The sequence below is a fragment of the Crocuta crocuta genome, unplaced genomic scaffold (assembly GCF_008692635.1).
Source record: "Crocuta crocuta isolate KB4526 unplaced genomic scaffold, BGI_CrCroc_1.0 scaffold209, whole genome shotgun sequence".
Lineage (NCBI taxonomy): Eukaryota > Metazoa > Chordata > Mammalia > Carnivora > Hyaenidae > Crocuta > Crocuta crocuta.
In genome coordinates this window covers 2,544,409-2,688,587 of record NW_027551566.1, presented here as the reverse complement: position 1 = coordinate 2,688,587, position 144,179 = coordinate 2,544,409, and the positions used below count along the sequence as shown (strand labels likewise).

The following is a 144,179-nucleotide window of genomic DNA, read 5'->3' as shown; positions in this document are numbered from 1 at the left end:
GGAAACTTCCTTTATCTCTACCCCTCCAAGATATATGTTGGCATTCATACTCTAAGCTTATGGCCCCTGATATATAGCTGAAGTGTCTTATGACTGAGGTTTTACTAAACAGTAATAAATAATCTTTTTCCAATAGCATCCCTTCAAGGTCCTGTAAACCTCGTTTCCAAAATGCCTTAGAGACTTAGAGTGTTCATAGCCTCCTACCTAACCCCCTCCCAACCTGAAGGAATATCATCAGTCACTATTCACAACCCCAGTGCAGCTCTTTCTGCCCATAGGTCCCATCCCCATGCTTTAATAAAATCATCTTTTTGCACCAAAGATGTCCCAAGAATTCTTTCTTGGCCATCAGCTCCGAACCCCACTTCAAACCATATCAGTCTGGGTGCTTGTTAAGTGGGTATGCTAACTTTTGAAATTTCATCAAGCTGTTTATGTGTCATGTGTTTATTTTTCCATATGCACATTATACTTCAATAAAATGTTGACTTAAAAAGAGCCAGAGATATGTATCTGTCTTGTCAATCAGTGACAGTCCTGTTCCTACTTTCAGACGCCATCTTTCCTGTTCTCCACTGGTAGTCAATCATTAAGTTGTCATTGTCCAATTGGCAGTTGGCTTCCCCCCAACTTTCTGTAACTCCTGTCTTACTGTAACATTCATTCTATATCATACTCACTGCTTTGGGAGAATTGTGCAGAGACAAAAGTCAAGACCCTGGCCATTTGAGGAGGCATAAGGGAACAATTCACTGGATTGCAAAACTTAAGCTGTATTAGAGCTGCATATGCTTAAACCACCAGATTTTGCCAATTAAAAAAAAACAACTTCTGTTTCCCTATGAGCTCATCCTGTCTGCAGAATGAATAAATGGGTTTAATATTTTATCATTTAAATATAGACAGCAAAGTATGACTTTTCCTTCTGGGCCTTGATGCTGACCAATGATCAAGGCTTTTGTGCATGCCTGCTCAGATCTGTACAGGAACTCAATACACAACCAGGGTCAGTAGCGGAAAGAACGTCTTTCTACCCCCAGCCCTTTGCTCCTGTGCTTCAACGAAGTCGCAGAGAGAGAGAGCTTCCAGAAGTGGAAACATTTTTAAATAAATCTTTTAACTTTTCGCCTGTGGATACAGCTGCGTTGACACAAAGCCACGTTTGAGGCATGATGTCTCGGAAGCCTGGCACCATGGAGTGTTTTTCTACTGGGACCCATAATGGCTGGCTTTTAAGAGTGGTCCTGTGTTCAGTTTTATCAATGTGGTGCTTGAACTGGGCCTTCAGCTGACCTCCAAAAGGAAATAGTTTTAAAAGGAAGAATTTTAAGTCTGCCAAGAGTCAGATAATGGCACAGCACAGAAAAAAAGCAAGGGTTTTGTGTGTTTTATATTAAAATACAAGTCTCTTAATGCCTCAAAACAGCAGCCTCTAAAAAAATGTGCAGCTTAATATATGAGGCAAGAAAATACAGTTTTAAAGATAGAAAATTTTCTGCTTTGTTCCTTGTAATTTTTTGGAAAGAAGCAAGTTCTTTCCTTCTGAACCTTCTCCTACCTTTATTTTTGGTTTTATACAAGTGACTGTTTCCTTAAAGTAAATTTAAGAGTACTCTGAAAAAGTCTATGCTGTGTTCATAGCCTCCTACTGGACAAGCTTTCAGCCCGGAAGCTCTACAAAAATGTGCTTTGAGGACAAAGGCCATTAACATTTGGTTAATCCTATCTGATCAACTTCTTTCCCACCTGCACAGCCCTCTTTTTTGCCCAAAGCATGTTATAGTGAGGACCCTAGGAGACTAGGGGGTGGGTTTGCTCACTGTCTTGGCACATCAGGGGTGGCTTGGTGGAGGTTGTCTCTCTTCAGAGTGATCATTTGTGAGGAGAGATAGTGTGTCCCCCTCACTGGTGTGGACTCTGGCTGGATGCTAGACAGGGGACATAAGCCAACATTATAAATCACTTCAGGGGAGACATGATCTAAAGTTCTCATAAACCAGTTGGCCATGGTGGTCACCTTACTTTCTATTTGTAGCAGTCCCATGAATAAGTAGAGCTGAAAAGAACAGCTCAGGCTACAAAAGGAGGTCTGGGAACCCTGAATTCAGTGGAATTGCCACCTACATTTTATCATCCAACATGTGCCTAATGTGCAGTATGCCCAGTTACAGGAAGTTCTCTTTTTTTTTTTTTTTGAAGCTTTTATTTATTTTTGAGACAGAGAGAAGGCAGGAGCCAGGAAGGGGCAGAGAGAAAGGGAGACAGGAACAAAGTGGGCTCTGCGCTGATAGCAGAGAGCCGAATACCAGGCTTGAACTCACAAGCTGTGAGATCATGGCCTGAGCTGAAGTCACACACTCAGCCACATGAGCTACCCAGGTGCCCCACCTTTTATGTAAGTTTATTTATTTTGAAAGAGAGAGAGGGAGAGGGAGAATGTAGGAGAGGGGCAGAGAGAAGGACAGACAGAATCCCAAGGAGTCTCTAAGCCAAACCGTGAGCATAGAGCCCAATGCGGGGCTTGAATTAATGAACTGTGAGATCATGACCTGAGCTGAGAGCAAGAGTCATTCAACTGACTGTGCCACCCAGCTACCCCTAATTGGCAATGTTTGTCCTACTAGATGGTATGTAAAAATAATGGTGTTCTTACTATCCTTGGTGACTTAGATGCTGTCAAATTTTGTATTTTTCTTTTTTTTTAATGTTTATTTATTTTTGAGAGACAGAGAGACAGAGCATGAACAGGGGAAGGGCAGAGAGAGAGAAGGAGACACAGAATATGAAGCAGGCCTCAGGCTCTGAGCTGTCAGCACAAATTTAGTATTTTTCCACTGGAGCATTCTATTGACTGGTCATCAAAAGGTAGAATCACGAATGGAGTATCTTTAGACCTTCAAGGTGGCTAGTAATGAAGAAAAAGGAAGACAAACCACTCTGTCTTTTTAAAGCCTTTATATATACTGGGGTATTTTAGCTTCTAACCACCCTCATTAAAAAAAATTTTTTTGTTGTTGTGGTATAATTTTCATACAGTAAACGAAAAATATTAGATCTACAGCTCTATAACCTTTATGCAGACAGAGCTCTGTAGAATATCACCACTGTAACTATCACTCAGATCAAGTTAGAAAGCATTTGAATCACCCTAGGTGATTTTCATTCCCAAATGAGAATAGCCATTATTCTGACATCCACCATCATCAATTCATTTTGGCTACTCTATGCCATAGAATACATGTACTTTTGTGACTGGCTCCTTTTGCTCAACATGTTTTTGTGATTCACCCATGTTAGGATATATATCAATAATTTGTTCCTTTTAATCCCTGGGTACTTATACATTCTATGAATGTGCACAATTTTTTAATCAATTTTCCTGTTAATGGATATTTAAGTTCTTTCTAGTTTGAGCTATTGTGGAATTAAGTCGCCATGAATATCCTTGGACTTATGTCTTTTTGTAGACACATGCACTGAAGTAGCATTTCTTGTGACAGGGTAGGCTGAATGTTAGCAAACATTCCAGTTTTCCAGAGTAGTTGGACCAAATTTTACTTCTGGAAAAAGTGTGTGAGAGTTCCAGTTGCCCCACATCCTTGCCAACACCGGTTATGTGGATATATCTCATTATGGTTTTAGTTGACATTTTCCTGATGAATAACAATATCAAACACCTTTTCATATGCTTTAGACTTGTACATTCTCTTCAGCGAAGAGCTCATTAATGTCTTTTGCTCCTGTTAAAAAATTCTTTTGGGGCACCTGGGTGGCTCAGTCGGTTAAGCATCCGACTTTAGCTCAGGTCGTGATCTCACAGCTCATGGGTTCAAGCCCCGCATCGGGCTCTGTGCTGACAACTAGCTTAGAGCCTGGAGCCTGTCTTTGGATTCTGTGTCTCCCTCTCTCTCTGACCCTCCCCTGCTCACGCCCTCTCTCTCTCTCTCAGAAATAAATAAAACATTTAAAAATTTTAAAAAAATTCTTTTGCCTTTTTCTTATTGGTTTTCAGGTTTAAAATATATATTCTGATATAGGTTCTTTGTTGGATGTATGCATTTAGAATATCTTATCCAATCCTAGGACTTATCCATTCACCTTTTAATGATGTGTTTTGTTGAACAGTTTTTAATGTTAAAAAAGTAATTTGTCTCTTTTGCACGTTCCTGTTGTTGTTGTTGAGATGGTTCTTGCTTTTCATGTCCTATTTAAGAAGTCTTTGCCTACCTGTTAGTCCCCTGGTCTGATAACTGTTTCTCATGCCAGTTCAGTTGCTGCCAGAATCAATGTATTTTCTTGAATAAGGAGACTAGAAATCAGGCCAGGATAAATCTGGGTGAAGCCCAAAATGTGCCAGAGGTTAAGTTAGGAAGGTGAAATCAGCAGATATGCAGAATGGATTGAAGCAGAAAGAGGCCCGACACAGTTAGGTTTTTGGTCCAAGGAAAGAGGAATTCTAGAAGCTTTGTGATTGGGTGAGCAGATAGTTAACTATATTGTTGTCCAGCCCACATTGTATCTTAGAGTATTTTGAGATACAATTCATAAATTAATACTCTAATTCATAAAATTAAACTCTTTGATGTTCACAGCTTCTGGTTTATTGCCTAGAAACATTGAAAAGTTAACAAATTTCATGTTTTAGGGACATCATGTTAATGTCTAGTGGCCATTATTTTTCTTCTAAGTGCTCAAAACCCATTATCTTAATAATACTTTCTTGGCCATATTTAAGGAGTAAAACCTCCACTTAGAATAACATTTATCCATCCCAAATCCTCTCACCATCCCCCCATTTTTTGTAAGTTTTCCTAAAAAAAAGATCAATGTCAATAATTCCATGATCTCATCTGTTTTCCTACAGTCCTGGGTAAATGTTTGGGTTTGCTTGTCATAATGAGACCCTGGCAGGTCCTGGACAGAACTGCCCAGGCAGAGGGGACCAGTGCCAAGTGGGAGTTAGCAGGAAGCACAGGACAGGAAGGTGGGGCAGCTGTAAAGTCTGTGAGGGACAGAAACCTATGTCCCAAACAAAGTAGGATTGGGATCAGGTAGCAGCAGCTGAGTTGAGACCTGACAGCTCAGGAGATGATCTCTGGAGGCCATGTATCTGTGTAGATTTCCTGGGAAGGGAGAATAACTGTACAGTAAAAAGATACCTCCCTGCCAGGCTATTCCAAGTGTTTTGTCCTTCCAATGTTGGGACAACAGAAATGGAGCTGAGTTTCCTAAATGATAATAATTGGCAGGAACAAGATGGCAGTAGCCACTCAACATCCAAGAAGGTGAGCTGTATGAGGCTGCAGAGATACGCTTGACCATCCACTCTCAAGAACAGAGTAGATATGCATGGTGTAGTAGAAAGAGTGGACTCTTGAGTGTCAGACATACCTCGTTCTAATACTGGCTCTACCACCTATGAACTGTAGGACACTAGGCAAGATGATACTTACACCCTAAGACCAACAAGTGGATCAATTAGGATTGTATGTATAAAATGTGAATTTTCTCATTTTCCTCCTATTTCTTTCCTATGCTCCACCCAGTGGAGAGCTTTCAGTCCTTGTCTTTCTTGCCCAGTTAGCAGCACTGAACAGTCACATATTTTGAAATAAACCTTCCCTTGGCTCCCAGGTAGGACACCCCTCCCCCCGCCCCATTCCATGACAACAGTTACCATATTGTATAAATCTGCTAGAGCTGTAACAAGACACCACAGACTGGGTGGTTTAAACAACGTAAATTTATCTTCTTACAGTTCTGGAAGCTGGAAGTCCGAGTTCATGGTTCTGGCAAGATTGGATTCTTCTGAAGCTTCTCTCCTGGGTTTGCGGATGGCCTTCCTCTTGCTGCCTGTTCACATGGTCTTTCCTCTGTATGTGTGCATCCCTGGGGTCTCTAATCTCCTCTTCCTATCCGGACCTTCTTATCAGACCAGATGGATTAGGGCCCAACCTAACAGCCTTAGTTTAACTCAATTGCCTCTTTAAAGGCTACTGTCTCTAAATACAGTCACATTCTGAGGTATGGGGTTAGGGCTTCAATATATGAATCTGGAGGGACAAAATTCAGACCATAACACATGGGTGTGTTGACAACTCCCCCACTTGTTTCTCCAGCATGTTCCTGCCCACTCTTAAAAGCCAGATCCACTGATATACCTTCCTCCTGATCTTTCTTCCTGGATCCTGGCTACTCACACCCAACAATTCCAAACTCCAACTCATTATCATTACCCTAAATCCTTCCCTTTGTTGCTAACTGTGGCTTCATGTAGAAGGGGCTCTATCTCGTATGAATCTTTATCAATTTGCTGAATCTATTTGAATAGGAAAAACCACAAGAAGAGCAGCCCATATAGCATGATTTAAGCACGTAGACTTTGGAGTCCTTTCTTATCTCTACCACTTACTCCCTGTTGACTTGGAGAACATTATTTTACATCTTTGCACCCCATTCCAGGCTGGTTCAAATGCCAACCTCTCCTGGATGCTATGAGAATTATATGAATCTGTGTATGTGGTGCCCAGTCTGGTACCTTGGGCTTTATCTGTTCAGTTCATACCAGCCTGACCTCTGGCTCCTAGCATTTGTATTTCTCTGTCAAAAGAAAGCAGGAGGTAGCCCTCAACCAATGACTGATGAGTGTTAGTGTACAAATACCCCAGTTCCCCCCACCTTTTCAGATGGGATCACTCTAAGGCTTGTGTTTGATGCTGTTTGCCAGAGTTTCTCTATGAAATGAAACTCCAGTGAAATTGGCTTGAAAACCATGCTCTTCTTCTGTGTCTCACTCCCCATTCACCTACCAGTATTTCCTGGCATCATCTATCCTAGAAATTACCTGCTCTGGAATCCCTGTCCCAGGGTTTGTTTCTTTGGGAGCCCAAGCTATGACAATATGCTATGATCTGAAATGTGTCCCCTCAAAAATCATATGTTGAAATCCTCTTGCTTAAGATGATGGTATTAGGGGATGGGGCCCTTGGGAGTTGCTTAGGTCACAAGACTGGAACCTGCACAATTGGGATTAGTGCTCTTATAAAAGAAACCACACAGAGCTTTCTAACCCCTTCCTCTATGTGAGGATACAACAGGAAATCTGCAACCAGAGGTCCTTTGCCCAACCATGCTGGCAGCCTGATCTAGCACTTCCAGCCTCCAGAACTGTGAGCAGCAATTTTTTTTTTCTGTTTGATTTAGTGCCTAGCATTTAGCAAATGCTCAGAACTATCATTTCTGCCATTAGTTAAGTTGTTCAGCAGTAGAAAGCAAAGATGCCCCTGGGTGGGAAAGCAGTCTTCTCCACACTGCAAGGAGAAGCCCTGTGTGGCCATTGTGAGGTTGTGAGAGCCCACTTAATGATGGTCAGTTTGTAACATGCATTTTTAGTGTGGGCTTTCATGGCCCCCAGGAGCCAAAAATTGCTTTGAGGAGGGGAGTGGAGGAATGACAGCAAATCTTAATCTTCCTATTTAAATTACAGATGCCTGTGACCTATAAACAAATATACTGTATATTTATAATATTAAAATTGAATGGCAGGGTCATTAGGAAAAAATGCGGAAAAAAGCTTCCAGGAGGGGAGCAATGATGACAAGAACCATGCCGGTTTATAATAGGCAAAAAAAGTTACTATTGACATTACCCTGGCTTTGGACCATCCTGGGTGGCACTGTTTAGTGTGCCGGGTTCACATCCTCTTTTCTGGAGTGGGGAGTTAAAAGTTGAACTTGAATAAAATTGTTTAGTTTCGTTTGCCCAGGGAGGCACCAGGCTTTTTGGCAAAACATTCATCTGTTTGTGGTTAAGATTTTCCTGGTTCTTATTACAACCAGACTTGGTTACTTTTGAGAACCATGAGGCTTGGCTCTCAGAAACATGATGACTGGTTCATCCAACATGGTGTGCTTTGAATCTTTCCTTCTGACTTCTCCAAAGCTTCTCCACTTGGCTGACAGCGCCGAATTTGGCAAGAAGAAAAAAGGACCAAATTCCTTCATTCCCACCCACGTTTCTTTTGCCAAAGTATGATTATTAAAGGGTTTTAAAAATACAGCTCTCCTGCAGGCATATAATGAGCCTGGCTCAAAGGTTTATTTTCACTCATTAGGAAGGCATCAGAAGGATGGTCAGTCTAGTTCAAAGTAGGCTACAGGAGATGAATATGTATATACGATTAGTTCACAGCAGGGCTGCTGAAATATGCTCATCTGACTCAGGTGCAAACTAGGTACAAAACTAACACTGCAGAGAGCAATCAAACCATAATCTTTGGAGTTATTCTCAACTGGGCAAATGTAATTTTTTTATTTTAAAAAATTTTTAATGTTTGTTTATTTTTGAGAGAGACAGAGTGTGAGTGAGGAGGGGGAAAGAGAGAGGGAGACACAGAATCTGAAGCAGGCTCCAGGCTCTGAGCTATTGGCACAGAGCCTGATATGGGGCTTGAATTCAGGAACAGTGAGATCATGACCTAGGTTGAAGTTGGACACTTAACCAAGCCACCCAAATGCCCCTGGGCAAATGTAACTTTTGAATTATATTTACATTATTCTATCTGAATATTTGGGCAGTTTTTCTTAAATTATCATCTAGATCCACCTTGACATTTTCTATACCAGTCTGTATGGTCTACGAAATCTTAATAAACTTAAGTTCTTCTACTTCCCTTTTGAGTATCTGAAAGGCTACTGGAAAAACTTGAATTAACTTGTCCCTTTTACATCTGGGAGCTAGGTGCATTCAACGGTTTGCTGTGTTTACAACAAAGCTTGACTTTATATGCCGAGACATCTGCCTATTTCCATGGTGTAAATGCTCCAGTTATGGTGAATTTCCATACATCAATGTGATGTCATTGAAGGCAAAGTTGAGAAGAAATGCATACAGTCATTATGTAAGCTAGTATTATCTAGTTCCAGAACATCATTGAGTGTGTGCTGCTACCTTTTATGGATTGTGGTAATGGTGTTCAAATCACATGCCAAGAATCTAGCCTTGTGGTTACTAAGTATCTCTGAAGAGACTGAAAGATCAGCTGAAACTATAATCCCTGGAGCCCTGATATTCCTTGAAGGTGCTTCACAGGTTACACAAACTTTCATTCAAATTTCTTTTTCAGGGCACCTGAGTGGTTCAGTTGGTTGAGCATCCAACTCTTGGTTTCCGTTCAGGTCATGGTCCCAGGGTTGTGGGATTCAGCCCCAGACTCTGTGCTTATTTGAGCTGACCCGAGCTGAGCATGGAATCTGCTTAAGATTCTCTCTCTTTATGGGGTGCTTGGATGGCTCTGTCGGTTAAGCATCTGACTTTGGCTCAGGTCATGATCTTGTGGTTCGTGAGTTTGAGCCCTGCATCAGGCTCTGTGCTGATAGCTCAGAGCCAGGGGCCTGCTTCAGACTCTGTCTTCCTCTCTCTCTCTCTGCCCTTCCTCTGCGTGCTCTCTCTCTCTCTCTCAAAAGTAAATAAACATTAAAAAGAAAAGATTCTCTTTTTTCCCTCTGCCTCTCCCTGTCTCAAAAAAAAAAATAAATAAATGTCTTTTCCAAAGCTACATTTAAAAAAATGCAGTGAAAGGATACACATACATACACATGTAGCAAACATATAAAGAAATATGTGGGACTGATGAACACCGAGTGTAGAATTTTTGGAACTCCTGAGGTATAAAAGGGGCTATGATGAGTGAGGAATTCAAAGGGGTTGTGAGTACAGAAGTGTGTGGTACTATCTTTAAACCTTGGGCGTGCCTGGGTGGCTCAGTTGGTTAAGTGTCCAACTTCGGCTCAGGTCATGATCTCATGGTTTGTGGGTTCGAGCCCCACATCGGGCTCTGTGCTCACAGCTAGCTCAGAGCCTGGAACCTGCTTCAGATTCTGTGTCTCTCTCTCTGACCCTCCCCTGCTCATGCTGTCTCTCTCTCTCTCAGAAATAAATAAAACATTAAAAAAAAAAAACACTTTGTTGTGGATCTTAAATACTGCATAACAAATTAACAAGACATACAGCCACAAATACATTTTATATCAAACCTCAAACCTCTAAAAACACTAATGTCAAATTTGCTGCCAGACTAAAATTATTTTGTACAAGTGATGGAATAAAGTTTTCTCTTGACTTCTCTGTGTAATTACACATTTCCCAATGTTGCATAGAGATCTTTAATGTGCAAAAACATTAAACTGTCACTGAGAATCTTGTTTTATTTTATTTTGTATAATGAGACAGTGAAGTCTGTTTTTAAAATTTGAAGCAATTTCATACTTAATAAATGTTGCAGGGGCACCTGGGTGGCTCAATCGGTTAAGCATCCAACTCTTGATTTCAGCTCAGGTCATGATCTCATGGTTTTGTGGATTTGAGCCCCACATCAGACTCCATGTGGAGCCTGCTTGGCATTCTCTGTCTCCCTCTCTCTCTGTGCCTTCACACTCACATGATCTCTCTCTCTCTCAAAATAAGTAAACTTAAAAAAATGTTGCAAACTCAAAAAAAATAAGTATGCCATTCATTTGGTAACATATTATCACATTTGCCCTACACATACACACACACACACACACACACACACACACACAACTTTTTTTAAATGTTTTGAGAAGAAGCTACATGCATCATGTCTCAGTATTTCTTAGTGCTTCAGTGTGTTTTGTTTGGTTTTCAGCAGGCTTCATGCCTAGCATGGAGCCCAATGTGGGGCTTGAACTCATGACCATGAGATCAAGACCTGAGCTGAGATCAAGAATCGGGCACTTAACAAACTGAGCCACCCAGGTCCTCCAATACTTCAGTGTTTACTTCTTAAAAACCAGGATATTTTCTTATGTTACCACAGTACAGTTGTCAAATTCAGGACATTTAGCACTGATGTAATACTTTAATCTACAGTTTATATTGCAGTTTCCCAATCATCTCAAGAATGCAATTTACAGTAGTTTTATTTTTAATTTTTTAGACTCAGCATCCAGTCCAGTATTGTGCATTGCATTTAGCTGTCATTTCTTTTTTGAATCTTTCAATCTGAAATGGATGCTCAGCCTTTCTTTGTCTTTCAAGTCTTTGACTTTTTTGAAGAGTTCAGGCCTGCTGTTTTTGTACAATGACCTTCAGTCTAGCATGTCTGATGTTCCTCACAGATGAAATCAGGTCATGTGCTTTTGGTGGGAATGCTACAGAAGTAATGTGTCCTCCCCAGTGCCTGATATCCGGAGGCACACATGGCAGGTAACTCTGCTGGCTGGTTAAGGTGGTGTCCTCCAGGTTTCTTTGTAGTGGGAGATTTTTGAGAGCCATGATTTGACTAAAAATGAGGGATGAATCCAGGGGGGCTTATTTAGACCTTCCTGGACCATAGGTCCAGAATTGTTCTGAAAATGTCAGCCAGCTGGGTGAGCCAGCCTGCTTTCTAAGCTGCGAAGCATTTTTGTGGCCCCAGGAAAGGGCAGCATCAGCAGCCTGAAGTGTCTGCATGTCTGGCATGAGGCACACTGGTGCCCAAAGAGCTGAACTAAGTTTTACGACAGGAACCTACACCAAGCTGGGCCTCCAGGATGGTTGCTGAGTGTGGTTGTTCCCCTGTTTGGTGATGTAATATTTATGCAGTGTGGCTTTTCTGAGGTTTCCCCACTTACCCGTGCAAAATAAAGATGGTCTTTTCTCTGAGCCAGGGCTACTGAAGTGCCAGGCCACAAACTGTGCTTTGCCTGACCCAGGCTGGGACAGTGGCCTCTCACAGAAAAACAGGAAATTAGAACATATGCACTTTCCACGTACTGGCTAAATTGTGAGTTTCTCAGTGGTTCCATGTGGCTTAAATAACAGGGTAATTTTCTTTCACAGAGTAAAATATTCTAATTAAGATGTATTTTATTGAATAACATTTTACTTTAGTGACTTCTTTAGTGTCTAGTGCCATTTTAAGTTCTATCACAGATTCACTCAGGAATTCATTCCACAGATTTTCACTGGGCCAAGGAAGCATGGTGTCAGCAGGGCAGATGGTATGTGCTTCACCATGTTTTATAGATATGCCAGGCACACTCTAAATGTTAGAGAACATGCAAGGCCCTGTGGGTGACCAATAGAAACACAGAATTATAATGTCATGGGAGGCTGTGGCACCCCGAGAAGGGAAGGCTTAATGGGGGGGCACCAGGGAAGGTTGCACAGGAGGAGGTGATCCTTGGGTTGAGTCTTGAGTGGTAGAGAGTGTTTTAAACAGAGAGACTGTTACAGAGATACAAAGGTGTGGCAGTTGAGGGTGAGCTCATGGAAGGAGCCAGAAATGGGAGTAAAAGGTTTGAGTCAGATTGGGGAAGAATTTGTAGTATACGCTACATCAAAGAGATTGTACTTGGGGCGCCTGGGTGGCTTAGTCGGTTGGGTGTCCGGCTTTCGCTTAGGTCGTGGTCTCGCGGTTCGTGGGTTCGGGCCCCGCGTCGGGCTCTGTGCTGACTGCCGGCTCAGAGCCTGGAGCCTATTTCAGAGTCTGTGTCTCCCTCTCTCTCTGACCCTCCCCTGCTCACGCTGTCTCTCTCTCTCTCTCTCCTAGAGATAAATAAAACATTTAAAAAAAAAAAAAGAGATTGTACTTCATGTCTTAAATGCCAGGGTTGATGTCTCATCCCAATTAGATTTTGTGTGAGAGCAAACCGTGTTTCTCAAACTTGAGAGAAGCATTTTGGGGAAAGAAGACCCTCATTCACCCTTCTGAGGGAGCTGACCTATCTCTGGATATGTGGTGTGGGACTGTGAAGACAAGAGCTACTACTGTCTTTTCACCATGGGGCACACTGAGCATGGACAGCACTGTCCCCAGGAAGCCAGAACCTGGAGGCAGAAGAAAGCCAGGGAAACAGGGCCTCATCGAAATCGTGGAGCCACTGGACTGGCCTATACCTCAGGAAGTGGGACTTCAGTCCTCCCTTAATCACTTGGTCTACCTAATGATTTTTATGTTTAAATTTTGAAATGATGCCAAACTTCCTAAAAAGTTGCAAGGAGAGTTCAGATGACCCCTGTTTACCATTTATGCAGATTAACTGATTTATACCTTTTTGCCCCTTCGGCTATACCAGTTGAGGGCAGGTTGGATACACCTTTACCATTTCTACTTATGTATGCCATTTTTTAATTTAAAAAGATTTTTTTTTTGAGAGAGAAAGACAAAGCATGAGTAGAGGAGGGGCAGAGAGAAAGGGAGACACAGAATCTAAAGCAGGCTCCAGGCTCCAAGCTGTCAGCACAGAGCCTGATGTGGGGGTCAAACTTATGAACCCCGAGATCATGACCCGAGCTGAAGTCGGACACTTAACCAACTGAGCCACTCAGGGGCCCCTTATGTATGCCCTTTTTAGTAACAGGGGTGTTCTCTTCATTCCTACAGTCCTATCATCCAAGACTGAGGCTTAGTCATTGATCAAAACTACAGATACTCATTTTTTTCCCATTTATTTGAGAGAGAGAAAGTGTGATTGAGGAGAGGCAGAGAGAGAGGGAGAGACAGAAATCAAGCAGGCTCCACACTTAGCATGGAGCCCGACACAGGGCCCGAACTCACAAACCCCAAGATCATGACGAGAGCCAGAGTTGGACATTTAGCCAACTGAGCCACCTAGGTACCCCTACAGATATTAATTTTTAAATGTTCTCAATAATGTCCTCTATTGCTTGTTTCTTTCTCCAATCAAAGATCATGTTTTGGTTTTTTTGTTTTTTTTTTCAGAGGTTCAGGTCTTTTTAACCTGGAATGACTTTTCAGCCTTTTTTTGTCTTGCATGACATTGATATTTGCACAGAATCTGGGTTTTTATCTAGTATCCCTCAGTTGGGGGTGCATGTGATGTTCCTTATGACTGGATTCCGATTCCACACCTTCTGTTGGAATATGCTATAACTGAGATTGTTGTATTCCCAGGGCATCAGGTCATCAGGAATGTAGCATTTGTCCACCCTCACTGGGAATCTTAACTTTGATCACCAAGTCGAGGTCTTATGTAGTTTCTCCACTGTACAGTTACTATCATTTCTTATGCAGCTAATGAGTAATCTGTAAGGAGATATTACTGTTTATTTTTAAATAAATTTGAATTGGATTTTCTGTTACTTATAACATAAAAGCTCCTCACTGATTCAAGGGCCCATTTATATTGCACGGTTAATGGCTAGTGACCATGGGGAAAAACGCAAGGGATTATGATGAGAAGAATAGGAGTTTCTTAAAAGCGTTCATTGTGGTCAGATGGTAGCAGAGCCAGACCAAAGTGTGTGGATATCTTGAGAGGATAAATAATTTGGTGACACCTCTTAGTCTTTGAATTTATTTTGGAAAAAAAGAAGGAAGGATTTTGTATTAATAAAAATCATATCCCCTGTAACAAGTCTTTCAATTGTTGGAATTTTGCAGCAATTTAAAAATAAGTTGTTCATTACTCTTTTTAAAGTTTTATTTATTTTGAGAGAGAGAGAGAGAGAGAAAGAGAGAGAGAGAGAGAGAGAATGAGAATGAGCAGGGGAGGGGCAGAGAGATAGAATCCTAGGCAGGCTCCATGCTATCAGCACAGAGCCCCATCCCAACTCAGTCTCATGAACTGTGAGCTCATGACCTGAGCCGAAAAGTCAGTGGCTTAACCAAATGCCCCTTTTTTTCATTACTCTTAACTGGATAATGTTAGTTATACTCACAAAGGATAGTGGTTGTTAACAGGGGCACACAACGTTTATTCAAAATATGTTTATGAATTTTTTTCCTGGATTGTATATTGACAAAAATGTTCCCATTAATTGTAAATTCAGTACCAGTTGAGCAGGATTCTCTAGAGAAGCAGGGAACCAGCCTCAGAAACAGGAATTTCAGGACAGGCCATTTACTAGGAGGTGATCTCAGGGAACACCAGTAGAAAAGTAGGGACAGGAGAGAGGGGAGGGAAAGCAATCCTTAAAGTGTGTTATTTAACAAATGTGTATATGTATGTGTGTGCGTGTGTGTTCATGTTTGCATCCATCCATGATTGTTCATGATTGTCCTGGTGTCCACACCAGATGTGGGTACCCAGACCCTGAGATGAAGATTCAAGTACAAATAGTTTTTTGGTAGGTAAGAGGGATGCTGTTGGTAAGTTTGGAAGTGAGAAGAAAAGACAGCCACTAACTGGTTTGTTACCAAGCCAGCTCCCACTGGGGTACCTGAAGCCCAATCTCAAGAGATAGCCCTGGGAAACAGTGTAGAGATAGCATGCCAGAGTTCTCCCACTTGACAGATATGGGAGCGGGGTCAAAGTGAGGCAAATCCTTATTGTTGGTATCAGTGCACCGTGCTTGATGTGGCTTCAGAGTCTCACTTGCCTGGGATTGCCAATTTGGGCCACTTTCAACTCACGGGTCTAGGTTGGGCAATGTGGTGGGGAGTGACAGCATGCCTGGAAAAATACCCAGGGTAGGGGGATGCTAGTCAGGAATGTTCTCTGTCTCCCCTCAGGGTGGAATCTCTGAGATCTGTGCTCTGGAGGGAGCACACATGTCACTGCTGAGATTAGAAAATTGGGTTGGAAACAGATCAAAAAGGGACCCTGAATACCTAACCAGGGAATATGGATATTCAATTCTAAAAACTGTTGTGAGCAGGGAAGCAGAAAGCTGGAAGCAGACAGTCCCTTTGGTGTGGCATGTTCCTGCCGCATGAAATGGAGCAGACACAGACGGCGGGAGCGCACAGACATTAGGGAGCTGCTGAAACCATTAAGTCTGCCTCGGCCCAAGGTCTGAGTGGTTGTGGAGAATGGGAAGGGAGATGACAGCCCTTTCAGCCAGAAGACTCTGCAAAACCGTGCAGTGATTGATGTGCCGAGTCAAGCAAGGTTTCAAGCCTGGTGCCTTCATTAGCAGAGGGGAGCAGGGACTTCAGAGGAACGGAATGTTAAGTGGAAAGTCAGCATTCAACATTCAGAGCTGCATTTCAGAGAAAGAAACCAAGAATGAATGCTTCTTTTTTGTACTTTTTTGCAGACAGGTATTTCTGAGTTCAGAAAAACAGGTAGGAAAGCAGGAAGAGGAGTCTGCAAAGATTGGGTTTTGCTTTGCTTTGCTTTGTTTCTAAATTGGAGCTGTACAAAATACATACATAGGTGCAACCCAGAAATCATGCACATGTCTGCCAACTGAATGATTTGACTTCTCTCTGCGCTCTTTGTACACCTCTGTGAACTAATAAAGGGGATAGAAATTAATCAGAAACAGGGAGCAGGAAAGAAAAGGAAACACTCTAGCCCTAATTGAGAATAAGCCTTTGGTTTCTGGAGAAAACCTTGGTTTTGGCTCAGGTCACGATCTTGAGATTTGTGGATTTGAGCCCCTCATGGGGCTCTGCAGTGTGGAGTCTGCTTGGGATTCTCTCTTTTCCTCTCTCTCCACTCCTCACCCACTCACACATGTTCTCTCTTTCCCTCTCTATCTCAAAATAAATAAATAAACTTAAAAAAAAAAAAAAGAAGAATCAGGGCACTGGGTTAAGCGTCAGTTAAGCATTGTTGGTTAAGCATCTTCTCTTGATTTTGGTTCAGGTCATGATCTTATGGTTTGTGAGCTCAAGCCCCACATTAGGTTCTGTGCTGGCAGCACAGACCCTGCTTGGGATTCTGCCTCCTTTTCTCTCTGCCCCTTCCCTGCTTGCTCTCTACCTTTATCTCTCAAAAATAAATAAACATTAAAAAAAAAAAAAAAACAGAAGCTTCCAGCTGTAGGGGAGTCTCACATTTGTACATAGAAGTGCCATTTGGGGTGCCTGGATGGCTCAGTCAGTTAAGCATCTGACTCTTGTTTTCCGCTCAGGTCATGGTCTGATGGTGTGTGAGTTTGAGCCCTGTATCCAGCTCTGTACTGACAGTGTGGAGCCTGCTTAGGATTCTCTCTCTGCCTCTCCCCTGATCGATCTCTCTCTCTCTCTCTCTCTCTGTCTCTTTCTCTCAAAAAATAGATAGATAGATAGATAGATAGATAGATAGATAGATAGATGATAAAAACTTCAAAAAATTTTTTTAAATAAAGAAGTTCCCTGTAACGTAAGATGCCCTAACAGGCAGATAAAATGGGGATATACGGGTAAAAGCCCTTTGAAAATCCAAGTGCCATATGCCAACTGGATCACCCACAGTAATGGAGCATTAGCTCTGTTATATTTGGACCCTACCATTTGGGTTAGGCCAGTGGAGACTATGAGAAGGATGGTTTGGCCCAGCATTGAAGCAGACATAAACTATCTTTCCTGGTTTTCACAAAAACATGTTTTAGTCTTCTAGAGTAATAAGCAAGAGGATAAGGTTTTCAGGGAGATAAAAGGGTTAACCTCTAGTCTTCTTTTTTGCTGGAGACCTATTACAGACACCCAAAGAGATGGAGACCTTGTTTTGCCAAGATAATCAGCTTTGGGGTGATTCTAAGGCATGTTCTCCAGTGTCCTATTTTTTTTTTAAATATTTTTATTTATTTCTAGGAGAGAGAGAGAGAGAGAGACAGCGTGAGCAGGGGAGGGTCAGAGAGAGAGGGAGATACAGACTCTGAAATAGGCTCCAGGCTCTGAGCTGGCAGTCAGCACAGAGCCTGACGTGGGGCTCGAACCCACGAACTGCGAGATCATGACCTAAGTTAAAGTCGGACGCTTAACTGACTAAGCCACCCAGGCGCCCCTCTCCAGTGTCCTATTATCTGCATTAACTCAATTTCAGTGGAAGTTGATTGGAGAAGGTCACAATATATCCCCAGGCCCAAAATAAGTGTGCATTTGGGGGCTTGATCTCAGACACAGGGATGAAGTGTTTTTCAATGCTTACTTGGTGTGTTTTGACCTCAAAGATGATGATGCTGTCAGGGGAAAGGCAGTTGGCTTAGGATTGACACAGGATCAGAGGAGGAGTGCAACATGGCCGATGCAGAGTTAGGGGCTATAGTGTTTTAGAAGAGCTGAAGGAGAAGAGATGGTGGAGGAAGGAGTACAATAGCCAGAATACTTTTAAGGAGAGAGTAAGACCTCTTAAACTGGAATTAAGAGCTAGAGAGGAATTAGAATGCCTTCGGGCTATTGAATCCAAGCCTGTCTCTCTTCCCCAGTAGTGTAACTAGGGCCACTTGGGACTGAACCTTACACCTCTGCATACCAAATCCAGGTGAGGATCGAAGAAAATCAAACCAGTAGTGGAAACTTTGTCTATTCTTTCATGGGCCCTAATATGACCCAACCTGTTCTAAGACCTAGGCAAGAGAGGCCCCTGCCCTGGGCTAGGCACTTCATCCCACTCAGCCTCATCACTCTCCATGGAAGGAGGGGTCCATGGAGGCAAGAGTTATGCCAACCTGGACCCTGCATTTCCCTTCCTTTCTTGTTCCAGATGCACAGCACTCTGGAATCCCTGCACACATGCCCCAAGCCTGGTGGCATAGCCCTCACGTTTTCATGGAAGGAATTCAAGATGACAATTGTACAGGAAGGCTGGGGTGTCCTAGAGCAAGAGAGAAGAGAAGGGTCACAAGTCATGGGGTAGGATCTGGATGCCCCATGTGCCCCATTTAGCACAGAATACTGAAGAGTCTGAAATTTTTTAAATTTTTTAAATGTTTGTTTATTTTTGAGAGAGCAAGAGAGAGACAGAGCATGAGCAGGGGAAAGGCAGAGAGAGAGGAAGACACAGAATCCTAAGCAGGCTCTAGGCTCTGAGCTGTCAGCACAGAGCCCAACGTGGGGCTCAAACCCACAGGGCGTGAGATCATGACTTGAGCCAATGTCGGATGCTTAACCAACTGAGCCACCCAGATGCCCCAAGAGTCTGAAAATTTTAAATGGAAACCTGGCTTTCCAAGTCCTTGGAAGGAGAATAGAACACAGTTTGTCTTGGTAGGAGAGTAGAACACAGTTTGTAGTATTGATTTATAATCTTAAAAAATTCAGACGTAAAGAATGTGAGCCTCCATTTGTCTTCTTGCCCCAGGCCCTAAAAATATTCATGCCTACCTAGCATCACCTTGGGAGACATGAGAGCCCAGACAAAGTCAATGACTCAGTGCCTCCGCTGTCCACTAAGGCCATCATCCATGGGCATATTTGGCCCTGCATTCTTTGATCTTCTTTTTCTAGAAGTCTGACTCCAAGACTATCATCATTATGACCCAAAGCAGTCTCCCTCAGATGTGAATTTTTACTCACCCTCAAATATCCCCAATAGAAAAGGGGTAATCCAGCCACTTCCCCTCCCCCTTGGCCCCCATGCCTGCTGTAAATATCGGTCGAACACCTGTACAAGAGTATAGGATTTGGGTAGACAATAGCAAGAGAAACCCTGTGCTTCAAAAGGAGCCTGCAGAACCTAGCAGAAACTACTTGGTAGTTTGGTAGTTATATGAAATTGAATTTGTGAAATGCTCCAATCATGTGTACTTGTCTCTCCCAGCAAAAGACATGAATGCTTTTGATCAGTCAAGAGAGACTAAAACATGCCTGAACTGAGGTGCCTGGGTGGCTCAGTCAATTAAGTGTCTGGCTTTAGCTCAGGTCATGATCTCGTGGTTCGTGAGTTCGAGCCCCGCATCAAGTTCTGTGCTAACAGCTCAGAGCCTGGAGCCTGTTTCAGATTCTGTGTCTCCCTCTCTCTCTGCCCCTCCCCTGCTTGTGCTCTGTCTCTCTCTATCTCAAAAAGAAATAAGCAAAAAAAAATTTTTTTTAATCAATAAATAAAACATGCCTGAACTTCCAAGGAACAATTTCGTACACAAAACCATCAGGGCAACAGGTATCATTGAAAGCCCTTCTATGAGAGATTATATGAGTTTCCATAACTCTTTTGTAGACACATAATATATTAATTATTTTGGAGAGCAGCTGTTTCTTCATGCATTATCCTTGATAATTTCTGGATTCTGGCTGTAAGATGGTATTCACAAATGGTAATTGGGCATTCACAATGTATAGAGTGGTATTTTGTTATTTTGATATTGGTTACTGTGCTTCTGCTGACCATCCCACATGGAATCTGCAGGCATAGAAGGAGAATATTCTCCAGAGGAGGCTCCACTATTCTCCGACCCACTTAAAAATGAGGATGGGAATTTTAAGGCTCTAATCCTCATAACACACAGATGCAGGTACATGCACAAACACACAGAATACTCCATTTGCTTAACCAGTTATATTTCATTGGGAGTTTTGCATCTGTTCTGGTGGATTTTTTGTTTGTTTTGTGGTCTCCAATGAAGATGCAATGGTGTGGACACACAGGTATAGGTACCTGGAGACCTCTAGAATTCTGATTTGCATGAAAATTGAAAGAGCCAAGAAACATGATTGGCTAGGGAATTGCAGAGAACAAAGTGGATTTGTATATGATAGAGAGGAAAGGCCTCCAGATCATAGACCCTATGGAGAAATCCAACAACAGAAAAGAACATGCGGATGAAACTCCTTGTGTTTCAAAGTGGTATAAAGAATGTTTTTTCCCAGCATGTTATGTGGGTTGACAGCATGCTACCTTGTCATTCTTGAAGTTATAGTTCTTCCTATTATCTTATGCTTTTGATGAAGCCATTCCTTAAAAACCTTTTCTTTCAGCCTTGATGCCTTCTCTGTAAAATCTCATGGGCTTACTTATCCAAGAGACACTTACTGAGCACAAATGTGCCAGGCATTGTGTCAAGGATTGGAGATACTCCTCTGAATAAGGCAGATGGGGTCCCCAGTGTCTGAATGGCAAAAGGAAGATCTTTTCTTCTCCTCCTCTTTGGCCTATAAGGAAATAGAACCTACTGAGTCTAAAATGATAGACTGACCATATGGCTTCCTTCAGGTTTTCCTGAGGGAATCACTCCACATGGTTGACACGATAGCCAGACATATTTCAGCTCTTACTAGGAACAAATAATGTGGTTTCATGGATAAAGCATTGGTTTCAGTCTAGAGATCTAGTTTCTTACTTGCTGTCTTGTATTATGTTGGTGTAAAAAGAATAAAATAAAAGCAACCTCTGCAGAGACGTTTGGGTTTTGAATGGGTGGGTTAAATGCAGGGGTGAACTGGAGTCACTCTTCCCCTTGCTAGTAGAGCTGATCATTAGATTTTCATGAATTTTGCAAGTTTGTTGATGTCCCATTGGTAGCCTGAAATTAGCCATGATAAGAGTATTTATTCCACAGAATAGGCAACTGCTAAGATTTGGGGCTTTTATTCCTCAGAAAGCAAGTTGTTAAGCATTTCTAGCACATCCCTGTTTAAAGGGGAAGGTAGATATCCTAATGGTGAAGTGGGAAGTTTGGAAAGACATCAACATATACAGGATCAAAATGAAGAGAAAAGAAGCAAATTGGTACATGAAATTCTAGGCAATTATGCTCTAGGGACTAGTTTAATCTCTGTAGGGAAGGTGTCCTGCTTTTTGTGCTTCAGAGGTGGTTGTCATGACAGTTTAATCTAGGACTATTAGATTTTATTGCGACAAGAACACTTAACATGAGAGCTATTTTCTTAAAAAAATTTTTTTAATGTTTGTTTTTGAGAGAGAGAGAGAGAGTGCTCGCACATGAGCAGAGGAGGGGCAAAGAGAGAGCGGGAGATACAGAATCCAAAGCAGGCCCCAGGCTCTGAGCTGTCAGCACAGAGCCCAACGCAGAGCTTGAACCCATGAACTGTAAGATCATGACCTGAGCTGAAGCCAGATGCTTAACCAACTGACCACCCAGGCACCCTGAGACTACTTTCTTAAAGAGGACATTATGTAACCATTTAGACTGTGTGTATGTTCTTCACTCTTTGGTCCACTAACAACAGAAGCTGTTAGTAAACAAAACATAGTAGAAGAATAAAGAACATTGAGTATGGAAAGACAATAGTCTATTGCCGAGCAACAGAGTATTCCATGAGTCCCTGAGGATTATTGCTTCCACTTTTCTTGCTGATTATCTAAGAAATACGAAATACCAGTATTGTAGCCAATTTATAGTGAAATAGGTGAGACCTCACTGAACATCATTTGTGATAAATCCAAACCTGACTGGTGAATCACATTCATTTGGAATTTTTGAAAGTGGAGAAAACCTTGGTCTGAGAACAATTACATTGGCAGAAGAGAACCTTATAAGAGCTCAAACTGTACACAGTCATGTTTGTTATTGTCTAAAAATGTGCAGACTCATCGAGTAATCTTGCAGAATGCATCTTTAAAATTCAATGCAGGAAATTTGGAAGTTGATAGAAATAATAAAAACAATTACCACCACCTTACAGGGCAGGAATGTTACACAGTAGTGTTTCATGAAGATAAAATGCTGTTTGTTCAAGATGTAGAGTTTACAAAAAGCAGAATTCATCCCTAATAACTGTTTTCTTTAAAATTAGAATGAAATGCATATCTGTATGGAGAAATAAAAACTGCTACTGCTAATCCCTTACCTCAAACCATAACAAAAATTAATTTGATATGGATCATAGATCTGTGCATAAAAACTAAGACCATAAATCTTTGGAACAAAATATAGAATATTTACTAGCTTTAAATTCTTATATCAGAAAAAAAGAAAGGTACAAACTTAAAAAGAACCAAAGAAAGCTTTAAAACAGTTTTACTGCACTATGTAAAGAAACTGACCAAGGACTTAAGATGGCTTAATGAAGTGTGCTCCAGAAAATATTTTCTCCATGAAAATGATCAATATTGGTATAATTCCAATGGAAAAACTGCTGTGTGTTAAGCATTGAGTTAAAAGTTCCTTGAAGACACAAAGACCAGATTAAAATAACAACATAAAAGCATCTTTACAACAATCCACAACTGTCTCATGATCAGAAAGCTGGATCCTTTCCATTTTATTCAACTGAGGAACATGAATCTTTTAAAAAAGAGAAGTAAACACCCAGCAAACCCTCCATGCAACTTTGCAGTGTTGATAGAAGTAGAAATGTACCTGTTGTTTGTCCTTTTCACCCTGAAATTGAAGCTCTTCCTTTAGATGGCCCAAAGGTCTCCCTCTTCTGTATTCATCAAAAAAATTCCCATCAGGGCCCCTGGGTAGCTTAGTTGGTTAAGTGTCTCACTTTGGCAAAGGTCATGATCTTGCAGTTCGTGGGTTTGAGCCCCATGATGGGCTCTGTGCTGACAGATCAGAGCCTAGAGGCTGCTTTATATTCGGGGTCTTCCCCTCTCTCTGCCCCTGCTTCACTCATGCTCTGTCTCTCTTTCTCTCTCAAAAAATAAAAAAATAAACATTAAAAAAATTAATCTCCATCAGATGTGACATCGTTAAGTTCTGCTCTGGTTTGACAGGACTTTTTCTTAATCAGTATGTACTTTATTCCAAGATTTTTGAATTAAACATTTGATAAGATGATGAGAACTATTTTAAAACTACATGAGTCTGAGAACTCATGACGTGGTTCTGAAGCATTCTGGTCAAAATGTATTTGATGGAAAGGAACATAAATCCACTCAAACTACTACAAAAAAAGGGGGGGGAGATTTATTATCAGAATATAAGATGTGTTGAACCTTGGCACTTCCAGACCTGGTGGGAACTATAAGGCCAGCAGTCTGAGGCCAAGACCCAGGGTACTCATTTACACATGTTCATTCTCCCCTCCTGGCCTCCTATATACCAGTAGCCCCTCGTATCTGCTCACTCAGGATATAAGCTTCCCATAAATTGAGCTGGCCTACAGCTCCAAATCCAGCTCTCAGGCATAAGCACCTACCTTGTGACTCTCAGCTCAAACTCTTGAAGTAGAGGATTTTGCTTGATCTGAGAATGGTCAATGAAATACTTGCTTGGGTCAATTGTAATGTTGCTGGTCCAATCAGCTGAGGGGATGGCATGGACAGAATCACTCACGTTGCGTATCAGGCACAAGGTGGGGAGAGCAGGTGTTCTACAAGGGGTGTGGGTGGCTCAGGCAGGGTATTTGAATGCTGGGAGCAGATCCATGGCGAATCCAGACTGGTGAACTGGAAGAGCTTATATCCCATCTACAGAGAACACTCAGGGTCAACCAGTTTTGGCCATGCTGGAATGATAGCTCAGTGTGACCAGAGAAGCTACATATCTACATTTTATGCAAAATGTCCTGAGTTTTAAAAAGTTGCCAGTGTAGTAGCCACTGTCAAGCCCTTCCCATATCCCTTGGATATTTAACATTTCCATGAGCACTGGCCTGATTTCCAACTGCCAACTTTGCCTAAGGCTCTCTTTGGCCACTGGAGCCTATTCTACCCACACTAGCAGCATGTTGGAAATGCTGGTGAATTTAAGGCTTCCTGCGGGCAGTTGGAGATTTCTCCAGCTCCCTTGTCCCTCCATTGGGATACTCTGAGGCATGATCTATACTAACATCCAGAGTTCCCCAAAAGGATTGAAGTCCAGTTGCCCAGTGGTTGGTCATGCACTTTGTATTGGCTCCCCTTCTTCCCCTCCCCAACCAGCGTTTCTTGAAGGCACCTGTAATAAATTACTTGGACATGGATTCTTGACTCGGGATCTCTGGAGACAGTTAATTTAAAATTTTTTAAAAACTATATCACTTAATCTATTGTATCTGCAGTGTTGACTGCAATTCAAAATTCAATTTAAAAGCTGCCAGGTTATTAAATTAAAATTAACCATCTACACAAAATTAACCACCATATACTTTTTAGCATCGTGGACAGAGAGGCTTGGAAAAGAAAGATCTAAGCTCAGGTGCTCACAGGTTGACAGGTAAACCCTGAGGAAGACCTGGAGTATATGGCTCCCTGTCCATGTCCTCCTTTGGGTTAAGAGCCAGTGCAGCTTATGAGGCTTCCTTGTTATAGGTGTGAAATCACTGCACATAAATGAGGATGTTACCTCTTACCATGTGGAGCTTTTCAAGTGAGGAGGTTGAGAAGACATACACATTTAAAAAAATTTGTTTTCATGTTTATTTTTGAGAGAGAGAGAGAGAGAGAGAGCACAAGGGGGAAAGGGATAGACAGAGAGGGAGACATAGAATCTGAAACAGGCTCTAAGCTCTGAGCTGTCAGCACAAGCCCGATGTGGGGCTTGAGCCCATGAATGGTGAGATCATGACCTGAGCCAAAGTCAGACGCTTAACCTGACTGAACTGTCCAGGCACCCTTAGACACATACCTTTGAAATGCCCAAAGAAAGTGGCCAGGGAGATAGCCACACCCTCTCCCTTCACAGCCCATCTCCAGGTGGGCAGAGTGCACTAGCCTTGAGGACTGAACCATGCTTCAGAGGAGAAGCAGTTACTTAGGGGAGAAATAGGGATGTTTGCAGGGACACGCAAGCCAGAGAAGCAAGAATCTAATTCTTGAATGGTCCAAGGGGTAAGATGAGGGCATTGGGTGGGAGGTGAGAGAGGCAGTTTCCCATCCAAGAAAAAGAGGAATTTCTTGTCAGCGGAGCTTCCCACCTGTTGCCCAAGGTGGTATGCATAGCCCGTGGTGGAAGTGTCCACACCTTGGCCATGGGGGCACCAGCAAAGCTAATGCAGTGTGGATATGGCGAGAGTGTCTGGGAGGCACCGGTTTTCCAAGGATGGAAGGGGTAGACCTCCCGTGGAATTAGCCCCATTGTCAGGCCTGTCCTAGGAGTAGCAGAAATGCACCTTGCTTAAAAAAAAAAAAGAAAAGAAAAATTATTTGATGATCCTTCATTACTCCTGGGAAAATTGAGATACTAAAATTGAGATACTGAATGTTGTTTCCAGTTCTATTTAAAAACAGTTATTAGTAAGAGGACTGGGAATACAGTTCTTTGCTTCTGATTTCTTCCAATAAACTAGTTTCTCTTTTCAGTGAAAAAATTGCATAATCTTAAAACTTAAGAGAAAAAAAAGTTTGACCATCAATGCAGAGAAAATCAGTGCTAGACAGTGATACAAAATGCTTAAAGAAAAAATATTTTAAAAATTCATGTAATTTGAATTGTCAAGCCAGAGCCTGGAATCGAGTTTTTCTGTCCAGCTTGTAAAATCCCTGGTAATACAAAGATAATTATGGAAATATTCAGAGACTTTCCCTGGATCTAGACGCAGAGCCGCCCCACTGGCTTTTACCTCTTAGTAATGAGGAAAAGCATTCAAAAGACAGACCTGCCGTCATCAGAGCCACTTAAAGGACTAGGCAAAAAGGTGACGTGCATTTCTCAGGATTGGCCTTGACCTGACAGATCCCCAGGGGTGAGTCACTTTCTCCTTCTTCAGTCAGTTTGGCTGTAAAATAATTATAATAACGAGATCTTGTTTACTAAGAGCTGAAGTCCACTTCGCCTCGTCTCATTCAGTTGCTGGAAAGGAGAGGAGCTGTAGTGATCAGAAGGCTTTTGTGGTGAACTGTCGTAGCCGCTCGGCGTTGAGAACCCATGCCTTGAATAAACGAAGTCGCTTGTAAATTGGACTTGTGAGTAGTGGGTGTTCGTGTGAGTGTCCCTCTGCTTCTCCTGTGGGTCTGCACTTGTGACCTGATGCAAACAAATAGGAAGGGTAGTGTGACTAAATAAATGGAGGGGGGATGGGGGGAGGGGAAAGGGGAGGAAGGAGGCTACATTTCGGACCCTTCATCTTGCCAAGATCTGGCCTGTGGCCAAGTAGAGCAAAAGCTGTGAGAGTGCCCGTGGCTCAGCTGAGCCCCACTGATCAGTGAACTGGAAGCTGGGCACTCGGTGTCCCTTTCCCTGCAGCCAGCCTGCAGCCAGGGGCCCGGGCGGTGGTGCCTGAGTGCCTGTCCTCAGTGGCTCTCAGGAGAACAGGCTGGACAGCGAGCCTGGAGCCTGGACTGACCATTCAGTGAGTCCTTTACACTGAAAATTGAGAAAAGACCTTCGCCTCAGCAGTGGCTCTTGGGGACACATGAAAAGCCACCCCTAGATATACTCTCCAGGGGCAGAGCCTGGTGTTTCTTCAAGAAAGGAATACTCACTTCCTGCCTTTGTCCTTTAGCTGATGGGAGCAACCAGCTTCGTTTACATTCCTTCAGTGATGTTATTGAAAAGGCTTGGCAGCTCCAAAATATCCCATTAGGGCTTTTCCCCACCCACCCCCACTATTTTTGTTTATTTAATTTTTTTCTAGCCTTTTTTAGCTAGCATCTGGAAAGATCCACTGGATGCAATGGGCTCAGTTTTCAAGAATCCGCTTTACCTTTCAGGGAAATCAAGAAAAAAGCAAGTTCCCAATGTATAAATATGGAGGAATTTTACAACCTCTTAAACTACTGCACCGTTTTGTTTGTTTGTTTCAGTTCAGCCTGTTACTGGAGTGGTTTTAGGACATAATGGCTAGTGTAACCCCTTGGGGCAGCGAGGGGTGGGGAGCCATAAATGAAAGAAGTTATCCCTTTAAATTAGATTATAATCTGTCCATATTGAGTTAGAGTGTTAAAGGTTATGGTTTGGGAAGGAAACTTGCTACAATGGGAAAGACCTTAAACCAGAACTTTTTGGCGGGGGCTCTTAAGAACTATATGTACTTTTTAATAAGAATAATCTATGATGTGCTGTCCACTTGGATTTCATTCAACCGGAAAGGACCCGCTTTCACCCTTGACAGCCTGCTCTTATCGCTTGGTGTCATCTTCCTCCTGGAGCAGCCTTTTGAAGAAGGAGAGAGGCAACCTGCATTTTCCTGAAGAAATGTGATAGGTCTGCTTGCCCGGCACGCACGGAATCCACACTGGATGTCTCCCTGAGGACTACTTGAGGTTGGAGTACGTGTATGCAATTTTCAGGCAGCTAATTAAACAAGTAAACTTCAGAATCCAAACTGCTCTGTTGCTATAGGCAAAACGCCTTGCCTGTCATGGCTCATCAGAAGGGGTTTGTCTATGGAAAGAAAACTTAGGAACAGAACAAAGAGACTTCGATCTGGATGAGGAATGAAGTCCTGGCTCTCGCCGGCAGCCCCTTAACTGCTGCACGATGTCAAATGCCTCGCTGAGAAAATGTCTGAAAGGAAAAGAATTGCACATTAGGCTTGGCTTCAAGAATGTTCTTTCTTTATGTATGTGCTTCTGCATGGAAACAGTTAATCATGTGCTCCCCAAGGTTACAGTGTGGCTTCCCCTCTCCTCTTAGCTCTGAACACAGCCCTATGTTTTCATTCTGGAGTTGCTCCAATCTGTGGATTTTGCTAATAACTGATGAACTTCAAAGGCCTTGGAGCTGGGGCTCCATTCAGCTGCTGAGTCCGGGAACCTGAAGCTCTGGAGTCAGCAGAATTGCAAAGGAGAGCTCCCGTGTTCTCAGAAGGTTTTGGAACGTTGGCCTCTATCCCAGAGGGACTTTAAGTGTAAAGCAACCCAGGGAAGACACCTCCGAACCTTTCAAGAAAGGGAGCCATGGAAAAAGGACCAAAATAGGGAAAGGTTCCAGAAGGAGGGATGGGTGTGCACTGCATTTCTGTCTTCCTATAGATGGAATTCCACAGATCAATGGAGCCCTCTATGAATGTGAACAGAGAGGCAAATCTTGGGGCCAAAATTAGCCTCTTGCCAAAGAGTGTTCTTTGCTAATGTACCATGTAGTTCTCGGCTAAGTAATTACACTTTTCCACTTGTTGAAATGTCCCTTTGGTGCTGTTGGCTCTCTGTCCCCCAGCAATAATAAAATAGATTTAGCAAACTGGCAGCAGCTACTGCAGCTTTGGTGCCTCCTGACCCCAACTCTGTAGCTGAACCCCCTTTTAATATTCCTTAATATGGTGTGACCTGTTTTTACTTTATTGTTCTTATACCATGTTGGTCATGGTCAGGAAGAGCTTTGTCTTGGACATGTTATAACAAGCAGAAGAGATTGTGAACAGAAGAACAGTTTTATACTTGCTCCTGGTCCAGCCTCCCTGGGTAAGGAAGGTTTAGGGATGCCGCCCCTCCCCACCAGGTCTGCACTGTACGCTTGTTGGTGCAAGGCCAGCTGCCTGGGTGTGCATGTGTTTTACTTAGGAGTGGACACTGGAGGCTTTGTAGCCAATACGGAAGCTTATGAGTTTTGATGCTCAAGTGAGGGAAATTCCAAGATGAAATGACCACAGTTATGATTCAGAGTCATATCATGCCTTTACATTTTTCTCTACATTCCAAAGCACACTGCCCTCCCTCCCCTTGGGTTATCATGGAGCTGTTTCCGTGCCATTTCTTATACAAACTAATCTCTGTAAACAGGGACTTAGGATTTCATCCCAATCTTTGATTTCTAAGGAGAAAATAAAGGGATTTATTCCCAGTGCCCTTGTGTTGACCTTGCCTGGGGGAGAGGGCTAGCAGAGCTGATGATGACCTCATCCCATTCCGGCAGGATTTCCTGGGACATGCAGGGCCTCATTTTTCTGCTGTCCCTCTGTGTTCAGCCACATTAAGTCCATAAGCTTCAGAGCAGATTACGGTGACATCTAATATCGGTCCCTTTAGGACTTGAGCGTGAGGTCAAGCAAACATACAAAGCAATCATTATACTTTCCGCAGTCGCAGAGACCTTCTGCGTCAGCTGGAGAAGCAGGAGGTGGGGCAGTGAGGTGGGGCACAGACTAGGAACTGTGCTGTCTGGGGCAGGAAATCAGCCTGAAAGGGGATGGAAGGGCTTTGGTGGGAAATAAATGGCACTGTGTTGTTGACGGAAAAAGATCTTGGCAGGGCTGTTGTTGTGAGTGTTCTGTGGCTTAGAAAGGAATTTCCTACAGGCTGGACTAACCATTAAAAATGTCTCTACCTTCAGGAGTCCCGGGTGTGCAGTAGAGCATCGCTGGGGGAGATGTCAGCTTGGACCATGGGCGCCCGCGGTCTGGACAAGCGAGGAAGTTTCTTTAAGGTAAAAGGAAGCCTTGATTGGTATTTCTAATGGGCAGGCTTGTTCACTTTGCCGGGCTGCTTGGGGAGCTGCAGAGCGAAGCCTGTTCTGAGCCAGCTCTGGAGGGGGGGGAGCTCGCCTGAACCCAGCTGCGAGCTGTTACCGGGTTTACAGTAGGTTGGAGTTTTTGTGACTTAGTGCTTCCAGACAGGCCCAGGATCCAGGACCTGCAAGATGCCACCCTGTATAAAACAATTGAGTTAATCTTTATTTGTCAACTGTTCAGCTGTTCCTTTTTCAGCTGGATACTTTTATGATAGAAGCTGGATTTTGCATTCCAGTGAATCGATGTTGTAGGCGAGTGTGTTTTGCACTTTGCTTGACTATATGAATAACATAGGTCCTCCTTAAGAACAACAACAACAACAGCAACAACAAAAGTACCGGATCCCTGGGTCGCACCCTATCCTGATTGTTATTTGCTGGTGTATTTTATCAAATACCTAGAGGCCTCTTATTATCAGGCAAGAGAGAACCAAGGCAACATGATTAAAACTGTACCACTCTCCATATGCATATGGATGTTAATGGGTTAAAATTACCTTGCTAGCTAAATGAGATAAGATTCTAAATGGGCATTTAATATACTCTGTGTGTATGTTGTAAATTAAGACTTGGCAGTCATTTCAAATTTGCACTTGGGAATTCATGTCCTTATGGCTTTTGCTTTGTATAAAACACAGAATCATGTAAAGGAGTAGAAAAACAGAGGTAAAATGTGCATTTGAAATCTATCATAGGCTGGTGTTCAAACATCATATCTTTTTCCTCAAAGGAGGAATAACATAAAGGCCTCCTAATTACTGAGGGAAATGGACAATGTTTACTAACTCTCCCATCTTGATGGATTGCAAATATGTATTTATTAACTTGCATGTATATGCTTCCCATGTGCAAAAGACTAAACCTGATTTATTGTGTCAATTTTGGACTCCATCAAAGTCCATCAGAAGAGCCTTGTTGATACAGCAAAGCTAAGTTCAACAAGCCAACCACAGTAAGGAAAGACATCACCAGGACACAGTCCCACTGGTGTACAAGCAGGAGGCGGGGAGGCATCTTTATAAGGTTCAGAGGTTTGGGCTTGCGTCCTTCAAGCTGTATTTTCCAAGACAGAGAATTGATTGTATTTCAGCAGAGTTTGTGGATTAATAGTTCCAGATTGGTAGATTCAGCAAGACAATGGTCTGGAATAGAATCTTGGCAAGTTAAGTATTGTTTGATGAGCAAGCTTTTCCCAGGTGAGCAAACTGTTTGCCAGGACAAATTGTCTTGTAGGAATTTCCTGCAGCAAATAGCAAAGTGATTTGTTGGTTTAAAGCCTTAACATCCTGGGTATGAATATCCTGGAAGAAATAGTTATGTTGACACAGATGGTCTCGATTCTCCATCCTCATAGTTATGGGATGTGGACGTAGCCGGCTCTGTTCTTCATCCGTTTACTCAACTTGGAATAAAGCTGTACAACATCCACCCACTTGAGCCAGACGAGGGGCTTTTCAAGTCTCTTGTAGACCAGGCACTAACCCACCAGGCTCCTGACTCATCTCCAGTTCCTGGATCCTGTCTTATGTGGAGATATTTATTACATTCTGGTAGAGGGGATAAACCAACCCTGCTCCTTAACCCAAGGCACTGGCTACATCAACCTAACTATTGGTTAGTTCATAATTACCACCTTATGCTCAGGAAGTGCAGGGGGATTGAATCTTACATAGCAGTTAGATTTTATAGTCAAAGCAAAAGGAGAAAATCGAGCATGATTAAAATTGCCTTTGAAAATTCCTGAGGGAGGGTCCATATTGGACTCAATACTACCTATTAATTTCATGGTAGCCAGTGTGCCCTGAAGTCCTGGGGTGGGGGGGGGAGGGGATTTTTTTTTCAATTGGACAGCAGGTAAGGCAGTCAACTTGTATTTCTGGGCTATGTCCTATGAAAAAATTAATCAGGCAAAAAGTAAGAGGCCTGCCTGACCCCATTGAGGACATGTCCTGCTTCATCTCTCCTGAGTCAGATGTCCTGGAGGAAAATGTTGGCAGAGAGGTCTGCACTGTTTAACTTGATATTGTCTTTAATTTTTCTTCTTCTTCTTTTCTTCCCCAGAGCTTAAGTTGTTTAAGTTACATACTCCATGTTAATTATATACTTTATACTTCTTTTCTTTCTTTTCTCTTCTTTATGGATAATATTATTCTTTATAATGGCTATTCCATAATCAAGGATGGAATAGTATTTGTTATTATAATATTAGGTAAATAAGTACGATTGCTAGTTATTATTAATGATTTCATAATTTAGGCATGTAGTTATCTGTAAGGATGAAGTCAACTGCCCTTTGGACACAGGTCAGGTGGGTTAAGGCACCTTTGTGTCTTGCAACTTATATGAGTCATTTTCATGAGCCAGGACAGATGGAAAACCAGAAATCAAAGCTTACCAGTTGGTTAACAATTCTGATTTTAAAATACAAATTGGATAAGGGAAGATAATGATGAAAAAGAGGACTGGTGATTGTCTTTCAATTATCTACACTTTACACAAAATCACATGAACCCTAATAACTGAGAAATGCATGTAGAATTCAGCTGTGAGCCAAGAATGTAACCAAGTATTCTTATACTTCATGAAATTGTCCTTTCCAGGTATAGGGCATCACTTATGTATGGAAAGAACACCATGGCAATAAAAGTCATTCCAAAATTTATCCCTACCCCACCTCCCTAGGTATATGGAGTCAACCTCAGCTCTCAAAGGCCACTTCTTCAGGGAAGATTTCCCTGGAACACCACGTTGGGGTATATATTCTCAGAGCCCCATTTACTTCTCACATGAAACATTATTTTCTTTTATGACTTGTAATGTGTTTAGTATTGTGAATATTTGATTGGCTACTGAAGATTATCTGAGCATTCTGAGGTGGTTGACAGTGCCTCGTGGTTATTATTCATGTGGAATCACATGTTATGTGACATCACATCCTATGCTGGACAAACACATTTTCCATAGTCCTTCCCATCATGAAGCACTATCATAAATTTTCCCCAGAAATACCTGGTCTACAAGGTGTCCATTAAAACATATACGATGAAGCGGGTGATGCCCTGGACATTGCAGCCAGAGTTATCTGCGTGTCAGTATAGAAGGGGACACCTGTTGCTATCACATTTCAGGATGTGTTGTGTAAAAGAGCTTGTGTAAGAAAGACATCATCTAGGCTAGAAAAGCTCTAGGTGGTTCTGCACTAGCAGACAAACTCAAAGTGAGCTTTGATCCCTCCTTTCCTGATCCCACAGTTTCTTCCAAGCCACTCCCATCCCCACCGGGTGCCACTCCCCACCCCATCCATGTGCCCAGTGCTGGCAGATTCCTCTCAAGTCACCCAAATCCTCACCATCCTCCTTCCCCTACATCCACCTCCCCATTTTTGTTCTCATTCTTTCATTTCTGGGCACTACAGATGATGCCCGTGATGTGTCTGCACCACCACCAAACGTATTTGTTTGTTTCCAAACCATCCCATCATCCACTTTGCCTGCTTGCAGACTCTGGCTCTACACTGGGCCCAGGATTGGTCTGCACTCTTTACCTTGACAGTCAAGGTCTTCTGGCGCTCCTTCCCCGCATCTTTCTCCATCGGTCCTGCCACTGTGCCCTCCTGGGCCTGCTGCTGTGGTCCCAACCTGCCAGTGCCCAGATTCCAGGCTTGGCCCATTCCTCCTCCTCCCTCTCACCTTCCACCGCTCTCCACCAGGCTCCCAACTACCCTTCCAGGCTGACATAGATGCACTGTATCCATTGACAAGAGAACTCACATGGTCTGAGCTAGTATCTACCTTTATTTTTGTCTGAAGATAAAATTGTGGTAGATGGCCTCGCTGTGGCTCCAGCATAGTACCAGGAAGTAAACTTCAATTCATAACTTGAGCTCTGCCATGAGGGATTTGCTCTGTCCTTGTCTCGCTGTGTCCCTGTCCCCGAGGGGAGCCTCTTACGGCGGAGAACAATTCCAGAAGATGACCGGTGTGTATCGCCCACTCAACACTCTAATTTCTTCCAGGAGTACCTGGGTGAGCCTGTCCTGGGCCCCCTACAAGTTGGTAGAGTTCTGTTTCTCAGGAACTGCTTCCCAGCCTCCCTTTGCCTCCAGGGCAGGAGAACAGTTGGTCTTAACTGACCAGGAAGAAAGTATGTTTTGACTCTAGGGGTCCTGCCCTCCTGTGTTTCCCAACTGCTCCCTCTGCAGAGAGATGCTCTGAGTGTGGGCTCACAAACCAACCTCAGGGTTTGAGGGCACAGCTCAGCAGCAGAGGCTAAGTTTGAGAAATCCCTTTTTGGTCATTTTGAATGGTTTGGATAACAGATGCATCGTGTTTGTCTTTCAGACCTTTCAGAGAAGCCATAGAATAGAGCTCTCTTGGCACCATAAAGAATAGAGTGTGACTAGTTTTGAAAAAGCCTGATTGCTAAAATGTGACTCTACAAAATAGATAAACCAGGGGTGATGATTCACTGCACCCCGACTGCCTTCCCTTAACTATCAGTCTCTCCTCAGCATTTGAAAAGTTATTCTGTGTGCAGGCAGATATTCAATCATCCAGAAGTGGTGCAGTCACACACCTTGGGTGATTCCCAGACTATTCTTGGTATGGGGACTCATATATTTCAGGCACAGTCCAGGATAACAATTCACTGTTGTGTGACAGTGGACAGAGATGGCAGGGGCTTGAAAAATAATGGAATGGAACCAAAATCACATTTTAGTCAGTAATTTCATTGGACAAATCCTTATGTTGATATGTGGACACTTAAAAGCCAAAGGTATGAGCACCGCACTCTTGATCTCCTAGCATGTCACCTGGACACTGAATAGACATCGCCTCATGTGCCAGATATCCAGGGAGGCACCATGCACCAGTCTATAACCAAGAAAGGACTAAGTATCCTGCAGCAAAAACAAAATAGAGATTACAGGTTTGGTCAGAGCAGGTACCATATTGATAATGATTCATAATAATATTGCAAAGCATAGCTAACATCACTATTTGGTGTATCTTTTGTTTTCCATAAATAAATTCTTCCCAGAAGCTTAAACCTGGAGAAGGCTTAGAGCAGTGCTGTCCCATAAAAATACAAAGTCAGCTATAAGGGTCATTTTAAATGTTCTAGTAGCCACGTTAAAAAAAAGTGAAATTGATTTTGATAATATGTTTTATTTAACTTAGTACACCTAAAATATTATCATGTAAATGTATAATCGATATAAAAGTATTAATCAGATATTTTGCATACTTTTTTGGTACCATACCTCTTAAATCTGGTATGTACTTTACACTGAGCACATCTCAATTCAGACTAGCCACATTTCAAGTGTTCGGTCACCACATGTGGCTGGTGGCTGCCATTTTGGATAGCTGGATGGTCACTTTTAATATTGTCTGAACTGCCTTTTGTTACAGATGGGTAAACTGAGGCCCAAGGTAAACTGAAGTGCCAAGACTGGTTACTCTATAGGACTGATGGGAATTGGACCTGGCCTGTCTTTCTCCTGAGGCACCCCACCCTATGTAGCCCACACAAATGGTCCACTCTGATCCTTTCCCTTTGTTCCAGTGGGATTTCTCAGGAAACTCCATCCAGAGAGGTCATGGGGACAGTGACTTCTCTTTGGAAGAATGCACATGCTCCTCTCTCACCATCTGCTCCAGATTCCTCCAGGACACAGATCTGTCCCTCAAGCATGACTTTCTAGGAATGCCATGAACTTATTCGATAGCAGTTCCCATTTGTGTTTTCAAAAAGCAGTGGATTTCATGGTTTTATTGGGTGGCTTTTCTAGCACATTTTGGCCATTAATTTCTTTTTTTTTGGATTTTTTAAATGTTTATTTTATTTTTGAGAGAGAAAGAAAGAGCACACAGACATGTGAGTGGGAGAGGGGCAGAGAGGGAGCAAGGCATAAGATTTGTAGTGGGCTCTGCACTGAGTGCAGCGAGCCCAATGTAGGGCTCGAATTCATGAACTGTGAGATCATGAGATCATGACCTGAGCTGAAGCTGGATGCTCAACCAACTGAGCCACCCAGGTGTCACTGGCCATTCATTTCTGATATTAAATATTGCCTTTTGGGCTATAACACATTCTCACTTGCTTTAAGGAACTTTGTTTTTTTAAAAAACAAAATCAAAAGTGAAATAGATTTCCTTGGTTCCCCTCAACCACATATTTCTCTAGGCTTACTTGTAACTCTGAGTTTTCATTATCAGGGGAATACCAAGGAGGGAGATAGAGATTTGAAGGACTATTATGTCAATATATAATTTTCAAAAAGTTAAAACATAACTCTCATACAATGTGGAATGAACATCTGCCAAAGTCTTATTCACCCTGTGCATGAAACCAGGAAACCAGCATAAATCTGGTTCAAAGAACACTTTGACAAGTGTTTGATCTGTAATGTGTATCTGTTAAAAAGTCCTTCTGTAATAAGTTTACCAAGCTGAAATCAAAACTGTTTAAAGTCCTACAGGCAATAGAACTCTAACCTGTGGGATATTCTTTTTTTTTTTTTTTAACAAATCTCCAGGCTGACATGTAACCATCTAGTACCCAAGCCATTCATTATTTGCACATAGCAAAGTCAAACACAGGTATATCACCCTAGATAATTAAATAATCTTTTGTTAAATAATGCCCAAGCATAATGCTTAAAAACAAAAGCGCTCTTCTACTTGGAAATTTAAAAACCTTCTAATAAGCAACTCTTGGGTGTAAGGGGAAATGCAAAATGGAAGTACAGAGTTTCTAAAAAGTAATTAAAACACACTGAGATACCACCTCATGCCGGTCAGAGTGGCTAAAATGAGCAAATCAGAGGACTCTAGATGCTGGCAAGGATGTGGAGAAACGGGCACCCTCCTACACTGTTGGTGGGAATGTAAACTGGTGTAGCCACTCTGGAAAACAGTGTGGAGGTTCCACAAAAAAAATTAACTCCCCTATGACCCAGCAATAGCACTGCTAGGAATTTACCCAAGGGATACAGGAGTGCTGATGCATAGGGACACATGGACCCCAATGTTCATAGCAGCACTCTCCACAATAGCCAAAACATGGAAAGAGCCTAAGTGTCCATCAACAGACGAATGGATCAAGAAGATGTGGTTTATCTATACGATGGAATACTACATGGCAATGAGAAAGAATGAAATCTGGCCATGTGTAGCAACATGGATGGACCTTGAGGGTGTTATTCTGAGTGAAATAAGTCAGGCAGAGAAGGACAGATACCATATGTTTGCACGTATAGGAAGATTAGGAGGAACTTAATGGAGGACCGTGGGGGAGGAGAAGGGGGGGAAATTGGGGAGAGAGGGAGGGAGGCACACCATGAGAGACTCTTGAATGTTGAGAACAAATTGAGGACTGATGGGTATGGGGGGAGTGGGGAGGGGGGGGGATGGGCATGGAGGAGGGCACTTGTGGGGATGAGCACTGGGTGTTATATGGAAACCAACTTGACAATAAACTATTTAAAAATGAAATAAAATACAAATAAAAAGTAATTAAAATACTGCCTATTAGAATCCATGGCATATATTTAAAACAGAGGTCAGAGGAAAGTTCATAGCATTAAACATGGACATGTCCTACCCATCTTTTGGCCTTGTTTTCAAATTTTAAATAGTGTTTCTTATTAACACTGCAATGGCTTATTCCCCACCTCTTCTACAACCTCCCCTTCTCTTGTCCCCAGCCTTCTCCAACCAAGGACTGTGTCTTTAAAAAGTGAATTTCTTCAGTAAGGTTATAGAACTATGGGAAATCTTGTTCTAATTTTGATTTAAATACCTTAGAGGAGAAACTTCCTGTACACTGAGAAATTAAGGATGTATTAATAGCATTAATTTCTGGGCTCTTTTTCATAATGGAAAAGCCTCATGATGATATTTCGGATATTGCTCTGATGCCTAAAGTCAAATACCAGAGGCTGATAAAATCCTTGCATGTTAAGTTTCCCAGACTGAGGCACCAAAGTATGGAGGCTAATTTCCTAGGATAGATGTTCTTTCAAGCATCTTTACATGGTAAGCAGAAAACCATTTTCACAACAAATTTGAAGCTATATTATCTATTGCTATGTAACTAATTGCCCTAAACCTTAGTGACATAAACCAACAAGTTTACTTGTTTCTGGAGGTCAGAAGCCTAGGCTTGTTTTATGGAGCGCCTCTGGTGCTGGGTCACTATGAGATCACAGCCAAGTTTCTGGCTGGGCTGCATTCTCATCAGGTGACTCAAATGGAACGCCTACTTCAAACTCAGTTGGCAGGTCTCTGTCCCTCTCCACAAGGCTGGCCTTAGGACGAGGCAGCTGGCTTCCTCCCAAAATGAGTGATACAGGAGAAAACAAGGGAGATGAAAGCTAGAGTCTGTTTATAACCTGATCTTGGGAGTAATGCCCCATCACTTCTGCCATGTTCTGTTAATTAGAAGTCACTCAGGTGGTCCAGCCCTCACTCAAGGGGGTATCACTCAAAGGTGTGAATACCAGGGTGTGTAGAGTTGACTAGCTATCATAGAGACAAAGACATAGGGAAACAGTTTAGTTACAAAGTCAAAAACCTACAGGGCCAGACAGAATGATGGGAGTGAAATGAATAAGTGGGCCTCTCTCATGTTGGGCAGGTAGTTTTGGTGGGAACTCAACTGGCTAGAGGGCACCAGACCCTATTGAGAAGGGGATGCTGCTAATTCAGTTCCAGCCAGATGCTGTCACATAAGAAGGGAATCTGGGTCTTCTGATATTTTTCAAGAGAGTCCAGAAATCTAGATTTTTATGTAAGAGAAACCCAATTTGTTTTAAGTTTTTAAAAAATTTATTTTTTAAAGTAATCTGTACACTCAGCATGGGCTCAAACTCACAACCCTGAGATCAGGAGCCTCAAGCTCTATGACTGAACCAGCCAGGTGCCCCAGGAACCCCACCTTTAAAAGTACAGTGAGGTTGGAAGAAAATGCTTCAGAGGGCAGCCTCTGGCATGGGGACTGTCAGTTTGAACTCCTGCTTAGTTAGCTGGGAGAGGGATCAGGCATGTGGAAAGTTCAGTCTCCTAACACTGCTGACCCACCAGGAGGCTCGGGGGGTGTGCAAGGGATGTCGAGGCCCCAGCTGCTGTTTCTCTCAGGAGCCTTACATGCAGCAGTGACAGAGCCAATGAGTTCTAGCTGAACCCTGAGATACAGAGGATCATCCATGGATGGACTGAGGGAAACATAGTCAAAGGGGCAGCATGTTTCTCCAGGCCTAAGACAGTGCCTTGGGTCAGCCCATGGTTACCAAGGTATATAGGGATCCTAAGTTATAGAAACTTCTCCTCCCATCTTTAGCTGTTGGGGCACCAAGAGTCCACTATCCCAGATGTTAAAGGTGTCAAAGGAGGAACTAGTTTGGGATACAGAGTCTTCTTTCTCCTTTGTCTTATCTTCTAAAAAAGGAAAATGGCTTGCCAAAAATATCCCTCCTTCCTTCCTGTAGTTCTAACTGGAAACTCATTGTGAGTTAATAAGTAGCACTTAAATGGCAGAATGTCAGGTGATAGTGTGAGTCATTAACAACTTAGTATAAAGTAGGGCTTTATGGAACCACTAATTGACATCAGCCTAGGGAAGAAATTTGAGTTCATGTGCACTAAGGAGATGAAGGTGGGTTAAGGCAAATTGGGATTTCTGAGGGGAAGGATGGGCCTCAGGGACCCACTGTGGGTTGGTCAGGCAGCATGGGAACCAGTCACCCAGAGTAGAGAGGATGTCAGGAAGTAAGTAGTAGGTGAAGATACAGATAATCATATCTTTTGGACAGTCTCCAAACACCATTGCCCTGAACCTGTAGGCTGAGTGGTTCTACATGAACCCTTTATTTAGGACACATCTTTTGCCAGCAAAATAAAAGTGTCTCTATTCACAACACACTGACACCAAATGTGTGAGCTTTTCCCACCCCAACCAGTTAGTTCCCCAATTCCCTGTGGACACCAGCTGGGTATTCAAGGCTAACACTAAATAACCAGAATTAGCCCACACGTCACAGGTTAAGGGTTCATCCCCAGAAGACTGCTCCCACTTCAGATACCAATTGCAAGCAGTGAGTTCCCAGATTATCTACACTTCTGTCCAACCTGGCAACAAATTAGTGGCTCCCACAACCCCTCTTTAGGTACAGTAATTCCCTATCATGGCTCCCAGAACTCAGGGAAATGAGTCACTTACTGTATCCAGTCTATTATAAAGGATACAGATGAACAACTGGATGAAGAGATACATAGAGTAGATTCTGGAAGGCCTTGAGCATTTGTCCCCATAGAGCTTGGGATGTGCCTCTCTTGGATTCACCAATCAGAAGCTCTCCAAACCCCTGCATTTATAGTTTTTATGGAGACTCATTATGTAGGTACAGTTGTTAAATCATGAGCCATTAGTGATAAGCTCTATTCCCAGCCCCACTTTCTTCCCTAGTGGTGGGGTCAGGGGTGGGACTGATAATTCCAGCTCTCTAATCACAGGGTTGTTTACCCTGGCCACCAGCCCCCATTCTGAAGCTATCCAGGGGCTACCTGCCACCAGTCATCTCATTACCATAAACTCATGTATGAACCGAAAGAGTTTGCAGTGAATAACAAAAGATGCTTCTATCACTTCGTCATTTAGGAAATTGCAAGGGCTTTGGGCTTTGTGTCAGGAGCCCCAAGGAGAATAAGAACCATCAGAGACAAAGACAAACCCTATAAGCACAAACCATTCCCCTGCAGGTGGCACCATTAATGGACAGATAGGAGTTTTAGATGACAAACCCAGCAGTCTGAAAGGCAAAGTCCAACCTTGTTAGCAACGTCCTGGGAGATACCAATGCTGACATTATCTTCCCAAGCCAGTGTTAAAGGGAAGAAAGTGAAGAATAAAGTGTTTATTGTTTAGTTAAAATAAGAGGTCTTGCTCTGATGTCTTAGGAGGAAGAGTCTACCTCAATGTCAGCTGCTTCTCTTCCTTGTCAGTCTGACTTGGAGATTTGCATCATCTGTGTAGAACAGGCTCTAAGATGCATATACAAGGTTTAAGTTCCTGAAGTTTGGCTGCCATCTGAGTAGTGAGGAGGGCCTGGTGTTGTACGTTCCAAGGAGATTCAAGGGCAGTCTCTGTTTTTACTGATTCTTAATCAGAAGAGTGGGAGAAAACTAGAAACATTAGTTTGGAGAGTTGTAACCAGATTTTCGAGGAATCTAAAAGAAATCAGGATCCAGTCCAAATTATTGGTCTATAACAGAGCCTCAAAGAAAATTAACAGGATTGGAATCTAATATAAATAATGGTGTAAACATAATTTATTTTTTCTGCAATTACCTGCATTTTTAATAGTAAAAGTAATTTGTTGCATTCAACTTTACCTGATTATTTATTTAAGTGTAGCAAAGAATAGTGATTGAGAAAGTTTTTTTTTTTTTAAAGACTGCTTTGCTGGAACCTTGTAGACAAGTTACCAAGGAGGCGTTTTACATCTGTCTCAAATGTGATAATCCAGTCAAAGCCTTGGTAGTAGAGCCAATATTTCCAACTGTGTTCTTTTACGAGAACAGGTTCTCATTGAACTTACATAAATAATTACTTTGTCATAAAAAGAATGCTCGAGTTTTTGAATTCTGGGACGTCAGGTAGGGAGAAAAAGTAAATGTTTCATCTTTGTTCACAAAGGTATATCTCAAGAAATTGTTAATAGCTTAAGAGAAAAGAAAAAGGGATTTCCTAAAATCTGGAAAAGCAAAACAATAGAAAACCAGTGGTATTTTAAACAAGAAGTCATAAAAACATTATAATCATTGTCCTCGGTTTATTTCTTGTTCTGCTTGAATTCAGTATTTTCACTAATTCTGGAAATTTTTACCCAGTTTAGTTGTGTGATCTAAAAGTTATCCTGTATTCTAGAGTATATGGCAGATTCCTTTCCATGATTTTCTCTGAAGATGAAACACATTTGCAAGAATTTTGTAAAAACCTCTGACTATAACAATAACTGCAAATGACAAAAGACTTAAACATGCTGTTATTAAAGATCTCATGAGAGTTCGTTATAATGGAATTGACAAGGAAATTTGATTATTTCTGTGACATCTCACATCTTAAAATAATAAATGACAAGAGATATCATATGAGGACATATCAGTTTTTTGGAACGTTCATTTTAATAACATTTACCCATACAATGTGACCTAAGAAGGTTTATCATTACTTATTTGACAATGCATCCCTTGTAATTTAACACATGAGATAAACCTAATTAGCTTAACATCTCTTTTTGTAAGGAGAGAGAACAAATCCTCTGAAGTATTCTAATTGCCCTCTGGAAATTTTCAAAGTTAATTCAAGGTCAAAGAGACTTCAGGGGTGCCTGGGTGGCTCAGTCAATTAAGCATCCAGTTTTGGCTTAGGTCATGATCTCACAGTTCTTGGGTTTGAGTCCCACATTGGGCTTTGTGCTGACAGCTAGCTCAGAGCCTGGAGCCTGCTTCAGATTCTGTGTCTCCCTCTCTCTCTGACCTTCCCCTGCTCACGTTGTCTCTCTCTTTCAGAAATAAATAAAACATTAAAAAATTCTTTTTCAAAAGACTCCATTTATAATTTGACTTTGGAGAAGTTTTTCAAAAATATTAAAAGGTTTGGACACTTGGCCAAATAGGATCGTGGGTCACCATGAAACAATACGTAGTTATCCATTTAACCATAGTGACAATTAAAGACTTCACAGGCAAATACAGAAAGTTAAATAGTCATAAAAAGCCTTAGCTTATTTGATATTGAAAGACTCAGGTTTTTCTCTAAGTAATCAAAGACCTGATAAAGACACAACAGAATCTTTGTTTTTCTAGCAGATTATATTAAAGGTAAAGAAAACCTTTGTTTAGAATTCCTTATTAAAAGCAGAGCAACAATCTAAGAAAACTATATCCCTTTAACAGAAAGACCAAATTCTAGTTTAGTACCAGAGTACTTTTGATATTAAAGCTTACTGTTAGATATATATATATATATATATTTTAATATTTTATTTACTTTTGAGAGAGAGATAGAGACAGCATGAGCAGGGGAGGATCAGAGAGAGAGGGAGACACAGAATCTGAAGCAGGCTCCAGGCTCTGAGTTAGCTGTCAGCACAGAGCCCGATGCGGGGCTCGAACCCACGAACCGTGAGATCATGACCTGAGCTGAAGTCGGACGCTCAACCGACTGAGCCACCCAGGCGCCCCAGATATATTTAACCTTAACCAGCTTGACCACATATTAAAATTCCTTTCCCACCAAACTTTTTTAAGTTTTTTCTTTTTAATGTTTACTTATTTTTGAGAGACAGAGCACTAGGGAGGAGCAGAGAGAGGGAGGCACAGAATCTGAAGCAGGCTCCAGGCTCTGAGCTGTCAGCACAGAGCCCAGTGCAGGGCCTGAACCCACAAATGGTGAGATCATGACCTGAACCAAAGTTAGATGCTTAACTGACTGAGCCACCCAGGAGCCTTTTTCCACAAAATTTTTATAACTATTTTTTTTTTCTATATTCAGTTGTCCCAAGTTTTCCTTATGTAAATAACAAGCCTAACTTTAGGACAAAATTACTTTTTTCACACACACACACACACACACACACACACACACGCACACACAAACCACATCTTTATCTGTTCATTTGCAGATAGACACTTGGGTTACTTCCATATCTTGGCTATTGTTAATAATGCTGCAATAAACATAAAAGTGCATATATCTTTCTTAAATTACTGGTTTTGGTTTTTTTGGGCAGGTAAGTACCCGATAGTGGAATTACTGCATCATCTGGCATTTCTATTTTTAATTTTGGGGGGAAACTCCATACTGTTTTCCACAGTGATTGCACCGATTTACATTCCCGCTAGTAGTGCATAAGGCTTCCTTTTTCTTTGCATTCTTGCCAACACTTGTTATTTATAGTGTTTTTAATTTTAGCTATTCTGACAGGTATGAGGTGATATCTAAGTGTGGTTTTGATTTGCGTTTTCCTGATGATAAGTGATGTTGAGCATCTTTTCATGTGTCTGTTGGCCATCAATATGTCTTCTTTGGAGACATGTCTGCCCATTTTCAATTAGATTGTCTGTTTTTTCCTCATACCTTCTTTTACTGAAAGCACACATCCTATTTTTCTTGCATATAGAGATGTTTCCTTTACTTTTAGTAGCTTTAACTGCATCTATCAATTAGAATTTCTTAACTCTTAGGAGCCTGAACTAAGAAGTAAATTATTGCAAACTGCCTTTTAAACTAGCATTTTATAAGTTGGCAAATTAATACATACTTTTCATTATTTTTCAAAATATGTGCTTTTTATGGTACAATTTTTTTTAAAGCATGAAATATGTTTACTAATGATCCAAATTTATCTTTTAATTTCTCTATATTAAGGAAGCCAAAAGTAGATAAGCTTCTGTTTGGTATTAGTGTTTCATTATTTTATCTTACTTGGGAATGATCTATATATTCAATGAATTTAACTTAACTCATCACTTAACATAGCCAAACTAAGATTCCAGGTTACCAAAAAGATTTGGGGAAACTACTTTAAAAGTTTACCTAAAACTTCGTCTTATTTACACCTATTCAATTTACTTGTTCTTAACAATTATGTTCAGATTACCCTCAAAACCTTTCATGAAACATTATTTCAAGTTATTTTTTGCTGGCAAATTTTGTAACAGGATAACACAAACTTAGGAAACCTAGGTGAGATAAAAGCTTTGTTATATTCAACATCAATAACTCTAAGACATGTCTTTATTAATTAATAAAGTTAAACTAGCTTTTATTTACCAAAAATTATCCTAAATCATATGAACTTGAAAACATTTGTATTAGTTTCTATTGTATTTTTGGGATTTAGAAATGCTTTATTTATAAGTGCCTGTGTTTAAGTGAATTAAATAGAGTCATTTACAAATTAATTTTAGCAATGCCATTCAGGGGTAAAAAATGTCACATATCTACAATAGACATACCTAAACATACAAACATGTTTAGACATGAAACAGGTTATGATAATAAAAACTCACTAGTTTATAAAAGAACAGTTGGATCCAAACTGTCTTCTGGTCAGTGCAGTAAGCTAAAGTTACCTGCCCAGATGGCTAAATTTTGTTTTTTTGGCATTTGTTTTGTTTTGTTTTCTTTTCTTTTTTTTTTGTTTTTGTTTTTTGCTTTGTTTTGTTTTGTTTTGCTTTTATGGAGAAGACATGGGATTTTTCATCTATCTAAATTTTAAATGACTTTTCCCCCTTTTCTTTCACTTCTGATAAGAATTACTTCACTGAGGGTTATGCTTTTAATATTTTCATCTCAAAGTCAGAGGGAAAATTCAGGTTCCTCCAAGAAGAAGAACGTGAGTATCCTAAGGTCAATAATTTACAAGCACTTTGAGATAAAAAGGGGAGAGTTTTGGAATTGGTAAAAGGAATAGGTGAACCTTGAATTACCTCTAAAGCTGCATTTCTAGTTTTGTAAAGGTTTGTGAGATAAGGACAGTGCTTTTAATTCCTCAGAGAACTGGGTTGTAGCTTGGATGTTAAGGACTGTGATACCCATCTACCTATATTAGAATATTTTATCATTTGGTTTTGGTTTTGGTTTTAGTTTTCCCTTGGCTAAGGAGAAAATGTAGCTGTTTCTCAGTAAATCTGAGTCATACCAACTCTGGGAGGGGCTCAAAGAGGCCCCTCCTTCAAAGGTAGATATGGGGGTATCTATATGGTCATTACGTTGGTGGACTTTTGTTTATGATCCTGTAAAGGCAATTCACACAGAAGATAGCTGGAATGATTGTTCAAATAAAGGAGGATATAGAGAAGCAGTAAGAATTAAGTCAGTCTTACCGTCTTTTTGTATTAGGTGCCTATTGTGTCTTTTTAAATTTTATCAGCATTTTGCAACAACTCAATGAAGCTAGTTTTTTGAATTTTGAAGCTTTAGCTTTAAGTGCACTTCTTAAATGATCTGGTCTAATTGGAATTTTTCCCATTATGGCCACTGTAATCCTAGGTTGTAATTCCCCTGGGCTGGCAGCAGTTTGGTAGGACCCTAGCTACAAATGGGGTTTAATCCACATTTCTGTCCAGCTAAATCTAACCTCAAATGGGAGTGCAATTCACATTTCTGTCCAGCTGTATTTTGGAGTTCCCAATCTGACAGTTATCAATCCAAGTTCATTAGGACACAGAACAAGCTTAGTAAGATTTTGCCATTTTGTAGATATTTATAGCTTCCAGGGCTATAGTTCTTAGATATAAAATCAGCAGGTATGCTGGAAGGTGGGACACATAACTCTTTGGATTTTAAAGGATCTCATGTAAGCAAATTTTATTGACCTCATGACTTCAGCAGGACCCAGTCCAGATCAAATCAGAACTAGCCAGATCCTGGACCCAGTTCAGTTTTTAAATTAGACCCAGTTCGGGGCGCCTGGGTGGCTTAGTCGGTTAAGCGTCCGACTTTCGCTTAGGTCATGATCTCACGGTTCGTGGGTTCGAGCTTCGTGTCGGGCTCTGTGCTGACTGCCAGCTCAGAGCCTGGAGCCTGTTTCAGTCTGTGACTCCCTCTCTCTCTGACCCTCCCCTGCTCATGCTGTCTCTCTCTCTCTCTCTCTCAGAAATAAATAAAACATTAAAAAAAAAATTAAAAAAAAAAATTAATTAGACCCAGTTCACGTCCTGCTGGTAACCACCACCAGTTCCCAAAGTAGAAAGGGATGGTGTTTTCCACTCTAAAACCTGTGAATGGCTGTCTGAAAAGCTAGGGGCTTGGCTCTGGGCAGAAGCTTCCACCAGTTCAAACTGATCTGCCCTGTATTGTATCAGGACCTCTACACAAAAAGAGAGGAGGAACTTAGGCATGGTGTTCTTTGGAAGTCGTGAGAGAGACCATGAACTCACAGGTCAGGGGTACCACATCTACGTTTATTGTTGTCCCTGAATGCCTCAGGGCATTCCTTTCTGATCCCGTATCTGTCACCAAATATGTTAAGCAATAAAAATTCAACTGAGTAATCTAAAAGATCAAATTGGCTGTATTGAATGACTCATGAATTGGGCAGCATCCCATCTAGCAAATAGAAAGGAGTCCTGTAGAGTTGCAGCAAAGGAAAGGTTTTGAAAGGTAGAGGGAGTGAAAAGGAAGTTAGTAGCAAATAATTCATTGTTTCAGGCAAAGTTGCCCTCCTAAGGGGAACACAGGGGATCCATCAGTGAATTTTTTAGTGCTGACCAGGAAAAATTCCGTGTTGACTAGTTGAAGGTTACATTCCACCAGAGGTAAGGGTAAGGGTTGCTGAAACTGAACTTAGGTTAGGTATTAAGTCTTTGTTTTACTCATATGGGGCCCTTAACATAAATGACTCCATTTTGGATCTGTGGTTTTCATTTTAATAGCACGTGTATTAGGGAGCAGTTGATACTCTAAATATGTTCCCTGGATGGATAGCATTGGCATGGCTCAGCGTTTGTTAGCAAGGCAGTCTCAACTACTAGTTCTCAAGGTGTGGTGTCAGCTTCCAGCATCAGCCTCACCTGGAAACTTCTTAGAAATGTAGATTGTTGGATTCCACCCCAGACTTTGTGATTCAGACAGAGGGTGGCATCCAGCCATCTGTGTTTTAACAAGACCACCAGGTGATTCAAGTTTGGGAATTGCCATACTCTATATTTGAATGAGTAGAGACGATGGTACAAAAAGCATAAAAATGTCTGCATTCTCAAGCTGATTTCATGTTCCTGCCTGGAAATGGATTTTATCACCTTCCCAGCTGGGTTGTGAGCATCAATCAGTTCAGATGTAGTATTTTGATTCTCTCGGTCATTACCTCCTTTGTAGGTGTGGGTGTGATTGCCACTGTCTGAGAGGATGTTCTGTTTTGTTTTCTGTCTGCTTCCTCAAGACATCTCCACGTTTTATTTGCTCTCTCAAGAGCAGCTACACACAGGCGCACTAGTGGAGACCCTCAGAGGCAAGATAACTCTGCTGCCCAGAGCTTTGTAATGGACAGAAGCAAAATTGCCCTACTGAGCCCTCAACACCTGATGTCACCACTTACCCACAGATTCTCTCCCTTTCTCTGTGCTAAGATTCAGAGATGCGGGCTCCTCCCTCCTCAGCAAAAACTTGGGAAAAATGAATTTGAACTCTGTTGTTGGTATGCACAGCCATTTACCTGAGAAACAGAAGAACAAGCAGAAGCTACATGTCCTTTACTAAATGCCTGGCATTTTGGTGAAAACTACTGTTTTGGTGCCACTCCTTAAGCGTAGCCCAACCTTTCTGCTTACTCAATGACTTTTTAAAGTTTATGTTTAATTTCAGAGACAGTATTCCAGACATTGTACCAACCGCTTTAAACCCACTTACTTATTTAATCCTCATGCTATCATTATGCCTATTTTACAGAAGAGAAAACTGAGACATTGAGAGCTTATGATACTTGCCCAGGGCCACACAGTTTGTGGATTCTGTAGTGGTTCCATGGTGATTGTGCTTTAACTTGGAAGAATTTCATAGAAATTCTTGGAAATTTCTTGGAGCTTTAAAATGCCGAGTCTGTGCTTGGCCACCTCTTAAATGAGAAATGGATTCTCCTCCTCCCCCCACTTCCCGTGTCATTGTCCTTGTGTTGGAGGCTTATTCATGGAGATGTGAGGCTCACTCTGCTTTCCCTGCTCAGCACCCACACCTGTCCCTTTCAGATAGCCGTCAGTCAGAGTTTCCTGCCTCAGAAAGTGGCCATTGTTCTTCTCAAAGACCACCCCAAATACATCAGAATTGGGTTTACTAACTTGCTGAAGCCAGAGAGAACACACTAGAAGAAGCCTGGGGGTGGGAGGATGTCTCAGTAGGAGGGACTTGGGAGGGGCTTATTATAGGATTTGGGCCTCTGTTGGCTAATTCTAAGAAAGGAAGGGTTGCAGATTTAGGGACAAAAAATACAGGACAAGCAGCTGAATTTGAATTTCAGATACAGCATATATATATATATATTATATATACAATGCATTCTATGCAATATTGGGGACATACTTATGCTAAAAAAATATTCATTGTTTATCTAAAATTGAAATTTAACTGGACACTCTGTTTTATTTGGCCACCCTGAAGGAGGATTTGAGTGTTATCAGGAATTTAGGGCAATTCAGTGACTGGGTATCTAAATAATTTTTATCTAGAAGGCAGGAGGAAGAATGGGAGCCCAAGATAGCTATAGTAAAGCAGCTGACACTCAGTGTTGGAAGAGGGGGCTGTTTAGTCATTTTTGTGGTTTGGGCACCTTGGATTCTGCCTTGTTTCAGTCCTGGTGACTAGTGGCCTTGTTGAATTCATGTGTTGACATTCTGTGTACATTATTGATGCTCACTTGGGAACAAGCCAGAAGCATTGCTTACTTTCACAATCCACTTTCAGATTCTGGGCTTGTTTCAGAGTCTCTCGAGATGCTAATGTCTCAAAGATGCAAGTCACTTGGGGTTCTGGTCCAGGACAGCCAGTTCAGTCTAGGCCACTGGTTCTCTGGAAATAGTTTTGGTTGTTACACTACATGGGTGGAGGTGTGACTGGCTAGCTTCCTACAATGCACAGGCTTCCCCCACAACAAAGAATTATCTGACCCCAAACTGCCATCATGCTGAGGCTGAGAAATCCTGGTGTGCAATGTAAACTAGGAAACAACCCATTTCTGAGGTCCCCTTAACTGTCTCTGAGGCATGCCTTCCAGAGCTAAAGGAAATAAAAGCAAGAAAAGTGTGTGCCTGTGTATTTAGCACCTGCTGTCCTGAATTTGGGACTGGTTCAGTGCCTGGTGTTTAATAGTAGGCATTCAGTAAACATGCTGAATGCATGAAAAATATGTGTAATGCATGTATGTGTGTATTATATATGTATTGTCATTTATTCAACCTGTATTATTTCAGCACCTACAGTGGCAGGGCCAGTCCTGGGCACTCTGTGTGCGGTGAGGAGGGGAACAAGATCATAGTTAGAGAAATCTGAGCTTGAAGGATGGGGAGGAGGGGCAGGGCTGCCTGTGTGGATGATTGGGAAGGACTGGAGTGCTGGCTGGGTGAGGAGTTGGCATTCCATTCTTAACAGCGTTGGACATCATGAAGGGTTTTGAGGAAGGGAGCGCCATGATCCAACATACATACAACACTCAGAAAGCTCACTTGGCCCTAGCACCCTGTCTACATTCCATCAACCAAGAAAACTGAAGTGTAGCTTGGATCCTGCCTGGGGTCTGCAAAGGACCCAGAGCCTCCTCCCTCCCAGCCCACTTGCAGCCAGCTTGCTAGTCTTCCCTGCACTTGTCCATCTGTCCAGGAGCTCCCTCCCCACTTCACTCTCTCAAAACTCTTCACTGAGTCTTGTGGTCCCTTCCAGTTTTCTGTGCCTCACTCCCACCTTTTCATCTTTATCCTGCACAGCCTCTTGGTCAGTCAGGAGTCCTGAGCTTTATGTTTTCCTTCTCTGTCCCTTAGTTCAAAATCACACAGCGAACACTCATTAGAGCTGACTCCCCACTTAGAAGTTGAGACAGAAAGGCAGACTGCAAACTCTTAGTATTTATTTGTTGTTAAGCCTCCCCCATGCTTTTGGAAAGAACTCTTGTAACCTGAAATATGTGGTGGGGGCTAGAGAAGACCAGCAGAGGGAAGGAGACAATCACTTAGGACAAAGTGTGCAAACTGTGACATGTCAGGCACCTGTTTTTGTAATTGGAACACGGCCATGCCCATCCATGTATTGTCTATGGCTGCTTGCATCCACAACTGGGGAGCTGAGTTGCTGTAGAAAGAGTTGCCTGCAAATTGTAAAATATTTACTCTCTGGCTCTCTACAGGAAAAGTTTGCTGACTGCTGACTTGGAAAATAATGGCATTTTATCTCCAAATTTTTAAATGCAATCTTTTTTTAAATTTTTTTTTTTAATTTATTTTTGAGACAGAGCATGAGCAGGGGAGGGGCAGAGAGAGGGAGACACAGAATCTGAAGCAGGCTCCTGGCTCCGAGCTGTCAGCACAGAGCCTGATGCAGGGCTTGAACTCACAAACTGTGAGATCCTGACCTGAGCCGAAGTTGGACACTTAACCAACTGAGCCATCCAGGCACCCCTAAAGGCAATCTTAAGGGTGGTAGCCATGTTTCCACTTTACAAATGAACAAACCTTTGCCACTGCTGCGAAGAGCATGGTTTCTGAGGACAGAGCCGATTCTCTTTCCTGAATCACACCACCTGCCTCATATAGGTCATCAGAAATAGCTAGAATGAATACACCAAAGATCTCAACCTCAGAGGCCTACAGGGGCCAGGTGGATCATGTAGACTAGTAAAGCCAACCCAGGTGGAAGTTGATAAATGACAACATTTGGCCATAGTACTGGAAAACAATTGGGAACGGTAGGGACTATAGCAAACTGAAGAGCAGATATCCCATTTAATTTTTTTAAATTTATTTTGAGAGAGAGAGAGGGGGGAAGAGAGAGAGAGAAAGAGAGAAAATCCCAAGCAGGCTCTGTGTTGTTGACACAGAGCCCATATGGGGCTCAGACTCAGAAACCATGAGATCATGACCTGAACTGAAATTAAGAGCTAACTAGATGCCCCTATATGGAAGAAGGCAACATCACCAGGATAACACAGTATTTCTAATTTCCAAGAAGCTAAAAACCTTTGAACTTCAAAACTTGGGTTTTTGTGTAAATCTCCTGATTTTTGCATGAAATACACTTTATGTTTAAATGTTGAAACTATTTTAACTACAAAGACAGGAGAGACCCAGGTAAAGCAGACTGGAAAAAACATAGCTGAGTGTGTCCAGAGGTCACCAGGGACTGCTAGCATCTGACATACACATTGGAATGACCATCAGAGCTTCTTTTCAGCAAGGAGTTTTCCTGTGCCCTCACCAGGAAGAGCTCCCTATCAGCCGTTAGCCCTGGCTTCCGGTCAAGCCTTCAGCTGGACACTAAGAACAGCCTCAGACTTCACTTATCTGCAGAGGGAAGGAAGTGCCCAGGAGTAAAGAGGATACAGAGATACAGGAATGCTGAGCTCAGTGGAGGGGGTGGGTTCTAGGAGAAGCCCAGGGTCTGAGAGAAAGCTGCTAAGTTCATCCTGGGTACAGCTAGCAGGGGCTTTCCAGGGATGCACATGTCAACCTTTTCAGATGTAATAAAGCCCAATTTTACCTTTAGTGTATCAAAGATATGTGCCCCCAAAATGCAAATCAAAACTACAATGATACATAACCTTACATGTTTCAGAGAGGCTAAAATCAAAAACACAAGAAACAAGGGGTGTTGGTGAGGATGTGGAGAGAAAGGAGCCCTCTTGCATTGTTGATAGGATTGCAAACTGTTGCAGCCACTGTAGAAAAGAGTATGGAGGTTCCTTAAAAAGTTAAAAATAGAATTGTTTCATGATCCAGCAATTGCACTACTGGGTATTTATAGTAGCATTACTTACAATAGTCAAGATATGGGAGCAGCCCAGTGTCCTTTGATTGATGAGTGGTTAAAGAAGATGTGGTATATATACATATATATGTATATATATTGTATATATACACAATGGAATATTACTCAGCCACAAAAAGAATAAAATCTTGCCATTTGCATAAGCATGGATGGAGCTAGAGTATATTATGCTAAGAGATATAAGTCAGAGAAAGCCACATAACTGCATGGTTTCACTCATATATGGAATGTAAGAAACAAAACCAAATGAACAAATGGGGAAAAAGAGAGAGGGACAAACCAAGAGACAGACTCTTGAGACACATGGCTGGCTCAGTCAGGACAGTATGCTACTCTTGATCTCAGGATCATCAGTTTGAGCCCCACATTGGGTGTAGAGCTTACATTAAAAAAAGGAAGGAAGGAAGGAAGGAAAGAAGGAAGGAGAAAGAAAGAAAGAAAGAAAGAAAGAAAGAAAGAAAGAAAGAAAGAAAGAAAGAAAGAAAGAAAAGAAAGAAAGGAAAGAGAGAAAAGAAAGAAAAAGAAACAGACCAGAGGGAGGTGAGTGGGGAGATGGGGGAAATAGGTGAAGAGGATTAAGGAATGTACTTACTATGATGAGCACCCAGTGATTAAAACAAAAACTTAAAAAAAAAAGAGTGGGGGAAAGGTAATGGGTTTGTAAGTCTGAGAATCCCAGCTACAATCCCTCCTGCAACCATTACCAGCTGCTTGACATGAGAAAAACTCTCAGAGCTTCAATTTCTTCATCTGTAAAATGGGATCACTAAAAGTCCCTGCCTGTTGCACCAGGACGATGTGAGGATTAAATGATATGAGGGATACTACTTGCTGCAGGGAGGACCACTGGTCATGTGATAGCTGTCACTGGCTAAAGCTAACAAAGTGTATTTCTTTCTTTTTACTTTATTTTTCTTTTCAAATTTTTATTTAAATTCAAGTTAGTTAACATACAGTGCAATATTTGGTTTCAGGAAAGAATTCAGTGATTCATCACTTATATACCACACCCAGTGCTCATCATAACAAGTGCCCTCCTTAATACCCATCACCCATCTAGGCCATCCCCCGGCCCCCACTCACTTCTCCCCATCAACCCTCAGTTTGTTCTCTAAGACTCTCTTATGGTGGGGCACCTGGGTGGCTCAGTTGGTTAAGTGTTGGACTCTTGATTTCAGCTTAGGTCATGATCTCATGGTTGGTGAGATTGAGCCCCAAGTCAGGCTCTGTGCTGTGAGCTCTCCCTCTCTCTCTCCCCTTCCCTTACTCACACTCAGTCCTTTGATCAACGCCACCGCCAGCCCATGTCACCTGCCCCATGGCTGTTGCTGGCTGCACATCCATGCACTGGGCTCATGTCCTGAGAATTGTCTATTCTGATGGCCAAGGGACTGAAGGTGTGAGCGGACCTGCTATAGCCCACAGTTGGCCACTGAGCACTAGCTGTGCTGGGGGCTCCGCCGGATGTGGCTGGCATGCTCAGCTGCCACGGCTCAGCCAGGCGTCACAGCCCAGCAGCCTTGGGTGGGAAGAGGTGCTGCCTGCCTCTGCCAGCGCTTCCTCTGGCTTGTGTTCCAAGGGCACATCGACACAGATTCTGAGGACAAGGAACATAGCTTACTGAGCTTTCCAAAGCAGAGATTTCCCAACAGTAAGAATGTGATAGTGAGCTTTGGAAATGTGCTGACAGAAATTAGGGAAGTGCTTCCTGGCAGCTGGCTTTTCAATCTTGTGTGCATCATTCTAATTTTTCCCCCTTGGGGCTGCGGGCAGAGGAGGGAGGTTATTGATATACTTTATAGAAAAGTTGCAAGAATAGTAGCATGAGCGATTCCTCATATTACATACTTTCATGTATATAAGTACTATATAATTTTAAATTTCCAAAAAAGTTGCACGAGTAATAATCTATACCCATTGCCTCAGTTTCCAGATTCCTTAGTTGTTTACATTTTGCCCCATTTGCCTGATTGCCCTCTTTATTTCTTCATACACACATACATAAGCAATTGTGTATTAACTATTCCAGAAATATATAAATTTTACCTCTTTATATGCAATCACATATATTTTCTTATATATTTGAGAATGCAATGGAGATATCGCACCCATTTAAACCCTTCTGTGTGTATTTCCTAGGAGCAAGGATATTCTCTTACGTATTCACAGTAAATGACCTAAACCAAGAAATTGAACATGGCTATGACACTGCTACAGCCCACAGTCCACCTTCATTCAATGTTATAATCGCCCCAGTTATAACCTTACATAATTTTTTCCCGCTCATTCTAGATCCAACCCAGGTTCATTTATGGATTTCAGAGGTCATGATTGTTGAATCTTCAAATGGCACCATTTTATTACTATATGTTTAACTTTTGGTTAAAGTGTAACATACATACAGAAGGGGCTCTCATCAGTATCCAACTTGATGAATTCTCACAAAGTCAGCCTATTTGATACTCATTCTAAATGGCAGTTTAAATATGATATCAAAAACATCAGTCCCTTGGCCATTAGAATAGACAATTCTCAGGACATGAGCCCAGTGCATGGATGTGCAGCCAGCAACAGCCATGGGGTGGGTGACATGGGCTGGCGGTGGCGTTGATCAAAGGACCCGCAGGGGTCTCTCTTTGGCTCTTACTTCCTCACCCTGCAGATGCTCATGGCCCCTGGCACTCTTTACAGAGCATCCACTCATTGTGTCTTGATGATTAAATTAAGCCAAACATTAAAAGCAGATTCTGAATTTCCAGACTTAACTCCAAAAGTCTTCCTCATCCTCAAACGCTCATTAACTGGACCCAAAATAAGTCTGGCCATAGACATCAGTGCTACCTATTTAGTAATACAAAGGGCTTTACTGAAAGCCAGGTGATTTATGCCGAGCAAATACAAGTTGTCAGTATTATTACTGTCTGTGACCACTCACCAGACACGTGTTACTTGTTACTTATCTCTGTCTTACCTTCCCGATCACATTGTAAGCCTTTTCTGGGACAGAGACAATGTCTTACACCTCTGGTTTCCATTTAGCCCAGTACCCTAAAAGGATCAGTCCTGAATAAATGAGTTGACAGTGACTCTCATTCCAGATTTACTTACCTACCTACCCATACTGTGCATTGACATCACTGGTGTCACAATATGCATTTCCCACCATGAGAAAGATTTTTCTTTGCGAAGTTGCATTAAAAAGTTGTTGTTGTCTTGTCTGCAGCTGGGCAGCTGAATTAAGTTAGTGAACTGAATTATTAATAAAACAATTGCAAGAGTAAGTTGGATAAGATACTGAATATACTGACATCAAAAGCATTGGTCCTGTCCTCTGGGCTCTCACAAGCCACTAGAACCTTGCTCCACATGTGGGCTGTCAATCAGCAGAGGAATTTGTTAGAAATGCAGAATGTCAGGCCCTACCCCAGACCCAGGAGTCAGAACCTGCGTTTTAACAAGCTCCCCAGGTGATACGTGGGCACATTCCAGTTTAAGAAACACTAGTCTAGTGGATATTATTCTGTTAGTTTTATTCCTAATGATAGTAAGAGAGTTGTAAGTGTCTATCACTGTGTGTGTGTGTGTGTGTGTGTGTGTGTGTGTGTGTGTGTGTGTGTAGAGGAGATGATGCTAGGCTAGCACTGGAACACTGTGCCCAATTCTGGTAGCATGACCTAAACCAAAGCAGAGTTGTGAGAATACTCCAAGAATTCCCCATATACTCATTACCTGGGAACAGTAGGGAGGAGCAAAGGCTATAAGGGGTGGTGAAGGCACCTAGATGCTTGAGATGGAGGAGATAGCCTGAGAGGTCTTGCTCTGAATTTATAGCAAAAAAGAAAAACATTGGTTCAGTTCCCCAGTAGCAGATTCAGAGACAGGAAGTGAATGCTAGTAGTCTATTTGGTAGGTGATCACGGGGGAAGAGAGTAGGGGAGTGAGACAAAGTAGGAAAGGCAGCTTCTTGGTCCTGGGAGACTGAGTAGTGAGTGTCCATGTTGTCCTTCCAACGGGGAGAAACTGGGGTAATTATGCACCTGGTCTCACCCTCCTCTGAGCTCTTCTGAGCATCCACAAGGCTTGGGGAGAGACTTCTAGGTGCTTGTAGTAGAAAGCCATCACAGCCTATGGGAGAGGTGGCCTCCACAGGTTACAGGCAGGACACTATCCACACCTGCTACACATATTATGAATATACTAACTGAAGTTGTGAGGTCAGTGCGCCTCTGCAGACTCCGTGCATCAGAGATTTGGTTCCTGATCAGAAGCAAACCTTTTGCATTTTAACAAGTTTCGAAGCCTCAGTGATTCATCCTCTCGGAGTTACTAACCATCTTCGCAAGACTGAAATGACCGACGTTCACATTTTCTTAAAATCCAAATTCCCTTTTCATAATCCTTCTGCCTTCTTCCTTCCCTAAACTAAATATATGCACTCGGAGGACATTATCATACTCAATTTACAGAAAATAAGGTTTTAATGGTCTGTTTCAAAATTCTCGCTTTCATGTTGCAAGTTGTAGATTCATGCTTCCCCTTTAGATCGTTTCCTTTGAATCTGTACTCCATTCATATTTGGTGGGTTTTTCTTGGTTTTGTTTTGTTTTTTTAATTAAGACGGAGATTCTACATGCAGTAGTTATTGTCCCCCAGAGGCCATATCAGTATCCCTTTGGGTCAGCACTTCTTTGAGTTTCTGCAGAATGCCGCTTGGCCGAAATGGTCATCAGTGAAGAGTTGTAGGGCAGTAGTGGAATCTTGCACACCCTGTTGTTGTCCTGTGGACCCACCCCACACACCAGCATCTTAAAGGTTCTGAGGAGCCCACAATGACCTTGTTTGAGTGAATGTTTATTTCAGTGTCATAGAATGTTTCCAGTGTTACCGAGGCAGTAACCCTGTTTGGAAATCCCGCCTGCTCACATCTTATACTGCTGGTGTTGGGCAAAAAACATTTGGGGAAATGCTAATTTGAACACATCCCCCAACTCGTGTATTTGAACTTGCCAGGCACCTGAGTGGGTTCAATAGAAGCAGTGGTGCCTAGGAAAATTACAGTTCAGAGCTTACTCCATTTTTTATAACTAGAAAAAAAAAGTGAGAACACTTCCCTATACATAGTGGATGGTTTAGAATGAAGAATGCTTTCTGTTCCATATTGAGATCAGTGCCTGGCATGTAGCTGAGCAGAATTGTGAAAAAAAGATGCACTGCATAGGTGAGGTGCCACTTGTACTTGGCAAGGTCCTGTCTTTAGGGAGCGAGGAACCTCATTCCACAGCTCTGCCATGGCAAATGGCAGGTCATCTTATTTCCTTTGTTTTATCAAGGTTTGCACCAACCAGGTGATACATCGCAGGCACTTAGGTTTGGCAAATGTCAGCACCTGTTGGCAGAGTAGTATATCACAGAGTCCATGTGCTCTCAAGAAAACATGGGGCGCCTGGGTAGTTCAGTCAGTTAAGCGTCCAACTCTGGCTCAGGCCATGATCTCATGGTTGGTGGGTTCAAGCCCGCCCCACATCGGGCTCTGTGCTGACAGCTTGGAGCCTGAAGTCTGCTTCAGATTCTTTGTCTGCCTCTCTCTGTGTCCCTCCATGCTTACACTCTGTCTCTCTCTCTCTCTCAAAAATTAAAAAAGTTTAAAAAATTAAAGAAAAAGGAAAACTTGTCTAATCGCTGTGCTGTTAATTCTAGGCTCCATATGAATTCTACCCATCAAATTGCTCTTCCTTCTATTTTTCCCAGAATGAAGATAGCTATATTTCCTATGGAAAAAAATGCTTATTGCAGGAAAATTTTTAAATGCAAAGAAGGAAGAAAAGATTACCTATATTTTACCACTACTAAATGCTCCATCTGGAAATGGGCCCTGTCACTATCTACATGCAAAGGCATCCAGAATTTTGTTATTTATCCTTTATAGTACATAAGTCCACAGATAAATACATTGCATAAATAGGCTGAGAGAATACATGCCATTTTGCATCTTTTCTTCCACTAATTTATCACTAAATTAATATTATATTGACATACGTTGTACATATCAATAAATATATAACAGGTTTACCATTTTAAAATTTATTACTGAGATATAGTTGACATGCAATGTTACGTTATTTCAGGTGTACAGCATAGTGATTTGAGAATTCTATACAGTATTCAGTGCCCACCACAATAAGTGGTAGCTACCATCCCTCCATATACCACATTATTAAATATTATTGATTATGTTCCCTATGCTGTGCTTTTATGTTCAGGACCTCTTTATTTTACAACTGGAAGTTGTACCTCTAAACCCTCTTCCCCTGTCCCACCCATCTCCCTGCCCACCTCCCCTCTGACAACCATCAATTTGTTCTCTGTGTTTTAATAGTAACAGAATCACTATTTCAATGACTGTATAGTATTCCAGTATATTACTGTACCATATTTTAACCAGTCCACTGTTGTTAGACACTTAGTTCTTGTTCACTATTATAAACAATGCTGCCAAGAACTTTCTTTGATGTATATCTGATTATTTCTTTAGGGCAGTTCCTAGAATTAAAAGTGCTGAATTCAATAGTTTTCATATATAAATTGATGATATACATTCAGCTTGGCTTCCAGAAAGAGTGAGTCATTCTTTCTCCTCCAGTGCTTGTAGAAAGCCCAGTAAAGCTAAGTAGGAAGCTGGAGGTGGTAAAAAGGGAAGTGAATGTGACAACAACATTCATGCCACTGCATTCTGAAAGGCACAGAAGGACAGCTAGGGATCAACAAGAGTTGGAGCCAAAGAGGTTAGAAATCCATTGATCTATTTAATGCTTGAAAAAACTGAAGTCCAGAGAGGTTAAGGACCCCCTGCCCAACATACATACACAAGTATGTATGCCAAACATATACACACACAAGTCCTGGGACCCACAGTTGGCAAGTGTCTTCGAATGGATGACCCTAACCTTCAGAGATAATTTTCAAAAATGAAAATCACAATTCTCATACAAGTACTTACTGAGTGAGTGTCAAAGATTGATTTCACTCATTAAAAAGAAAAGCAACAGGATGTTAAAGCCAATTGTGGATGGCAGAGACTGGTTAATAGTCACCAGTCAAAAGAATCCCATGTTGAACCAACGATAACACCCACTGTTAGCCAGCTTTGTGTGTCTAACTTTGCAAGGTTAGATATAAACTTGATACTGCTAGTATTCAACAATGTTTTGACTTTCAAACAATTGCAGTTTCATATGGCTCAACCTAATATGAAAGTGGCTAATGACATCCAGGGCAATAAAATGAAAACCTTTTTTTTTAATCTTTTCTGCCAAACAAATATCATTTGCCATTTACCAGTCTTCCAATGTTCTGCATCTGACTTTACAGAGTCTGGGCTTTAATCAAAGGAAAAGAGTCAAACAAAATGACATTCCAGGTGACCCTTAGGTAGGCTTGGTATACAGTGCTCAACTACGACTTTGAAAGGGAATTCTTTTGGCCTCAAGCTTTGCATAGTTTTAACTGTAGGAACAAACCTCTTGTGGCGGAACTGATCTATGGATGGACAAGGTTGATCCTGTGGTGAATCTACCCAAAGCTCCATTGGCCTTGGAGTTCCTCTGAATGCTCAAAGGCCAGAAGGGCACCATATTCAAGTCTGAGCGCATATTTCCCATGGCAGTGGGCTTCAGGTTTCATGTTTTCCAGGGACCTGGGGCCAAAGTACCTACTCAGGGTGCAGGAATCTGCTCTTGTCAGGCTTCTGGTCGTGGTCAATGTAGAATGCTTTCCAAGAGAGCCGTCATACCTGGAGAGGGAGCCAGGTGGAGCCCAGGAGGGCTGAATGCCTGCTGGTCATCTCACCAGTCCTCATTTTACAAACTCCAGGATGTTAGTCCCTATGCAGCAGGTTTGTCACTGACCAGATAACAAAACAAGCTACCAATAACCTCAGGCTTCTTGACCTCCCCAACTTGAGCTCCATGAAGACATAGATCAGTGCATTTCAATTATAAGACAGACTGATTTCCAAAATTTATCATCTCTGAAATCATTTGTATCCTATAGTCAGTGGTGTGCTATACTTTTAGTTGGTAGCTCTTTTTTTTCTTGATGGCATATAAAATAAGAGTGTGCCTTATAATTAATAGTATCTAAAATTTGATGGAGCTCACTGTTTGTGTTTTTCTTCCCTATTACAGACCCAGAGCCTGATGCTTAATACATACTTTATAAACATTTCTTAAAAATATCAAGAAACAAATGCAAAATCAGATTTAAAGCACAAACACTGAAACTAACCAGGGCTGCAGAAGATATCAGTGCCAGCTCTCAGAAAGAACTCTATTCTTTGTGGCCCTTCTACCATTTAGATTGTTACTTACCCTTAAAACTCAAAGCCACAGTAGAAATGTGGTGATAATGTGTGATTTCTGAGGTCATTGAATAACTTAACATAATACTGGCCTCAGACAACTGACCAAGTAAATTAGGACCTCAGCAGAATGACTATTTCAAGATGCAGCCACATAAGTTGTTTCCACATTTCATATATGAACTATAGACACCGTGTGTATCTGAAAAACCTTCTTTCCCCCAAGGATATGCTAAATTTGAAGTTGTATCAGTGTTTGTAGAATCATTTTAAATCTAGTGAGAAACAAAACTCAATAAACGCTGGGCACAGCTTTCTAGAAGTTGCATGAAACGATCAGCACATAACCATCACAATCTTTCCAGGCCTTCGTGGCCTGTGCATACTTACTGTTGATTTTCTGTCAAGGTAGAGCCAATGTGGACCTCTCTTACTTTTTAGTAGAAGCAGTTTACAACTTAGTCATTAGAGGGACTGTGTTTTAAAGTCAATAGCTTCTGCTCCATGACAACCTAACTGTGTGTTCTGGATGTGCAACTCCATGAAGGGTTGTTGGTGGTAAATAGTTGATAAATCTTGAGCAGTGCCTTTTATTGGCTACCACCATGGCAGTCACTTCCCCAGCATGTCCAGCTGAGCATGGACTGATTGGAGCTCCACCCCCTCCGTGTCCTGATTTAGCCCCGTTCTAGGAGGAAAATGAACAGGGAAGTTACCAAGAGGAAGGCAGAGGAGGAAGTGCACTTGTTCATTCAACAATTCATGTGTGCCAGGGACTGGCCTGAGCCCCGAAGATATAGCAGTGAGTAAAAAGACGTGGTTCCTACTCTGTGGAGTTTATATTCAGGTCTGGGCATTTGAGAGAGCCTCTGGCTCTAGAAATAACCCACAGGCAGGACCATCAACCTCAAATGATGAAAGAAAGGAGCCAAGAGTGAAGGTTGGGGACTGTCTTAAGTCAGGTTCCACGGAAATGGGCCCAGAGCTAAAGATTTTTATGGAAGTGGCTTATCAGGAAGTGCTCTCAAGAGAAACCATAGTGGGGCAGGGAAGGAGGTTAGACAAGAGTCCAGTTTCAAGCAAAGTCCCCTGAAGATCCTTTGGCTCCATCTTAAAGGGAACTTGGGGACAGTGTAGATCTTGCTCCTGAGTTGTTTCCACCAGAGGAAAAGGAGCTGAGGCATTTATACCTTAGTACCCATTTTGGCATTGGCCAAAGATTGACTCTGAGAGAACTTCTGGGTCTCTGTGCACCAGACAAAGCTGGTTCTGGCTACCTGAAAGCTGTGCTTTGACAAGGACCTTGGGGCTGATTATGTATGGCTGTGTTCCCTTCTCCGGACCACTCTTGGGAAGCATTAGAGGCACCCTCTGATGGAAGGACTGGTCTCAGGGGAGGCCATTGTGCTGCCTGATGTTTACAGGGGTTTTTTGGATCTGAGGAAGGTCCAAGAAGCTAAGAGCTATGAAGTCCCGGTCCATCAACGTCTTGGAGTGTACTCAAAAGGTACTGATGCACACAGAGGGCACCAGGTCCTGAATTTCCTGGGAATCCCCTGATTTCAAATGTTTCTATCCACTTTAAGAACACTCATGCCTGCTAAGCCCCAAAAAGCCTCATGGAACTTACGTCCCTATAGGGACATAGTGTGTGGAAGTCTCTCTCATGAGCATTGAACAAGGACCAGTGTCCCCCAACAGATATAATTAGCCAACACATCCTGCTACCTTAATCCCACCCCACATTTCTAGCACCCTCTGAACCAGGCCTCTGACATTTTTGTTATGGATGGGTGATGTAAATCAGTAAGCACGCTTCCCACCAGCAAATACTAAAAGTTTACATCTGCTGTGGGCTTTGCCTGTGTCCACCTTAAGTGGACCCTTTAAGCAGCTCCAAGGAGCAGGTCTTAGAATATCCTCAGTCTACAGATGAGGAAATTTAAGAAGTCAAATTGTTAACTCAAGGATACACTGCTTGAAGATGCAGAGCCAAAGGAATTCCAAGTTGGTCATTTAGCCAAATTCTTCTCTTAATTCGATCTATTCACTTGGGTTCGTTTCCTCTAAATACTGCTGTTTAGGAAGCACAATTCAATTGAGTAAACTTGAACGTCTATTTGCCCGATGATTCATGAATAGGGCAGCATCTTGTCCAGCAAGAAGAAAGGAGCTCCGAGGAGTAGTACAAAATGGAAGACCTGCGTAGGCGGAAGGGAGTGAGGACTAGGAAGTCATAAAGAAAAGAAAGGTTTGTTTTAGGCTGGGTCACCTTCCTCTAGGGGAAGGGCCCGGGGTCTGTTCTGCAGTTTATATTACTAGTGTTGATTAGGAAATTGCAGACTGGTTGAAAATGCCACTCCTGGGAGAGGCTGGAGCTAGAGTTAGGTTAGGCATTAAGTCCTAGTTTGCTGACATGGGCGTTTGCACAAGTGATTCCTTCTGAGGCCTAGTATTTCTATTTTTGACACTACTCTTTTCCACTTTGAGCTAAAAACAGAAAGTTATTGACACATCAAACCATTCATTTCACTTTACTCAGAAGAACATATAGGGGCAGGTTACCTATTACCTTTTTCTCTACGTAAGTATGTGGTGTGGAGGTTTTTTTTTTTCTCTTAACTGCAAAATAGAAAATGGAATAAAAAGATAGTGAATGTTGTATTTTAGTAAACAGGAAGGTTCTGGCTATCATTAGAGGATGTTTTGAATTAGCAGGGCTAAGATGGACGGTTACAAAAATGCTGTTGAGTTTATTTGCTCCCCATTTGGAATTACAAAACAATCAAGGGCAGAGTTCTATCTCCTACCTCATAGGCCACCTCCAGCCTTTGGGCATATTTTTAAATGGCAGCCCTCTGGTACATTCCTTGGCCTGCAGAAGGCAGGCAGATATAGCCTTGGGGCAGATATAGCCATCCCAGAGTGCAAGATATAGGGGTTTAGGGAACCTAGCTTGAGCCATATTAGAGTTATCCCTCCTCTCCTTGTCCTGATTTCATACCACACATAAAATTATACTCCAGATGAATGAAAGACCTACTAATAAATACATTATACGTAAATGTATGAGGAAACACTATGTGTAAGTCTCAGCAGAAAATAGAGGAAACTGAAAGTCTTCCTAAACTAGGGTCAATAAACAAGACCCATACTGAAAACTTTTGATTCTATCAACATTAAATGCTTAAGGAAATTAAAAGACCAAAAAAAAAAAAAAAACCCAACATGAGAGAAAATCTTTTAAATATTTGAGACAAGAGATGCGTATCCACAACTCATACAATTTAATAAGTAAAACCAAGAAATCCCAAGATGGGCAACAGATAAATGAACAGGCAATTCCTCAAAGGAGGAAATACAAATGGACAACAAACATATAATCCAAGCAAAGCACATTGAGACAATAAAAAACCACTTCTATTCATCAGATGGGCCAAAGCTTAATGCTTGATAAAATGAAACACTGACAAGTGAGGGAGAGACTTTCAAAGATGGTGGAGATAGTATAGCGGGGCATAGCCACCTGGAGAGCAATGTGGCACCACCTCAGAACTTCTTATATCAATGGAGCCCAGCATTTTCTGTGAGATTTCACACTGCACGCAAGGATGTTTAACACAGTACTGCTTGTGACCACAAAATACTGGAAATGACCTAGTTCTCTGTCAAAATAGAATGACTACAGAGCATATCCCTATGGATGTCTCCATGTGGCATATCCCGAGAGTGGAAAACCATTGCCACTTAAAATGAACAAAATAGGGCTTCATGCATCAATGTGGATAAATCTCACATTTCATTGTGTGAAGTAAGGGAACTACAGGATGATACATCAGTACAATTTCATTGGGTAGAAAAAGCACAGAATGACACCGTTCAAGAACTTTCACCTCTGGGCAGGTGAAAAGGATTATGGATGATGGTCAGTGGGGCTTAGATTTAACTACAATAATGTATGTTTTTCAATGGGACTCTATTCATGTATCATGTCTGCAATTAATTATAATTAAATTTCAAAAATATAAATGCAAACACCCTTGAGAGATGTTAACACAAAGTTTAGAAAACAAAAACAAAAGGACAGGGTTTTGAGATGCTCCATCATCATTTTCTAGATACTCCTCTGCAAATGGAAGGAAAAAGCCTTCATTATTTTGTTTGTTTTCACAGTGACAGTTCCTGGGGACAAAGATCATCTGAAAATTGATAAGGAGCCCATTTCCAGACTACTTTATTTATTTTTCATTAAAAAAATTTTTTTTAATGTTTATTTACTTTTGAGGGAGAGAGAGAGATAGAGCATGAGCAGGGAAAGGGCAGAGGGAGACAGAGATACAGAATTTGAAGCAGGCTCCAGGCTCTGAGCTGTCAGCACAGAGTCCGATGCGGGACTCAAACTCATGAACTGTGAGATCATGACCTGAGCTGAAGTCAGACGCTCAACTGACTGAGCCACCCAGGTGCCCCCGAGACTACTATAAAGGAACCCTAACATGGGTTGTACCTACCAGACCATGAGTCTCCCCCAGCTCAGCAGAAATAGACGGGAGAGGGATTGTTTGGGTCATGTGGTTTTTCATGACATGGAGGTAGGTCTCATCCCACAGGGTTGATGGTACTGTAAAGGTCCATCACACCCCAAGGCCAAGTTGATGCACTAGGGGAATAGAAATTCCGTAGCTGAGAGCTAAACACTTGACTTTTCCCACACCCTAGGTTTCAAGTCTTCACCATATTAGCAACACATCCCTTTTCAAACCATGATAACATTCCTGAGTTGACTTGCCATTTGAAGAGCTCTGTATCAGAACTTGCTCTATAAACACTTTCTCCTTTTAATTCTGCTTGAGCTTCAAGAGATTTTTTCTCCTTTTATCTAACCCTAAAAGAAAGAACACAAGATTTGGAGTCCCTCCCTTTTCCCTCCGCACCCCCCCCCCCTCCCAGCCTCCCAGGTGAGCAGGGATGGCATCAAGAATTCTGTCCCCAGTTGAGGAAAACAGGCATCTAGTGGGCAGATCTTGAGGTTAGAGACTTCTGGACAGCTGTCAAATGAAGATTGGACTCCACAAGCATTTCTCTTTTGTAGATCCAGGTCTGCCCCTGGTAATGAAATGGCCTCTTTACAGGCCAGGAGGTATATATGTCTATTTGAAGTGTTTTTTAGTATCACTCCACTTCATGGCAATGTTCACAGTTAATATAAAGAGAGAATTTAAATAGGTTGAGAGCTGGGAAGCATTTAGGTGCTCGGTGCAAAATGTTTTAATCTCATTGTCTTTTTTTAACTCTCCAAGAGAGCTTCCCCTTAGTAGCACAAGCCTTTAGCATCAGGGATCCAACTGTGCCCAGATGGGTTCAGGACATAGTCAACGGGGAGCAGGATGGAATTTAAAGGCAGGTCTTTCTGAGCCCACAGCTGGTGCACTTACCACTGATCCATGCTGCCAAACTACCAGGCAGTTGCCATAACTAGACATCCTTGAAACTGAACAGAGCTGCTGCTTGAAGTGTGACCCCTCAAATGAGATTACCAGAGTGATTACAGAATGGTACAAATTAATGTAGACTCCTGCTCTAAACAGGGATGCTATAGGCCCAGCCTCGTCCAGGCAGAGCTCTGGGTGTGATCTCATAGGAAAAGAACCTGGCTAGACATTCCTAAATTCTTCTCCTTGGCCTGGGTGCCAATTAGCATGAAAATCACCCAGGTGGATAGTTCAGGCTTCCCGTGCTTTGTTATGCACAAATGCTCATTGTGAAGAAGATATGAGTGCCCTGGGTCTCTGAGTAGAATGAAGGAGGGGACCCAGAGACCCAACCCCTGCTTGCTTTCCTCTCTCTTGTCTTTTACAGCAGCCCCCTCTCACCCTGCATGGGAATGCAAGCACACAACCCTTTCTGTTACCCTGGGGAGATAACAAACACAGGAAATGCCGTGGCTTTATCAGGTTAGACTCTGTGATGCCCAGTGCTTGTTGATGTCTGTGTCTTGGGTTTGGGTACTTTCTCACAACTTGAAATTTTCTGGAAATGAGACAGATGCTGTGCTTTGGGTAGAACCACTGTCTCTAACTTCGTGCTCTGAAACCTGGTGTTCTGGTGTCCTGGTGTCCTGTCTTCCTCTCTGACTGCGTTGAATAATAGCCACTTGGCTCTATGGCTACTTTCCCGGGTGTCTGCACACATCCCTGGCAGACAAATAGGGCTGTGAAGAGCTACCAAAGGTGTCAGCAAGACCAATATCAGGAGGAAGTCTGGCAAAGGAAGATCAAGGGCTTCTCTCCTGGGGAAGGGTACTACTATGTTCAAATCAATATGGTGGCTGTGAAGGTGACTGAGGATGGAGACGGTGTTTGTGCCTAGTGACCTGCCTCCTTGCTGGGGATGGGAATTCTGCCTCCTAGGTTTGCCTGAGGCCATGGGTGACCCTCCTGTGTGTAGCTGTCTTGCCCAGGACCATAGCCATGGCCCAGAAGGGGAGGGTGACCAGCCCAGATTGAGGGGCTTCAGGACAGACACTCAGACTGCCTTCATCACCCCACTCACTCCCATCTTATCTGTCCTTCCATCTCCCTCCATTTTCATACACATCCACCCTTTTTATTTTCCTAATAATTTTTATTATGAATAAACATACTGAAAATCATACGTCCTGCTAAACACATATCATTCAGCTCTGTCAGTCTTATCATTTTGCCATTTCATTTTAAGAAATAGAATCTCCAGGCACCTGGGTGGCTCAGTCAATTGAGCACCTGACTCTTGATTTCAGCTTAGGTCATGATCCCAGGGTTGTGGGATCCAGCCCCACATTGGGCTCCAAGCTGAGCATGGAGACTGATTAAGATTTCCTCTCTTCCTCTGCCCCTTTCCCCTGCTTACTCTCTCTGGAAAAAAAAAAAAAAGAAACAGGAAGGAAAGAAGGAAGGAAGGAAGGAAGGAAGGAAAAATATCTCACAGGTGGTTGAGACCCTGACCTGTGAACATCTCCATCCATTTCTCCTCCAGAGAATTAAGATTATAACCCCCATATTACATATTGGGATAGTCTGTCTATGTGTGTATTTACAAACACTACAGTACAGTTTTGAATGGTTTTTTTTATATACTGGATATAACCCTTTTCAACTTTTCTTCTTGCTTTTATGAAAAGTTTTTGAGCATTTATGTTTATATATGTGTTGATACCGATAGCTCTGGTTCATTAACATTAACTGCTGCGTAGTATTCTATACCTCAATCTACCCATTCTCTTATTAATGGACATTTAAATGCTTGTAATTTGGTATTCTTACAAATAATGATGCAGCAAATATTTTTATAAAGGTCTCCTTGCACCCACATGCTTGAATTTCTCTATAGTAAATATCTAAGAATCTGGCTGTCTTCGACTCTACAAAACATTGCCAAACTGTTCTTCAAAGTGGCTCTACAAATCCCACTCCTCTAGCAGCATTTGGGGAATTCCTGTTTTCCCACATTTTCAAATATTTGGGATTGTCAAACTTTTATTAATTTTTTATTTTTTTAAATATTTACTTATTTATGAGAGACAGTAAGAGAGTAAGGGGGGTGAAGGGCAGAGAGAGACACATACAGAATGTGAAGTAGGCTCCAGGCTCTGAGCTGTCAGCACAGAGCCCGACATGGGGCTTGAGCCCACAAACTGTGAGATCATTACCTGAGCTGAAGTTGGACGCTTAATTGACTGAGCCACCCAGGCACCCAGGGATTGTCAGACTTTAAAATTTTTGCCACTGAGATATGTGTAAAAGAGATCTCCTGGTCATTTTCTCTCCCAAGTTCCCAGTACTTCTAGAATATTCACCTACAGCTTACATCCCAGGAACACACAATAGGGATGGATCAAGCATGGAGGACTTTGCTGGTCTCCCTTCTTCTGACCTTCCAGTATTGGAAGTGTGCAGAGCTATTTGCAGGGACCCCTTCTCTCTCTCCACTTTCCCCTCAGGTAATCTCTCCCTGTCACCAGGCTTCAGAATGCTAACACATATGCCAATGACTTCCAAATGTGTAAATATCTCAATACTGAATGTCAAAAGCCACTTACCAAATTTATTTGATGGCCAATAAGAAAATCAAATAAGGTTTAACCTACCCTAGATCCAATTCAGTTTCCTCCTCAAACCTAACCCCCCATGTCAGTCAAGGGCACTGCAATCTGTCTGATTCTTCAAGCCAAAAAACACTGAAGTTGTCCTTGATTCTTCTCTTCCTACCACTTCTACATTAAGTTCGTCAACTTCTATCAACTGCTATGTTAAATTGTCCCTGGATTTCCCCCCTGTTTCTAATTCCACTGCCACCACCTTGGTCTAAGCCAGCTGGGTCACTCTTGCTGGATCACTGCAGTGCCTCAAAACTGGTCTTGCTGCTTCTCTTGCCCTTACAAACCATCTCTAGCCAGCAGCCAAGGTGGTCTTTTTAGAACATAAAACGAAGAAAATGTCTTTCCATCCTAAGGCTCTTTGATGGTCCTTAGTGTAGAAAACTGAAATTTATGGACACATGATCTAGAATGCTAATGAGAACTGGTCCCTGCCTGCCTCTCCTGCCACTTACACCCCACCCCCACCCCCAGCCTCTGGGACTTTCACTGTATGGACAGGTCCTCCTTTGGTCTTTTCATGGCTCCCATGTCATTCAGGGATTCATCACTTCCTCAAGATCCACCCTCACCATCCCACCCTAGCGAGAGAAGTGGCCACTTAGCTGCTGTCTACAGCATCACCATGTTCCTTTTTCATCCTGGCACTTAGTGCTCAGGGCTGTGATTTGGGCTCCACCATGAGAACTGTCGGTTGACAGTAAGGTTTTACTCTGTGCTTGTAGCACCTGGCATAAAGTGGGTGCCCATAAAGCCTTGTTAAATTAATGAATGAACAGATGAGGTCAACATTTTAGAACAGCATATAAACTCAAATGAAATTTTTCCCAGAGTCTGGGTGGGATAAAAACTGCTTGAGGCAAGACAATACCTGCCTTCAGCTATAACAGTGATTGTCAAACCTTTCAGTCCTTAAATCTCTTTACTATACTATTAAAAATTATGGAGGACCCCAAAGAGCTTATGTTCATGTAGATTATATCTACAGATACTGGCTGTATTAGGAATTAAAATGGAGAGTTTTTATTTTTATTTATTTATTTTCGTTTGTTTTTTTACAAATAGTTTATTGTCATATTAGTTTCCACATAACACTCAGTGCTCATCCCCACAAGTGCCCTCCTCTAAAATGGAGAGTTTTTAAAAATATTTATTTCAAAACAAGGATAAATATATTATATTATGACATAATGTTTATATAAAAAACAACTATATGTTTTAAAAAATAAGCGGGCAGTGACACACTTTGAGAACAGCCGGTCTACACATAGAGTGCCAGTTAGCACCAAGAAGGATTCTGTTAGATGGCTGATTAGGTGTCCTCGAGAGTTTAGACCAGCCTTCAGGATCAGCTGGAACCTCTTCCCAGGTGTGTGGGTAGAGGATATAAGCCCACATAAGTCTTCTGCAAGAAGAAGGTGTTTTTCCCTCTCCATTACCCCACTGCACACCCCATGCAGTGCTCTCTCTTCCTTCTTCCTTCTTTATTTAGAAGAATAAATAAAAAGCAAAGAATAGGATGAATAATAAGCTTAATGTCTGGAAATTAAGGTCCTTTAAATATGCTTATTTCTGTAATCAGAACCATGATTATATAAATTTTAATGCAGAGAATTCCTCTTGAGTTTTGACTTTGACAAAATGAATGTGGAACCCTGATTTTACCAGGATTTGTTTATTCCTTTTTGTATTCATGTTGAGAAACCAAACTGGGTGTCATATCCTTTTTCTTAGGGCTGTACCGAAACCTAAGTTCTTCCTCTTTTTTTTTTTAGAAAAATCTGCTCCCACCCTCTTCATTTTTTTCCTCTGGCTAGAGAAAATTCACACAGCCAGGATTTAAAAAAAAAAAAAAAAAAGGTGGTTTTCTCTGTGCTCCTATTGAAGTGGCTGAAGCTCCCTAGGCTCTGGGCACGCCTCTTCCAACTGTCTGACGTCACACTATTTTTGTCTTTGAATAGCTCATTGACACAATCGCCTCGGAGATCGGAGAACTGAAACAGGAGATGGTGCAGACAGATGTCAGCCTGGAAAATGGCCTGGAACCCAGCGAAGCCCACAGGTGACTGAGACGATCAGGTGCCGGGCGTCAGATGGGGGCTAAGCCAACCCTAGCGGCTACGAGGACTGCCATCTGGGCTTCTCAGAAGTTTGGGAGCTAGGAGTGTGGTGGCCTCTCCAGATGAAGCTCTCTGTAAGAGGTGGGAGTGGCCTAAGAACCAGTTGTCTGTTTATTTTAATCACTTTGAAGGCACTTGAACTTTACAACCTCTCGATGCCTGCTGGCACCAGAACCCGGAAACCTAAAGTTCTAGCTGCGGTATCCGCTTACTCACAGTGATGGAAACAATAACGCAGCAGGATCCAACGCGTGCAAAATAGAATTCAGTGTAGCCCGTGTCAGTCTCCAGAAGGTTTAAAGGGGAGCCCTAAAGAGGATGGACTCATTTTGCGTTCTCAGGTCAGAAAAAAACCCCAGCACTTCCCATATCCATTAACCTAAAAATGTGACCCAGTGTATTGGAGTGTGGATGTGGTTGTAAATGATTAAGGAAAAGGGGAGCAATTTGCTATGCTGGTTAGGCGTGTTGTGTTGTGCACTATTGCACCTGATCTGAGTAAGTTGTAAGGGAGTGGTCTTTATCAGGAGAATTGGAGTACAGAGGCCAGGGTTGGGGTGGCAGGTTGGAGGAGGTCACTAAAACCTCATCTTAGCTCTTGGATGCTATAATTCATTGCTAGCAAAGGTAACAGAATATAATCACTATGAAATGACACAGACACTTGGTACCTTGGAGGCCAGACTCATTATTAGGTTTCTTCTCTTTCCCAGGAAATGGGTTGAGGCAGCCTGGTGTAGTGTAGGGGTGAGATTCCCGGAGTAGGTTTTGCTTACAAGTCATGAGACAGGAAGGAATCCTGCAACAGCAGGTGAACCAGGTGGTGCTGGTTGCCCAGGCAAGTTTCAAACCAGCCCAACTTGTTCCCTGCCATAGCCTTCAGAGAGAGCAAGCAATTTGCAAAGAGGCATTTTACAGCTGGAAGGGAGTGCTTTAACTCTCTTGTGTCTCTGGAGGAACTGTATTCCCTTGTAGCTGTGAAAATGCTGCACGGCTTCCATTTCCTTCCCTTCTCTACAAAATGATGGGGGTAAACCAGATGGTCCCCAAGCTACTTGTGGCAGTGCCCTGGCATTCCATGATTTCCCTTAACTTCAATGGCTAATTTTTCCCCCCATAAACTAAACAAATGCATAGTGGTTTTTGATTAAAGACTCTCCACCTCACAGGCAGAATAGTGCCCAACTCGTGGAACTTTACTGAGGAGATTTCTCTTTATTCTTTGCATTATTGAGTTAAAATTAAAGTGGGAGTCCAGGTTGGTGACAGAAGGGCAAAGAAGAGAGCTTGAGGGGCTGATTTCTTCTACATCCAGAAAACACTGTACTGCAAGATAGTCCCAAGCCCTGTAGATGACAGACACCAGTGGTAAAAACCAGCCCTCCTTGGTGTGTAAGGCACAGGGATGATAGGTTTGCTAGAAGACATGAGAATCATGTCAGCAGCCATCAGAATTTTGATGTCTGACTGCAGTAGGTATTGGGATGGGAGAGCTGGGCTGCTATTTACTCTTTAATGTCTCTATCTTTTTCTTTTCAAGTTTGAGAATGACTGTAAGCATTCCACAAAAGTTGTTTTTCAGATTAATGTCACTCTTGAGTGCTGTGTTGGTTAGCACTGAATTTGCAAAATTTCAGAGGCATTTTAACTTGGTACTTTTTTTAGTGGGAAAGAAAGAGAAAAAGCAAGATTGTCTTTAGTGAACAATGCCTATGGTGTTTGCCATGTGCCAGCCACTGTTCTAAGTATGTCACAGCTGCCAGCTCATTGAATGTCTTAACTTCCCTACGAGGTAAACCTCCGGTATGGCCCTCATTCTACTAACTCAAGACCTATGCCATCTGGAAAAAAGCCAGACTAATGAGGCTGTGGCTGTTGTGCTGGGGTCTCTCCCGGATTTTGTAGAAGCGTGGAGTGGTAACTTTGCTGTTAGTTCCTCTATTTTCTCAGATGATGTCAGGGTGGCCAGATATCAGAGAGGTAGGGCAAAGAGGATCTTATCTCAAGTAAAAACCCTGTAGAAAGAAGAATCATCACCCCCCACCCCCAGGGCCTTGACTGGGCACATTCTGGTGGCTACATAGATACATTGAAGTCACCTTCCTCTGTGGCATCCTTGGTGAATATGAGCTGTGATAATAGCCTCAGCTACTCCAGACATAGTTGCCATGAAATGTCTATGGTTCCTTAGTTTGTTGGATGGCCAAGTGCCAAGCTGGTACTGTAGGTGAGGAATGCTATTCCTCTACCTGTGTTGGCTTTTGGTTGTTCCTTTGTGGTTAATATTGAGGTGAGCTTGAAATCTTTAACCTTTTTGTGTGTCATGGATCCCCTTCTCAGAATCATATTTTAAATGCATAAAATAAAATATATAGGATGACATAGGGAAAACAATTCTATTATAGTAGAATGATCAGAATTCTTAAAATGCATGATTTCATAACACAGGTACTTCTTTATTAAAACATTAAGTAACAAGGTCTATGGGACACCTGGATGGCTCAGTCAGTTAAGTGTCCAACTTCACTTTAGGTCATGATCTCATGGTTCATGGGTACAAGTCCTCCATTGGGCTCTGTGTTGACAGCTCAGAGCCTGGAGCCTGCTTTGGATTCTGTATCTCCCTCTCTCTTTGCCACTCCCCTTTTCGTGCTCTGTCTCTTTTAAAAATAAATAAACATTAAAAAATTAAAAATAAATAAATAAATAGCAAGGTCTAGGAACTACTTTCACCTGGAAACAAAGATGAGAAGAAATAGTACTTATGTACCAGCAGTGAAAATGTTTGGGGTTTCTATTGGTGACAGAGTCTCACCTATTGTGGGAACCACTGGGATTTATTGCCTGCATTCAAAATGAGAGTAAGTTAATTTCAAAACCAAATTAGTGAAACTAATGATGTCATTTTCCTATTCAGTGGTCAGTTCTCACCTTTTGATCTATCAGCATCATTCAACACACTTGATCTACCTTCCCTTCCAGGGACACTTGCTTGACTTGGCTTTGGGGACACCATAATCTCTAGTTTCCTCTTACATCTCCTGTTGCTGCTTCTGGTCTCCTAGCTGGTTTCTCTTCATCTCCCTCACTTCCTAACTTGAGAGCACCCAGAACTCAAGCCTTCAGACTCTCTTCTCCTCCCCACTCCCTTCTGTTTCCCACTAACCTTGAGCAAGATGCTTAAAAGTCTCTGCACCTTGGGGCGCCTGGATGGCTCAGTCAGTTAAGTGTCTTACTTCAGCTCAGTCATAATCTCATGTTTTGTGAGTTTGAGCCCTGCATCAGGCTCTGTGCTGACAGCTCAGAGCCTGGAGTCTGCTTCAGATTCTGTGTCTCCCTCTCTCTCTGCCCCTCTCCTACTCATGTTCTGTCTATCTTGCAAGAACAAATAAACATTAAAACATTTTTAAAAAAAAAAAGTCTCTGTGCCTTGGTGTGCACATCAATGAAATGAGGATAATAATAGAGATTGATCTCAGGGTGGCTGGAAAGATTAAGTGAGTTAATAGCTATAAAGGACTTGGTACCATGTTGGCATCAAGTAAACACAATATATTGATTATTAAAAGAGATCTCGAGTGTAATTTCATAGTTAATCCTATTCAGTTTTGTAGCTTTGATGCCCTGAATATATTGATGATTCCCTACTTATTGGTTGGTCTTCTTTTGAATCCAAATATTTGTATCCAGCTGTCCACTCAGCCCAACTTCTGGCATCTCAGACTCACAAAGATCAACATTGAGCCCTTGGTTTTGTTTCACAGATCTGCTTCCTTCCTGATCTTCCCCATCCTAGTGACCATGGCTGCAGATGCTTGGACCTCAGAGCCATCCCTCATGCCTGTCTGTCTCTCATATCTCTGCTCCTATCCATCTCCAATCCCTGGCAGCTCTATACCTCTAAGAATCCCAATTGGACTACTTGTTCTCAGCACCGTTGCAGGACACACCTGCCCAGCATCTCTGCTTTCACCTGTCCTGCCTTCCCTGGGCTGTTTTCTAAGCAGCATAGAAAAGGATCTGACTTTTGTCAACCTAAATCCAAGTCATGTCACTTCCGTTCAAAGTCCTTCAGTATTTTTCATTTAAACTATGTTTGTTTATTTATTTTTGAAAGAGAGAAAGAGCACGCAGGAGGGGCAGAGACAGAGGGAGAGAGATGAAAGAGAAAATCCTAAGCAGGCTCTGCTCTATGAGTGCAGAGCCCAATGCAGGACTTGAACTCACCAACCGTGAAACATGACCTGAGCAGAAACCAAGAGTCAGACGCTTAACCGATTGAGCCACCCAGGTACCCACAGTATTTTTCACTTAAAACCCAAATCATCACCATGTCTTTTGAGATGCTCCAGACTCTGACTTCTAACATCCCCTTAACATCTTCTCTTACAACCTCTGCCCTCTTCATCCCTCTGCTTCAGATACACCAGCTCCTTGCCTAGAAGACTCCTACCTCCTGGACTTTGCACTTACTGTTCCCTCTGCCTGGAGTGCCCTTCCTCCAGGAAGCCTTCACCTTTGGACCCTCATTTCTTCTGTCACCTTATTTGACTTTATTTTTATTCATAGAACTTGTACAGATTTGACATATATGTCCACTTCCTTAAATTGTGCCTCCCAACATGAGGAGGGAGGCTCATTGAGAGAGTAGAGGTTTGGTCTGTGTTCATTTTTTTTTTTTTCAGTGCCTTAGAATAGTGTCCGGCATGTAGCATACACTGAGTAAATATTTGAATGAATTAATGAATGAAAGATGCCAGCCCTTTGGATATTCTAAAGGTATTAAAGTATCAGAAGCCTCTTGCAGAAATAAGACATTACCCTATAAAGAAGTTAGGGGACCCCAGCTGGTGCATAAAAAAATATGAAGTTGAAAATGCGTGATGAGCCTTATGCTTGCTCCCTAGCTAAGCAGAGGGACTAAAGCACTTTCCTGCTACATGCCAGCCATGCTTCCTCCATCACTTCTGGCTATGGGCTGTTGTATATGTCTGCTAATAGCGGTGCATCTGATTAAATCAACTTCATGCCCTTTACTAGCATTTTACCAAAAAAGAAGCTAGGAAGCCAGGAAAGAGATCAAGGATTTCTTGTCTCTGCACTCTAAATGCTATTTCTTATTCCCTCTTTCTCTCCACTTCATCACTCCCAAAGACCAGAGTCTGAGGAAATAAAGGCTTTGTACTTTCCTTTCCCTCTCCCATGATTTCATAGTTCCTTTTCAGTTAGGGCAAGCACAGCAGGCCTGATGTAGGCCAGTGCCCCACCCTTATTGCCATCTGGACCCATCACCTCTAGGGTAAGATAAGTCTCTAAAGTTTCCTTTGTCATCAGGTAGAGTAAGGGGATCAAACAAAGCAACTTCATGAGATAAGGTTCAGGCTGGTTTTGCAGGATGCTGAGAGTCCTAGCTGAATCAGGTCATTGAAGGCTGCTTCTGTTGCCTTTGTTTTCTCTCTTTCTCTCCTTTCCCTCCCTCACTCGTATTGTCACCTTGCTAGTACACTCCAGACTAAGTAGATCACTGGGGATCACTGGGTCTTGAAACTCTACTCCTAACCCCCATCCCACCCCATCCCAGAACCAAACGCACAGAACTAAAAAATTCCTTGGCCAGCTCTCCCCAATACTATAGTGTAGCAGTTGATCACCACCACTGACTTCTTCTGGAAGGGGCTATGTCCCCTGGGAAGTTCTGAGCTTCCCAGCACTATGCAGTGGCATTAATACCAAAACCACAAGAGGCTCAGACTGCCTGTCCCTGATAAAACCCTTCACTTTTTCCACTTGACTGATGTTTGAACACAAGGTCAGAAGAGAAGATCAGTGGCTTACAGGGTGGGGAAGAGATGCCCAGTGTTCCACTGCATTAACTCTCCCAACAATAGTGACCATAGTAGCTGCTCTGTGGCCATCTGGAGCAACCCATTTTCACTTAGAGTTGCTTTATCAAAAAACCTTTCCACTGAAATAAAACATGATTAAGAAAAAGTACACAAATAAGAACACAGCTAGATGAATTTTCAGTGGTAAACATACCACATAGGGTCACCCAGATCAAGAAACAGAACATTCTCAGCACCCCCAAGTGCTATGCACCTGAGGATAACCACTCTTTTAACTTCTGTTGCCATAGATTAGTTTTGTCTGTTTTTGAACTTCATAAACTAGAATTATACAGCATGTGCTCTTTTAACCCTAACTTCTTTTGTTCGATGTGTTGTATAGTATTCCATTATGCAAACCCAACACAATTGGTTTATCAATTCTGCTGTTGATAGATATTTGAGTTGTTTCCAGTTTGGGCCTATTTTGAATAATACTGCTACACATTCTTGTGCATGATTTCTGGTGACATGCCTCAGGAATATAGGAGTGGAATTGTTGGGTTGTAGGATGGTTAAATATTCAACACCAGTAAATGGTGCCCAAGAATTTTCCCATCCTCATATTCATTCACACTTCCACCAACAGCATATGAGAGTTCCGATGCTCTATTTTCCTGATCTACACTTGGTATTGGTGCTTTTTGATTTTAGCCACTTGGATGGATGTGTGGATTTAGAGCTTCTGGAAACATGATGGATGAAGACCGATAAGAGTACCTGTATACTGTGACTAAAGTAGTGATGTTAGTGCTGTGGGAGTCAGGAATGGGAAATCTTTAGTTTTAGCAGAGCATCATTTTATTTTATTTTAATTTTTTTAATGTTTGTTCTTTGAGAGAGACAAGACAAAGACCGAAAATGAATGGTGAAGGGGCAGAGAGAGACACACACACAGAATCCAAAGCAGGCTCCAGGCTCTGAGCTGTCAGCACAGGCCCCAACATGGGGCTTGAACCCATGAACAGCAAGATCATGACCTGAGCCAAAATCGGACACCCAACCAACTGAGCCACCCAGGCACCCATAACAGAGTGTCATTTTATAATTCTTACAGGTTTAAGTTCCAGGGTAAAATCACGGGGCATTCTGAGCATACAGCCAGTTCATTGGGTGATATTTATGGAAAGCTGAAGTTATGGAGAGGATTATCGAGGGAGGGGGAAGAGATAAAAACAAAAGACAACCCAAAAATTATGAGAAAAATATAAATATGTACATACCTTTTATTATTTATATTTCTGCATATAATCTTAGATTGTAAACCCATAGCAGAGAAAAACTGGCAATGAATTTCCCCTTGTGTCTTGGATTCTTTTGTTTTGTGCTTTACTTTGTTCAGTACTTACATGTAGCATCTCATGAATTATTTTGGCCAAGACTATTAGCTGCATCATAACTAGGAAATGTATGTGCATAAATCCAATACAGCTATACTATGCTTGGAGTTTTAATTCTTTGAAATGCAGTGAATTCAGACATGGAATTTGATGTTACTCCATATTATTCCTTTCCATCTTTTCCACTTGAAGAGATACCAAGTGATCATTCTTCATTAATTTATGCCCACTTCTGAAGATTTTGGAGAGTGTTTTCAGAAGACTGTCAGGAAAAAGGTTAAGTCATCAGATGCAGATATCAGTTTGTATTTTGTCTTATTGCACAGTGTCTGTGTCGTGGGCACTGTTAGGCCAGCAAAACAAATATTTCCTCTTTTGCCATATCTAGAATGCTTCATGCACCACAGGCCATTGGTTCAGGGGCTCATCCTTAGGTTCCACAACATCTAGAATAGGCCACCCTCCTAGAACACACGTGTCCCAAAGTTGGTTTTCCTCCTTTCCTGTGAGCTCCTGTCTGGTTCAGCAGAACACGGAAGCTCACAATAATCTTTGGCTACAGAATATTGGGTGTATCTCACAGTATCTTAGGTCCCATGAAAAGAGTGTTTGGTGTTATCAAATTCTTCGGGGTGCCTGGCTGGCTCAGTCTGAAGAACATGTGAATCTTAATCTTGAGGTCATGAGTTTGAGCCCCATGTTGGGTGTAGAGATTACATACATACATACATACATACATATATATACATATTTTAAAAAAATTTATGGTTTCTTCTCACACAGTCTCTATTTCTAAAGATTGTAAATACACATTTCCACTAACTCTTGGATATTTCAGTGCCTACCTTTCACATTCTTTTCTTTTTTAATGGTTTTTTTTTTTTTTTTTTGAGGGAGGAAGGAGAAAGAATGCACATGCACATGTGCACAAGCCAGGGAAAGGCAAAGAGAGAAGGAGAGAGAATCCCACGCAGGCTCTGTGCTGTCAGCATGGAGCCTGACACGGATCTCCATCTCACAAACTGACCTTACCAGAAATCAAGCGTAAGTCAGACGCTTACTTGACTGATCTACCTAGGTGCCCCTACCTTTCACATTCTTAAAGAATATCTGATAGGAGGAGTGCCTGGGTGGCTCAGTTGGTTGAGCATCTAACTTCAGCTCATGTCATAATCTCATGGTTTGTGAGTTCAAGCCCTACGTTGGGCTTTGTGCTGACAGCTCAGAGCCTGGTGCCTACTTCAGATTCTGTGTCTTCCTCTCTCTCTTTCTGCCCCTCCCCCCCACATGCTCTGTCTCTCTCTCAAAAATAAATAAACATTAAGAATATCTGATAGGAGATAGGAAAGAAAAGCTCTTTGACTTGAGTTGAGATTGCATTCTGAAAGACAGTCAAGAATCCTTTCATCTGAAACTCCCAAGTGATACCATAGACACAGCTACTCTTTCCTTCAGTGGAGACAGGCCATGTGGAGTGCTTTGGGGTCATGGTTTTGTTCATAATTAGAGGAGATCACATAGTGATAACAGTTTTTGCAGTAAGACATTTTCCTCTCATGCCCATTGAAGATAGCTTGATTCATTTCTTCTGCTAATCCCTTAAACTGTTTCTTGATTTGAAGCTACTTCCAGATGTTTGGAATGTGGTTTCAAGGAATTCTGTGAGGATTGACCAACTCTTTGCCTGTACTGTTATCAGTGTAGCAACAATTAAGTCCAACTTCAAGAAAATATGTATTAAGTAGGTGCTATTTGTTGAAATACCTGGACAGTGGAGGCTGCAGAGAGCATAAACTATAAACAAATTTCATGGAATGAGAAGATAATAGTGGAGTATACTAGATGTCCTGGGACCCAGAGGAGAAAGCAGATAACTCAAGGTAGGAGATGGTTTTAGGAAAAATGAGCTCCCATATTAACCTTAAAGAATGAGGTAAGCCTCCAGATCAAAAATGCCCCAAACAACTGTTTAGTCTGTTTCAATTGGTGATATCTATTATATTGAAGAAGGTTTTTTTTAATTTTTAAAAAATTTTTTTATTTATTTCTGAGAGACAGAGAGAGACGGCGTGAGCAGGGGAGGGGCAGAGAGAGAGGGAGACACAGAATCCGAAGCAGGCTCCAGGCTCTGAGCTATCAGCACAGAGCCCAACATGGGGCTCGAACCCACAAACCACGAGATCATTACCTGAGCTGAAGTCGGACACTTAACAGACTGAGCCACCCAGGCACCCCAAGAGTTATTTTTTTGATGTACATTGTGGAAAAAAACACAATGCAAAAAATAAAAATATTACCATGAACCCATTCCTTGAGACAGAACCAGGTTTGATTGTTTGTTGGCTATTGTATTTATTTCCCTTGTTATGTACCCCTGCACTGTCTTTCTGTGCATTTAAATGGCAGATCATGCATGATTTTCATAGACTTACAAGGGGATTTCTGATCATCCTGAAAATGCACAGTATGTCCTAGATATTGATTCCATTTTTGTTGAGGGATCATGCCTTCCAATTTAGTGGCTGGCTTCCTAATCCACAGTACCCTTGGACACATAATTTTATTAAAGGCATACTCTAGAGTTAGATACGTTTTACCCTTTACAAACCTTGCCTCACTATTACATTGGTAGTTGATTCAGCCACAAAATATCTGATTTGTCAGAATGCAGTTGTGATTTAGTCTGTGAAATAACACTAGTGTAACCAATAGCGCTTAAACACTAAGAACAGCAAATCCATGAACTGCTTGCCTTTCTGTGAAGCCTCGTGCGTGCCACTGCTCAGGGTCAAGGGTGAGCGAGCCAAGACTTAGAGCCCGCCTGGCTCTTTCTCTGTTTTCAACTCCAAGGGCAGCCAGGACAACAGTTTCTTTGTTTCTGTTTCTTAGTTTTACAGGAACCAATAAAGGCCCGTGCCAGTATTGGTTCCATATCTGCCCTTTTCATCTCTAGCTGGAGACTCAATGACAGGAAGTTCGTAGGCCACAGAAGTCACCAGATCTTTCTCCTCTATGAAAATGGCAATCCCTCCTCCTCCTCCCTGGAGGCAGATGTGTGTTTTTGTTCCTGTTTCTGCCTTGTTCATTCTCCCCTCCCAGTCCTCAGTAGATAGAACTGAAAAATCACTGAAGGCCCTGCAAGTTTTTCACAAAATTCTTCTGTGGATATGCTTTTAGAAATCCTTTTGAGGAAGCTCAGGCACCCTCCCTCAGAGAGCAGCAGGAATTCTGTAGGAATAAAACCCAGAACCCAAAATATATTAGCCTTTTTCCTTTTGGAGTTTTAGGGGACAAAACAAAGCCTTGAGGAATTAAAATATCAACTTGTATGCTGTAGGGAGACGGCACAATACAGAGAGCTATCAGTTTCTAGCGTTTTGACTTCGAGTAGGCAGCTAAGATAGACAGTGTCTAATACCCCTTGGACTCAGGTAAACACACAGTGGTCCTTACAGGGATATCCCTTCCCCCAGGCTTCCCCCGTACTCTTCCCATTTTGAGTGGTGGGTGAAAGTTTCTTTAGCTTCCGCAGAAATTTTTCTGTCAACTGAGAGATTAGCCAGGGCCCTGCATAGAGCCAGAATGAATTTGAACCTCCTTTCTCTCCAGATTTAAATATTACAGAATAGGGGTTTAATTCAGCTTCACAGACTCTAAAGAAATGTTTCTTGATTAAAAGTAAGATATCATTAGTGCCCTTTTATGGGGATGAGCACTGGGTGTTGTATGGAAACCAACTTGACAATAAACTATTTTTTAAAAAAGTAAGATATCATTGGACACCAGCTACTAGGTACTTTTGACAGAAGATTTTTCTGGGATTTTTCATTTGCTTTATGTGTATATGTGTGTGTGTATATGTGTGAGTGTGTGTGTAACAGAAATTGGTCCCTCTGCCAACAAGTTTTATCAGATGAATCTTTTCAGTATGAGCAATGGTTTTTTCTCTCTCTCCACATAAGAGGCCTCTTCTACTCATATATTTTCACAAACCATTGTTGAGAGACTCCTCAGTTCTCTTCACCAAAGATTAAGGAAGCCCTTGATTCATGTCCCACCGAGCTTGGCATGTTCGCCACGGTGTGGCACTTGGGGGTGTATTTGCTTCCATTTTGATATGGATAGACAGGGTCTTCTGTTCCAAGAAAGGCCACGGTAGATGGAGGACTCTGAACTCTGTCTGGTCCTTAACTCTTTTTTTTTTTTTTTAATGTTTATGTGTGTGTGTATGTGTGTGTGTGTGAGAGAGAGAGAGAGACAGAGAGAGAGACAGAGAGAGAGAGACAGAGAGAGCACAAGCAGGGAGAGGGGCAGAGAGAGAGAAGAGAGAGAATCCCAAGCAGACTCCACACACATGAGCCAAAACCAAGAGTCAAAAGCTCTACTGACTGAGCCACGCAAGTGCTTCATGGTCCTTGATTCCTTCTTAAGATGATTCCTGCATTGACCTCATGGAGCTGGAAGCCTGAGCCTTTGGTCAGTGCCATGCCTCAGGCTTCATGGTGTTTCCCATGGAGGCCCACTGAAGCAACATCAGGTAAAGAGGCTTTCTTAGGCTAAAGGCTTCACATGGGCAGAATGAGGAAGGGAGGCCCTTGAGAGGCAGCAATACACACAGGGAGGCCAGTACAGAAATGTCAAGAGAAGCTTTTCATCCTTTTTTCTCCTGTCTTTAAGTTGAGGATGGCAAGCACCAGAATACAGGTGGTGACTAGGCCCCAATGATCGATGGAGAACATTCCAGCAATGAGGACCTGCCAGGGGCCATTTTCAAGAAGACTTGCATTAAATGCTGACAAAGCAAGCTCTGGAATTGTGTTTACAGAATACTTTTTGTGCATCCTAGAATAGATTGACTTGCTTTGTTTTTTTGTATTTCTGGAAATTAGGGGACCCTGGATTCTCTTCTGAACAGAATCTTTACTCCTAGTTCTCAGGATGTTCCAGACTCATAGAGTCTGTTCTTTTCAGGTTTTGTTTTAGTAACATATTCCTTCTTCCCATCATACTCCATCTTTAGAGACAAGGAAACTGAGTCTGAGTGACCTGGAGGAACAGGCCAAGGCCTCACAGTTATGAAGAGTCAACTGAGGCTTTGATTCCACTTGACTGCAAGTGCTCTTTCTACTAAACCACTGGTGATGATGAGGCTAAGGACGGGCTAGAATTGGGGGTTGGCCACATTAAACCATGAATGCCTTACAAAACTTAGCACCTTGATGTTGATTCACATATGCAGGAAATTTGCATGTCGTTGCATTCTGATTCCAGGTAAATGAGAACTTTGTTGATAACTCAATGCTAAAGCCCCCATAGGTATGTGCATGGAGTACTCACTCTGGGTTTTAGTTCACCTGCCTTAACTGAAGGAAGCTTACCTGACAATACTGTTTACCCCTGTCCTCTCTGTGCTCAACCAGCTAGTACATGTCAACCTCTTTTGTTGGAATTAAATCTCATTCCCCGTGTTGGAATAAGGCTTTCTGTATTTGAGAACCTTGAATGGAGCATGTATCACTAATGCCCTGCATCAGTGGGCATCAGCTAAAACTCAGCATTGGCTTTTATATCCATAGCCCACCCCCTTGACAGCTGGTGGGAGGTTGGAGGGGCCGTCCAATGAAGGAAATTCATGAGCAGTGATGAAGGAGCTGCTAACACTTTGGATTTGTTGTTCTGGAAGAATTTAGGCTGCTTCCTTTTCTCACCCTGGGCCTTAATATGGCCAAAGGCCAGGGGGATCTTGGTAGTGCTGGTGATTTTTGCCACCCATTTTCTGATAAACACAAGACACAAGAACCTTTTGTCTCCTAGACTGGAGCTGAGCAGCCAGATTCTATCACTGGGCTGAGAAAAGGCCTGTATCAGAGGTTATGCATGGGGGACACAGAAAAAAGCTAATTGAGAGACCCAGTGGGCATGATGTTTTGTGTTGCCCACTGAGCTTCTCCTTTACTTCACTCACAAGGAATAGATATGTTGTTTGCAGATGTCTCCTACCCAGTCCCCCATCATGTGTACAGCAGGCATGAGATCAATGCCTGTCTGTGGTGGAGTTAGGCTAGTAAGAGAAATAAGTATAATGTAGAGTAAAATGGGTTAAGCGACCCAGAGGTGCATACACAGTGGGCGAAGGAATTGAATGTGTTGAAAGATTGCAGCTGCAGCCCATAGGGGAAGGAACAGGATCCGACCTTGTTTTTGACATGAGGGTTGGAGCCAGTGACCAATGGGCACTCCAGAAGAGCTTGATCCCAGGCAAGGAGGGAGCTGAGTAATGGAAAATAGATGCTTTGTCAGGATCATCTTTTCTCTTGAGTCCAAGAGCCAAGTTTAAACATTAATATGGGAGAAATATCCTTATGTTTCAATCCCGATTGCCTCAACCCAAATGCCACACTTTTTTTCTTATTCTTGCACCATCTTGCCTATTCTTGATTACCTAACATTTTTTCTTTAAATTTACTCACTTTTACATATATTTTAAAAAGTAAATTTAGTAAGCCAGTCATGAAAAGACAGATAGTACATGATTCCACTTATATAAAGTACTTAGAGGAGTCAAAATTATAGAGACCTGAAGTAGAATGGTGGTTTCCCAGAGTGGGGAGAGTTACTTAATACTAGGCATAGATTTCAGTTTTGCAAGAGGAAAGAGTTATGGAGATGAATGGCAGTGTTTGTACAACAATATGGATTTACATAACACCAATGAACTGTACATTTTAAAATGGTTTAGATAGTAAATTTTATGCTGTGTATATTTTACCACAACAAAAAAAATTGGGGAAAAAAGTAAATTTAATATCTCTGCCATAATTGGGAACTACACTTAATGAATGTAGTTCATTAAAATAAGTACTATTAAAATAAGTACTGGGCATTAAAAATTGTGCCTCCTTGGACTGCCTTGGTATATCCAACATTCTTTGAGAAATGTCAATTTTAATAAACCATAAAGAATTTATAAAGTATCAAAATTAATCTACACTATCCCACCAAGTATGGTTTTGTTTTGTTTTTGAGTTCTTTATTTTATAGCAGGACTACAGCTCTTTGTTAGGGAGACAGGAAATATGATGACTCTTAAGCCATAATTATGTCCTGGACAAAAGTACCTTGGAAGCCAAGGTTCTACTTTTGTTGTTTATTTTTGTTTTATTGTGTTTTATTGATGGAATCAGCCTCCTATTATTATAATTAACCCCATCAACTTGTCATGATTCATTCTATGACTGTTTATTAGACACCATGTAAACAAGGAAAAACTATTAGTCTTCTTAAAAGTTGGGAAGGTCCATCAGCACTCAGCCTTAAGGAAGAGCATTGAGTCTTCCTAAAGTTTGAGTTTTCAGGGAGCACTTTGCTGGAGATCCAGGTAAGACCTGGATGGAGCCTGCCACTCCCCACTTCAGATCCAAACCTGAGGTGGCCCTTGTGGGTTACCTAGCTCTAAGTCCATCACCAGGATTGGCCTGGAAGCAAGCAGGGAGTCTTCTGCCAAGAGAGAATCACCTTCCACACTTTTGTAAAGCCTGATATAGGAGACCAGGCGTGGAATCTGGGGCCAGGAATTGGGGAGTAGAGAAGAAGAAGGCAAAAGTCAAAGGCCAAGCTGTATTTTAGAAAGTCATGATAGTCCTTCCTTCAACCTCTCCTGCTGACTGGTTCATCTGAATGTCTCCAGATGTCCCAGTTTACAGGGCCCATTAATTCTGTAATTAATGGAAGCAAAATACAGTACCTAGACAAAATATAAGAGTGGCTTTTCCATGAAGGTAGATCGCACCTGTACCGAATTCCACGACAGAGAGGATCATGATTGTGAAGAGGCATACATTCTCACACATGCAAAAATGCAGAAGGGAGCTGGAGAACCAAGTGGTGTAGGAGAACCTTACCCGATTAGAGTCACCACTTGCTTTATTTAATTCCAGAGAACTTGCCGTGAGTCTATGAGACATCGTTAGAAGTTGTTGATTCATTAAAGCCATCCTTTTTTTAGCTGAATTATGATCTACCAGTCTGCTTTAGAAAGAAAAATTCATAGCACATTTTAAAGTATTTAATTGAAACAGCTTTTGTCTTTAAAAAATAATCAAGGATAGCTTATGACAGATGTTGATGAAAATTGTCCATTTCAAAAATATAGTTATTCAGCTTAATGAAGGTGTGTTTTTAATGCAGACGGGGGGGGGTTGGCTTTTTGTTTTTTGTGTATACTTGGTTTGTCCCCATGTCCTGAGGACAGAGCCATCAAGAACACTGCACCTGTGCTGAGACCCTTTAGTCAAATGGAATGTACCACCTTGTTGATAATAATAACTTGGCATTATGCCTCGGATCTAGACCCTTTAAGCTTCATTTTTGCTATCCAACAGCTGAATTAAGGTTCTAATGTATAGAAGGTTGTTGACTGTATTTACTGGACCAGTATTTTTTTCTACAGAGACAACCTACTTCAAAGTCTTATGTACTTTATATATTGCTGAGTTCTCTATGTCATTTGTTTGAAAAGAGACTACTGTAAAGTCAAAGTAAACCGACATCTATGTGGTGTTTGGAAGCCTGGTCACTAGAAGCTGAATTGATAGGTTATGCAATCCCCTGGAATTCTGGATTGGGACAAGAAAGGGCATCATTTGGAAACTCTGCTGAAAATTATTGGTTTCTCTGAGACGAATCTGAGTCTGCACAATTTAGTAAAACTAGACCTAGTGTCTTTCTGCCTGTCCTACATTAGAGCATGCTTTCTGGAGTCACTTCTTCTTAGTCCTGTCTAGGTTACTAACGCTTGGCCCTACAAATGAAGGGAATACAGCCAAGTGGAAAGGCACTCTCATTCCACACTCAAAAGGGCCTTAAATTGGGTGTGACCACAGTGTAACTGGTACTGGAGAGCTCTATCCCCTGAGTGGGTGTAATACCAACTGGGCTGCTTCAGAGCCATGAGGTCCCAGTCAGTTGGATTGAGGGCAGATACAGTAGATGAGTTTCCCAGAGTTTGTTCTCTGTCCCTAGAGGTACCTTACATTTGTGAGGCATTCTGGGGTTTGCCCAGTATTTTCACATGTGGCTCTGGGTCTCACTAAATCCATACCTGAGCTTTCTCTCCCCATGAAAGCAAGCCTGTATGCTTGGATATAGTAGTAATAGTTGAATAGGTACATGAATTTTATACTCAATATCCCATGGAGATGGTAGATATTTTTCCAACCTACTATTTTGAGAAATTTCAAACATTACAGGCAATTTAAGAATAGTACCATTCACCTAAATTCACCAATTGTTTAAATTCTGCCACATTTTCTTCATTTCTATATTCCCTTGCCCCCACTTTTTTTGGAGGAGGATAGGGTGCTGATCATTTGACACTTAGTTTCCAACATTTTCATGCCTTGACCCTAAATTCTGCAGTTTGTATCTCTTAAGAACGAGAACATTTTCCTACATAAATAAAATTACCACAGTCAGGAAAGTAGACATTAATACAATATTATCTGTTAAACATCCTTATTCAAATATCTCCGATTGTTCTTTATAGCTATGTTTTTTACGCCATATGTGATCAATTCTGTGTACTCAATATAGTTCTCATGTCTCTTTATTCTCCTTTATTCTCCTTTTATTTATAATAATCTCACAGCCTTTAAAAAGTTTTTTTTGTGACGTTGATATTTTGAAGAGTTCAGGCCAGTGGTTTTGCAGAAAGTCTGTGACTTCGAATTTGTCTGATAGTTTTCTTTTGTGTAGATTCTAAACACATGTGGGAGCAGGAAAATGACCCAGGTGGTATTGTAACCTTCTCAGAGCATCAATTTCTGAGGCACATGATGTCAGGTGTCTGACATTGTTGGAGGTGTTAATGCTGATTACTTGATTAAGATGGTGCCTCCTGGGGGTGCGTGGGTGGCTCAGTTTGGCTCCAGGTCACGATCTCGTGGTTCATGAGTTTGAGCCCCATGTCGAATCTGTGCTGACAGCTCAGAGCCTGGAAACTGGTTCGGATTCTGTGACTCCCTCTCTCTCCCCCTCCCCAGCTCACACTCTGTCTCTCACTATCTCAAAAAATAAATAAATGTTTAAAAAAAATTTTTAATATGGTGTCTCCTAGATTTCTCTATTGTCAGAGTACCTTTCCTCTTCATGAATAAGTAATCTGTGGGGTGATATTTTAAGACTGTGAATGTTCTGTCCCCTAACAATCTTTCACCTACTGATGTTAGCATCCATTCAGGATTCTTGCTTGCATCAGTTTTATACCTATACGGTGGTGGAGAGGTTATTTACCACTTTCAGATTAGAAAGACGAAGCTCAAAAGGGGAGGTAGGTTTCGTGTGCTGGTCACGGCCATCCCACCGTGACCATGTCATATGAGAAGCTATTGGATGATATCACACTGGTTTATCTTTTATAAACCACCTATTCTTTGCCACCTCCTTACCCAATCCCCACCCCCACTCCCACCCCGGATATATGCAGGCAGATATCTATTTTAAGAATCAGTAGTTTCTATTCATTTTTTCAGTTTCTGTTTCCGATTGAATTCCCTAAAAGCAGAGCCTGAGATGCAGATTCTTGTGTTGTGATTTATTGAGATAGGGTCTCAGGAGCAGCCTGTGAAGGACTGAGGGGTTCAGTCCAGGACTAGCAGGAAACCAGGCAAAGATATGGGGGCAGCTGGAGTCTAGCCACAGCCTGATCCCATGGGGAGCTCTGCAACATGAATAGCACTCCAGAGCTATCCCGCATTTAGGCAAGAAGGCCATTCCTCTATGCCCTGCATCTGCATGTCGCTAGCAGAGTGTTGCTCCTGGGGGAGGACATGACTTTCTAGGTATGCCCAGGAGAAGGGGAAAGCTGTGAGCGTCTCAGCACTCATGGCAGCAGGGGCATGGGTGCCCAGTCTGGTAAAGGGGGACTGGGCAAGGCACCAACAAAGTGCAGTGCAGATTCAACATTTCCCACATTAGTTCTATCCCACATTAGTTTATCAGTTGTCTCTGATAAAAGCTAATGTCTTTTTTTCTTTCCTTCTTTTAATCTGTCTTTAAAAAAAAAAAGTTTAAAAAAAGTTTATTTTGAGAGAGAAGGAGAGCAGGAGAGGGGCAGAGAGGGAATTCCAAGCAGGCTCTGTGCTGTCAACCCAGAGCCCGATGTGGGGCTTGAACCCACGAATTGTAGGATGAAATCAAGAGTTGGACGTTTAACCAGCTGAGCCACCCAGGCACCCCTCTTTCAATCTGTCTTATAATAATATACTATAAATCTCAAAAGGCTGTTAAAGAAAGGAGTTAACTTAGTCATAGGCAAAGACAAGATCTAATTTATGGATGTTCCTTTATGAAGCCCCATGAATCTTATTCACTGTCTTCCTGGCTGGGCCATGGGTTTTTAGGCTGAAGTTCGTTGTCCAAACAAAGGCTCTTTAGCTTCTTGAACAACTGAGGCATCACAGGATGTGCCCTTCTAAGGAAGGCAGAGCGTTAACATATTTACTCACAGCATATGTGAGTATTAGGATTGCCATGTTAGAGACTAGAAATTTGCTCTTGGTAAAATATTACCAACCTGAGATGGCAGGGATGAAGGGTTTATTTGGGTTTGGAGAATTCTTTCAGTGGCTATTACCACCCTCCTCCAAACTCCATCCTCCCCTCCCAAAAAAAACCCATCCCACCTAATTGGACCTGGGTTCAAGTGCATGTTTTGCTCTTAGATCTCAAGCAAGTGCTCCTCAGACTGGAGCATCCACATTTCCTGGAACTTGTTAGAAATACAGAGCCCCACCCGTGAGCTGCAGAATCAGACCCTCTGGGGCCAGAACCAGGAATCTGTAGCTTTACAAACCCTAGGAGATTTCTCTCTTGGGCTCAAGTGCCAATCCAATGCAGTGGTTGTAAACTTGGCTGCAAGCTGGGATTGCCTGGGGAAATTTTTAAAATTGTGATGCCTGTGTCCCACGCCAAAATGTCTGATTTATTTGATCTGGGGTGCAGTCTAGCCACCAAAACATGTTTAAGCTTCCTAGGCAATTTTAATACTCAGCCAGCGTTGAGAATACTGCTCTAAAGTTGCCTTGTTTATCTCATGTGAAAGGAATTTAAACACCAGCTTCATTTTGAAGAGATTGTTCTTATAGCTGCAAAGATTTACTTCAAAATACCTGGAGGCCCTGGAATGGCATTTACAGAATGAGAAACTGCTCTTTTTTGGCCAAGACTCTTCCATCTGGAAAGTTGTAGCAAAGGTAAAGGAAAACATTCAGGGAAAAAAATGTAAATCTTGAATGCAGGCAGTAGATTCTTTAGATCTATAGAAAGTCAAGAATGTGTGGAGAAGATGTTAGGACGGGGGTCTCTGGCCAGCCCACATGCTGCCCTTGTGGATATTGTTACTGAGCCCACTCACCCCAAAATGATCACCTTAGTTTGGCTTCTTCTGTATTCAATCCCACCTTTTAGGAGTGGCATGTCCAAAAAAGCACACTTTTTTTTTCAAACATTTTTTCACTCTTGCCTACGATTTGGCTTTATTGTCATCATTAGCAATGTTGAAGCCTTCCTTCAGGCTACACATTTGGGTTTCTTTGGGTTTAGGTGTTTGAACCCCAGCCTGAACTTGGCCCTTCAAGTGTGAGTGATCAGCTCTAATATTTTCCATCGGCCACTCCAGGACTGGTGTTGATGACCAGCTCACTGAAAGCCAGGGCATGGTAGAGGGAAGAAGAACCCAGAACCAAGCACCCTTGGATTGGAATTTCTACCTTCTCACTCTCAGAAGCATATCCTTGCCTTGTACAGGTTGCTCAAGCTGTCTGGGCTTCCCTGTCCCCTTTATTTAAAAACACTGGATTCCTAGTACCTGCCTTTTGGGGCTGTTTTACAGGAAACGAGAGAATGTTTGTGAAGGGCTGGCAGACAGTAGATACCACATAGATACAGACTTTCCTGTGTTCATGATCTTAATTGTTACCTGATAAGTTGGAGGAACACCAAGCCTCTTGACCTTATGGCTCTGCCATTTCTTGGCTTTTTATAAGTCTGGATAGCCCAATACCTTCTTGAGTTGGCCTCAGTTTTCTCATTCATAAAATGTGGATTAATCAGTCACAGAATTAGTGTTGGAGCCAAAGGCAACTATGGAAATCAGTATGATATTTTTATTGAGATTTAATTCACATATCATACTTTAAAGTATATATAATTCAGTGGTTTTCAGCATATTCACAAAATTGTACAGCCATCAGTACATCTTGGTCCAGAGCATTTTCTCTACCTCAAAAAGAAACTCGACACCTATTAGCAATCACTACCCATTCCATCCCTGCCCCAAATCTCAGGCAACCACTAATCTTTCTGTTTCTCTATTTTTGTCTAGTCTAGATATTTTGTATAAAGGGAATCATACCGTATTTGTGTCTAGCTTGTTTCACTTAGCATGAAGTCTTCACAGTTCATTCCATTTTGGAGCATGGATCAGTACTTTATTCATAAAAAGGAATGAATATTATGGCTGAATAAAATTCCATTGTATGGATATATCACATTTTATTTCTCCATTCATTAGTTGATGGAAATTTGGTCTGTTTCCATTTTATGGCAATTATGAATAATGTTAGTATGAATGATTTTATGAATATCACAGCATTCCTCAACTGTGAAGTTTTGTTACAAATAATATTAGTAATAAAAATGCCTAGATGTATGAAAACAAATGAAATCTAATTCATTTGGGTGCAAAATGAGTGTGCATGAGTGAGTATTTTGTCTTTGCTTTAAAATTTTTTAATGTTTATTTTTGAGAGAGAGAGAGAGCATGAATGGTAAAGGGGCAGAGAGAGATGGAGACACAGAATCTGAAGCAGGCTCCAGGCTCTGAGGTGTCAACACAGAGCCCAATGTGGGGCTAGAACTCACAAACTGTGAGATCATGACCTGAGCCAAAGTCGTTGGATGCTTAACCGACTGAGCCGCCCAGAGCCCCATTTTTGTCTTTGCTTTTACAGCATGCCATGCTTGTGCTTATGACATATGTTTTTGGGCTTTAGGACCTTGTGCTGCCATATAGAATTTGGCATTTAGGGTTTTGTGCTCAAATTGTGAAATGGTTTATGCCAGATGACAGACTCAACAGCATTCAGGATGTTTAGAAGCTTTTGAAAACTGGGTTAGAAATAGAAGGTGTGTTGGATCTGTTGAATATTCTGTTTAATACTGTAGATATGGAGTGAGAGCTAGTATGGCATCTGCCTTCAGAAAGCTTTCAGGCTGGAGGGAAGACAAGTGAGATGGAGATGAAAAGATGGGGTATGTGCTAGGGCCTGTGTAGCCTAGAGACTGCAGGATGGTCTCCTTGTCAGAGAAGCAGGCAGCAGCCTTTTGATACCTGCCAATTCTCTTTCTCCTAGCATGGTAAGACACAAGGACGATGGCTATTCCGAAGAAACGGATGTGAAGACCTGTCCCCGGGACTCTGGCTATGACAGCCTCTCCAACAGGCTCAGCATTTTGGACCGGCTTCTCCACACCCACCCAATATGGCTGCAACTGAGTCTGAGTGAGGAGGGGGCAGCCAAAGTCCTCCAGTCCCAGCCTCCAGGGGTAAGACGCAGACTCTCAAGGAAACAGGTTGAGACAGGCAGGGCTGTTGCTTCCTTAAAGAGAAAGACTTGGAATTCCAGAAAGTTCTTCCCTGGCTGTAGGAAGCATGGTGTCTGGTGCGTACCTGGGTTGCAATGCAAGAAGATTGTGGAAAATATGAAGGCAGCGCCAAAGAAAAGAGCCCCTTCATGGTTTGTCTTTCTGTCTTCATTGGCTCAGTTACCCAGGAACATCCAGGACTCAGCAGGATACCAGGGCACCTGGGCTGACTTCCTGGACCTCAGCACTGAAGACGAGCCTGGTTGTGGGCTCTTCAGCTGCCCCTGCTGTTTTCATTCTGAGCCTGGGAACCCTGCCAGGGTCTAGCCATCCAACTTGGGACCCAAACTTCAAAAGTTCTGTGTCCATAGACTTGCCTGCTCTTGCTGCAGATGTGTAATCCTGTTTCTCTTGGGCTTCCTCATGGCTTCTCATGGGGCTCACAGTCCAATTATGTTTCTTCAATTACTCCCTAGCCAATACTAGTCTCTTAATCAAGACCATGCCATGACTCTATAGTGGTTCCCCCCAAAATGTCACTCAGTGATTGGTGTATCTGGTGCTGTTCAATGTGGTAGCCACTTGCCCTGTGTGGCTATTTAACTTTACATTAATAAAGTTAAATTAAATTAAAAACTCAGTTCCTCAGGTGCACTAGCCACATTTTAAGTGCTCACTAGCCACAGATGGCTGGAGGCTACCATATAGGATGGTGTAGAATATAGGATGTTTCCATCATCACAGAAGCTTGTGTTGGAGGGAGCTTGTGTACAATGTCTACTTCCCAAAAAAGGATAAATACAGTAAATCACAGATAAAATAAGACTTGGACCAACTCATGACAAGAGACAGAAACTAAGAAATATATGGAGAAGCAAGGAAAATAAAATCCATGGTAGCTGGTTGAGAATATTGTAGGAATTGAGCACAAAAAAACAAACTTTTGAGTTTCCTATCAGCCAGAGCCTGTCTGTTACTATTTTTTGACCTCTAAGTGAGTCTTTGTTTCTCCTCTGACAGAAACAGACAGGACTGAGACCTCTGTTGGAACATGCTCAGGGTAACTAGGCACAATATTTGATCATCTTTGTGGAAAATTCCTTGACCGGCACACCAGGTTGTTGCCTCTAGTCTGGGTCTGTATGATCAGACCCACATCCAAAAACCCTCATTTTGGAGGTTGAGTTGTCTGCTCCTGCATTTCTTCACAAAAATTTTGGAGAGAGAAGTGGCTCTGTTGCTAGGCAACCTGCCTAGCCATATTTCCCTGCCATACTTCACTCCCAGTGTGGGGCACGTCCATTCCTGCTGAGATCTTGTGGGGAACAAGTCAGGCAGGATGTTCTATCTGTCCACCTACTTGATCCCTAGGCAGGGCCTGCCTGACGAGAAGGGGCAGGCTAAGGGCAGGCTGAGGACAGGAAAAACACCCATCAGGAGAGGCCAGAAGCAAGAATTCTGAAGAGAAGGGAAAGCAGTTGTGAGGGGAAAGGGCATTTGAAAGTCTGGCCATGGTGGCTGGTGCCACCAGCCTTAATGCATCTACATTCTATGATGGGAATCAGCAAACTTTCTGTAAAGGGCTAGAGTATAAGTATTTTTGGCTTTGTGGGCCATACTGTCTGACACAACCTCTCAGCTCTGCCTTGAAGTGCAGACACAACCATAGACAACATGTAAATGAATGAACGCAGCTTCGTTTCAATAAAACTTTATTTACAAAAACAGGTGGCAGGATAGATTGGGTCTACAGCTTTACCAACCCCTGCTATAAAGCTTCAGACATTCAGGAAATAAGATTGTACTCTCCCTGAACCCCAAGACTCAAGGAGATTCCCACGTGCACAAGGGAATAATACTTTAGTTCTACCAAGGATCAGCTGCCTCCCAGCCATGCTTTGGGCTTTTTTTTTTTTTTTTTTTTAACCCATCATAGTGCTAAGGAAATATCTGTTTCAGTTTAGGGTGTCCCAGAAACATTGACTCCCAGAAGTGGCTATTACATATATTCTATTCTATGGCTGCCACCCCATGGATGCTGGGAGAAAAGAGAGAATTCAAAGATCTTCCCAATTCCCTTCTTACCAGACACCTAATCTCCATAGCCACCCTCCTACCCCCAACCCAGATATAGTTTCTTAGGAGCTGTTGACTGGATATACANCGCGTATAATAATAATAATAATAATAATAAATAATAATAATAATAAGGATCAGGGAGCAGAGAGCATGGTGTCCAAATGCAGAGGAAGAAGTGGTTAAAGAAACAAGACAGAATAGGATCCTTGGAGAAGGACCATGTACTACAGAAGGGAATCAGAACTCAGCCAGGCTGTCCCACTGCGTGCTCCAGGGAGCACCATTTGACTTGTAGCCCATGTAATTGGTGCCCCCTAGAGTTGTGCAGTGTATAGTAGTACATGGCATACTTGCCTCTGCAGTGTTGGAAACCAGGATGGTGGCCCAAGGTCAGCACTAGGGCTTGGGCTGGTTTAAAGCACACATCTGAAACTATTGGTGGGAATGCAAACTGATACAGCTGCTCTGGAAAACAGTGTGGAGGCTCCTCAGAAAATTAAAAATAGAACTACCCTGCAACCCAGCAATAGCACTACTAGGAATTTACTAGGATACAGGAGTGCTGATGCATAGGGGCACATGCACCCCACTGCTTATAGCAGGCTTTCAACAATAGACAAATTATGGAAATAGCCCAAATGTCCATCCACTTATGAATGGATAAAGAAAGAGTGGTTTACATATACAATGGAATGCTACTTGGCAATGAGAAAGAATGAAATCCTGCCATTTGCAGCAACGTGCATGGAACTGGAGAGTATTATGCTAAGTGAAATAAGTCAGGCAGAGAAAGACAGATATCACGTGTTTTCACTCATATGTGGAATTTGAGAAACTTAACAGAAGACCATGGGGGAAGGGAAGGGAAAAAATAGTTATAAACAGAGAGGGAGGGAGGCAAACCATAAGAGACGCTTAAATACGGAGAACAAACTGAGGGTGGATGGGTGGAGTGGGAGAGATGGCGTGGGAGAGAAGGGAAAATGGGTGATGGGCATTGAAGAGAGCACTTGTTGCGATGAGCACTGGGTACTGTATGCAAGTGATGAACCACAGGAACCTACCCCCAAACCCAAGAGCACATTGTACACACTGTATGTTAGCCAATTTGCCAATAAATTATATTAAAAAATAAAGCACGCATCTGAAGCCAGTATTAGAACCTGGAGGGAGACCGTCACAAAGTGGGGCGAGTCAGGAATAAATGGACCTGCAGCTCCAGTGCTGGCTGTGGTGATGCTCGAGGACACCTTCCCGCCTCCCTAATGGGGCGGCGATTTTCAGCTCCAGCAATTGTCACCATTTGGCCTTGCCATATCGTCCTATTTTTCTAAGAGAAGCTAGAAATTCTGATTTTAATGTGAAAAACAACAAAACCTGCTTTTTCACTCTGAGAAACAAATTTAATTTTCTGTCACAAATACACCCATGAACCAAATTAGTCAGTGAACTCCCAGTTCATCACCTGTGGTTTAGTCATGTTACCTGTGTTTAGAATCTGGGTGTCATCAACTATGATGCCCATATACGGCACAAGCTAGAGAACATATAATTTGTGCCATGAAACACTCACCAAACTGAATATGCATCTGTAGACCAAGGGAGCTACTAGCCTTATGGAGAAGTTTCTGTCAAAGGGAAAGTAGGATTCTTTTGAAGCCACTTGTCAAAGGAAGGCATCTGGAGCATGCTCTTTGACAGTCCCTTTTGTTGGCAGTAGAGCGTCCTTGGTCGAATCGGGCAGGACATGTTAGTTATGAAGGGCATTCTAGTCATGGACATTAGGTGTGCAGGAAATCATATATCCAGGTTCTAACCTTCTAGATATTTCCTAAGCTTAAATTTCTTTTCCCTCTGTTAGATCTTCCTGGTTCGCAAATCTACCAAAATGCAGAAGAAAGTCCTCTCACTTCGCCTCCCCTGTGAATTTGGAGCCCCACTCAAGGAATTTGCCATAAAGGAAAGCACATACAGTGAGTGGTCACCACATGGCTAAGTCCTGGTTTATGGGAGGTACCTTGGGTCTCCTGAACAAGTGAAAGTGGAAGGAGATTACCTTTTGAGACAGACAGACGTGAGTCTGCATTCTGGCGCTTTTATTTGTTCACTCAGTGACTGGGCAGGTAGGCTACCTTAAGAGCCTTGGTTTTCTTATCAGTATAATGGGGTGATCATAACATCAGAGAGCTATTAACAGTTTAATTAAACAACCTATGTACAAAATATGCAGCCTACTGCTTGGCACATGGCAGGTTGGCTTTTTTTACCCCCTTCCCAGTTAAGTAGAGCATGGATTTGATTCCTAAGTTTGCTGATGATTAACCTGTAGGATAAGCTACAGCGATTGGGCCTTTTTATGGGATCTCATGCTACAGGATGTGTCTGCACATCTTTGTGAATAATCCTTGAATGGACATGTTCCCTCCATACGATCACTGTTCAGTCATTTCTTAAATGCAACTAATCAGAGGCAGAATCCAGCCCTCTGAAAAAAATCAACTGGCAGAAGTTTTGAAGGGAGAATGGAGTTCAATAGAATTGGTTTTGTTTCTGATATTCTGCAATCATTGAAAATGTGAAGTCTTAGAAGGACGTGTTTTATTTATTTATTTATTTATTTATTTATTTATTTATATTGAGTGAGAGAGAGAGAGAGAAAGCACAAGTCAGGGGGTGGGGGTTGTTGGCAGAGAGATAGAGGGAGAGAGAGAGAGAGTCCCAAGCAGGCCCCATACTGTCAGCACAGAGCCTGGTGCAGGACTCGAACTCATGAACCGCAAGATCATGACCTGAGCTGAAGTCAGACACTTAACTGACGGAGCCACCCAGGCACCCCTGGACGTGTTTTAAATATAAAAAGGAACACACAGTGCTGATGTACTGCCAGTTCCAAGGAAGGATCCATAGTGAATCTACATCCCAAAGGGGAAGTCTTCATTGAAATCACAGGTTAGCAAACCAATGAGTGATGGCCAGGAGAAATAAGTTCAGAAGCCTGTCGACTCTCTCAGTAGTAAGACTGAGGCTAGGATTTTTGCTTACTTCTTGATTTCCACCTAAGCAAGCCTCAATCTATGATTTGAAAAACCGAAGGTACTGAGGTCATTTTAAGGGCAAATAAGGGATGATACTCAACCTGGAGTTCATAGTCTCACTGAGCCAAATGTGAAGTCTAGAGGACAATTTCCAGCAGAAGTGAAACCTGCCAGCCTCTCTGTGGTCTGCCTCAGGTCAGCTGTAAACCTGGGCCTGGTGGTGTCTTTCCTCCAGGCTTCCCAAGGTCACTGAGGCCATGGAAGACTTCCAGGAGCAGTCAGTGACCCTGGTGCACAGTTCATACCAGTATATTTGCATTAGGAGGTAATCACAAGATAGATTTCAAACCCTCCATTTTAAAGACGATGGATTAAATATTAAGTGAAGAAAGGGCATGCTGAGGTGGCATCTAAAAGTCAGCTTGCCAAGAAGTGATAGATCTGGTTTTTTTTAAGTTTTAAAAAATGTTAGTTTATTTATTTTATTTTATTTTATTTTATTTTATTTTTTTGAGATAGAGACAGAGTGTGACTGGGGGAGGAGCAGAGAGAGGGAGACACAGAATCTGAAGCAGGCTCCAGGCTCTGAGCTGTCAGCGCAGAGACTGACTTGGGGCTTGAACCCATGAATCATGAGATCATGACCTGAGCCAAAGTCAGACACTTAACTAAGCCCACCCAGGTGCCCCTTTATTTTTTTTAAGTTTATTTCTTTTTAGAGAGCAAGAGAAAGGAGAGAGAGAGAGAGAGAGAGAGCAAGATATGGGAAGAGAGAGGGAAAGAGAGAGAATCCCAAGCAGGCTCCACACTGTCAGTGCAGATCCCAATACAGGGCTCAAACACATGAACTGTGAGATCATAACCTGAGCTGAAACCAAGAGGCAAACTCTTAACCAACTGAGCCACTCAGGCGCCCCAGATCTAACTGGTTTTTATTTATTTATTTTTTGTAATAGTAGATTTTATTTTTTTATGTATACAGAGATAAAGTTTATTTTATTTTATTTATTTATTTTTTACAAATAGTTTATTGTCAACTTGGTTTCCATATAACACCCAGTGCTCATCCCAACAAGTGCCCTCCTCCATGCACATCTCCCCCCTCCTCCCCCCAACCCTAACCCTAACTGGTTTTTAAATCTCTTCTAAATATCCAAAGTTAAGCATGATAAGTTAGTCTGGAAGTCCCTTCTTCGACCCCCCTACAGTAAGTATAGTTAATATTTGTACTTTCCATGTTTCTGGGTATTCATCTTAGATTCCTCCTGGCTGAAGATTTTTTTTCCCTATTGTATCAAGATTTGGGATCAATTCCCTATTCCTACCTGGAGGACTTAAAATGGTTGAAAGAGCTGGTCTGAGCAAAGCATTAACCTGGCTATAACTAGTTACCACAGGTCTTCGTCTCACCATCATGGCCCCTTCCCTGGCCTGGGCTTTGCTCCTCTACGAACAGAGGTAGATTGAGAAAGGAAGGACTTGCTCTGAAAACATAGATATTTTGTCATAACGTCTGGACAGTATGGTTTAATAATAAATACCAGCTCATATTTGTATTGACTGCTTTCACCTGAATTACTCCATTTTCTTTTTTCATTTCCCTTTCCACTCCTACCCTTCTGGAAGAAAGGGAAAGTATTATTATTGTCCATGGTACAGATGAGAAAACCAAGGCTCAGAGAAGTTAACCTACCCCAAATTGGTTTCTTCCTATTTAACTCGCTAAATAGTGGTATGCACATGTGTATGTTTCTGTTTCTGTCTGTCATGGTTATGCGTACAGAGGCATAGGTTCGTTTTGGAGGTGCTATTGAAATACTAAATAATCAAAATAACACAGCATAAGGAAATAGCAAGCAACATAAATGAAGACATGAAGTGTGACAATTGGGAGAAAAACTCATCTGATTGAGGAAATGAAAACTTCACAAGGCTGAGGATGCTTGGAATGTTTTTAAAGGACTGCCTGAATGGCATTTCAGTCAGCCTGGCATGAGGAGTGGTTTGCGAATACTCAAGTATTTAAAGTTATCCACTCACTGTCCTGCCATTTGGAAGATATGCAGAATGGCACACCATCTTGCCAGAACACCTTCGCTGGGAGGCTTGTGTTCTTGGTGGTGACGGTGGTGGTGGGTGGGGGCATTTTAAGTAAGTGAGTTTTTGAACCTTTCACACTGCATTTAAAAGCTAATTTACTGGAACCTTCTGTTTTCCTCTAAGCTGCCTTCTGTCTTAACCGTAGGTGGCTTGTTTTGGCAAAGAGGGGTGTGACCCAGGAAGACCAGCCTAGGAAGGTCAAGGGGGGTGGGGACTTGGGTGTTTCCCAAGCCTTGTTGTGTGCTGATGGCCTCTCCCTCCAGCCTCACTGGTCCCTTGCCCCCTGACCAGCTTTGTGTTTGAATTTCAAAAAGAAAAAAGACAGTTGTACAGTTTGAGCCTGTGCTGGTCTGTTTACTGAGCACTGGAGCACGTGCTCCCAATGAGTCAGGGGCTGAGCTTCTAGGCCGAAGACTCTCTACTGGCCTGTTTCTGGCTGACACACATCCCCCTTGCAGCTGGATCTGATAAGCCACACAGTAGTTGGTCTGAAAGCTCAGAGATGGTCCTGTGCACGCAGCAGACAACACCAGAGGGCCTTTCCTGTGTCAGAATAGTGCTCCGGGACACTCAGCTCATTTCCAAACTCTCTTTTCCAGCCTTTTCCTTGGAAGGCTCAGGAATCAGTTTTGCAGACTTATTCCGGCTCATTGCTTTCTACTGCATCAGCAGGTAAGGCCTCTTTTCCTCTCAGGAGTTCAAGTGCCTGCTTGGTGTGTGAAATATAAACAGCCCTGGGGTTTCTAGATTAAAGCAGGGTGGAGGGGTCTGGGAGGCTTGCCGCTGACTAGGTGTCCCTGGAAGAGTTGGCTACTGATCAAAATAACTTCGCTGGCCCCTCCAAATGAATGTGTCTGTGTCTTCAAGCTGTCCCCATGGCTCCTTTGACCTTGACCCAGCAAGCACGGGAAACAAACACACATTCACATACATGTACATACATGCACACATGCACACACAGAAAGGGATCCGTGCTGCAAACCTGATCCTTGATAATGTGGGGCGCCTGAGTGGTTCAATCAGTTAAGCATCTTTGGCTCAGGTCTTTAGCTCGTGGTTCATGAGTTCCAGTCCCGCATCAAGTGAGCCCTGCTTCTCTCAGTCTTTCTCTCCCTCTTCCTCTCTTTCTGTCTCTCTCTGCCCCTCACGGGATCCTCCCTCTCTGCCCCTCACTCACTTGCACCCTCTCTGTCTCTCTCTCTCTGAGAAATAAATAAATACACATCCCTGATACTTTTTCTGAAAACCCTCAAGGGATGCAATTCATTCTAGAAATACAGGCTCCTTAAACCGTCCCATAAACCTTGCAGCACTGTCCTATAGGCCCACTTGGTGCTCATGTCCTTTTCATAACTAAAGCAACTGTGTTAGATTACAAGTAGCTAAGCCAAAAATCAGCATGTTAATAAGTGTGGGGAGGGTGTGAATTGTTGAAGGCTTTCTCTTTTTTTTCTTCCTAGCCATAATAGTTTTTCAAATTGACTGTTCTTTTTTTTTAATGTTTATTTATTCTGAGAGAGAGTGTACGCATTTGTGCATGCACAAGCGGGGGAGGGGCAGAGAGTGGGAGAGAGAGAGAATCCTAAGCAGGCTGCTCACTGTCAGCACAGAGCCTGACACAGGGCTCGGTGTAGGACTCAAATTCATGCACTGTGAGAACATGACCTGAGCTGAAATCAGGAGTCCAACACTTTACCTACTGAGCCATGCAGGTGCCCTCAAATTGAGTATTTCTTTGGTGATTAAGAATCCACAGTCTTCATCTGCAGAGATTGACATTGCCTCCATATAGGCAGTGGAGCTCAGTTGGCCTCCATGGCTTTTCTGTATGTCTGTTGCAGCCAGTAGAGCATGGACAGGCATGTGTTACTGAGTTGTTTCCAAAGATCATGTCTCACAGCCACCACACTCTGAGACTCAGAGGCTTATTTGGGGTTCATTTCCTTTATTTTAATTTAAGGGTCAAGTTATTTCTCAAGTTAGACATTTGTTGTGCCTGTTGAACTCGGCCCTCCCAGGGGCAGGCACTGAGCTTTTGACCCCTAGAAGTCACCAGGTTGACAATGCTACACAATTAATGGCCTGAGGTGGGGAGACACCTCCAGAGGGCTGATTACCAGGAGGAAGAAACCAAGGGACTTCGTCTAGAATTGGACAGATCTCTGTGAGGGGACACCACCAACAGTCCTTGGCCTGTGTGAGGATGGATATCTGCTGCCCAAACAGAAGAAGACAGTGCAGATGTCCCCACCTTCCCCTGGGATACACACCTGATCTGGTTTGAGGCCAACTAGTTCCCGAAAGTGAATTTCAACACTAACCTGTTGGTCAGAGGAGAAGCTGGCCAATGCTTATTCTTCATAGTTGGCTTGTTGATTGTCCTGTTGTTATGAAAGATCGTTACACCTATAAAACAGTATTTGGCAGCAGCACACAAAAGATACCATCTCTCCTCTCAGTGTTTATAATAGACTGGAGTACCTGCTGTCCAGGGCTGTTTGATGGTTGAAGGAGATAAAGCATATGAAAATCTTCTGTAAATTATAAAGCATGGTACCAATATAAGGTGTTTACAGAAAAATCCCAACATTGACATTTTATGATCAGAGTGACGTGAAATTCATTTCTCTATTTTTTTCCTCAAAATGCAAAGGTTCTTGATGTTTTCTTGATGGTTTTGTTTCTCCTTTAGTGCTCTATGCTACTCGGTTTACCTAAGTCAATGTTCTTAGTAATCAGTAATTGATTTGACCCAGTCTTACCCAAATGTTTTTGAAATGTTCTAGTTGGTTATTGGTACATAAGTATATTCATACAGAGAAAGTGGTTGGATTGTCAGCCCTGGTACTCACCCAGAAGGCATCTCCACAGGCACACTAGACTAGAGAATTCATGAGTCAATCTAGTCACTAGACTAGAGAATTCATGCCACATCAGAGGGACATGCTGAAGACTAGAGCGGAGGATATAAATCAGATGCAAAACGTGGCCACCAATGCCTGTAGCTCCCAGTCAGCTTGGCATAGTCAGTGTTGTGGAGAGCACTGCCTTGTAAACATTCATGCACACCAGAATCCCCTGGAATCTTGTTAGAATGCAGACTCTGATTCGGGGGGTATGGGGTCTGGGGCAAGACCTGAAGGTCTGCGTTTCCAACCGTCTCCCAGGTAATGAGACCAAGGCTGCTAGTCCTACAACTGCACTTTGAGTAGCAAAGAGCTAGAGGAAATAATAGTTTTTAATTATTACTTATTAAGTGCAATTATAATTTCAGGAGCTTTTTGTATCTGTGCTTGGCACCATATATACATTATTTCTAATCTTCATTGCGACCCTGAAATTAGGATCATGAAGACACCATGGCTCAGAGAGTGAGATACTTGTCTACAGTCATTCAATTAACATGTAGCAGATTTGAACCCAGGCCTGCCTCAATGCCAGAGCCCATATTTACCCCTGTACAGCACAGCTTCACAGACCTTGGGATCCAATGCACCCAGGTTCCTTAATTCCACGTCAGCTGGGAGTGGGTGCAGGGAACTCCCCTTCTGTGCTGTCCTGTGCTTCTGATCCATGAGATGGGGGACATCAGAACTTCTTACAAGGGCCTGTGTGGGTCTCACATGAGGTACAGTGCTTGGTGCACTGTAGGTACTCCATAAAGTTAGTCTCCTGCCCTTTAAAATACGACATATAGAACAAAGTTCAAAAGTAGATTATGTGTGTATTAAAACTCTTGAGTGAAACATTTATACCTAAGATGGCTTTATTTTTTCTGTTATACAAAGGGTTCCTTTCCTTAATGAGAGGGAAGTGACCCTATGGGGGAGGGAGGAGGAGGGGAGATGCTCTTAGCTGGTGCAGTGAAAGAGGGCTCTAATCTTCCAGTAGATCAAAGCCTAAAACTACCCATTAGTCAATGACAGGTGTGGTTTACTGTCATAGATGCCATTAAGGAACACCAAAACCGGCCATGTGATGTTTAGGCTCCAGGTACTGGATTAAGCAAGGTGAAATGCTTCAAATAAAATAAACATAGGTTGGTTTTGTCATATGTGTCTTTCCCCAAATTGTCTAAAGAAAGAAGATTTTAATAAGTTTGTATAGCCGTAGAAACATATATTTATATGGTGCTTTGGCATTACAAAATTTTGCTTCCCATTAATCTTCATTTAAGATTGTATTCTGAGTCATCACCTCTCCTGGGTCAGGCAGCAGTTATAACAAACGCTGCCATCCCCTGAGGCTCCATAGCAGATGCAAGTGGACAAGTAGAAGGAGGTACTCACAACATTTGGAGGCAGATGATAGGGGATGATCCATCTTTGACATCTCAGGAAAGAGCAGCCTCCTGACTGCCAACCATTAGTATTTATGTGAGCAGTATATTACAGCCCATGCCATGAATTACATTTTATTCATATTTTGCTCTTTTCATTGACCTTACTAATTTGTTATTCATTATCAACAGCTTCAGGGGTTTCCAAAATTCTCAAGTCATCTAGATTTAATCTGATTCAATTTAGAATGTTGCCTTATCTTACTGTAAACAACTAGTTATTTGGGATAGTGATTCTCTTCAGTGGAGATGTTCACAACATCTTGAGTAGACAAAATACAGGCTCCAGCTTTTTTCTCTCACGTACTCTACCCCAGGCATCATGGCCTCCTTGCTGTTCTTCATGCATGCCAGACCCTCTCCCACTGCAGGACCTTTGCACCCACTGCTCTCTCTGCCTGGAAAGTTCTTTCAGCTCCTTCTTGTTGGGCCTGTTAGTCTGTGATGTTGAAGGCATGTGTTTGCTGATCTACACATGGTGCTGTGCTGCTGGAGGGTAGGGTTGTTCCACGAAGTCCTTTAGATTTGCTTCCCTACTCAACACATGGTGCAGGCCAGCAGCAGAAACATTGCCTGGGAGCATGGCAGAAATGCTGAATTTCTGGCCTCACCCAGACCTCCTGAATCAGAGTGTGCAGTAAAACAAGACTCCCAGGGATTCACGTGTACATTACTGATAGGGCAGCACTATCTTCAAACACAAGAGGAAGTTTTGACTTCAACACACAAAGCAGGATGCATGGGCTCTTGCTGGAAGGTGTCAAAGTAAAACCAATAGATGGTGGTTGAGAACCTGCCCTGGGTAAGGATGTGGAATAATAAGTCTGGTTTAGGATTATACATTCCTGCCCAATGAATTGGGGCCCAGTTTTCAGAACATGTAGCAAATTAGTATACAATGTCTTACATGTATGTATGTATGTACGTATGTAAGATCCACCAGTGTAGCAATTCTGATATTAATGATAAATACATTTCAGCTACTCAGGAAGGAAATTTGGTCCTCACTACAAATACTGAAGCCAGGCAGCCTTGTCTCTCAGCCTGTCCTGACTGTGTTACTACAGGAAAGAACAGTAATCTTGCAGTCCTGTCACCAGTAAAGACAAATTCTGGTTAGGTATGATGTAGTGTCTACTTAGGACATTTCAGTTTAAGCTAAAACATTTCTAGGATAGAAATGCTGGGATAGAAAGAAGACACGTAATCATAAATATTCTCTTTTTGAAAAACTAGGGACGTTTTGCCGTTCACCTTGAAGTTGCCTTATGCCATTTCAACAGCCAAGACGGAGGCTCAACTTGAAGAACTAGCCCAACTGGGACTAAGTAAGTGGGAGCCCCTACCCAGGTCTCTCTTGAAATGTATCTATGGAACCCAGTCAATGTTAGGCTGGCTAATGATACATTGTTGAAAAATAATCCCTATCTCCATGGCAAAACGGCCCTGAATCACACCTGCTGAGATTGTTTTTTCAAAGTCAGACATTTTACTGACTCTCAGAACAGGCGCTCTATTTGCCTGGGTAACCCCACACCTCTCCAGCATCTCCCAACAATGAGTTTCGGCTACCCTAAATGTCCAAATGCTAATGGAACATAAACTTCTGTAATGGGTCATGTCCTTTCTGTGGCATCTTGCTGTGGAGAGACTGTGCTTGACAGAAGGGGAAATAGGCACAGTACATCTCACGTGCGAGTTTTGTTACAGAGAGACCCACGGGCATTGACGGCACTTCTGTGCTTTGAGGAATTTGACCATGCAGACATTTAGAGTAACATCTGTCTCACTTCCTCTCTTGTTGTCCAATTTCGTCCTGGTGTTCTGGGCCATGTCCCTTATGCTGCCATGCATCCTTGCCCTGGCCAGCTGGACACTTGCTCCCCCCCACCCCCCGCCCCTTTGCCAACGCCCCTGAACGCAACACCATGCTTCTGGATAGTGCTTGATGATGGATCAGGATAAACAGTTCACCCAATTTCACTTCCTCGTCCCATTACCATGGGGAATTTGTGTGGGTTTAACTTTTGCCAAAAAAAAATTGGAAGGGGAAATTCTCTTAAGATTTTAGGGCTTCAGTCTTCCAAATGATTGACAATGAAGCCATAGTATTTGAATGGAAATTTGAGATTCTGAAGTGCAACTCCCAGGACTCCCAGGCTCCTAGAGCCTATGAGAAGGCTGGATTCTCTTGTTAAACTTAGGTTCTTTCAAAAGAATTGCTACGTGTGTCTGAGGCCTGTCTGATGGGCAGTTAGGTAGTCAGATTGGGAATCTTGGTAAAAATAATAGGGTAGAGTAAGTGTCCCTTCTGAAAAGTTACACCATCTCTGGCAATGGTGTTTCACGCACCTTTTGGAGAGTTTAAAACTTTTCCCAAATTTCAGTTAATAAAACCAACTAGATAGTAAGCCTCTTGAAGACGTGTGCCAGGTGTCAGTTTTCACTGGTGACCTCCATCCAGCTAACTCCTGGTTCTGTGGTTAGTGTGCAGTGCATGCTTTGTGCCAGATCTGAAGGACTGAAGTATCCTGGTCAGCTTCCTGCACAGATAAATGTAAAAACACCTTGTTCCCATGGCCACTAACTAGAAGCAAATGATATCTAATTAATATAATTAATATACACTCAATTCATAGTTGCCAATGTACATATTATTCGTTTTGGGAAGAGACAGCACTTTTTAAAACTCTGTGCCTCATTTATTCGTTCTTGCAGCAAATGTTTCTGGAGGATCTGCTATGTGGCAGGCACTAGGCTCCACACCGAGGGGCCAAAGGTTGATAGTGTCTGTCCCTGCCCTCCCCCACCACCCAGGTCTAGAGCCCATGTGGAAGAAACACATACATGAGAACTAAGTGTGTAGCCTTATAAAGTCTAGTGGTGGTGTCAGTAGAAGCCTGAGAAGGACCCAAAGGTGGCGGGAGCCATTCTACCAGGACCTAGACTGGGCAATAGAAGTGTGTATAAGAAGAATCAATGGGTAATTTTAAATTTTCTAGTAGCCCTGTTAAAGGCAATAAAAAACACACAGGTGAAATTAATTTTTATAACTTATTTTAACTAATGTAATATATATGAAATGTTACTTCAACATAGAATCAATATTTTTTGAAAGTATTAATGAGAGCATGAAGGAGGGCCCTTGTTGGGATGAGCACTGGGTGTTATATGGAAACCAACTTGGCAACAAACTATAAAAGAAAAAAAAAGTTTTCTTTTTTCCAAAAAAGAAAAAAAAGTTTTCTTTTTTTCCAAAAAAGAAAAAAAAAATAAGATTTTACATTCCTTTTTTTCATACTAAATGTTTGAATTCAGAGTGTGTTTTATCCTTATCTCTTTTGAGACATTAAATTTTCATCTGAAACATGTGATTTGTATTTAGAGCTCATTAAACTTACAGTTGAGAAACTGCATTCACGCGCCCAAGTTCCAAAATGACTGAACAGTTTCCCAGTGATTGAATTGCACGTCTGTTTTTAAACTTAAATGGATTGATGTGATTTAAAATGGAAGCCCTCTGTAGCATTGGCTCACTAGCCACAGGTGACCCATACTGGCTTTTGCGTTGGATGGCACAGAGCTAGAGAGGAGAGGAAGAGAGAGAGAAAGCAGGTGACTGGGCAACAGTATCAAGCATGTTTATAACACAGAGAAGGCAGGGCAAGGGCTCCACATGTCAGCCTCCCCGCCATCCCCCATGATCAGCCATTCTGGGCCCATAGGGAAGAAAAAAAAACCCACCACATTTTAGGCAAACACCAGAAGGCAGAGCTATAGAGAGAGAATAAACCTGTTCCAAATGGAAATTACAACAGATAACATCTGTCACCACTGCTGCCTCCCTGGATTTGTGTGGCAAATCCAGCCCCATATGCAGGTGACACAGGCCTTACAGACAGCTGCAGTAAGCAATGTGCGCTGTGCCAGAGAGTGTTGGATGTGTAAGCCACAGTGAGGAGGGCTAGGATTTGCAGAGTAAGGGCAGCTAACCACGAAGATAAATGGTTGAACTTGCACTTAGCATTTGCATCGGTCTGCTGTCCTTTTTATCCTGCTGATGGGTTCCAGGAGTGTATTTTTCCTCCGTTTGGGGTTTTAATGCTGAACGCGTAAAACCCTAAGCAGATTGTGTAACATCCCCCGGGCCCAGCTGCTGGGCCTGCCCGTTAAAGGGGAACTGCCAGGTCCTCCGCACGAGGGCACCTCCAGGAGAAGTGGATTGGAAAGGGTGGCTTGCTTTGCGAGTAGACTCCGTTTTGTTTTTAAGGGAGTCCGGGAGCCTGTGGTCTTTTCCAGGCTTACACTGTAACAATTCGATTCTTTCTTTCCTTACCTGTGCAAAGGCTGGGCTGGCTTTGTCAGTTGGCCAAGCTGTTTCTCAAGGGCTTTGAAGGTGAAAAGCCCTGGAGTCTTCCTGTGAGCCCACAGCTGGGCCTGGCAGCGTTTCCACCCTTTCCAGTAAAGGGAATGCAGTCAAAGCAAAAAAGAAAAAGAAAAAAAACAACACCCAAGTGTGGCGCCTCCCCCTTGAAAGACGTGTGTTGTCATGCAAGTGTGCTTTTTTTTAATTTGTGAAGGAATGGCCCAAGAGTACTGTATTTACATTCTTGTGTTCACTGATAATGACTTTCAGATTTTTGGAGCTCTCCAGCTGACAACAAACCCCCAAACCCTCCACCTCCCCATAGGCCTCTCTCCTCAGACGGTGCTTGTCCTGCCTCTCGTCAGCTCTGCCTTATAAATGGAGTGCATTCTATAAAAACCAGGACGCCTTCAGAGCTGGAGTGCAGCCAGACCAACGGAGCCCTGTGTTTTATTAATCCCCTTTTCTTGAAAGTGCACAGCCAGGACCTCAGTGGAGGCCTGAAACGGCCCTGCACAAGGACTCCCAACGCGAATGGCACCGAGAGGCCTCGGTCCCCCCCACCCAGGCCCCCGCCACCCGCTATTAATAGTCTCCACACAAGCCCTCAGCTGTCCAGGACTGAAACCCAGGCGAGCATGCCAGAAACAGTCAACCATAACAAACATGGGAACGTAGCTCTGCTTGGAACGAAACCAACCCCCATCCCTCCACCCCGGCTGAAGAAGCAGGCTTCTTTTCTCGAGGCAGAAGGCAGCGCAAAGACCTTGACCGGCGGCCGGCCTCGTCCTGGCCAGGAGCGGGAGCCGGAGGAGCTGGGGCCGGGCACAGCTGGCCAGCCAGGTGGGGCCCCGCCTGCCGAGCCTCCGGGGGATTGCACAAGGGCCACCGGCCCTGAATCACGGCCCCCGTGGCATGGAGGCAGACAGAGGCTGAGCGACATGAGCATTTCCACTTCCTCCTCCGACTCGCTGGAGTTCGACCGCAGCATGCCCCTGTTTGGCTACGAGGCGGACACCAACAGCAGCCTGGAGGACTGCGAAGAGGAGAGCGACCAGGAGACCATGCCCCCCCCCATCAAGTCCAAAAAGAAGAGGAACAGCTCCTTCGTGCTGCCCAAGCTCGTCAAGTCCCAGCTGCGCAAGATGAGTGGGGTGTTCAGCTCCTTCATGACCCCCGAGAAGCGCATGGTCAGGAGGATCGCCGAGCTGTCCCGGGACAAGTGCACCTATTTCGGCTGCCTGGTGCAGGACTACGTGAGCTTTCTGCAAGAGAACAAGGAGTGCCACGTGTCCAGCACGGACATGCTGCAGACCATCCGGCAGTTCATGACCCAGGTGAAGAACTATTTGTCTCAGAGCTCAGAGCTGGACCCCCCCATCGAGTCGCTGATCCCCGAAGACCAAATTGGTAAGTCCTTACTTTGCCTTTTTTTTTCCCCTTTTAAACATAAAAACTACTGTAACCTCATAGGACAGTGCGTCCTGTGGCAGTGATCTTGGATGAAGTTTTCTCTGGAGTTCAAAACAACAACACACTCCATTCCCTCCACCCATTTGAATGGGATGGGAGCTTCTCAAAGCACAGCTCACCTCATACCTGACTGCTACCTGCCAGGCTAGCTTTAAGGGACCCCCTGATGGAAACCGCAGGGCGGCTCTACTCAAGGGTAGAATTTGCCTTCTGAGGGTCCGATTGCCCACCTGATCTTAGGCTGTGTGTGTGACACAGCTGTGGAGTGTTTCCTGAAAGCGCGTCTCTGCAGGCAGTGCATGCATGGAAGGTACGTGTGCTGTCTTCTGAGAGAGTGTTTTCCTCTGCTTTGTTTGGGAAGTACACTTTTACCTGAGGTATAGTGTACGTTCAGAAGAGCACAGCCATCACGGGTATGTGGCTGGAGGAGTTTCCACAGTGAACACACCTGTGTGATGAGTGAGAGCTCAGCACAACAGGACCCACATCCAGAAGGCCCCTGGGACCACCACCCTGTCAGCCTTCTCCCAGAAGGTAACCGCCCCGCTCCCAAAAGGGTAACTGCCCTGCTGGCTTCTGATGCCGCAGAATTCCCTAAGTGGCACGGTTTGGGAGTGACTTAAAAGAAAAGAAAAGGAAAGTTTGTGTACCCTTCAAATAAGTAACATATTTGGAAGTTCAAATGAAAGGTGTTTTCTCAGAAGTCAAAGGGAAATATTTTATTTATAACCTCATCAAAGGGCTGAATTGTTAATAGTTACTTTGGCCACAGAAAATTTGAATTTGGCAAGGCATCTTTTTTCCAGGGTAAGAGTGTTGCAAGGATTCTTTTTTTTTTCTTTTTTTTAATTTCAGAAGATTCTCTCTAAAAGGCTAATTTCAGAGACCTCATTCACTGGGCAGCCACAGCTGAAAGAGCTACCAAATATTTCCAGGCAGTTCATAAAGCTAAACCCAGATTTCTTCTTTCTGATTGGGTCTGTTTGTTGAAAGTAGTAAACACTATGTGGTAGAGAGTGGACTCTCTGTCTCTGTCTCTGTCTCTGTCTCTTTCTCCTTTAAGTGAGTTTCAGCAGCTCTTTGATTTTCTCACAAAGGAATCAAAGCCTTGTTTGTTTTCTTGAGGTTTGAGCCTGGTTGATGGGGCGGGGTTAGAGCTGGGTGTTGCTGAGGAGAGAGGCTGGAAGGAATGTGCCCTTGTGGTGTGCCTGGAACTGAAAAAGGTTTCTAGGGGAAGGCAGAATAGTCACCCAAGCCATCCTGTCCCGTGTCCCACTAGAGCCCACCTCTCAGGGGGGACCAGTTCAGATGCAATAATAGCAGGCACTCTGAACCTCCAGGAGAAGCTTCCTCTGGGAGTGTCCGGTGGGAGGGGGATGGCAATCAGGCGCTGATGTCAGCCCTGAGTTATGTTGTCCAGCACCAACCAGCCCACAGAGACAAGGCTCCCCAGGGAACAAGGGCCATCCCCTCCTTCCCTGCTGAGATTGTTAAGCACCAACCAAAGTGCTGGTCCCCAGTGGCTTCTTTTGAAGTGAAGTTCAGATATGATATTTACTCTCAGAGCACAAGGGTTCATTTTCTCCAAAAACAAACATACACTTTGCTGCTCTGGAAGGATGCAGCTTTTAATTTAAAATCCAAATCATGGCAAGAAGGGATGTTGACATCTGTGGAGCTTCTCATAGGAGCCAGGATTCTGTCCACGTGATGTAAGCCTGTTCTGGCCTCGCCTGGTGAAGCAGACACCAGCATCCCCTGTGAAGTGGAGAATGCAGGACTTTGCCAGGTGGAGCCCTTTGTCCCGGGGCGGGGGTGGGGGGGCACACCAGCTAGTAACCAGCTGGTACAGCATTTAGAAGACAAGGCTAGCCCTTTGTTGAGGCAGCACAGACTAAAATTTTGTTTGGAGGTGTGGGTGTGGCCAACTAAGCATTGCCCCACTTTTTTTTATTAGCTTGTTTGTTTTGGTTTTTTAAACTTTTGCTTTAAAGCAGGCACTTCATCACGTGTTGCTTCCCCAGTGAAAGCATCGTTCAGTTTTGAAACTACAATAAATGTGTCAGGCTTTTGAAATTAAGAGGAAGGTGAACCAGAGCAGAGGTTAACCTGAGAAATTCTACCTTTGTTCAAATGCAGGGAAAGAGGTGACCCTAATGATCAGAAAACTGATCCCTTTAAATGTGTAAGTCACTAGATTAAGACTTTGGGAAAAAAAAAAGTGGACTCCATCTAATTGTTTTCCATAGTCATAAATGAAGTGCTCATTAGTTTACTATAGACTTGTTAATACAGCCACTCCTTTGAGTCTTGTAACCAAATCAAGGTTGGTACATTTATATAGATAGTGTTCATGTTTTGCAAATTCAAGAACAGAGGCCAAGATGTAAAAAGTGACTTGTAGTGACTGCTGGTAAGTAGGGGAGCTTGGATTCAAGCCAGATCTTTCCTCCATCATTTGCTTATTCCCACCATATCTCACTTTCTGGGAGGAATTAATTCACTTTTCATGTATTCACTCCAAATGGATTCACTTTGAATGGCATCTCTGGAATACCAAGCCTCAAGTTTGTTCTGAACAGGTGTCTACTAATGCTCCTAAGACTTTTCTTTTCTTTTTTTTTTTTTTTACAAATAGTTTATTGTCAGATTAGTTTCCACATAACACTCAGTGCTCATCCCCACAAGTGTCCTCCTCCATGCCCATCCCCCCCTCCCCCCCCACATCCATCAGTCCTCAGTTTTTGTCAGCATTCAAGAGTCTCGCATGGTTTGCCTCTCTCCCTTTCCCCCACCATTTCCGCCCTTCTTCTCCCCCTTGTTCCTCCGTCAAGTTCCTCCTAATCCTCCTATACGTGCAAACATATGATATTTGTCCTTCTCTGCCTGACTTATTTCGCTCAGCATAACACCCTCCAGGTCCATCCATGTTGCTACACAAGGCCAGATTTCATTGTTTCTCATTGCCATGTAGTATTCCGTTGTATAGATAAACCACATCTTCTTGATCCATTCATCAGTAGATGGACACTTAGGCTCGTTCCATGTTTTAGCTATTGTGGAGAGGGCTGCTATGAACATTGGGGTACATGTGCTCCTATGCCTCAGCATTTCTGTATCCCTTGGGTAAATTCCTAGCAGTGCTATTGCTGGGTCATAGGGGAGTTCTATTGTTAGTTTCCTGAGGAACCTCCACACTGTTTTCCAGAGGGGCTGTACCAGTTTACATTCCCACCAACAGTGTAGGAGGGTGCCCATTTCTCCACATCCTCACCAGCATCTAGAGTTCTCTGACTGGCTCATTTTAGCCACTCTGACTGGCATGAGGTGGTATCTCAGTGTGGTTTTGATTTGTATTTCCCTGACGAGGAGGGATGCTGAGCATCGTTTCATGTGTCTGTTGGCCATCTGGATGTCCTCTTTGGAGAAGCGTCTGTTCATGTCTTCTGCCCATTTCTTCACTGGGTTGTTTGTTTTTCGGGCGTGTAGTTTGGTGAGTTCCTTATAGATTCTGGATATTAACCCTTTATCTGATATGGCATTTGCAACTATCTTTTCCCATTCCGTTGGTTGCCTATGAATTTTCTGGGTTGTTTCCTTGGCTGTGCAGAAGCTTTTAATCTTGATGAGGTCCCAATCATTTATTTTTGCTCTTGATTCCCTTAATTTTGGGGATGTGTCAAGTAAGAAGTTGCTGCGGTGGAGGTCAAGGAGGCTGTTTCCTGCTTTCTCCTCTAGGGTGTTGATAGTTTCCTGTCTCACGATCAGGTCCTTTATCCATTTTGAGTTTATTTTTGTGCATGGTGTGAGAAAATGATCTAGTTTCATTCTTCTGCATGTTGCTGTCCAATTCTCCCAAAACCATCTGTTAAAAAGGCTGTCTTTTTTCCATTGGATATTCTTTCCTGCTTTGTCAAAGATCAGTTGGCTGTATACTTTTGGGTCCACTTCTGAGTTCTCAATTCTGTTCCATTGGTCTATGTGTCTGTTTTTGTGCCATCCTAAGACTTTTCAAGAATGCCAGTCTGACCCTGTCCTCCTTTCCCACAACTTCTGAAGGTTATAGCTCTGAACTAGGAGGTGAGAATTTACATTTAAAGCCTGCATTTACAGAATGACCATCCCAGAATCAAGGAAGCTAGAGGAGGCATTTCACTGGCTTAACCCATGTAGAATTAGAGCTGTCATTCATATGTGAAAAATGACCTAATGCATGCATGTATACACATAGTATATGGAGATAGTGCTAATCTGTCTTCTTCAGTTGCCTAGCAAAAAGCCAAGGAAAACACTAAGTAGCTCACCCAGTGCCACTTTATCCATAGATTCTTGTCCTAGCCCTTCAGGTCAGCATTTTCTAGGTGAGAATAAAATGATGAATAAGTCAGTGTCAAAAGAAACCACACAAAAACTGCCATTCTAAATGGTTGTGTCCTATTATGGAGAAGTTGCATTCTGTTTAGACTACTCTTTAAAGCACTGTCACCCAAAAGCCCTGCCATTTAGAGGTTCTTGGATAAATATTAGTTGATTGACATCAGCTTCACTCTCCTGGTTGGAGAATGAAGCCAATGAAGGTAAGACGTGGTGGGTTCCCAGGTGAGTCAGGTCTCTGTTTATTCCAGGGCCACGTATCATTTCCCTTCTGGATAGTGCTTCACCCACCCTCACTCCCCCGCCCCCACAAAGTAGTACATGAAAGGACAAACAGATGCTTTAACAAAAAGTGCACATAGTTTCAGGTCCTTCTGGAAAGCCCTGGGATCAGTAACTTCATCGACAGTGAGGTATACTCATTACTGGTGTCGGCTGTCAAGTGTAGACAGGGTGTGACATTACTCATTACTCCAACATGTGTTCCTCATTGGTGAGCTCGCACATCATACCACTCTTGCTTCAGTCACTTTCAACCAATGGGAGAGACTAGTTCAGGATTTCTGATCATGAAATCTCCACTCTGTAGAACTTGGTGCATTTTTGTGGTTAGTGTTTTGATTTTATTCAAGCAAAAGAAATTCTATATCTGATTTGACATTAATCTTGGGAAAGCCCTCTGTTTTCAAGTTTTGTGTCAAGAAAAACAAAATTTGTCCAATTCCAAAAATTTCAGAATCCCAAATTTGTTATTTCACTCAACAACAACAACAAAAAACCCCAGGTGTTTGTAGTCCTAGAAGTCAATAGCAACAAAACAAGACAATAGTGGTTCTGCTTTATTTGATTGCTAATAGTAAAATGGGTATTTTCCCTGAAGAGCATAATTGTTTGAAAACAAAGTACCTTTAAACTCAATTTGTAATCATGTGATTTAAAAAAAAATTTTTTTAATCTTTATTTATTTTTGAGAGAGAGACAGAGACACAGCAGGAACAGGGGAGGGACAGAGAGAGGGAGACATGGAATCCAAAGCAGGCTCCAGGCTCTGAGCTGTCAGCACAGAGCCCAACACAGGGCTTGAACCCACGAATTACAAGATCATGACCTGAGCCAAAGTCGGATACTCAACTGACTGAACCACCCAGGTGCCCCTTGTTTTTTAACTTTTAATTCACAGTTTGGTTTCAAGCCCTTGAGTTATTATTTGCTCTTTGTAATTTTAATTTTTATTCTTTTATTTTAGGGAGAGAACAAGTGAGGGAGAGGGGCAGAGGATGAGAGAGAGAATCCTAAGCAGGCTCCTCACTTAGGATGGAGCCCGATGTGTGGCTCAATCCTGCAACCCTGGGATCATGACCTGAGCCAAAATTGAGCCAGAGGCCCAATCGACTGAGCCACCAGGTGCCCCTATCTGTACTTTTTCAGTTGAAGAATCATTCTGAGAGATGTGACCAGAGCGGCATATTGGTGCCAAGTTGAGATTAGAATAGAACCTTGAATCTGACTTCTGATCTAGACTATGGTGTGACCATATCACCTTCAAGGAGTGAATGTCCTTATACAGTTAGCACAGGGTAGAACGGAGAAAGACTGACCTCTTGCAACATATAAAAAGAATGCCTAAATTAGTTTTGAAAATTAGTTTAAATGTAAGACAGAAGGAAGCACCTCTTTTTTCCATGGGGCATCATTCGTTGTACATTTTTTACCTCAGGGCATCAAAAATTGGGTTAATTATATCAACTTAAAGAAGGGTCACAACTCTGGAGTTAAGGATCTGTGTTAGGAGTCCCTGACTCCACGATCCTCTGGGCAGGGGATCTGATAGCTCAGTAATCCCACTGCTAGCAACATGGGAACTGCGATGGCATCACAAAATAAGGCGAATGCAGATGTCTGTGCTGGAGTGTTTTCTGACTATGTCCCAAGAATCTTCCATCTCAAGAGAGAAATCAATACCTCCCAGACAGGAAACATCACCAGTCAAAAGAAGAATCTTACAGCAATTGAGTGCATAAGGAAGGGGACACTTGAGAGACTACATTGATTGAAATGGAGGCATCAGAATCTTTGAGACTTGGACATGTCTTCTGCTACTCTACTCCCACCAACAAGATGCCCTGTTGGCTGTCTTAGCATGTAGACCAAGTTCTCACCATCTGGGGACTCCAGGGACCCACCCTCAGGCTAGCCTCGCTTACCAGTCTGTCTACAGGGAGCAGGCCAAGGCAGTAACACTCTCCACCTAACCTCTCAGAGGATGGTGTCCAGTTTGGAGACTCTCACTTACCATCCAAGCCCGGGGGCTTCTTTTAGAAACCAGAATTCATAGCCCGCTTCCTTTTGTCAAGTCCATGAGTATGTGTTAAATGCATACTGTGTTTTTAATAGAAGCAAGTGAAAGTCCCCATAATCCCTCACTGGTGTGTGGTTCTTGAGGGTTTATGGAGCACTTTTATGCATAGAATCCCCTTAAATCCCCTTAATGCCTTGGGGGGTTCCATTTATTAACCTCATTTTTAGAGATGAGGAAACAAAAGCTTAGCAAGGTCAAGTGAGGGTACAAGTAGGACTGAACCAACTCATCTGGAGAGTTTTTCACACCATACTGCCTTTTGGGGCCATTTTATGAGGAGAGAGGAAGACCACAGTGGTGAAGTCACCATACCAGAGGGTGCCTGGTCTCCATAACACTTACCCTGGATCAAGTTCTGCTCTGTAAAAATAAATGCCAGCCTTTCCCATTCCCCCATCCATACTCTGTTCTACAGGATCAGGATACTAAGCACTGTTCACACCCAAGGGATGAGGGTAGAATTCAGCTTCACCTCCCCAAGGCCAGACCAGCTACATCAACTATTTACTATTTTCAGTAAGGAAGATTGGGCTCTTCTCCACTGCTTTTGTTTTTGCTGGCCCTTTACTAGAAGGTATCCAAATCAGTCAGACAGATTCTATGCATAAACTATTACCTGTATTTTTGCATAATGCCTTTCCTTGAAGCCCATCAAAATGAACAAAAACCTGGAGTGCCTGGGTAGCTCAGTCAGTTGAGTGTCTAACTTTGGCTCAGGTCATGACCTCATGGTTCATGAGTTCAAGCACCACATCAGGCTCTGTGCTGACAGCTCAGAGCCTGGAACCTGCTTCAGATTCTGTCTCCCTCTCTCTGTGCTCTTCCCCTGCTCACACCCTGTCTCTCTCTCAAGAGTAAATAAAAATTAAAAAAAAAATTTAATGAACAAAAACCTAATGAATCACCACCCCAGGACTTGCCATCTTTATTTTGGTGCCATCTCTGCTGGGCTGGGGGGGGGGGGGTTCCTTTAAATGGTAAAGCATCCATTATTATTTATTGTTTATGGGCTGAAGTATGCATCACTCACCATAGGTAAGGCAAACCCAGGTTATAGAACACCCCTGCAGGGCGACAGGGGTTCCTGCAGGGATGGGGCTGGCTGTCCCACAGCTGGGGATGGCTTCATTGCCAGAGTCATGCTTCCTATATTCTGCAGGGGCAAGGAGAAAAGAAGCATAATTTTCATGTAGCCACCCAAAGGAAGGGTTTTCAACTCCATTCAGAAGTCACTTTTGGAGCACATGCTACCTGTGGGCCTCTAGGTAGTGACTGCAGCTGGCTCACGCAATGACCCCCAGGTCTGGTGTTCACAGGAGAGAGGTCCAGTTTGCTATATGCCACAGCAGAGGCAAGAGAGAACTCCAAGCACCCAGTACGCGGGGAGGAGGTGGACAGGCAAGGCTGCATGGGAATCTATTCATGTTGGGAAAGGCAAGGAGCCCACTGGCCACAGCGTGTGGAGAGACACAGAGCCACAGAGGGCTGCAATACTATTGCCTTCAGTGAGAACATGGAACAAAGAAGGGAAGGCAAAGCAGAGGCGCTCCCACAGAAGCTGTCTGAGTCTTTAGGGTGGTGGAAAGCATTTTAGAAAAATCACTCCAGGCAGGTAAGAGTCAAACTCTTTAACAATCTCTGGAACCCAGGTGCCAACCAATCACATCAGACACTGTCCATAAACACCTGCAAGCCAGTATGACAAGCTAGCATGTCAGGGGCCTGGAGTAGACAAACACAGATCAGGGACAGCAGTGTGACACAGGCCTTTGCAATTAGTAGACCTAAAACTGTCAACAATGAACCGAATCCACCCTTCATCCCTCATGGTTCCTCATCCGAAATGGGGCTAGGGGCTCTCCACCTCTCACTTCCTGTTGCTCTGGAAGACACACCACTGGAAGGTGCTCAGCTTATCTGTGAGTTTGAGCTGTTAGGTGGGGACACTGTGGCTGTGACAAAACACTAGCAATTCAGGGCAGGGAAACCCAGGGGCCTGACTTCAGATCTTCTGCCTTTGTACCTATGGGTAGGTCTCGGAAGAGTAAGAAGGCACGAGAGAGAGAAAGATGTACAGGAAACCAGCAGCTTTTCAATTAATTTATCAAAGCACTTTCAGTTCCCATTTCAAACCAAGTAAACCACAGTCAACATAGAAGAAAACAAAACCAATGGGCCTGAATCCCTAAACCTGGTGTCCCTATTCCAAGGCATACACACCCCACATTCAAAAGGAACAGAGGGAGGGGTGCCTGGGTGGCTCTGTTGGTTAAACCTCGGACTTTGGCTCAGGTCATGATCTTACTGTTTGTGGGTTCGAGCCCTGTGTTGGGTTCTGTGCTGACAGCTAGCTCAGAGCCTGGAGCCTGCTTCGGATTCTGTGTCTCACTCTCTTTCTGACCTTCCCCTGCTCACGCTGCCCCCCTCTCTCTCAGAAATAAATAAAACATTAAAAATATTAAAAACAAAAGGAACAGAGGGAGCCAATGATTCTTACCCATTTATTAGGTGACAGGTGCATATAAAGGTCTCACCGAGTAGGATCTCACCTGATCCTCATAACAATCCCACTGGGAAGCTGTGAGTGATCCCATTTTACAGATGAGGAAGCTAAGGCCCAGAAAGGTCATCTAAGGCCCAGAAAGAAGAGACTTCTTCTCTCAAGGTCACAAAGTAGAAAATGGCTCATTTGGACTTCATGTGTAACACGAGAGCCACTTGGACATCAGGTGGTCTGCTTTTCATGAGTAGTTTGTACAGAAGGTTGGCAAAGTTCTCTTGTGGCTGCAGGGTATCACATCCCAACTCTGCTATGACAAGATGGATAAATTTCTCAGCCAAAAGGCAGAAGGCATGTGGTGGTTCCTAGTACATGCTCAGGCTGGACTGTTGGGTTTGAAGTCCCAGCTCTGCTTCTGATGAACTGTGTGTACTTGGTCATATGTCTTAATATTTCTGTGCCTCTTTTTCTTCATATATAACATGAACTAGACACCATTGTGCTTGCCCTACTGACACTCACTTACCTGTCTGATTTCCAACTCCCAGCACCTGTGACATTTTGCCTGCCACTTTCTCATGCCACCAGAGCCCTTGTCCAGGGCAGTTGGAAAGGCTGGGAAATTAATGCCCTCTCTGCTCTCGGGGAGCCTGATGGGAGCAGATGTATAAATACCCCAGCTGCCTCCTCTCTGTTGGGACAGCCCTGAGGCTTGCTCTACACTGTTCCTTGGGCTTCCAGCAGAGTTGAGCTGGTGGGGCTCCAGCTGCCCCCAGTAATAACTGTCTTACAATTACTAATAAAGCACACAATATTGGCTGCTTTCTCTCCCATCTCATTCCCCTTTGCTGCCAGTGCTTTCTGGGCTCACCTCCCAGATGAACCACTCATACTTGAGTCCTTGTCTCAAGGTTGGCTTCTGGGAGAACCCAAGCTAAAACAAATAGGGACTCTGTACTCATTTCAGCCAAAGGGGTGTTTGAATCCATATGAAGTACATAACAGTGCTTGGAATACACCAGCACCTGGTCAATGTCAGTTCTAATCTTTAATCCAATTAAACAGTCAAAGGAAGATATGTTAGCACATAAAGAAAATATCAAACTCATCTCACCATTCTCGGTAGAGGGAGGCCCCTTGTGCCATCTGGCTTGTTGGCAACAGTGACAGGCTTGCGTCTCATCCCACAACCCTGGGAGAGTCATTTGACTTCTAAGCTGCCTGTGCATCTGCATGAACAGGGTGTCACTGGCCCCTGGGGCTGAGATGAGGGTTAACATTACAGCAGGGTCATAGAGCACCCTGGGAATACGAATGGTATAGAGGAAACTCGGCACACTTAGCAATTACACACGTGTAACTTCACAATTTGAAATTTCAAATATTAGCTTCTATTTCTGTTACTTTCCTTTTAAAGAAATAAATAATCAGAATGCTAGAACCCAAGTACATGAAGAGGCCATGTGACCTCATCTTCTATTTTTGTCAACTAACTGTTGGTTGCAACTATGTTGTTTAGATTCTGGGTACTGTTAGAATCCCCTGGAAACTGTCAATTATTGTTTTGTTTAGTTTCAGCCATCATTCAGGGTGCTAGTTCTGTCTCGCCTCTCATGGGCAGTGATTCAGATAGCAGTTCAGAAGTTTGAGGCAAATGACAGAGAGGTGAACCAACTTGGCCAAAGTTGCTTTGAAAGATAAAGCTGGACTGGTTGCCAGGCGTCATGTTCCTAGTGTTCTTTCTAAGACATGTGCCTTCTCTGGACTTCACCTTAACCTCCCAGACTCTCACTTCCCCTTAGGCAGCAGTGGGTAAGCAGAAAGTAGTCAAACCAATCTGATGCATGAGCCAATCTTGTGATGGTTCCCTGTCTGATCTCTGCCCTTCTCTGGAATCTGTGCTGTCGGTCAGAGTGAAGCAACAGAGATAGGGCTTCTGTCTTTCATTCCTAATTCCTTCCATTCTGTCTTCTGTAGATGACTCGTGTTCATGCTCTGGCTCAGAGATGACCAGGCTCACCCTGAAGTTAGAAGTTGCCCTTGGAGTTCAAGGTGAAAATCTGAGGCTAGCCTCTAGTTGTTTTCCATTGGTTTGACTTAAACATGGTTAAGTCAATGTAACTTACATTCATAAAATGTGCAGATCTTAAATGCTCAGCTCAACAGATTTTCACGTATGAACTCATACATGCAGGCCATCCCCCCCCCCCCGCCCCGAGGCAGATACATAATATCTCGATTCCCCCAGGAGAGTCCCCCTACAGCTTCATTTATTCCTAGGGGTAATTGTCATCCTGACTTCTATCATCATAGATGCATTGTGCCTGCTTTTGAACTTTATATAAATGAAGTCCTAGAGGAGATACTCTGTTATGCCTGGGTTTTCTCACACAGCATTGAATCTATGGGATTCATCCAGTTGCGTCTGGAACAATGTGTTCTTTTTCATGGAGTGAAATCTTCCATTGTCTGAATTCCATTTTCTGGATTCCACTGTATGAATATATCCTGGTCTCCATTCCATTGGGATAGGCCTTTGGATGGTTTCCAGTTTGAGGCTGCTATGAATCATGCCACTATCCATATTTGTGTACAGTCCCAATTAATGATTGGCAGGACTTCTGTCCCCCTTGGTGACCTCATTTTAACAAAGTAGTGGTCACTTATAACCATGAATGGAGCTCGTGTAACCTTTAGACAGAGAGGATTAAACTAGTGAATGTTTATAAAGCACCTTGAACTTAAGAATTAAGAGGCCATTTACTTTGGAAAGCAACATGATTGTTGAAAACAGTTGTGCAGCCTCAAGCAAGCTATTAGACATATCCAAATCTCTGCTTCCTCATTTGTAAAATAATGTTAGTATCATGCAAAAATAAGAGAGTTGTTGTAAGACTTAGATGAGCTAATAAAATAAAGCACTGAGAGCCTAGCCCAACTGAATGCTCTGTGTCAACTGCTATTATTGGCTTTTCAACGTAATGGTCACTTAGGGTAAAGTCAAAGATGCTATAAAGTCACACAATTTTATTAACACAGCATAACCAATGAAGACCAAGTAATTTGTTTCAGTGCTGGATGTCAAGTGAAAATGTTCTGTTTTTATTCTGACTTTATAAACTCTTTTGTTTCAATCTTGATTCCTATAGATATATAAAGCTCTACATTTAAACAAAGATCTCCTAGATAGGATATGGAGTTAGAGGAACAGCAACAAAAAACTTGGGCTTGGGAAGCAGATCACTATGGGGTCGGCATTAACTTTGGCATGAGCTCTAACTCTGGGTTATGGGAAAATTGTTTTTGGTTTTGTGTATCTGGCTTAGATTTCTAATAACAGGTGATTATTTGGATGCAGTGTGATTTGATCCAGTGTCAGGAATCCGCAAGGCCAGAGAGATATGAAATTTTCAATTTCATAAGGAAATTGGGCTTCCAAAATAGAATCACCTTAAAGCCTCAGAGATGAGGTCTGGATACCCTGCTGGCTTTGATGAGAATGTACAAACATCAGAGATTGGAAAGCTGATGTTGCAAAAGCAGAGAGATTATTATTGTATAAATCATCTTCAGGCTGGATCTCCAGATTTATGGTCATTTTACTGTCAGCCAAGAAAGCAACTTCATTGGGCAACCACTCAAAGAAAGAGGGAAAAAATAATGCCTTCCACACCTAACGGTATTTCCAAACTCTGACCAGAAACACATTTCAGCATTTTAAACATTTTCATTTTGAAATCATTTCAGACATACAGAAAAGTTGCAAAAATAATGCAAAGAAATTGTGTCTACCCTTTACCCTAATATCCTGCACGTTAGCCCCTTGTCACATGTTTCATTCTCCTTTCTCTTTGCTTACACACACATGCGCACACACACATACACCTTCCTTTTTCCCCTGAACCATTCAGTTGCAGACATGGTGTCCCTTTCCCCCTGAATGCTCAGTGTGTGTTCCCTAAAAGCAGAGACTTCTTGTTATAAAAGTACAGTAAAATTAACACAGATTGAATGTTCACGGTATTACCTAACCTGTAGACTTTATTCAGATCTCATCAAGTGTCCCACCAATGCTTTTTATAGCAAACAAAACAAAGAATTTTGGGGCCAGAATTCAATCTAAGATTACACATGTATTTAGGTGAATTTATTTCCTCAAGAAATATTTTGAGAAATCTTGAATCTTTCTTATTTTTTAAAGATTTTATTTTATTTTATTTTTATTAGAGAGAGAGAGAGAATCTTAAGCAAGTTCCATGTTCAGCATGAAGCAAGATGTGGGACTTGACCCCATGACCCTGGGATCATGACCAAAATCAAGAGTCAGACGCTCAACCAACTGAACCACCCAAGTGCCCCTTGAATCTTCCCTATTAGCACATCTGTCCTTTAAAATAACATATTTAGTAACCTGTCAACTGGATGATCAGTGGAGGGACTGGGTCAAAAGAATGTCTTCTAGAATATTCACCTGTGCTCATGGAGGAGGAGTGTAAAAGTAGTTAAAACAAATACATTTCATTGTATTGACTGTCTGCAAAAAGAACTGTGAGAATTTATTAGGGAAGATTCACTTTCCCTAGCTTTCCAGAAAACGTGTTGAAGTGTGGGGAGCGGTAGCACTGCTAAGCTTTGTCAGTGGATGGGTGTGAAGTTATAACTTGTCTGCCCTATAACCAATGCAGAATTCCAGGTGTCCATTCCGAGAAAGCAGACCTTGCATTTCTTCTTCCTTCAGACAATGGTCACAGTAGCTGCACTTTCTTTGGCAGATGTGGTGCTGGAAAAAGCCATGCACAAGTGCATCTTAAAGCCCCTGAAGGGGCACGTGGAGGCCATGCTGAGGGACTTCCACATGGCTGACGGCTCGTGGAAACAGCTCAAGGAGAATCTGCAGCTCGTGCGGCAGAGGAACCCACAGGAGCTGGGGGTCTTTGCCCCAACCCCTGATTTTGTGGACGTGGAGAAAATCAAAGTCAAATTCATGACTATGCAGAAGATGTATTCGCCGGAAAAGAAAGTCATGCTGCTGCTGAGGGTCTGCAAGCTTATTTACACTGTCATGGAGAACAACTCAGGTGAGGCTACCCGAAGTCCAGGCTTCTTGCGCTCCGCACCATGGCCAGTGACGTGGCCGGTGATGTGGCCAGTGACACATCAGGCTTTCCAATTCCCAGTTTCTCTTTCTTTTAATCTCTTGATTTCACCAAGCAACTCACAGAAATACAAGTATTACTCTGGTGTCTGGCAAATTGGTCACTTGCAAAAGATTGGTAATATCAAGAAAAGTAAATGGTTGAGACAACAAGATTCTTGAATGATATCAATTTATTAAAGGTAGTTCAAGGCATGGACACAGTTCAGTCTCTGGAGACTGAATTAAAGTCCTCACTCTGTGAATGAGTTAATTAACTATGGGGCTTTGGCTACCTTAATGTACTTCTAAGCTGCAGTTTCTATACCTGTCATTGAGTATGAGCCTGTCCTTCATAAGGTGGGGGTTAGATGAGGCAATGCACGTGTAGCCCCAAGCATGATGGAAATATTAGCAATGATCTTTTCTACATTTTGGCCAATGAGGGCTGATGTCATGCTCTACATCCAGCATGTGTCAAACATAGACCATTTAGTAACGATGTGGTTTCATTATAGCTATTTCATTGGTTCTTCCTTCTTTGCTACAAGCAGATGCAATGTAATTATATAGTTTGAAAGTAAGCGCTCAGATTTCCTCAACTTTACTTCTAAGAGACACAGAAGTAACCATAATTCATGGCTAGTGATTGGACCCTGCACAATTCCAGAGCTTCAGTGAGCTTATTGTAATTCTGTGAATGATTATCAACTCTTCCTCTAAGTAAAATTGCTTCATGGAGAAGCAACAGAGAGAACACACAGGATGTATTAACCACTGCTTGGGTAGATAGGAATGTGTGCATTTTGCACATTGTTGAGCAAAGACATTGAAATGTGAGCTCCTGAGATGGTCACCCTAGCATATGAATATCACCTCTGAAATTTATAAGCATAGTTCACATATAGGAAGTATATTTTCTGTAGTTCAGACAATCACTTGTATAAGTTCAAAAATAGTGTCTGCGCAGGATTATGTTCTTCCAAAGCATAGTGTCTCAACCTTAGCACTAATGACATTTCAAATGGATAATTCTCTGATGTGGGGGCTGCTTCCTGTATGGAGTTTATCAGCATCCCGGATGTCATTTGCACCCCACCCTCTAGTCATGACAGTGAAGAATGTCTCCACAGACAATGCCAAATCCCCTTGGGTGGGGTGGGCACAGTCACCCTGAGTTGAGAATCACTTTTGTAATGAAAAGTAGCAATAAGGACTACAATTTTTTTTGCTATATATTAATCGTATGCATCTATTCGACATATACTACATTTAAATAAATTAACTTTGTGCTCATGTTGAATGCAGAGCAAAGTTTATTCCTGGTCTGAGTATGGTCCTGTCGTTATGTTGATGACTGATTTGCACAGAAGACAACAGGGAGCACAGTAGAATTCACAAAGGATTAATGTACTAAGTAGATACTTAGTAAATGTTTTATAATATTACTTGCTGAAAGTTAAACTGTTTACAAGTACTCTGTTCTATTTTATAACCTGATGCATATCATGAAAGCATGGAGGAAATCTTTCATGGGTTCCTTGACTCATAGACATTTCATTCTGAAATTGTGTGTTAGGATTGGTCTCTGACATGAGCAGCTAGAAGGGTCACAGGCTGCACAGGATTCCAGAAACACCCACCTCTGTTTGTGAATAGCACATTTCCCCAGATGACTCCTAGCTATCTAAAAAAAGCAGTCTGTGTAGGATATGAAAGAAAGAAATGTTGATAAAAATATTCCCATCTTCCCCTTTCTTCCGATCCCAGGGAGGATGTATGGAGCTGACGATTTTTTGCCAGTCCTGACCTATGTCATAGCTCAGTGTGACATGTTGGAACTGGACACTGAAATTGAGTACATGATGGAGCTCTTAGACCCGTCGCTGTTACATGGAGAAGGTAACAATCGCTTAAGGATGTGGGAGGAAATGGGGTGCCTTTTTTCAGTTTTGTTTTCATTTTTTTCTTGAGGCGAAATTCATATAACATCAGACTAGTTATTTTAAATTTTTCTAATGTTTATTTTTGAGAGAGCGAGAGACAGAGACAGAGACAGAGCGTGTGCAGAGGAGGGGCAGAGAGAATGGGAGATACAGAATCCAAAGCAGACTCCAGGCTCCAGGTTCCAAGGTGTCAACACAGAGCCTGATGTAGAGCTTGAACCCCTGAACTGCTAGATCATGACCTGAGCCGAAGTAGGACACTTAGCTGATTGAGCCACCCAGGCACCCCAGATTAGCTGTTTTATGAACAATTCATCAGCATTTAGTACCTTCACAGTCTTGTGCCATCTACCACCTCTATTTAGCCCCAAACATTTTCATGACCCCAAGATAAAACCCCATACCCACTTAGCAGTCACGTGAGAGCTTTTTTGAAATCTTAAGGGTTAAGTATGGTTTTAATCTCTTTGCTGATTTAAAAGAATGTGCTAACTTTTTTTGTGATTAGAAAAGTAATGCATATTCATTGTGGAAAATATGGAAAAATCAGAAAACCACAAAAATGTAACCCGGCCATAATTATACTTAACTGAGATTGGTTAATTGCAATAAAAAATATTGTTCAATAGAAAAAGAAACCCTTTTTATAAAGAAGTCGTTTCCTGGAGGAAGAAGGAAGGTATAAACTTTTGTTAGAGAATATTTTCACCACCAGTAGAATATCCTGCTGTTCTATCAGTAAGGCGGATGAGGCTGGCCTTTTGTTTTCATCTTTAAAAAAACTTTTGTGCTCAAGATGAAAACACCATTGATTTTCTTTTCGCTATAACAAATTATATCTGCTTGCTGTTAACATAAAAATGCAGTGGAGTAAAATCTGGGCAGTTTGCTTTCAACTTACCTTGTCAGTTCAGCCTCCTTCCCACATCTGCCCGACCCCAATGTCCCTTAGCAGAAATTCCTTTTCCTTACACATCAGTTAGGTATTTCATCCTGGAAATAATTGGGATGTTTGTCATTGTGGTGCACAGTCTTGAAGAGCAGAAATAACTGGGACTCTTATGTGAGCTTGTCTTTTCAAAAGAGAACAAATCGGGGCCTGTGCATTGTGAATCCCGTTAATCCATTTCCATGTGTCCCAGTAAGAGTCCAGTTAAACCCTGAGTAGTGAATTGTTGCATAGAATCTTTTTAAATCATTTCTCCACTGAGTTTTAGTGTGGCCTTCAGTAAAAAGGTCCATGTGCTGATAGGATTCTGCAGAGACTGTGTCATACTGGCATCTTCAGGGGGTCTGTCCTCCCTGAAAAGAAAGCCAAGGGTGTACCTTGTACCTCAGGATACACCCTTCCCACCCCTCAGAGGGTGGTGCTGACTCAGGATTAGTGATGAATATCTTTTCATCCTGTCCCCCCGCCCCAGACAGATATGAATGAACCTCTTCCATCCCTTTCAACCGGTCTCTTGTTTACCCCCCTCCCCCATCCCACTAATATTCACTACCCTACAACCAGACATTCCATAATGAGCCACCAAAATCCTGCATGGAACTTTCGTCATCTGCTCTGCCCTGGGATTTAACAGGAGAGGGGAAAGCTCGTGGTTTTGTCCAAGGACCAACAGGAACATACATTAGTCGGCATGACCTGCTTTCTTTTCTCCTCTGCATTATTATTTTAATTTCATATATATCTGGGCTTTGTTTTTGTTTTGAGCTCTAATCCTGCTTAATTCCAGTAATGACTATGTCAGACTCTTGGGGATTTTGGGGAAAGGCCATGTCAGTCCCACTTAGAAAATGACTATTCTGTTGCTGACGATGTACACTTAGGACAAACATATACATACATCATGTGGCCTGGGGTTGAGACAGCCACTTCCTGCCCCCTTTCCCAGTGTTCCTCCAGAGCTAGACACTGCTCTGGGCTCCATGTTGGTGACGGATGGGCAGGTGGCTGTCCTCACCTTCAGGCATCACACATCAGAGAAAGCCAAGGACCCAGATAGTGAAGGTATAGGGCAGCTGCTGAGCTTGTACTTAAATGAGAGCCTGCCTCTGCTTAACTTCTCAGGCTTATTGGCTTCTTTCCTTGGGAAAGCAGGCCAGCCCAGTTGGCTTGGCTGTGGGTACAGACNGGGGGGGGGGGGGGGGGATGCTTTACCAATCCAGCTCTCTGTGGCCTGCCCAAGTCCCTCTTTGGTTTTGGGGGTAGCAGCCCACAAGTCTTTTCTGCTGTTTAAGCAGGTAGTTTCATTTACGGAAAAGGCGTCATAGAATCTCTCTGGAGTGCACAGCTCTTGTGGCAAAGTTATAGTTTCGCTGAAATGTAACCCTTTTCCTAATTGCATCCACATGTTTCAAAGTGTGGTCAACTTGGTGCTTCCAGCATTTTGAGTTTTCTCCTTAGGGCCCTGAACATTTCAGAGCTGTGAAGTCTAAAATTTGACATCCGAAGGGAACCCCGTCCCTCCCAAACTTGCCTCTAACTGTACCTCCAATACTGACACCTCTGCACAGCCTTTTCTAAATGCTCCAAGTCCCTGTCAATTGCTCTGGAAATCCTCTGTGTGGCATTTAAATTCTGCACCACCGAGTTTCACACATGGCCTTGTGCTGATTTGTTCAGGGGGCAAATATTTAGTGAAAATCAGCTACTTAGAACTCTGTACTAACATGTGGGAGGTTCCATAGGGAACTTGCACTCAGGTGGTGGGGCTATTAGGTAACTCTAAACAAAAATCCTGTTGTGTGCATGGAACCTGTATTACCCAGAGGGGGGCTAGATGGTGCTACAGTAAAACATAACCCCCTATCTCCGTCAGTGACCTGAAAAGCACAAAAGTTTTCTTTGTAATTTACATGTCCCATGCAGTTTTCAGGGGACTGTGCTCGTTTCTCAGATAGTGGACCAGCTGCCATTTCGAATGTTGTCACTCTTGACCAAAGAGAGAGTTCTTCAGAGTCTTGTGTTAGCAGCTAAATACTTGGGCCATGAATAAAACTCATTTAACCACAACTAACTTCTAGTCCTGCATGAATAAACCAGCCAATACCTGTTTTCTTTAATAAATTCATATAAACTTCTATAAAGCTGGGACTCAAGATTCTGTTTCTTCCAAACCTAGCCCCCACTCTGTACTTTGCCTTGGGCTCACAATAGAAATTCAATAGGTATTTTGATAAGAATGTGTCTCAAGTTGGGAATTAGAGAATTTTTATTTTTTTTCTTCCCAGTTTTTATTTAAATTCCAGTTAGTTAACATACAGTGTGATATTAGCTACAGGTATAGGATTTAGTGATTTATCACTGACATACAATACCGAGTGCTCATCACAAGTGCCCAACTTATTACCCATCCCTAATTAGGGAATTTTTATACACATTTGGGGCACCCATTAGTGGTCTGCTAGACCTAATTCTAGTTTACAACAAAGCTATGAACCCACTTCTAGGCATCTCACGGTGTTGCAAGTCTTTTAACAGTCCCCAAACATACGAAATAATTCATAAGTGCACCATTAAAGGGACATCACTTGCGTTTCCTTGTGAGTTATTTTTTCCTAAGTGTCATGTTACATTAGTCACTGAGTAAAAATAAAAAGGAGAATCAGGAAAGAAAAAGTTACTTTGAAGAATCCATGTTATCATGAACATATGTGTAGACTGTGCAGTTGTTTCAAAGTGTGTAGTTTACTTAAAATTTAGAAAATATAATTCCTAAAAGAAAAGCCAAAAAGTAAGTATTGCCAAGAGATGTGCGGACTCCTGTTCATGAAGTAAATGATCCTGGCCGGGAGAGGTCGACTCCTCTAACTCTCATATGTCTCCCTGTCTCCATCAGTACTCGGTGGAGCACTTTCACAATTGGACTGAAATAATTTAGACATTTTATAAGTCTTGCCCATTAGAATGGAAATTCCATCAGAGAAACCAGGGCGCTGTCTGTCTGGCACGACAGCGCCCCCTAGTGCCGGCACAGGCAGGGGTCACCCAGCGAATCCATAGGATGGACGTATGGATGGTCGGAGGAAGGTGGGAAGGATTTGTTCTTGGACAGGAGCTTCTGGTCCCACAAGGAAATGCCTACGGAGAAAATAGGAAGCGTGACCTCTGATTCCACTGTCTCCACCTGTTATCACTAGAGTATAAACCCCTGGAGAACTCATTCTTTCTGCCCTTTCCAGGAGGGTATTACTTGACAAGCGCCTATGGGGCACTTTCTCTGATCAAGAATTTCCAAGAAGAACAAGCCGCAAGACTGCTTAGCTCTGAGACCAGGGACACCCTGAGGCAGTGGCACAAACGGAGAACCACCAACCGCACCATCCCCTCCGTGGATGACTTTCAGGTACGTGCCTGGCCATGGCGCCTTGTGGCCGTGAGCCACTTTGCCCTCCAGGGAGGCAGCGCTGGCTCACACCGCACATGCGGCTCAGGGCACCTGGGGTTTCCCTCTTTCTCAGGTCATCTGGTGGAAAAGGGATATTTTAAACCACTCTCTGACCATGTTTCGCTTCTCTGTTTTCTTTGAATTAAAAAAAAATATATGGGATGGCCCAAGTTTTGCCACCCTTTAGAAAACAAAGTCAGATAAAGTCGAGAATTCTCCCAGTGGGTGTCCGGAAGTGTAGGGTTCCCAAATTGCTGGTTTCTCAGGGAGGAAAGGCAGATTAAGACTGTAGACATCTTTACCCAACACAATAGTTCTTGATTTGCTCATAGTCCATGACATGAATAAGTCTACAAATGTCTTTAAATAGTAGTTTCAAAGTTTCAAACTGAATTATAAAACCTGTGTTTTGTTTCTGTGTCACATGGTGAATTTCCAAGCAGGACATATTAATCTTTGTGTTCAGATTCACCTTTCCTGCTTCGTCTTTTCGATGCTCTGAAAACAAATACTCAGAGGTATGTCTGATTCAAAGTCAGCCCATTGTGGAAACGCAAGATCAGCAAGTTTTTCTCCAAGATAGCAATATTCTCATAAATAGGTTCCCAGGCGCATAAATCTAAAAAGCACGAACGCCTACTGCATCTCCCTCCCTCACTCCCTTGGGTTGTTGAAGAACAATCCATGTGTTAAGTGATTTAGCATACGCAGGATCTACAGATACTGTGATATTGGCTGGGTGCTGAGAGGATTCCAAAGGTCCTATAGCCTCTGAAGAGGAGAACAGAGGAAATGAGGAAAGCTCATGTTTCCATCTCCCCACCTGCCACCAGCCCCTCCCCCCATCTGGAGCTTCGAACTCGGAGACCCCCAGATTCTGCAAAATCCTTCCCCACTGGCCTCTCTTATCTTGGAGAAGCCCATTTTCTTAGAATACCCAAGAGAGGAATTGTCAGTGCTCACCTTAGTTGTAAGAGTGAAACCTCAGAAGCAAAGCTCCACTTGGAACTCCTAAATCAGGGGTCACAGACACACGCAGTGGTCTCCTCACATTGAAGTGGTGGCACGCCAGTGATGAAGGTGCTAGAACACTAGCTCTCCCATCGCAAGCTGTGTGGCCTTAGGCAAGTGACTTAGCTTTTCCATGCTTCAGTCTCTTCATTGGTCAAAGGGGGATGGTGTAGACTTCCTTACATAGCTCTCTTCAGGGGAACCTGGGTGCCTCAGTCAGTTGAGTGTCCAACTCCTGGGTTTAGCTCAGGTCATGATCCCAGGGTCATGACTTCGAGCCCCATGTCATGCTCTGCACTGACAGTGCAGAACCTGCTTGGGATTCTCTTTGTCTTCTCTCTTTCTGCCCCTCCCTGACTCACACAGTCCCTGTGTCTCTCAAAAGTAAATAAACTTAAAAAAAATGTTCTCTTCAGGAGACATGGGTTAATGCATACTAAGAGTGTGAGCCAAGTGTTGGGGACAGTGGGACGGGAGAGGAGAGCGTCAGTAAGATGGAATGTGTGTGTCTCTAAGGTATTCACACTCAAGACTGTCAGTGTTTTCTTCCACGTGCAGAGCTCACTGTCCTCCCAAAGGGCCTTTCCTTCCGTCAGCCCAGTATGCCCTCAAGGTAGCCATGTGGGACCCTGGGCCGAGAGCACCACTTCCCTTCACTCCCAAGCAGGGATGCCAGATTCAGAAAAGGGAAACCTACTTGTTTTCTGTCTGGGCAGTCTCTGTTTTCTCTGGTAACCTCATTCCTGATGACGTGGAAAATTGAAGAATGATCCCAAAGAGTCTGGTATGAGTGCAGGAACCTTTACAGCCTGTCTGGGCTTTGTGCGTGCAAGGGGACGGGTGTTCTGTACTTCACGATGGCACGTGCCTGGCGCCATTCACAGACCCAAGCCTGCAAGCATGCCCTTTTATTTCCCTGAAACCCCACCCTGCACTTAACCAGCACCATCCTCAAAGCCTTGTGGCAGAATGAACATTCTCCTCCTGCTGACTCTTTCCACATTGCACTCAGAGCCGCTTGGATCCTTGGATCAGGTTGAACCATATGAAGTGAATTGCCACTTGGGGAGGTGCAAAATGGTTAAATATCAGCAGTATCTTGTGGTCCCTTGTAACATTCTTGCCCTTGCTTAGGCTTCATTAAAAGTAGTCCAGGAGCACCTGGGTGGCTCAGTCGGTTAAGCGTGCAACTCTTGATTTCGGCTCAGGTCATGATCTCGAGGTTCATGACTTTGAGCCCTGCATCAGGCTCTGCGCTGACAGTGCAAAGACTGCTTGAGATTCTCTGTCTCCTCTCTCTCTGCCCCTCCCCTGCTCAAGCCCACGCTCTCTCTCTCTCAAAATTAAATAAACTTTAAAAAAAAATCTTAAAAAAAAACTTTTTAAAGTCATCCAAAGTGAGTACAGTACCTGCTCTTGTGTCTACATGTTTTAGACTTCTCTTCCTGCTGACTCCTGGTGCAGGCTCTTCCACTGTTTGGTTTACTCTTTAAGCTGGGAATAAACCCAGCATCGGATCTGGTTCCCACTCTTTTTTTATGTTTTATTTATTTCTGAGAAAGAGAGAGAGAGAGAGAGACAGCATGAACAGGGGAGGGTCAGAGAGAGAGAGAGGGAGATACAGAATCTGAAACAGGCTTCAGGCCCTGAGCTAGCTGTCAGCACAGAGCCCAACGTGGGGCTCAAACCCATGAACCGTGAGATCATGACCTGAGCCGAAGTCGGACGCTCAACCAACTGAGCCACCCAGGCGCCCTCCCTGGTTCCCACTCTTAACCAGAGATTTCTTAACCAGGCTTAATGAGGGACACTGAAAGATCAGAGCAAGGCTAACTGGACCTCCTGCTTCTTATACTTGTGGTGAGTCGGTCCGTATAGTTGTTCTCTCCACTGTCCAAATTCAGATCAGCCTCTTTCCTCAGATCAGGCCTCAGGTCCTGACAGGGCCATCCTGACAGGCCGGAGCCCAGAGCAGCTCACATATTAGACCTCTCCTTTGTATTACTATGCTTGCTTATTGCTCTGTCTTGTTTCCTCTTCTGATTTGTCTCCATCATCTCTCTTTCCACCCGCAGAATTACCTCCGAGTTGCATTCCAGGAGGTCAACAGTGGCTGCACGGGAAAAACCCTCCTTGTGAGACCTTATGTTACCACTGAGGACGTGTGCCAGCTCTGTGCCGAGAAATTTAAGGTGGTGGACCCTGAGGAGTACAGCCTCTTCCTCTTTGTTGACGAAACATGGCAGCAGCTGGCAGAGGACACTTACCCTCAAAAAATCAAGGCTGAGCTACACAGCCGGCCACAACCCCACATCTTCCACTTTGTCTACAGGCGCATCAAGAATGATCCTTACGGCGTCATTTTCCAGAATGGGGAAGAAGATCTTACCGCCTCATAGAAGACATGAGACTTCCCAGTGGTGCATCCAAAAGGGGGTTAGGAACCTTGCCTTCTGGCTTCCACATGCTTGTGCTTGAAAAGCAGTCACCTTGTTGGGGATCCCTCAGTTCAGTGACTAAGCCATCCACAGGCTGACTTGGCCAAGGGCAACTTCAGCCACATTGCCCAAGCAAGGTAGCTGAGGTTCATGAAATGGTAGGATTCTCCTTCAGAGATGGGAGAATTTCATTTGATAGTTTTAGGTGTCCTGAGACTGTTTGCTACCTACCCCCAGCCGGGTTCTAGGTTGGCCCACATGTACGTATATGTCCTGAATAAACATTTAGGGTACAATCTCTTCTTTTGAATTCAACAGCAGGTATTTGACAAGACTGTCCGATGCAGTGCGTCAGGTATTTCTCAATTCTGTGGATGGCTCCATCCTTTCCTTTTCTCTCTCTCTCTCTCTTTCACTCTCTCTCTCTTTCTCTTTCACTCTCTCTCTCTTTCTTTCAAAGAGCCTTTGTGTTTTTATATATTTCATAGAAGTTTTTATAGCAGTTGCAGGTAAACTGTCAGGATTGGTTTTTAAAATATTTTTGTAACTTTAAGATATTCTATAATTATGCATGTGATTTTAACGTTTAATATTTTCAAAAAGAAATCTCTTGCTGGATTTGAGAGTATCTCACTTTTAAAATGTCTCTCTTCCGTAACTGGATGTTTTGGCAACTTTGTGGGGAAGGACTGCTGAATTTCTTAAAGCAATGTATTACTGACACTGGCCACAGAATGCCTTTGGAAATCTGATGTACTGTTCCCTTGTTCACGCTCAGTGGTATTGTGCTCTTTTGTGTTTTAACCAAGTGATGCTGAGGATCAGGAGAGAAATGAATGTAGAGAGAGGTTGAGAGAGAAAAACAGACTCTGACAAAGGACTAAGGAATGTAGTCTGCTGGTTCAGACTCCTTGAAGGAAGTGGTAAAAGGAAATGGAAGGATCCACTTATGCTGAAAATACTGTAAATATGTAGTGACATTAGGCAAAAATCTACCCAATGTTATTTGCTTTGGAAATCCCCATGAGGAGGAAAAAAATAAGGATAATACTCCCCCTCCCCTTTTCCACATGAATCAAAATTAACAGCATCAAATTATTTGGGGGCAGAAACCATGTACGTGTACCGTGACTTTTGTTGAGTTAAACAAGATGCTGTTTGGAAAAGAGTTTGCAATGCCACCAAAAAGCCCTTCTGTGTTATAAGAATGTATGGCGAAGTTAACTTCATGTTTTATGAAACCTGTTTTTGGGGTGCACAAAGTATGAGGGTCTTGTATCAGTGACACAGGTAGTTACCAGAACATGTGATTGTACTGTGTAAAGATGCGTAGTCATCTAATTTGGTTGATTTTGTACCTTGTACCTTTTTTTAGCTTTTGCTGTCCATCTAGAACCTCAGCACGTACTGTGTTGTTCTTCCTTTTGTAAATGATTTTTTAAATGGAATTTTGCACATAATACATTGTAATACTGTATGATAATGGTGTGTGAAGAGTTTTGAAATATTGAGTTGTCCTTTTTGCTTCAGGGAGCAGAGTATAATTATGCACCACACCACATAATACAAATCTGAAATGCACACCAGTGTTTGTGGTTAGATAATCCATGGAGAGGAAATGGCAAGGTTTGCATTTTTTCAGAAGACCATATACGGACATGAGGCAAAATCCAGGAGTAGAAGGGAAAGATAGTGTTCCAATCTGAAAGGATTTCCGGTGTTATCTAGGACAGAACATGACTTAGAGAAAAATCACTGTCAATCAGAAGGGCCCTGCAGACAACCCCTCCCCATTCTTCTGTGACCTCTGAAGTGCCCTGTCGGAGAGCTGAGTGCTCTTTCAGAACCAGCAGGGCAGGTGCTCTTTTTTGCCGCCATATTCCTGGTGCTTGGAGCTGTGCCTGGCAGATAAGAAGTCCTTGACCAATCCTTTTTGATAGAACGAACTTTATAACCCATCAGGAGGATGGATACTTGAGGATCAGAACAACAGCTAGATGAACTGCCTGCTTTTTATATTTACAACGAATTAAAAGTGGGGACAGTTCAACCCATATAGCTGTCCTCCTCACCCTCTAAATTCAGGTCATCATTTTCCTTGTCCTCAGAAGTCAGTACACAGGGACTTAAAGCCAGCTCTAATGTCTGAATGGGAAGCAGCCTTCAATGAGATGAGAGAGAGATCAAAACAGGAAAAGTTTGTGTGAGCAGAAGAAAACATCACAAGACAGCCCCTGGTTTTGTCATTGGGCAATGTTTCCCTGCTAAAATTACAACATAACATGTGCCTTGACTTTTTTCCCCCACGCAGACATTCTCACTTCTCAAATTGCCAGGAAACAGATTTTGGCGAAGTTTGGAAGGAATAAGGGGAGAGTAAAAATATACATGATGGTTGGAGGGAGAGGATAATGTATTTCCAAGTCTAAAATTATGTTATAAAAGTTGGATGCTGGCCAGAGGAAAAGATTTCTTTTTCTTTCTTTCTTTTCTTCTTTTTTTTAATATTGTAGGCACTGCCAAATATTCCCCCCTCAGGGACACAGAATAGAAATAGAAACTTAATAAAGTAGTTCAGTATTATGTGGAAGTTACAACTTTAGATGTATAAGAAAACAAAAGGCAGGAACCCCAACGAATGTGCTCATTCATAAATGTGGCTTCGCCTCCATCGAACATCTCTTACCTTCATCTTCTTAATGAGACTAGAAATGAGAGCATTCTAGTTATTAACAGCACTCCCTGGTTACTCCCTAAAAGTTGGTGAGAAATGTCACAGTACAAGGACCACAGGTATTTTAGTCACCTGGCCATATCTGATAGTAAATCCTAAAATTCACTTTTTTTGTGATGGTGAATTTGAAACCAAAAGTGTTATTGGTTATTTAGTTAACCCAAATCAAGTTGGAAATGTGAAAAACTTACATAACATTGCAGATTCATAAGCAGACAAGAAGAAAAAAAAGGAAGAGGTGGAGGGAGGAAGGAGGCCAATATCTGGTATTTGTATCAGAGAACAGGCTTTTATTTGAAAAAGATCTATTTTTCTCAAAGGATGGGTGGCAGATGGGCACAAACTTCTCCCACATGAACACCAACTTTTCCAGGCAGATGAACACGGGAAGTTTTAAAATTATTCAGAAAGATCTGCTAGAGATTTAATAGGGCAGAACCCACAGTCTGCCCTCAAACCCCCAACCCAGCAGGAAAATCATTACTGATTGTAGTGAGACAGTTGAGCAGGGAATGGAGGCCGCTTCTTGTCTGGGTTGTAAGAAACTCTTCCACAGTGGAATATGCCTGAATTCTGAGACACTTCACATAACAGACATTTATCATTGCATTACAGAGCTGAATCTGAGAATTCCCCTTGACCAAACACAGCCCTCCTCTCTCTTGCTGCCAGTCTGAAGGGGGAGGAGTCCACAGTCCACAGCCCAGTATGGTCAACCCTGAGCCAGACTCTGCTCAGGGCTAGGTTTTCCTCAGGGATGTGTGGTGGAGATGAGGAGGACCTGCACCTCTGTAATTGGCTCCCCGGGAAGCATCACCTTCCACAAGTGAAGGCATTTCCTCTCATTTAGCTCTGTTCCTCTCCTTCCCTTCCATTCCCTCCCCACTCCCAACCCCCACCATGGCTCTGGAGGGCGGGGTTCTCTCCAGTAGGTTTCAGTGAGGGCCATTTACAAGGCTCTTTGCCAACTGGCAGGCTCTGGCACGTCCTTTCCCCAGCTTCTTCCCTACTTCCTACCAGAGATGCAGAGTGTGAATGAAGTCTCCCACCCTGTCTATCACCAGGACTCCGTGTCCACTGGTCCTATTTGGATCAGGATCCCAGCTTCGGCTGCTTCTTCAAATCACTTCCAGGCCTTTAAAACTCCTGATGCCCTGGCTTCCCAGCCCATCAGAATCTCTGCAGGTGGGGCCCAGACAGCCATTCTTACTAAAACTTCCAAGATGACTGTACTGCGAAGTAGGGCCTGATAAATACCAGTATAGATCAAGACACAGGTCTGAAGATACAAACACACCAGGGAGAACGAAGACCTTGTCTATGGCCACTTCCACCTAACCAAGTGCAGGTTCTCAATCTTCTTTGGCTTTGCAGATGACCAGGGAATAGGTACTTCTAGTATGGGGTCGTTTCATAGAAATATGAAGCAAACTATAGAGGTAATGCTCAATTTTCTAGCAGCCACATAAAAAAAGGAAAAAGAAATAGGTAAAATTAATAGTAATATATTACCATACTCCTAATAATTTATTTTAGTGATATAGTAGTGATATATTTTAACTCATGATATCTCAAATATCATACTTCGACAATTAATTTAAATATTAAAGGTGCATTTTATTTTTACACCGTCTTCAAAATCTTGTGGGTCTTTTGCACTCATTGCACAGTTCATTTCACAACAGCCTCTTGCCAAATGCTCAAAAGCTATATGTGGCTAGTGGCTACTATATTGGATAGTGCAGTCCTAGCATATTAACTAGGAATAATTTAGAAAGCTAAAAATGACTATATGTGTATAGAAATTTAAAAAGCATTCACCACTTATATCTATTAAAAAACACACATGCATGGAGGGGGGCACTTGTGGGGATGAGCACTGGGTGTTATATGGAAACCACCTTGACAATAAACTATTTGTAAACACACACACGCACACACACACATGCACACTGTCAAATGTGTACTTCTCACAGGCTCACGTCATAGCAGCTCACAACAGTGCCACCGGCCAGCAGGAATTAATCCATGTAAAGTCAGAACAGTGCCCCCACAATCATACTAAATATTAGTTGCTATTATCATTAGGTAAGCAATTTCTTCCAACTTTTTCCACTACCGTTTATTTGTACTTATCTGCTTCTGTTAATACCCGCTGCAAAGTTTCTTATGAAATAGAAGAAAGGAAGTAACAACTATTAGAGATTGAAGCAAAATATACTGGGGTGGGATGCCCAGTGTGGGAGGATTAAAAATAGAGTGAATGCCATCCTGTAACTTTGTCCTGACTGATGAGTGTGGTGGTGGTGGCCGTGTGTATGTGTGTGTGTGTGTGTGTGTGTGTGTGTGTGTGTGTGTGTGTATGAATTGACAGTATTTTCTCAGTGTTCCCTATGGGCCAAGAATATCAACAGGGCCCATAGCCAGTGGGGATTTTTGCCAAGAAGGGAGAAGGGGAAAAAGTTTGCAATGACGAGTTTTGTCTGCTCCCCAGTCATTGTCTGAGTGAGACCCTGAGAGAAACCATCTCTGCAACCACTTACTGGGCTGTAGCTTTCCCAGAAAGGAGTTATTACTTAAGTAGAAGTGTTAACTCTGGTCAGCAATTGTTTCGGCAGCTCTTCCACTTTTTGTTGTATTTATTATATTCCCTTGTTTATTTAGATATATTTATATAAGCATGCATAATTATTTAACAGAATTGCGCCGAAAAGCATGATGCTTTACCCAAAAGAATAAGGTATTTGATGTTATCTTCTGTATCTCTGCTGGCCACATTTCCCAGTCTTGCCAATTCTACAGATTATGAGAAAATTGATTCATTTATCAGATTGCCTTTTGAGTTAATTTTATCTTCATCGCTTGCTTTCACCTTTGCGGTCAGTAGACATGCGTCTACCCTGAAGAGAAAGATGAAAACCTACCAAGACCAATAAAGTGACAAAGACTCTTTAACCAATCAAAAGTAAATATGCGTGAACTTGCTAGGACATTGGAAAGGTTGTTTTTTTTACCAACATGATACTTGGCAAACTGCAAAATCTCATTACACAGATAGTTGGACATTTTGCTGCAAAACACAGTCCACAGGCCATACGGTGCATCTCCTTGGTGTGAATCTTAAGCCCCTCCCAGACCTGCTGAATCAGAGCCTGCATTTTAGCAGAATCCGCAGATGATCTGTTGCACTTTGATTGAGAAGTATTAGTTCCAGGTGTAAGTAGGGCAATAGCATTTGTGCAGCCAATACAGTTACAAAAATGTAGATGTGCTGCTGTCATAAGACTGGAGAAAGGAGAAGAAAATGGCTGCAAGGCTTACTTTAAAAAAAAAAAAAAGGTATGGCCTCACTTATAATCACCTGCATCATCACAGAAGGTTTAAAATGCAGATATCAGGAAATAAGGATTTACCTCAAGGTAATATGTTATGTCCTTGCTTTGGTAGGAAAGAGAGGAGACCTGAAGGGTGTGGGAAGAGACTGGAAATGAGGTGGGTTTTGCTTGTTTTGTTGAATGTTGCCTTCTTTTACCTCTGATTGTGTGAGGGCGAACACAAACCGGAAAGGTTTCTTTCTGTCTGGGCCAACTGCTCACAGATGCGTGCATGTGTGCACATGTGTGTGTGTAGACATCATCATGTAGTTTGGAGAATTAATTAGTCACACTGCACATAATGTAGGAAGTTCATGAGCTTTTTTATTCTCTAAAAGGACAGCCAACTTTCTTTTAAAGACATTTCCTTCCTTGAGGATGCATTCATCAGGGGGCCATTTTACTCATCACTTTTGAAAAACATGGAAGCTATATTTAATTAAGTGTATTTGGTGACCAAGGAGTGAATTGTTCAAAATGGAAGAGAGTGAGCTCCTTTGGCATTGCCAGCTGATGATTGCCAAGGGAAAGGGTCAGAAGAACTGGAGGTGAAATATTTGAGGTGAAATGTTATCCTGGGAATTTGGCTTACCATTCTACAGAGCTAAATATCCTATTTCCTTTAGCCTATATGCTCCCCACCTATTTTTATTCATTTTCTTCATTCACCTCTTTGTCTTCTTGAAGCACACCATTTGGAATAATTGAAGGTAAAATATTTGAGGCCTTATATATTCTTCTGACTCTTCTATCTTTACTAGTCGTTGATAGTTTGGCTGGCTAGAGAATTCTATGTTAGAAATTGTCTCTCAGAATTTTGAAGGTTAGAAACCATTTCCTTCATTGGACTTCTGGCTTTCAGAGATGCCACTGAGAAGTCAGATACCATTTGATTTCTAATCCTTGCTTCTATCAAAGTATACTTTGTGTATACCTTACGTAGTTGTCATAGTGGCCCCCAAAGAATCATATTTCACTTTATCTATAATATTGGATAATCTCCTTCCACTTTGACCAAGGGCCCAGCCACATGACCTACTTTGGTCAAAATGACAATAGCAAACACTAGGCAAGTAAATGTTTGAAAAGTGCATTGAGCTGGTCCTTTCTTGCTACTGAGAATCCTCTCATCACCCTTGTGAACAAATCCAGACTACTTTCCTGGAAGACAAGAGACCACCTTTCCAGGAAGTCCCAGACATGTGAGTGAGGCAGTCTAAGGCCATGCATCCGGTTCAGACCAGAATAATTACCCAACCAACCCACAAATTGTTCTTAAGTCACTAAGTTTGAGTGGTTCGCTGATTATCGGAAGAGAGCTAATACACCTTCCTTCCATTTTCCAGATCATTTTAGAAGCTTTTAGAATCTTCTCTTTATCCTTACTGTTTGGAAATGTCAGTGATGTGCCTTGATGTGGACTCCATGGTCTCTTTCACTCTGGAAACTCATATTTTTAAATTCTGAAGACATTTCTTATATTGTTAAAATGATAACTTCTTCCTCTTTATTTTCTTTTTCTTGAATTTCTATTTTTTGGATATTGGACCTAATGAATTGAGCTGCCTCTCTCTCTCTTTCTCTCTCTCTTTCCCTTTAATCCCTACTTTAAGTCTGTCTTTATTTCTTATACTTTGGGGGACATTGCTTCAATTATTGATTTTTTTTCTTTTAACACTTTATTTTTTAATAGCTTATTGTCACGTTGGTTTCCATATAACACCCAGTGCTCATCCCCACAATTATTGATTTTTTAAATTTATAATAATATATTTACAATTTCCCAGAATTTTTTTTCTCTGAATGTAATTTTTATAACAGTTTGCTATTTCTTTCCATGGATGCAGTATCTTCTTACCTCTCTGTGGATATTAGAAGGAGATCTGGTTAAGTGTTTTTCTATTCATCCAGTTTTATTTTTATTTAACTATTTTGATCTCTGTCTTTTGGGTTAGAGGCTCTCCTCAAATGCTCTGTGACTTTTAACTATTCATAATTAAACGTAAAGCACCACAACTTGTTGGAAATCATGGATGTGGGGCAGAGTTTATGAACTGGTGGCTCTTAGAGTAACTATGTAGCAGTCTGTTCCTTTTGTCAGAGGGCTGAAAAAATGTTAATATCTGTGGGGCTTCTCTCTTGGGTCAGGCAGTTTCCCTACAAAAAATTCCCTAATGTCCGACTTGGAGCTGTTGGGCTGGGGTCAATCTAGCTCCCAGCATTCAGGGAACAAAGCAGGCAGAGGGTTTGCAGGAGGTCATCATTCCAGAGGCCAGCTTTCACTTAGTCCTCGCTGTCACTAGGGTGTTTTACCCTTACCCTTCTCGCTAGTGTTCTGTACTCAGCACACAACTTCCCGTGCCTCTCCAGGGGGTAAGGGTCTCCTCTTCTCCCTTTCTCCTACTTGCCTGCTTCCCCAAGCTTCCCCAGATTCTGCCACAGGAATTCATCGCCTTGCCTCTTGGCCTTTCCTCCTCCAGTTACTGACCTTTTGGCTTCATTCTATCTGCTTAATTAGTTTATTAGCATCCATAATTTTGTTGCCAGTTCTTGCTGGCTATTTTCTTTTCCCTCAGTCTCTTTGTTCCTATGGGCCTATACCTTGACAAAATTTTTTAAAAATTCTCCTATTAGTGACATATTGGTAAGGAGTAGATATATGCAGTGTGTCATGCATGTTTAATGGAAACCTGCAGTCAGCTCCTCTTATGAAAGGTGAGCACAACTGTAAAACCCTGTTAGCAAAACTGGACATAGATTATTATGCTGATGATCAGAGTCAATGCATCTATCCTGCTCAGTTATTATTTTATAAAAGATAAATCTGCTATCTGAAGGCAACCACCCACCCAAGTTCTTTTATTGTCAAGCACATTGCCTAGGATTTGTCAAAATATATATATATTTACTGTGCTTTTTGTCCTTTCCACATGATCTGAAGGAAAAAATGGAGCAACAACAGATGAAACACCAAGCTGTTTGCTTGTTTAAATGTGGAATTCTGCCATGGTAGATGCGAACCTGGGTCAGCACTGTTTACAGAAGAGCACATGGTGTTTTGTCTCAATGAGCAGGAAAATGTTTTGTGATAAAATGTGGTAAAAGCTTGTAGTTTTTTCCAACTAAGCAGTAAAAGGAATTACACAATGTAAAATGACAAATAAAAAGTTCTATGAGTCATCTTTAACGTGGGGAAAATGTGCAGCTGGGACAGAAACCGTGTTTTTCCTGCACGTTAAAAATAAAATTGAAATAGAAATCAATAACAGTGTTTCCTAGAAGCTCCCCAAAACTGTAAGACTTGATAGGGTTTAACATAGTTCATGCTTTTTATTGAAATGGCGGGGACAATAATGTAAAAATTGTTTATTTTATTTTTTAAAGTCATGTTTATTAATATATAACTTACAGTAAAATTTCACTCTCTTTAGTAAATGTTCTATGAGTTTTGACAGAAACACTCCTGTAAAACTCTCCCATAATTCTCTTCTGCTACCCGCAAACTGAGTCCCTGGCAACCACTGATTTGTTTTCTGTTTCTATAATTCTGCCTTTTCCAGAATGTCACATAAATGGAATCACACAGCACACAAAATTTTGACTCTGACTTAAACATTTGT

At 42.6% G+C, this 144,179-nt stretch overlaps 1 protein-coding gene across 4 annotated transcripts; it reads left to right on the top strand.

Moving 5' to 3' along the window:
- Positions 1-26,338: 26,338 nt before the first annotated feature.
- On the top strand, positions 26,339-135,934 carry RIN2 (Ras and Rab interactor 2). 4 transcript variants are annotated; one of them, XM_077750143.1, is made up of 12 exons: positions 26,339-26,408; positions 29,716-29,808; positions 70,880-70,980; positions 92,675-92,867; positions 96,847-96,958; positions 100,720-100,792; positions 105,696-105,787; positions 109,096-110,235; positions 124,304-124,609; positions 126,436-126,567; positions 130,797-130,960; positions 134,089-135,934. In XM_077750143.1, exons 2-12 carry the CDS (start codon positions 29,752-29,754, stop codon positions 134,410-134,412), a joined length of 2,694 nt encoding a protein of 897 aa, XP_077606269.1. In that variant the 5' UTR covers positions 26,339-26,408; positions 29,716-29,751; the 3' UTR covers positions 134,413-135,934. The 4 variants fall into 4 exon arrangements, with proteins under 4 accessions (XP_077606269.1, XP_077606272.1, XP_077606270.1 ...); XM_077750146.1 differs by lacking the exons at positions 26,339-26,408; positions 29,716-29,808 and having other exon boundaries at positions 70,911-71,119; XM_077750144.1 differs by lacking the exons at positions 26,339-26,408; positions 29,716-29,808 and having other exon boundaries at positions 70,911-71,379.
- Positions 135,935-144,179: the final 8,245 nt, after the last annotated feature.

Excerpts from the sequence above, each read along its gene's own strand:
- RIN2 (XM_077750143.1), top strand. The coding sequence starts at position 29,752 with ATGTCAGCTTGGACCATGGGCGCCCGCGGTCTGGACAAGCGAGGAAGT. Across the intron at positions 126,568-130,796 it reads GTCGCTGTTACATGGAGAAG|GAGGGTATTACTTGACAAGC; the intron begins GTAACAATCGCT and ends TGCCCTTTCCAG. Across the intron at positions 130,961-134,088 it reads CCTCCGTGGATGACTTTCAG|AATTACCTCCGAGTTGCATT; the intron begins GTACGTGCCTGG and ends TTCCACCCGCAG.